Source organism: Balaenoptera borealis (genome assembly GCF_965194805.1).
Source record: "Balaenoptera borealis genome assembly, chromosome: 4".
Lineage (NCBI taxonomy): Eukaryota > Metazoa > Chordata > Mammalia > Artiodactyla > Balaenopteridae > Balaenoptera > Balaenoptera borealis.
This window is the reverse complement of record NC_138861.1, coordinates 28,261,055-28,385,624: the sequence shown is the minus strand read 5'-3', so window position 1 is coordinate 28,385,624 and position 124,570 is coordinate 28,261,055. Positions and strand designations below refer to the sequence as shown.

Sequence of the window (124,570 nt, the reverse complement as noted above, 5' to 3'; positions counted from 1 at the left end):
TCTTATTCTCAATTTTATCAGCTTTACACTAACTAGGTTGAACTAAATAACCTATAGAGTCACTCTTCCTCCAGATTTCTACTCATTCTCCAACAGAGAAATCACAGCCTACTTTTTTCCCCCCACAAAGGCTATAAAAGATGAAAGGCTTGGCTGAGTCTTTGTTTCAAATGGATATCTAGTATTAAAAGTGAACTCTACCAGCCTTTTATATATCTTTGTGGTATCTTGGGTCAGTGAGTTATAAAACCTTCACTAGATGGTTCAAAAGCATCTGAACTCATTCCCAGGATGACTGTTATCATGAGAGCAGCAATAGAAGCAACACCAACAACAATGGAGGACTCCTTGTATGCTGGGCAATATTTTAAGTACTTCACACGTTCATGCTTTACCTACTTTAATCCTCACCCTCAACATGTTAGCTATGGTTATCCCAGTTTTCAGAGTTGCCTGGTTTCTCATTGAGAGTATTCTACATTCCACACTCATCAGACACTGGGGAGAGGAGAGCATTCTTATTTTTTCTGTGGAGTCCTCAGCATGGTCTTCTTTATGCTAGTAGCAATGAGAGCTGAACTTTAAAAAGTGCAGCTCTGCAAAGTAAGAACTGAGTAAAACACATCCATTCGCAGCAAAAGGGTAAACATGTGCTCTAGAAGTCCATTCTGAGAGGTATAACTGTGCTTAGAGGTTGTGAAATGCAGTCCTCCTCACCCGCCACTTCCACACACACACACACACACACACACACACACACACACATACACACAAATATACACATCCACAAAGCATTCACTTCAGCCATTTCAAATAATTTAGATTTGATTGCATACTACAATATTAGAAATGGAACATGTTTTACATTTAATGGCTTTTTTAAAACTCAAGTACAACATCAAAAGTCCATCAAGTGAATGAATCACTTGATGAATGAATAAAATGAATCATTTTATGGAAGAAAGGCAGCAAATAACAGATAGGAATTTGAAAAGATCAGGGCTCTCTCTGGCTTAGAAAGAACAACTACCTGCCTTTCTAGATAATCAGATGACCCAAATATGAGTTTCTTGTGACTGTTTTGTTTGTCTAAGTAAGGTTGTCGATATTTATTAAAGTTTTTCCATGGGAATAATATCTAAGGTACACAACTGGTTCCTAATGGGCTTGTTTCAAGCACAGAATGGAAATCAAGGCTTCAGGATAGAACTCAGAGCCCAAATGGTATCTCTGATTGCTGAAGTAGAGAACCATCTTCAATTCAAGTAAATTTGATTTATGCAAATTCAGCCACTCTGTTTGTGGGGCGTGGGAGGCTGGAAACAAAATGTTGTCAAGTGTTCTTCTGCATATATGTTTTTTATTATATACTGAAGAAACATGTGCACTTATAAATTATCTATTGTACATAATCATACAGATTCACAAATTATGTGATACAGGGTTGTGCACTCAAAAGCCTGAAATCAGAATTTATGGGCAATTTAAGGGATTTCCAAGGGTAATTTTGACCTTACCTGTCTTTTTACCTTAAGCACAGTCTTAGAAACCCATAGAAGTCCAACCAGCCTGTGGCTCCACTGTGAATTAAAATTGCCATTTAGTGAGTGAAAAGGCCCAAGGGAAGGATGTCTCCCCAAGTACCAATCCAAATCTCTCTTTGTGTTTTTGATCAGTCTGTGAGGTCTCTTCCAGAATTGTATAGAGGTTGCTTTAGTTACACTAAGACAGTTGGGAGGAAACTCAGGTGAGAAGAACTTTCAAAACTAGGAGAACATGTGTCAAAGTCAGTGAAAAAATGTTTTGTGAGCTCTCATATTAAAAGTGTGTTGTGTTGACACATGAACTTATCTACTGAACAGAAACAGACTCACAGATACAGAGAACAGACTTGTGGTTGCCAAGGTGGGGTCGGGGAGGGATGGATTGCGAGTTTGGGATTAGCAGATGCAAACTATTATATATAGAATGGACAAACAAGGTCCTACCATATAGCACAGGGAACTATATTCAATATCCTGTGAGAAACCATAATGGAAAAGAATACGAAAAAGAATATATATATATTTATATATCCGAATCACTTTGCTGTACAGCAGAAATGAACACAACACTGTAAAGCAACTATACTTCAATAAAATATATATATTTTTTAAAGTGTGTTGTGTTGAGTTAGAAATGGTATTCTTTCCCATGAGTTTGCTTCCCTGGCTGCTAAGGGCTTGAGAGAGGACAGTTCACCAGAGTTAGCCAGAAAAATCCTCTGCACCTATTTCTATTCTTAGGGGCTGTGAGCTTGGTGATTATACAGAGACCAGCTTGAGTCTTACGGAAGGCGGTATATGTTTCCAGGGACTAAAATAGTACCACATTAAAGTCAGGCAGGTGCTCCACTAGGGAATGTGAAGCCATCTCCTCCTAAGAGGCTCTGAACGTTTTTATTAAATGTTTTCAGCAAAATAAACTGTTACTAGGAAAACATGTTGTTATAAATATAAGAAGGGTCTGTGGGCCTGAAATGTATCTGGCTGATTTCTCCTTCCTTTGTAATCCCACTAAGCCTAGATGCTCCGCAGTGAAAGTTAGAACTCCTTGCATCCTTCATCACCCGTGGCTGCTGGCAGAAAATGGTCAGCTTTTGGAGCTTAATGGAAACAGTCGTTCTCGATGAATGACCCCTGAGCTTTTAAAGACTATGTATTCAGAGATCTCTTTTGACCCAGGAAGCTCCTACTTGATATAATTGGCCAATGTACAGACAGCAGAGAATTTTGTTGGACTCAGTGACAGGTTTGATGAAGTGCTACGACATACTCCAAAGAGGCCTCTTCTGAATTTACCTCATCAGCTGTTGAGCTGAATTATATACAAAAGTCATTATTTTAGGATTTATTCATTCTGAATATGTATTATTTGATAACAGTGTATTTAGAAGTTTATGTTTGCTTTATTTAACACAGTTTTTTACTAAGCAAATGTTTAAGGTAAACAAGATAACGAGGGGATTGTTTGTTAACTTTTGAGTACTAAGTGTTTCTAAGGACTTTGGATGAAACCGTTTATAAACAATGTGTTAATAATTCCCAGAGATCACAGTGATCTGATACGTTAGTTATAAATCATTTTTAGCTAGTCATTTAAGGAGAATTTTCCCTAAATAATGTTGTTAGCTTTTCTCCAGTTATCCAAAAGTAATAATTAAACTACTGATTGACTGATTGATTCAATAAAGTAGACAAAATAACATTTACTGAGTCCCTACTCTTCATTCCACAGGCAACAAAAGTTCCTTGTGTGCCTACTAATGGCACGACACTTTTTAGGTACTGGGGACAATATCAGAGGACAAAAGAAGCAAAAAAGAAAAGAAAAGAAAAAGAAAGGAAAGAAGAGAGGGAGGGAGGGGGAGACGGAGGAAGGGAGGAAGGGAGGGGAGAAAGAAAGAAAAAGAAAAGAAAAGAAAATCTCTGCCCTGAGGAGCTTATATTTTCCTAGATGTTGGGATTGAAGTAATATACAAGTCAGACATGTCCCCTGTCTACAGAGAGTTTAAATTCTGGTGGAAAAGATGGGCAGTAAATAAAGACATACATTTTATTAAGGTAATTGGATTGGAATGGAATAGAATGGAATATACAGAGTGATGGGATACATGGTCATTCTGAGGCCCACTTTAAATATGATGGTCAGGGAAGATCTCATGAGGAAATGAAGATTAAGCTAAAATATGAAGGATAAGGAGAAGCCAGGTATTCAAGAGCTCGGGGGAAAGAAGAAGGGTTTTTCAGACAGATTGATAGCCCAAGGCAGGGAAGGGTTGGCTTCTGGAGGACCACTGAGGGAGCCCACCCTGGAAACACAGGTGAGAGCCAGGTTGTGCGCGGTTTGGACTTTATTCCAAGAGCAATGGAAAGGGTTTTAAGAGAGGGAGTGGCAGCACTCCTTTGCATTTGTAAAAAATCATTTTAGCAGCTGAAGAATGAATTTGAGGGGAAAAGAGGGAGAGCAGTTTGGGGGCCATGTGAGAACTGTGAGGGCTTGGGCCATGGTGGCAGCTCTGGAGATGGAGGGTAGGGAATGGCTTTGGCATATATTTTGGAGATTGATTTAAGACGACTTGCCATAGAATGGGATGGGGATGAGCAGAGTAAAAGGCAGGACCAGCTTCTCTACTGATGGAAGTACCACTGTTGAGATGGAAAAGCCTGGGATAGAAATAAGATTGTCTGGGGAAGGGGAAGGGTGGTGCGAACAACCACGAGTTCCCTTCTTAACATGTTATACCTGTGATGCCTATTGGACATTCACGTGAAAACGTCAAGTAGCCTATGGGTTATAAGAATCTGGAATTGAGGAACAACGGCTAGGCTGAAGGCATAATATTGGCAGGCACCAGCGAACGTAAAGCATTTAAAACCATGGGCCAGGATGAGATCACCTGAGGAGAGAAGACAGATGATAAGTGAACAGTTAGTCAACACATTTTTACTCCGGACTCACTATGTTCAAGGCATACTGCCTAGCCATTGTGGGCAAACAGATGTGTGAGACAAAGCCCTTATCCTCAAGAAAATTACATTCTGGGTATGAGAAAAAACACAAAAAAGTGAAAATAAATGTCAAAAGAAGGGACAATGTATTAGTCCAGAGAGGGAGTACTATGGGCATTGAGAATAAGAGTCACTTTATAATGGTGATAGTAGTCTAAGGGCCACAGGTGGGGGACTGGACCAGGGCTCAGAGGGATTGTGAAACCTCCAGAACCGGGTGGTTTGTACTTGTGTACATATTTTTTCTAAGAAAGAGAATTGTCAAATTGCAATTGTCAAATTCTTAAAGGGTTTTGTAAGTCAAAAAAGATTAGAAGCATTGCTGTAGGAGATCAATTTAATCTCGGTTTTAAAAGATTGGTTAAATTATAGAAGGTACAGAGAAGGAGGAAGGATATTATGGGAAGTGGGGACAGTGCAAGACATAAGCAGTGAAACATTCTGAGATACAAAAGTGCAAGGTATGCCTGGACATTGTTTTAGACTTGCATGATTGGGACAGGGGATTAATATGGAAGAGCGAAGAAACTGAAGCTGGAAAACAGATGGGGATGAAATGAGGGACAACCTTAAATGAAAACCAGGAGATTGGACTTTCTCCTATAGACCATGGGGAAGCATTGGATTCAATTCAATTAAAAAATATTGAACATTTGATACGTATAAAGCAACATGTGGTGTTCTGGTTGGGAGGTGGAGTTGGGAGATACACATGTAGGTAGAGAAGGGTTAAAATTTCCACACAGCATAACCAGAGTTAGCAATAATTAACATTTATTCCATGCCTACTATGGGCCAGGCCCTGCGCTAAGTGCTTTAAGTGGATTATCCAGTTTTAATCTTCACAGCTCTATTGACATGTACCCTATTGGGGTAAAGGGAAATTAAATTACTTGTTCTTAGTTGTACAGCTAGGAGAGGTGGAGTCATTATTCAGACTCAGGCAGTGTAACTCCAGTGCCCAAGCTCTGGAACACTCTGTTGATCGGCCCGAAATATCCTGACTTCTGCTGCAGCCAAGGATGGCCATGACTCCTCACTTCTCATCAATACCAGGGGTACTGGTGCATCTGGAGACACCCTGGAGTTTGCCAAGGGGAATGTGAAGTGACAACTACTGCACATTTTAACAAACTATTGACTTTATTTCAAGATTTGAAAAAAATATATGAAATTAGACATGAGTATATTACGGTTGTAAAATCACATTAATTTTTTAATGAACGTATTGTGTAACGTGTGTACAGAAAAGTGAACAATCGTAAGCATATAGCTCAATATACTTTCACAAAGTAAACACATCCATGTAACCAGCACCGGATGGAGAAATAGAACTTACAGCACTCCAGAGGCCCCACTGGCCCTTCTCTGACACTACCCCCAAAGGTCACCACCATCCTGATAGACTTCCAACACCAGTGATTCGTTTGTCCTGTTTCAGATTTTTATATAAATAGAATCATTTAGTATGTTCTCTTTGCAGCTGGCTTCTTCCTAACATTACATTTGTGAGATTCATTTATATTGCTGCATGTGGCAATAGTTTGTTTATTTAATCGACATTAGTTTTTAAGGTAAAACATAACTCCACAATAAAATTATTTGCTTTTTTAGGGATCATACCCCAATTTTTTGAGAATGCAATTTGATCTCCTATTCCCTTTGGTCACTTCGATGACTAAGTTTGAGCAACACAGGAACAAGCACTGAATTTGGAGTCAGGAGAAATGGATTCTACTCCTCCTCCACTATTCATTGCCGCTGTGTGACCTTGGGCAAGTCACTTACAGTCTCTGAACTTCATATCCTACATTAATGAAATAAGAAAGTAAACTTAAAAAGTCTCTTTGGTCTTCTGCAGTGAGTTGCCTTTGTTTCCACTCTAAGCTGCATTGGCTTAACTTAAGGAAAGTTTACAGAGAAATGAAATTTTTCCAAAATAAATTTTTTTTATTATAAAAGAAAAACTTTTTTGCTGTAACAGTTCAAACAACACTGAGCTGCATAAAGGAAAATTTAATAATAATTGTTCAATATTACCTTCCTACATATACAAAAACAATGTCAGTTTGGTGTTATACTTCTACATGGTAAGTAATGTTCACTAAGTTTTATTATTGTTTTTGAAGTGGAATCACACTAACACATTTTTATTCTGTAATTTTCTTTTCATGGAAATTCTTCCACGTTTGGAACGTATGTTCCTCTTCATTTAGTGTCTGAAGAATGGATGTCTGCACAATGAGCTATAGCGTGCGTGCTCTGTAATCAATCAACCATCCTCTACTGGTTGATATTCACATGGTTTCCAATTTATTTTTGCTATCACAACACATTGCAATAAACATTCCTGTACATATGTTATTAAACCCTAATGGTCTTATTATGTATGATAGAAACTGTCAGATTGTTTTCTAAAAAGTTGCTTAATTTGCATCTCAGTACTTGAATTTTGAGCAGATTTAAATGTGAGATTTGAAGCAAGGAAAGAAATGAGCTCTTAATTTTCATAATGATTCCAAATATTCATAGAAAATAGAAAGCTGAAAAATAAAATACTGAGTATATCTTTAAAGGCTCCGGTTTGAAATTGCTGCAGTCTGAAATCAGAAATGTGGGGAGAAGAAATATTTTCCAAAGTAACACAAAACAGAAACATGATTTTAGCCCCCCAAAATGCAATATCAAGAATTAAAAGGCAAAAAGAAATTCCTTTCTAAAGTCTCAGAAATAAGTCATTGATGTTACTCCATAGACAGACAGCTGAGTTGATTGATGCTTTAAATTCTGTTTCAACACCAACCAGAAAAGAATTTACAGTAACTTGTGAAACCCTAAAAAGGCACCTTCCCTGACCTGCTCTCCCAGACCAAGGAGGCAACCTTAGCAACAGCCCTCTCAGGCTTCCGCCTCCTACAGGCTAGGATAACAGATAGCCTTGGGGGAGAAGGACAAACATTTAGAGTTAGGCTCTTCAAAGTGGTCTGTATCCCGTAGAAGAAGACTTATTTGTCCTGTCCAAGTTTCACTCTGAGGTTGGTCTGGAAGGGATAATTTTTCTTTATCCAGTAAGATCTGAAACACCCAAAACTCCCTCAAGAGAGAACGAGATGGAAACTATTGTCAGGGGCCAAGAGGAAGAAGAAGGCGCATGGGTCTGGGGAAGGGGTGGGGCACATGTGTAGGAGACCACTTAGACAGGCGGTGGGCTGGGAGGGACCAGAGAGGAGCAACACCCAGTACACATCCTGACTCAAGGGGAGAAGTAAAGGACTTCTCGCACCACCTCTGCCCTCTGCGTGCCCTGTGTCTGCGAACATTTTATTTCTGGTGGTGAACTGTTCCTTCTTGTCTTTCCAAGTTTTAAGGGCATAGCTAAGAGGTTGCATCTCCAATGTGCACGGCATGCTTCTACGATAACGTGCTCTTCTTTGCACAAGAAGATAGGGCTACTTATTCATCCTCACGGGACATGCTGTTTTCTATTCACAGGGATAGTTTTACACTAATCCTGCCACTCCGTTTCCTTGGTCTCCATGGTGACCAGCTCTCCTGTGTGCAGGCAGCTGGTGCAGGCTGCGGAACAGCTAACTGGCCAGCACTGGGAAAGAGCCTGTGACCCCCACCTCATGGACTGAAAGCCCAGCCATCAGCTGAGTGTGGGCTTGAGCCACTCGGAGCCAGGTAGTGAGGGCTCCAGCACTTACTAGTTGTGAAAAGTCACCCAGGTTACATGTCTTCACTCAATTCTTTATCCATAAAATGGGAATAATAATTGCCCTTGCATGGTGTTTTTGAGAAGATTTAAAGAGTTAAAGTGTGTAAAACATTTATATCAGTAACTAAATAATAGACACTCTGGCACAACCAGCCAAAAAACCAACCAAACAAACAAACGAAAATGGTGCCTTTCCTTCAGATGTAATTCTTACAGGTGTCAACCTGGGCCAGGAAGAGAAACAGCTGGCTACACTCTGGGCATTAAGCAGTGGCCTGAAGAAAAGAAAAGCCTGTGAAATCAGTGTGCGCGGATAGGCGTGCAGGTGTTTATGGAAAGCCTTACACAAAATTTAAAGTAATCAGTCTCTCTCTCTCTCTCTCTCTCTCTCTCTCTCTCTCTCCCTTTCTCTCTCCTGTTGCACCCCAGAGAATCCTGAGAATGTTTCTGTTTGGAAAATCTTTTGTCCAACTCCTAGTTTGAGTCAGAGTTTAAACCTACCTCTTCATTTCTGCTCTTCCAGTCTACCTCTGATAAACTGTTCTTCCTTTCAAATGAGATGTTTGTCTATCATACTATGCCACTGTCAGAGACCTGAAACATAACCATACCCTTTTACCAGTTTCTGGATAGCCTGGCCTTCATTCTTCACTTCTTTAATCATGTTAAAGGTTTCCCTACTATGATACATTTCACAAGACTTTCAGGACATGCTAAGAAACTTTCTCTGCAGAGATAAAAATAATGACACGAGTCATTTCCTTTTTGTTGCTCTTTGAATTCCCATATAAAGTTGTCTGCCGAGTATACCTTGCCTGGTCTAGCAAGTATGCTTTCTTAACGTGGGTTAATGCTGGTGGCATTAGTCACTGCTAATTGCTCAAGAGCTGAGATCAGGTAGGCAACCACTGAGTTCATCTGCAAAAAAAAAAAGATGACTGTAGTCATGTTAGGAAATAAAAGGCTCTATGGCTAATGAATGACAAAAATGTTTTTCAACAGAATTGAGAGTATTACATAGTAACATATACTGATCCAGAGCTCTGAAAATGCCAGAGGGCCGAAGTTTGGTGTTCTTAATTGTTTTACTTTACCCTACAATTGGTCTTTGTTTTTCCATGTATGAGTTTCTTTTCTTAAAATCTTTTAATAGAATCTGTCGTACTCCAAATTCTCTGCTTTTTTGATTTTTAAATCGAATTTGTGGTTTGAATTAAACCCCACTTTTCGGAAATTGACCTTATCTAAAAAAGGTTTTTCTACAGATTTTTTCCTACACTGGCATTCACTTAGACAAAAAAGAGAAAAGGAGCCACACCGATATTTTGGAGGTAAGTACCTCTTTTAGGATAACCCTCTCTCTTTGTTGGGGGGCTTTGGCTAGGGGTGCACTCTCTGGAGGAAGCAAAATTCTGGAAGTAAGTTTCCAGAACTCAGGGCATTAGACAATTATGCTTTAACCTACATCCAGGGCATCTGACCTTCCAATTTTGTACTTTGCCAACTGCAAGGCAAAACTGCTAAAATCTGCTGAGTTGTCATGACAGACAGGGCCATATGGAAAGTGCTGGAAAAATTTCTTCTTAGACTATAATTGCCTTGATGGGCAGAAACTCCATCTTCTATTCAGCTGTGGAGTGTGCATGGCCCACAGTGCTTGAGAAAGTGTTCAGGGTTTCTCGTCCAAGGCTTCAAAGCAAAATTAAAATGGGGCATTGAAAACGCTCTACTTGCCTGGAGGAGCCAATTATATTTTATTTCATTTTATGTATACGCTCATCTTCCTTGATCCCTGAATACATAATGTGTACACAGGTTGATGATATAAACAAAACAAAACAAAACCAAGAAACGGCTATGTGGTTTATTTGTGGTCATGCAGGGGAAATTGCCTAGGATGCATTGCTCCCGTCTAATTGAGCATCTGGGTGCCCTAGAGAGTATTTGAGCGTGGAAGTCAGCAAGGCTCTGCAGCATCACGGTTGAGGGTCAAACTCTGGAACTAGACAGCCCGGGTTTGAATTCTGCTCCACAATTTCTTAACAACTCTGTGTTTCAGCTTTCCCATCTGTAAAATCACTACAATACTTGTACCTAACTCACCAAATTGTAATGAGAATTAAATAAATTAATACAGACACATTTAAAAGTGCTTCAGATAGCGTCTCACACATAGTAAACACTTTGTAACTCATATTGTAATTATTATGGTTTAAAATTTTTATTATCATTAAGAATCCAGGATTTTGTGCCATTACACACAGTTCTCCATAATCAAAACAGTTGATTGCAAATTTAGCAAATCCTTTCTCTCTCTCTCCTTCTAGTTCTTTCGTTCCCTTCCTCTCTCCCCCTCTCTGTTTCTTTCTGTTTCCTTTTCTCTTTTACTCTCTTCATCTAGCGCTCTGGCTCTATATCCACATTGTGATACTTGATATTTCCAGCCTTCCCTATGTCACGTTTTTAATGGCAGTGATGTGGGCAGAAGGGAGTTGTCCTGGGGAGAATGGCGGGGCTGTGCCGTCCACATCCCAAGGATGGGAAGGTGGATGCTTCAGTTGCTAGGGGCTCCCACTCCATACCTCCTCCCACGCCCATCCAGAGGAAGGAACATTTTTCTGTGTGAGGGTTGCCTTCATGTTGGAAGGGGATGGTTGATGGTGTTATTTTTGTTCCCCACAAATGTGAATGTTTAAAATAGTGCTTTATTCAATCGGCATAAGTGACACATAGACTATGTATAGTGGTGGAATCGGGCCTGGCAGACGATGAGGGCCAGATCTCACCAAACCAAGAGTCGTGGTTCTCCACGGATAGCACCCAAGGGATCTGCTCTGAGGATGGCCAGTACAGAGCCCCCGTTTGGGTTGCCTGGCAAATTCACTTGCACAACTACTGAACTGTTTGAAATGGAAGGATCTCAGAGCCAGTGAACTGGGATTTGGGCTTCGTTGCCATGGGGCATGCCAGTGGGTCACATTTCCTCTCTGAACCTCCCTCCAAGCCGCACTGTACTCATGAAGGGTAAGTGTATTCGCTGTTCTTCTGTGCCTTTTGACTTGGTGCCCTGCAGGTCTGGAATTCAGCCAGTGTAACTGAACCATGAGGCTGCAGCCCAGGCTATATTTAATTGGAGGTTTATTGTCTTGCCATGGTTTTGGAAGTTTAAGGAACTTGTTTGAGGTGGTAGGGATTTGAAGTCGTGTCAGTTTTAACCCACGTGCTCCTTTTTAGTGACTATAATTAAAAGTTTATTTGAAGTGTTAAGTTCTAAGTCTTTAAAAATTGCCCCTGTACACTTCGAGTCCACAGTAAAGATTCTAGAAGGGATTCTTCCTATTTTTAAACAAACAGATTATGTTTCATAAAGTAGGACTTTGGGGAAGGAAGGACAGAGTGTTTTATTCCTGTGAAAAGTTTTATTACCAGAACTTGATTGATTTGAGATGAAAGAGAAAGGAAATGCATAGATTTTGAGACAAACTTAAAGTTACCATATGTTCAAGGGAGATTTTGAAGTCTTTCGGAGCTGTCCGTAATTGATTTGAAATGCAATGCTGAATTTGGGTTTTATTTAAGAACAAGGGGGAAAAAAACATTTAATCAGACTTGGGAGTGAAAGATGGCAGTCAGTAAAGAACAATTTCATACTTGCTAGACATCCCTGTAATAGATTACATAGGACATTTGGTCGATTTCAATTAGAACCCACATGCCTCCTCCACCCCCAACACTCTCTCTTCATCTTAGAGCCTCTTCTCTCTACCCTCAAGTGTGGTTTCAGTATGACTAGGGAATAGATACTAAAAATATTTCTGGAATGACGTGACCCACTCTTACCCCATCCAGGAAAGGAACAAGGCTGCACAAGAAACAGCACATGCTTTCCTTTCATTTCTGGGAGTCCCGGGGTTCGACCTACAGATGCTGCTTCTTCCGTGGCCGATGGCATTCAGACTCCTAGCTGCCGATGGTGCCAGGCAAACAACTGGACAGAAGAGCTCAGCTACGGGAAGCTGGCCACGGTCTCGGCCAGAGCAGCAGCCCCCAGGCCACAGACCACCTCTGCCACCCCATCCAGGAGCCTTCCTTCCTCCCTCAGCCTTGCCTGGGCCCCGCCACAGGGGCTGAAGAACTGGGAGGCGGTGGCAGCAGCGGCAGTGGTGCCTACAGCCTTGGGGCCAATCCAGGCACGTGGGACCCTGCTTCGGGCTACTCTGCAGCCCCTCCGGGGCCAGGGAGGGGCCCAGGACCGCCCCGGTGCTCACCACTGTGTTTTCCTGTTGCTGACACCGAGGCGAGGGCTCAGAATGGAAGGCGTCCCTCCTGAGCTGAATCTGCAGGCCAGGCCGAAGGAGGTCAGGGAGGGGGTGAGCGGAGCTCAAGATAGCCAGGAGCTCAAGCAGCAGCTGCAGCCACTTCTCAAGCCACTGGCCCCCTCCCAGCGAGAAGCGAAATATGTGGAGATATGCACTTCAGCTGGAGTCCAGAGGGACAGTCCCCGGACCATGAGACTTACTCTGGAGCAGCGCCCGGGCGATCAGAGGGGCTCTAGGAGCCCCCAGGAGAAAGCCCAAGACGAACCCGGCAGCCGAGAGTGCGAGGCTCCAACCCCCCAGAAGACTCCTGCCTGCTTGGAACTCTCCAGATCCCAGTTCTCCCGCACTGGTGAGGGCAGCACCCTCTCCTCTCCCTCCTCCTCCTCCTCCCTGGTGGACAAAGCAGAAGAAGGTGGCCTTTCCAAGATGGGTGATAGCACCACATCCACGGGGGCTCTGGCCACCTCGTCCTCATCGTTAGACTTTGAGAGTGACAGTGGTGAGAACGCAGTGAGCTGCCAGCCCCAGGGAGGAGAAGAAGGGGGAAACGCAGGAGGAGGAGGAGGAGAGGGAGGAAGAGGAGGAGATGGAACCGAGTGCAGAGACATGATTGCCAAATCTCAGGGCAGCACGGACCCTCCCCAAAACCAGGAGGCTCACTACATCACCACCCACGAGATCCAGCTGAGCGAGGTAGAGCAGGACACGGATTTCGACGTGGGCCTGGCCTCCCGCTGGGATTTCGAGGACAACAACGTGATCTACTCATTCGTGGACTACGCTTCCTTTGGTGGCAGCGACGAGACCCCAGAGGACGTCACCACGCCGAGCGAAGAGGACGATGACAACAGCTGCTACCTCAGCACCACTCCCAGCACCAACGCCACCCGGACACCCAGCCCCACCGGCAGTGACCCCGCCCGCCCCAGCGCGGGCAGCAGCGGTGGCGACACCAGCAGCACGGAAGTGGGCAGCGGCCCCTCGGACAGCGACCCCACTCCCCCAGCCACGGGGCCTGGCACTGCCACCCCGTGTGAGCCCTTGCTGCAGCCGCTGGAGGCAGCCTCAGCCGCCGCAAGCAGCTGCGGGAGTGCAGCAAGCCAGATCCTCCTATCAATCAAACCGACTTCCCGGGCTATAAATGAGCCTAGCAACGTGTGTGCAAAGCAAAACATTATTTATGCTGCCAAGCATGAAGGCGACATGAGCCTCCGCGTCTCTACAGCTGCTGAACACAATTCAAGTTCACTGAAGCAAGACCCGGCTGCAGCCGTGGCTCAGGACCATGCAAAGAAATTCATCGCCGTCCCTGCTCGCCTGCAGACGCGGTGCGGGGCCATCCGGGCGAAGGAGCTGGTGGATTACTCCAGCGGAGCCTCCAGTGCCGTGAGCGAGCTGGACGACGCCGACAAAGAGGTGCGTAACCTGACCTCCCGGGCCTTCCGGAGCCTCGCTTACCCCTACTTTGAGGCCCTGAACCTCAGTTCCCGGGAGTCCTCCTCGCTCTCCGAAGTCGGCTTTGGGCGTTGGTCGGCCTTCCTGGACTTGAAATGTGGCGGTGTTGGAGCCAGGGTGGAGCAGAGCCTCCTCCGGAGCAGCGCGGCCTCTATGGCTGCGGGTCTGAGGAAGGGCAGCGGGGCCAGGACGACCGCAGACCAGCTCTACATCCAGTCCAAGAAGTCCCAGACCAAGGCCTTGGAGTTCGTCGTCAGCAAAGTCGAGGGGGAGATCAAACACGTGGAGACACCTCTGTGTTTCCAGAAGCAGGTCCAGTCGGGCTCCCGCGTGGTCACCCTTCTCGAGCCTCTGAATTTACGCAGTGAGAGCAAAGCCAGCTCCGCCGCAGGGCCCTGCAGGGCCACCAAAGGCCCCAGCAAGGGCCCCGAGTCCGTGGACACGGATGATGGCTCCGAGGCCTCCGAGGGCAGCAGGCTTGTCTCCCGAGCTGGCGGCCCCCAGAAGAAGTCCAAGTTCGCTTCCAGTCTGCTCAAAAATGTCATCTCCAAGAAGATGCAGCGGGAACACGAGTTCAGAATGGAGAGGGGAGAAGTCAGTGACACATCCCACCATCACCTCTCCAGCGCCTCCAAGGAGACGGAGGGCCCTCCCCCCGGGGGTGAGAGGCAGCGGGAGAGGGGCCTGCAGAGGCAGAGTTCTCGCCACTCGGAGGCCGGCTCTGAGTACACGGTGGTCAGCGTGTCTGATGCAGGTGGGGAGGGGTCCGCAGCTGGGTCTAAATCCCCAGTTTTCAAAGCCAGTGCCCCTCGGGAGAGCCATGCGGGCTCCGGCCGTGATTTCGCTGATGGACACCCAGTGGAGGTGTGTGAAATTAGAAAGAGTGCGTCAGAGACCGTCAAGAGCACCTTCCTCCGCAGTCAGAACAGCGCTTTCCGGTCGTGGAAGGAGAAGGAGGCTGAGAAGCGGCTAGAAAAGGCCCCCGTTGGGAAGCTGAAACTCCCCAAAGGGGGCGACTGGAGGGCTGATCTCGGGGAGATCTCTGCCAGTAAGTCCACCATCATGTCTCGCCTCTTTGTCCCCAACATCCAGCAGACACCCAAGGACAAGCAGCCGGGGAAGCAGGCCACCAAGCACCCTGCTGCCCAGGCCACCTCCACAGCAGTGATCAGGCCCAAGGTTCCCGAAATCAAGATCCGGCTGGGGAGCGTGCAACAGCCAGGCTCGGACTTCAACATTGCCAAGTTGCTCACACCCAAACTGGCCAGTGGCAGCGCCTCGAACCTCCTCAAGACCACTGAGGACAACAGCAGGGCACAGCAGAAACTCTTCCGGGGGGACAGCCTGGAAAAAGTGCCCCAGTTCCAGGTGAGAGATGTCAGGGACAAGTCCAAGGCCCAAGGCCCCCTCCACCAGGTGAGAGACGTCCGGAAACTAATCAAAGCGTCAGGGGACAGCAGTGACAAGGGCAGCGTCACCCCAGAGCAGGGGCTGACCGGGCCCAAACCCAGGCAGCTGGCTCCTGCAGCTGGTGGGTCGGGATCCCTGTCCCCCATGGTGATTACGTGCCAGGCCGTGGTGAACCAGAGGGAAGACAGCACAGACCGAGAGCCCAGGGAGAACGTGGGCAAGGGGGGCAGCAGCAGGGTCTTGAATTCCTCCTCGCCAGAAGGGACAGTCTTGGTTCACAGGGCATCTGGCAGGCTGCCCGTGGCCACCATCGCCCCCAATAAGCCTGAGCAGGGCTCGTACCTGCCCGTGCTCAAGATCGTCTCCAAGGCTCAGAAGACCCCAGAGAAGGTCAAGGAGGAGGAGGTCAAGGAGGAAGGAAAAGGCCCCAAGACATCCCGCAATGCTCTGGAGAAGCTGACGGCGGCCGTGAGGTCCATGGAAGAGCTGTACAGCTTCAACAGGAACGAGTGGAAGCGGAAAAGCGACCCCTTGCCCCTGATGACCGACAGCCACGTCCTGTCGCTCATCGCCAGTGAGGAGCGAGAAGGAGCCGGGGCTGCTGAGCGGGACCCCGACAAGTTGGCCAAACGGCTGGGTGGGGCGGAGGAGCGGGGCGCCGGGCACAAAGGCACAGGGGTGGTCCTGCGAGGGGGCTCCGTAGAGCGTCTGCAGCGGAGGAACTCCAACCCGAGCGCCGAGAGTGTGTCCGCCCGCGCGGCCGCCTTTGAGAACCTGGCCAGGGAGAGGCCCCGGTCCCTCTATATCCCCCCGGTGCACAAGGATGTGGACAGAGCCCAGCCCCTGCCCCCGCTGCCCGGCCACCGGAACGTGTTCACGGTGAGCGCCAGCAGCACCCAGAAAACGGGGGGTGTCGCTGGCAAGTTCCCACAAGGCCCCGCTCCAGAGAGTCTTTCGGCGGCAAAGGGCATCAAATCGCAGGGACTCCGGTCTCTCAAGATCTCTCCGGCCACTCGGGCATCTCTCGAAGAGGTGACCAACAGGAAAAATGGCAGCCATCTGGAAAAGAGCCCCAGCGACTGCGAGAATTACCTGACCATCCCCCTTAAAGGGAGCTCTGCAGCTGGGGAGCTTCCAGGCAGGCCTGGGGCGGGGAGGGAGGGGCCCCCGCGCTCCTCAGCCACCACTCTCTGCAGCTTGCCCCCAGTGAGTGCCCGCAGTCAGGTCCCCAGCAGCCCCAAAGGCTCTCAGGTCAGCGGAACCAGCCGGCCAGCTTGGTGCACCAAGCCCGACGACCCCCGGGGGACGGTAGCTGCCCCCGCAGGGCCGCAGAGCCCCGAGCAGCCCCCCACCGCGATCTACCACCAGCAGCTGCTGCCCTTCGCCCTCCAGGGGGCCCAGCCCCAGGTCCTCTGCTTCTCCCCTCCAGGCATGCCTGCCCCGGCGCCTGTGGGCCCAGCTCCGGTCCCCACAGACCCCTTCCAGCAGCCGCAGCCTCCGCAGACCCAGCGCAAGATGCTCCTGGATGTGACAACCGGCCAGTACTATCTGGTGGACACGCCAGTTCAGCCCATGACCCGGAGACTGTTTGACCCCGAGACGGGGCAGTATGTGGACGTGCCCATGACCTCCCAGCAGCAGCCTGTGGCTCCCATGTCCCTCCCCGGGCCTCCCTTGGCCCTGAGTCCCGGGGCCTACGGCCCCGCCTACATGATCTACCCCGGGTTTCTGCCCACGGTGCTGCGCGCCAACGCCCTGCAGCCCACCCCAATTGCTCACACTCCAAGGGGCGCCGAGCTCTCCCCCGTGGCAGCAGAGCCCCCCAGCAAAGAGGCAGCTGCATCTTTCACCGAGGCCCCTTACTTCATGGCCTCCGGTCAGTCTCCCACCTCCTCCTCCGCCTCCGCCCCAGCGGCCACATCCCAGCTCGTGGGGGCCAAGGGCTTTGCCCAGCTGCATGGCAAACCTGTCATCAGCATCACTTCGCAGCCCCTGGGGCCGCGGATCATCGCCCCCCCCTCCTTTGACGGCACCACCATGAGCTTCGTGGTGGAACACAGATGACGAGCGGTCACCAGAAAGCAGAAGGGCGCAGCTGCTGGTGAGTGGACATCACTTTGATAATCAGGTTTAAGGGATTAACAGCAATCCTATTTCTTTGTGTTTGAAGGGGCAGACTTAACAGCAGCGGAGGCTGTCTCTAGAAATGGGCATTTCGGAAGAATAGAACAAAAACTGCATCCATATTATGAAGGAGCTAATTTTCTTGCCAAGCCTCCTTCTCTCCCCACGCCTCAGTCCCACAGCTGGCCTTTCCCCTCTGACCTTTTCAAATTGCCTGAGTGTTTTTCCCACAGTGAGTGGGAGGGAAGGGAACCCTGGATCTATCAGGTTAGCCTTGGGTGAAGATTGGCAGGGGGAAGAAAGAAAAACCCGGTCTGGATTTTCCGGAGCGAGCTTCACTCTATTCTTAGCAGCCCCAGTGACAGGCACGAAAATCCCTGGGGACACCGTTACTCTGGTTACTCCTCAGAGTAAAGAGAGTCAAAGACTGACATTTTCTTGTTAGGAGGTTTTCTAAAATCCACAGACAGCCTTCTCTCCCTCCACCACATCTTCCTCTTGAAGCTTCTTATACAAAAAGGCTGTATTTTTAAGCTCTTGTTTTTCTGTTTGCAGACAATCAGAATACTTTTTCTTAGGTGAGTCCAGTCTTTAAGGTATTTTACACACACACACACACACACACACACAGACACACACACACACACACTCGGCTTGACCTCCAGGAGAGGAGGAGATTCCGGGCCTGCAGTGACTCCTCAAATGGAGCTGCTGTGTTTGATCCAGTTCGTTCAGACTGAATCCACTACGCTCTGCTGCTGACCCCTACAAGGCACTCATTTTCCTATCTGCATTCTCTCCCTTCATAAAAGATCAACTCCCCCTCGCCCCCTCTAAAGGAAATCAGATGAAGTAGATGTAGATCCTGACACCCAAGTTAATTCAGATTCACAGACAGGAGTCCTGGCTGTAACTACAGTCCGTGGAACTTGATAGGAAAGGTGAGCTCGGGTTTTCTGAACCAGGACACTTCAGGTCAAAAACATAAGACAGGGGCAACCTTCAGATACAGCACAAAGCTGCCAGCACTGTGGGGAGAAATTTGCCCTCTCATTCTCCTGCCCCCTTCACACGAGGAAGGGCTGACATAAATGCTTCTAAGGAGTTTCACTCCTTGGTAAGATCATACTGAACCAAGAAAGGAGAGGAACCCTTTCTATGCTTATATGAAAGAAAGAAGCCATTCCTCTCTCTTCTGTACTTGAAAGAAACAGGAACATTGTTTCTTTCTTCAAGGAAAGAGCCTTAAATTAGGAAGTAGGATCATTAGATCAGAGTCCCAGCCTCTTCTCACCAGCTGTGTGTTCTTAGACATGCAGACTCTGTAGCACCCATGACACTTGTGTGTCAATAATTTCTACTCCTCAGAATGTATCTGAATGTCAGATGATACAACAGTGTATTGCAAAATATAAAACCTTTCCAAATTAAGGGATTGTTACTATGCATTACATTTCTTGGACTGCAAGACATTAGGCCACTGTTCAAAAATCCTTGGGTCTTTCTGTAAGAATTCAGGTGAAAGCACCTGAAGCCTCATTTTACTTGCAGTCTAGAAACAGATGATTTCCTTTCCAAGAATTTGCAACGGGCCCTATGTAATGACCACAAATACAGAGGGGAGGGAAGATTAAAGATAAATAATGTATCTATTGTTCAGTGTAGAAAATAAAGAAATATGCATGTGGAAGAGGCGCAGATTTAGAGAATTCATTTTGTAGAAGGAAAAGAGTAGCCTCTAGATAAAAGCACTTTCATCTTCTGGACAGGGGGTATGTTTACCTAGGGCTCTCTGGGAGCAGCTAATCCTGCGAGGCCTTTGTGTGAGCTGTGCAGGTGCAGAGCAAGGGGAAGGGAGGACAGGGCCCAGAGGAGGGAGGAACCGGGCACACGCTCGAATCGTGTCCCTGTAGCAGCTGCCTTTGGCCTTTCTCCTGTCTGCTGAGTCTGGAGAGATTAGGCCTGGAGTTGTTTCCATCAGACACAAATACAAATCAGAGTTTTCTGTACTGGAGATTTGAACAGTGATTTCTTTGAAAGCTTTCCCTTCTTTAACCTTTATTTTAGTCCACAGCCCTAAAGATAGAAAGCGAAAGACTAGTCAGGAGCGAATTATTAGCTTTTTGTGTACAGGCAAAAATCTAATTACCCAAATTCAGGTAATAACTGAAATCCTTATAAAAATCCTTCGAAACTCACCATCCTGAAAGTTCTATGCCACTTTCCAAAGAAAAGTCAGATACATAAAAGAGAAGTGTATAGTTCTTTTCCTTGTGTGAAAAAAATTTAAACATGGTTCAGATATATCAAAAATTACATTGTACACCCCCATCCATCAGTTGATGTTCATACGGATGGTCAGTGGGAGAAGGCTTGGAAGCTGGTTTCAGTTTAAGATTTCCTTTGAAAACCAGACTTACTCCAGAGTTTTTCCTTGCGGTAGGGTACGGTTTTATGTGCCCCTTTCAGCTAGAAGTCACATAAATGGTTTGATCCAAGCACAGCATTTCACAGAGAAGAAAACTGGGGCTTAGAAAGAAACGGTTTTGCTGAGGTCCCCAGAGAGTGAGAGAGCCAGGATGAGCCTGGCTCCCAGCTCCCGGACCACGCCATGCGCTGTTTCTTTGTTGGTAGGAGGCATGAAACACAAGAAGGATGGCAGAGAAGTGCAATGAGCCCCGAACTGGCAGCCAGGACACCTTGGATCTGCTCTGCCTCTCCAGACATTTGTGAAATGAATGTTTGAACGAAAAGCACTAATTCCATCATTCATTCAACAAACGTGAATTACATGTTTACACTCCGCCAGGCACGGTGTACTCTGCAGTGAGGCTATAAACCCACACGTGACCTGGTACCGTCCCACAGTCCAGGAGCCTGCACTCCAGCTGGAGGACACGGACCGTACATGCAGAACTGCAAAACCAGTGTTCAAGTCCTGTCTTAACCTTTAAGATTCCTTCCAGCTCAAATAATAAGTATTTCATCACCTATTTTTAGCTGCACATTGTAACAGGGAGTCTTGCTTTCTCCCCTGTATAGATTTGAGCATAGCTAGCTGCTGCTACTCTCGGATTATTCTGTTATGAATTTTCCTCTAGTTTTGCTTTCATAGGTAGGGTCTTTCCTGCTTCTCTTCTTCCTGTGGTGAAAGTTGCAGTGCTCCTCAGACTTTACCAGGTCATCACAACCCATCTCAGAAGATAAGTAGTAATATTACGTATTTTATTTGAATTTAGTAATGACATCACACACTGTGATAAATGGACCAGGCTGTTCCCAGCCGGTGGCCGGTGAGTCGCAACAGGAACCCATTGGTAACGCACCAGTGTGCTGAGCACAACGGTTCAAAACTTCACAACTCTCTCCTTTTTGGTTAGGCCTTTTCTGTTTTAGGCCTTTGTTGTTTGTTCATTTTAGTTTTGAAAGTTCCTTCTCCACAGGACCTTTGATGCCTTTTCTGATGAGATTATTTTTGTTTTAGTTTTCTGTCATTCGAGGCATGTAGCTATGTTTTTCCTTCCCTAACATATTCACTTTCATGCTTTCTCCTGCCCAGCCACTTAGATACCATATTTTTGTTTTAAAATTTGAGACTTGATACTAAATACCGTTTACAAGGGCATAAAGATAAATGTGTAATAATAACAACAGAAAACTTAAATTGGCACCATGCCTGCTACCCAGTGAGTATTACAATTATTTTGTTTCCTTTGAATGTCTCTTCTTTTTTCTGTAAAACTTTACCCATTTGTTTCTTCTTTTCTGAGTGTGCTTTATGTTGTTCCTACATCGTTGGTCTTTCTTTTCTCGCCACCTCCTCAGAGTTATTTCTACCCCCTGAGCAGAGCCCCAAAGATCAGCAACTGAAGTGGAAAGAAAAGGGGGGTTTCAGAGGGAGCTATTTTCGGAGAGTTTTCTAAAGGGGCCCACAGGGTACTTAGATCCTTGAACGCCGTCCCCTTATGTTAAAATTGTAGGAGGAAATTGAGTCTCAGAGAGGTTAAGTGACCCTTCTTAAGTCACAGTGTCCCTCTGGGGCAGAGTTGGGACTCAAAACCTAAATCATCCCAGACCAGAGTCTATTTTCCATTTGCTTCTTTCTTACTGCTTCCCAGTCCCCTTGTCTTTTTCTCCCCAGGGCCACTCTTCTTTCTGGTGCTCCATCTTGGGGTCGGGCCCACAGCTTACTTCCCCTCTTTTCTTCCCATACCTTTTATTTGAGAATTTACTTTCTGTTCTTTGCTATTTTTTTTTTTTTTTTAATTCCTTATTGTGGTTTCTCCTTTCCCATTCACTTGAAGTTGATTTAGTTTAAAGCCCCACCTTGCTTTTTCCCTTCTCCTCCCTTTTCCGTTTGGAGTCTGTTGTCATCACAGACTGGTCAGCTTCAAGGGCAGGCTTGAAGCTGCGGCTCCTTCACCTGCGTTCTCGGCAGCCTTGTGCACGAGACCGGGTGACGAGGCTGCAGGCTGCAGGCTGCAAGCTTGACATTTCATTTCCAGCACATCCCATGATTACATTCTTGAATCAATTCATTTATATCTATTTTTTTCCCTAACTTGATGGTGGCTTCCTCTCCTGATTATTATATATAGCTGCTGTTTTATTTTATTATCTTCCTCATGTCTTTTTTTTTGCCATTTCTTTTCTCCCTTTCTCTTTTCTTGGATGGTAGCTTTCCCCATTCTTATTATTTTGTGCCTTTCTCTACAATTTTATTGCCTTATATTTTCTTCTCAACTCTCTACAAAATTAATAAAAAATGAAAAGTAATGTGTATTAATCATTTATTATATACTAAGATTTAACATGGTACTACTTGATTCTTTAAACGAGTGGGTACTATTCTTATCCCTATTTGACAAATGAAAAAATAACTTGTCCCAGATTAAGAGATCAGCTGAAATCCAGGCCCTTCAAGCTTGGGGGCCCATGCTCTTATTGATGACCCCTAGTTTGCCCACTTTCTCCCTCTCTGCCCTCCCCGTCTCAGTTCCTTGTTGTGAATTGTCCTTCTTCCCTTATTTGGGAAAAAAAGGGAGGGAATAAGGTAAGAAATTGACCCTGAATCTGGCGATGTCTAGCGTATACTAAGCCTCCATATGTGTTTTTCTTTTGATTAAAATTTAGCTCTCCTATGTCCCAAAGAGAAACCGTTCCGGCACTTCTAGGGGCTGTGGCTCCCAGTGTGTGTGTGGAGGGGGGGATAATTTTGCGTGTATGTGGGGAGGGGCGAGTGTGGTCTGTCACCTGAGCGTGGGATCCCACTGGATACTGATGGGCTCATGCCTTTCAGTCTAAGAGAAACTGTGTGGCTTTGCCTAAAACCCAGGTATCTGCACCATGAAGTCAGGCAGCCCTGGCCCAAAATCTTCCTCCTCTGGATAAGTGACTTGCCCTCTCTGGACCTCAGTTTCCTCACCTGTAAAATGGGGATACCTCTCGGGAGCGTCATGAAGATTGAATCGTAAAATCACTGCAAGGGACGTGGCACACAGTCCATGGCATGTAGTAAGAGTTCTATCTCCCTTGGAGACTAGAAGCTCATCAATGCCTCAGAAGCCCCTCATCTCTCAGGGGTCTCCACCAAGGCAGAAAGTCAGCCCTTATTCCTGTAGACTCTCAGGACAGCACCAGGGACCCGTATCCAGGATTGCTTGATATTTCCCCAAACCAGAGGTCATGCCCACAGCTCTGCAGTCCCCTTTGGGCTGCCTGATCCCCTGGGTCAGGCCAGTTGGCTGTGGTCGGGGTCCTCTAGTATGCCCCACGGCTTTCCAGCATGTTACACAACTCTGGGCATAGTTGGCCAGCTGCATGTGGTGATTTTCCTCTCAGTCTGGGCACAGACCTCTGTGGAGCAAGGGAAAATCTGACCCAACATCCCTGCTGAACTCTGTCATGTGTTCCGGTCCTAAAATCATGGGAAGTCATCCAGGCCAAACTGCCCGGTGACACCGTGCAATCACTCCTCTCCCTTTACTGACTTCTTCGTGACCCTCTGCTAGGTTGAACTGGCAATTTTTATTATTTCATCCTTAATAGGAATTGGAGCATTTTATTACTTTCAGAGTTTCAAACAAAATCCCTCTAAAGTTAATATAAGTGGAAGCAGTATCCTGCAAAAGAATGAAAAGGCCGTATCTGGACTATGGATCCCCAAAAATGATCCCAGCAGCTGGTAGAAACAGATTTCTCCTCCCTTCCTCAGACTGCTCTCCCCATCCTGTAGTGTTTTCTCTCTCTCCCTCTCTCTCTCTCTCACTGTTTCTCTCTCTCTCTCTCTCTCTGTCCCCTTTCTGCTCAGAGAGTCCTTGCAAACCTTGCTTCACAATGGGATTCAGCTTGAGTTTTCATTAGATCCTTGCATCCACATTAAAATTTTTCTTCTTAGTCTTCTATTTTCTTCTCCTCCCCCTTGTAATTATATATTTTTGTTCCCGTTGCTACTCCATGTGTCCTAAGGTAAAAAAAACTTTTAAACTTTTTTAGCAAATGAGAAGTTTCCAAACCCACAACTGTCCCTTTCCTCTTGAAAGTCATTTCTCGATATAAAACACGAAAGAGTAAAATCAACGAACCTGAAATATATACACATGAGCTATTCTCTAAACCCATAATTATTCTTATAGACTTCTTTTTCCTTAAGTATATACTTAACACAGGTCAGTTTCTAGATGACAGGATTAAAATATCCTTTGCCACACTACTCTGCATGTAATTGATTAGATAGCTGTTATTTGATACTTCTTAGAAGTTACTTTTCACATGATAGAGTCTTCTAATCCCTAACAAATACTACCTGTAGGCCACTCTATTTCTGTCTTCATAATATTACGTTCAAATATCAACTCCCAAAGGTTAATTTAAAAATGTTCTTTAGGCAAAGTTCTAATAGATATATATAGAGAAAGAGATTAACAGAAAGAAAGGGCGAATTTTCAGTAAGGTTTTGAACATGTCAATGCTTGTCTTAGAATGGATTTAACTAAGTTATAGGCTCTAACCAGTATATCTCATTTTAAACAAAATGCGCAATATGAAGTTCCACGTAATTTAGGTAGTGACCATTCACTGTAGAGTATAGAGTTTATTCATTTAACTAGATTAATAACTCATGGTAAATTTCAAATGTTTCAATTTAGTTTAAATATCATTTTTGTATATTTTAGGAACATATCTGTTATACTATTTTATCTCTGTTATGGATGGTTTCAGTAAAACTAAATATTTAACTCTAAAATCATTTTTGAATGGTTGACTGTATTTAATTCAAGTTTCAAAGAGAGGGTGCCATTTGGGGCAATTTCTTAAAGTCAGTAGGATGTCTAGTAGGTTCAGAAACACACTCACGAAACACATTTTAAAATGTGAATTTCATCATTATTCACACTGAAATTAGCCAAATAGTTAAATAAAATGTATTTTGTCATTTTTCTTCCTTCTTTAAGAGCGAGATTTACTAACAATCTTTTCCTTGATTATGTTTCTTTATAGGAGCAAGACAGAAAGACGGACGAATCTTCTTGAATCTGAAGGCTGCATTGTAACAGCACTAAGAATTCATCTGGAAACCTTCCTCTACATATGTTATTCTTAGTTTTTGCTTCTTATAAACCAAGTGTGTAAGTTTCTATATTTTTCTGAATAACCCTGTTAAGACAGCTTGTGTTATTTTAGTTTTATGAAGCTGATTGAATGGTTGCATTTTTCCTGCGTAAAACTATTTCTTTTTATACTTTAATACAGAATATAAGCTTTCCCTTCATCTTTCCCTCCTGCATTTGTGACTAGGCAAACAATCTCTTACATGTTCTCATAGTTCAGTCAAAACATACAACAGAGTAGGATTGGTTCTGTTGTAAACCAAATGAGCAAATCAGTAATTTGGATCACAAATCTCCCTGCAGATTCTCGGAATATATCAGGGCTGGCTGGCAAAGTTGTAGCACTTGTTTGGATTTAAATGTGATGGGTCTGCATTTTGGATCATGCCTAGTCATTCTCTTGGTTATGTTTTACATGTTCTTTTATTGGGTTTAGCATGATTTCAAATGTGATTGTGAAAAAGTGGTTTTAACTTTTGTGCCTTGTTTTAACTTTTCCATTGATACAATGCCATGACACTATTTGTTGCCTTAAAATAGAATGGCTTGGAAGACTAGAGAGCCAGTGGTTGCATTTAAAGTTAAGTTCTTAGTTTCAGAAAGGTATAAAATATCTACTTCCCTCAGAATCCAACCTCTGCTATGAGTGTATAGGATTATTTTTCTTCTTCAATGATCCCTCCTTAGTTGCACACTCCTGTCTCTCACGGATTATTTGGAGTCTGAAGAGTGACCTGTTTGGGGCAGTGGAGTAGAAAGTAAACTCTGATTTGGTGGCTCTGATTATCTCCAGCCCTAGCCATACCCATAGCAGTGACCTAGGTTTATATCACTTGCTTCTTATGGTTTTAAGAGATGTCGAGAATCCAAATCACAGAATCTTTCATTGACATTCAATACTGCCTCAGTTGTAGCCCAATTCTGAAGGTTATTTTAGTGAGTGTTCATGGTGAGTTTTGAAGAGTTGATTGAACAGATAAATATTTAGCTCGTCATAATAATGAGTCAATATATATTCAACAAATGTTACATTGGAATATTTCTTTACTTTTTAAAACAATAACTTGAAGGTTCTCCCAGGCTTTTTTTTTTTTTTAAAAGGAATCTCCTCTTATTTACTTATTTGTTCAAAGATAAAGCATTCTGGTAATTTTTTAAAGCCTTTTAAAGCCTATTTTGATTTTAATGATCATCAATATTGGTTTCTGCTTAAAACAGCTTCTTGAAACCACAGAATTTTATACTACTCATAACTGAAGGTGTGAGTAGAAAAACTAAGAGACTGATTTTTGTATGATTTATGTAATCTCATTACTTTGTATTTATGCTTTCCATCTTAGTTGGACTCTTTAAAAAAAAAAAAAAACTCAATTTCACATTCAGGAACTTCCTTAAAGGGATCTTACTCTGAAAAGAAGTTCTGTTGGGTAAAAGGAAGGGTTTGAGGCAGGAATAGTCAGCTCTGGTCACAATTCAATCAATCATTGGGCTGATGAGCTATGACATGAAGCGATAGCCTCTCTGAGACATGGAACATGACATATGAAACAATCTCTGTGTTTGGAAAAGATGCCCTTGTGCCATATTGGGGAAAGCGTTATTCCTTTGTCATAGAGGTCTTCTTACCCAAGTACGTCAACAAATTCACCCCAGAACTTGCTTAATTTTTCACCACTGGGAAACTTCTCTTACAGCATCAGCCCTTCCTCATTTTCAGTAGAGATGTGCTGGGTAAGAGGTCACTTAATATTGAAACAAGAAAGTAGACTCAGTCAAATATCTTAAACTTATAATACTTAAAGCAGCACCATGAAATCTCAAGTATTTGAACACATCTTGTGAAACTCAGATAGGATTTGGTAGGTAGAACCAGAATTGAAAAGACTGTTTTAAAATGACATGTGACTTTTAGGCAAACCCAGTGCTCGTGTCAAGTAGTCAATGGCTTGCCAGGTCTTCAAAAAAAGAGAAATCTCCTTTCCTAGAACATGTGGTAGAGTTCTTACCTACCAAGGGTCTGGGAGGCCCGTGAGCTATTTATCACTATTTATCATTATTTATCACCAGCAGATCTGAGCCTTAAATTCTCACATTGAGGTAAACTAGGACAGAAACTTGGAAAGAAAGGAGAACTTTTCATTTGTCGGTTCTATCAGAGAGGCCATGTCCTCTGAGAAGCTGCTGTGGATGTAGTAAATGGCCAAGTGGTTAAAATGTGACTTTAAAATAGTATTCTATGAACGCCATATCATCTACTGTTAATTTTATGGTTTTCCATTTCATCAAGCCATAAAAAACCAAATCAAACCTGCCGGGCCATTTACTACCTCTAGTGATAGGGAGGAACATTTTTAAAAACATGAGATAAATCTAAATCCTCATTTTCGTTGTTTTATTATTTCTTGAGGTTGAATTGATATTTGAATAAAACAGTTGTACCCTTCCTTTTTCAACCAAAGTTAAGTAGAAAAAACCAAGAGTCTATGAAGCCTTCTGGCCCATAAAACCATTACCCTACCAGTGTCCTTTTAGCTACTGAACTACTCTTTTATGGCTCATGTACACAAGACCATTACTAAAGCATGTAGCATTTCCTATATTGTGCCTGGAGCTTGAATCTAATTAACATTGCAGAGTCTGGCTTTTGCCATTTTTTCTCAGGGTTACATGTGTGACTCAGTTTTCCAGATGAATCACAGGGCATTGTGTGTAGAAATCTTGACCCATTTCCTGTTTTTCCCTGTTGGTTAAATGGTAAGGTTGAAATATGCTCCATTTGAATTGTTTTTGGAAAACTGAACAAATTTGTAACCCGTACGAAAATTTAATTCACCAGAATGTATTTTCTTAAAAAGCACTCACTGAAATTGCCCTCAGGATGAAATGAAGCCCAAATATGCAGTTAGTGACTTAACATATAGGCTCTCTGTATGTCTGCCTGTGTCTCCGTATGTCTGTATGTGTATGGCTCTCTGGATATCATTGAGTAAATAAGCTAAAACAAATTACACTTTGACATCTTTATGATAAATCTTAAATGTTAACACACATTTCAAACCCATCCTTATATCACTAGGAAATATCTAACGATATAAATTTCTTTTTCTTAATTTCAGATTTGACTTCATCATTCTAGCCTCTTAAAGAGATTTAATGCATTTTAATTCTTTTCATATTTCATAGAAATGGAAATCAGTGTTTGCTACATATTGAATGCTCATGCTACCTGAAATAATACTTTGGAGTGCAGGACAGTGTTGATTCTTAAGTAGATTGACTATAATCTAATGATAAGTATATATTATATGTGCATGAGAAAACACATTCAGTAATAGTCTCTGTTTAAAAACTATCACGGTATATACATTTTCCAATGTGGTGCTTGAGGAGTTTCATTCTACAGTTTACAAGGTGTAGGTTTGCACCCCAAATTCTCAGGGTATGCTGTTTTACCCAAATACTTGAAAGAAAAAGGTGCCCTGTATTTTATCAGTACTGTTGAGGGGAAAAATTATGTGTAGGTTTGTTTTACAAAACTACTTATAAAAATCAACTTCACAAATTATGTTAGGCTTTTACATAATTCCTAAGGAAGTATACATATAGATATGATACATATTTTCAAGAGACTGTTTCTATATTCTTAACTAACTTCTGGGTACTAAGGAGACCTCACAGGTGCATAAAATCATTAATAAAGCATGTAGCATTTGCTAAATCGTACCTTGAGCTTGAATCTAATCGGAATTGCAGACTCTGGTCCTTGGGGAAAAAAAAAAAACCCAAACGTGTCCATCTGTGTCACATGTCATTACAAGGCCCAGGGGAGGATTCTGAAAATTGGACTCATTTGTATGCCCCGTGTCTCAGAAGAGAACTAAATGTTCACAGTAGCATTTGTAAGCTGTTAACATTCTTGTTTTATGTTGCAGCTAGAGCATATTATTAGTTATTTTCCTATTTGATTCATAATGGTGCAGAATAAAACACACACACACACACAAAACACATCGAATTTGATTTCTTTTTTAAAGTTTCCTACTTGCTTTTTATAAGCTGGTATTAATGGCAAAAAGTGCTATCCAGGGTTCCCTGAAATTACTTGTCATCCCTGTATCTTTTTCTAGCAGGTGGTTTTTTCTTTTTCTCCCCCTTTGAAGATGTAGGTTTCTATATTTACATTGAAGTCATCTTATTGTACAGTAAAGACAGTGATGGTTGAAAAGAATGTGAAGACTGAGGAAGTTAGGTCCCAAACAGAGGAGAGTAAATTGTGTGGTAAATGGAGAAAGACATTGGCTAACGCTGAATTATACCCCTGACTATGAAAAAAGCCAGTGGGAAATGGAAAGAACACGGACATTTAAACTGCTCTCAAGATAGAAATCTTGGTGGAAGAGTTCCTGCTTGAGGTCTGATGTGATTCAATTATGGAATGCAGTGAGCATGGCCCCTGGGACTGTGAATCCAGCCCAACAGCTCTGAGAATTACTGTGTCAGTGGATTGCATATGGAGAAAACTACTTAGACAAGGACTCTCTGAGACTGACTAGCTTACTTACCTTTAATTGCCAGCATTTGTGATTGTGCGATCTTGTGTAATGGTCTTTTATTTTGACTCTTTTTGAAAAAAAAAAAAAAATGTGTTGTTGGTTTTTTTTTTTTTTCCAGTAAAAGTAAATGCAAAGAAAACATGCATTCTTTCTCTTTATTTTAACTCAAAAAAACAAGCTTTGGACATTTTCATTTTCTTCAGTTTTCTAACTTAAATCCTTCCTTTAACAAAAATACTCTATTATAATGTTTTACATCCAGGTTGTATTAGTTTTCCCTTGCTGTGGTAACCACAAACTTAGTGGCTTAAGACAACACAAATTTATTATTTTATAGTTCTGGAGGTCAGAGGCTGGTATGGTCTTTCCCTGTACCTGGAGTATTTCACCTGATCGACCGAAGTCATCTAACTGCTTCCATTTTTAAGTAGCATTGTGAGGGGCACCTACCAGGTTGCGGGATGCTCCATGGACACCAAAGAGCAACCCAGACAACGAGTGTCCCTGAGGGTCCACACTGAGGCCCCCTCAGCCCCCTTCCGAACCTAAATATCTGAAGCACACATTTGGAGACCCACTGCACAGGGGCGATCAGTACTGTAAAATGTCAAGCACTAGTTGAAGTCACTATAAACCTGAAGATCCCCAAAAGACTTGAAACCACATTCCACAAGAACATACATCCAGAATCCCTTACATATGTCCAGGGTTTGGGGGAAATTAAGTTGAGGGCTGTTCTAGGCCTTGTATTTTCCTGACTCACCTCTGGCTTCCAGCTCTTGTTTCCAGTGAATTCTCAAATTCCATTCTTCCATTTTGCCTCAAGTGTGCATTGCTTTACTCTGCATTGCATTACCCCACCAGGCTTCATTGCAGGACACCCATCCCGTCCTGAGTATTCCAGACTTGAGACTGTATATGTGTGGCAGGGTTTTGCCGAAGGCTTAGGGTACATGGGATGGAGATTAGCAGATGCTCCACCCCACGGGCAGCCAGCTGCATTAGCAAACTCCTTAAACCTGAGCCCTGGCACCCCTGTTCTTATACAGTCCCCTGCCATCTCTGGCACGCGGTAATTTTGCTGGTGGTTGAGTTCATTTGTGCTTTAGCCATCCTGCCTATGGCTAGAGCCCTCTCCCTCTCTTCATCCTCTGCTTCCTCTGCTCCTTAGCTTGCTGGCTCAGAATCCTCTAATTTCCTATTATTTCTTATACAGAGCAATTTAACCACCTAACAAAGCCCTACTAAAGCAGATCCACTGCCCTATGTCCAGAACCATCGTTCTAGTTATTGCTGAGTAACAATCCACCCCAAAACTTAATGGCTTAAAAAACACAAAAATCATTTGTTTAACTTGTGAGTCTGCAATTTGGGCAGAGCTCGGCATGGACGTTTTGGCTCTGCTTCAGACAGCAGCGTGGCTTCCAGGGAGAATCTCCCCACGTGACTAGAGAGCTGATGATAGCTATCAGCCGAGAGTTCAGTTGGAGCCAGCCAAGGGCCTCAGTTCCTCTTCGGCTGGGCCTCTCCTTGGGCTGCTTGGGCTTCCTCAGAACATGGTGGCTGGGTTCCAACAATGAGTATCCAAGAGACAGGAGCAGATGCTGCCCATTTCTCACGGCCTAGTTCAGGAAGGGACACGGCATCATTTTTAGCGTACTCTATTTGACAAGCAATCCCAGAACCCAGATTCAGTGGGCAGGGGCACAGCCGCAGCTCTCAATGGAAAGAGTGTCAAATAATTCGGAAACTTGTTTTAACCACCATCCTCAATAAGGAGTGTGTTTAAACAGATACTTTTTTTAAAAGGAATTTTTTAAGTTAGTTCTTAGATTACTGTAGTCGTCAAAGATTTTAGAAAAAATCTGGAATGAGAATGGTCTATACAAGATTTGTTGGGCATGCTTTGTGTGTGTGTTGGGAGTATGCTGGAATCTCAGAGGGCAGAATTTCACTGCTGTATTTCCAGCATGGAGGGAATCAATGTTGTTTAGGAATGAATGAATGCCTGCTATATGCCAGGTGCTCTGATTCATGAAGGGGTTCGGATTTCAGGAAGCCTTTAAACATGGTGAGAATGCCTGATACGCTGATGAAGCTCTCCAGTCTAAGCCTTGTCAAATGCACAGAGATTGAAAGAGGAAACTGGCCAGCGGCCACAAAGAGGAGATCCATGCCAGCGACCCAGCATGGGCCAGGCAGGGAGCGAAGAGGGCTAGGCGTGAAGAGACCCAGAAAACCAGGGCAACAGCGAGAGACTGAAAAAGAAAAAGCTCTTTAGTTGTGTAGGGGGCAGGGAGCTGCTGAAGGGCAATAAGGGGAGGGCTGTATGGAGAAGTAGCATGGACTAAACCCTTTGATAGCAAGTTTATCCAACAGAAGTGGTGTGAAAAGATAGTCATCAAAGACACAGCAAAAACGTATATTTTTTTTATGCTCCTTGAAGGTACAACCCAATCAACAGACTGTCCCTTGAGTGTAATCTTCCCTGAAGGCTTATATACCTTCAGTACTACTGGATAGAGAGGGAAAACAGGTTTTATTATACACATATGTATATTCCACACAAACACACATTAGATACAGTATTGCAGAATAACATTATTACATATAATATGTGACATATTATATATCATTATAAAGAGAGAATTGTGAGATAATATATATTACCCCTAGCCTGTAGTTGTATTCAAGAAATATTAACTACTACAATATACCTCTCCATTATAACATTTCTGCTCCTGAAAAATTCAAGTTCATTCCTATACAGGTTGTTTAAAAATACTCAAACCATTATTGGGATATCTCCTGTTTATAAAAATAGTGAATGTTCTTTGAAGGATATTTAGAAAATGTTAAAATTTCTAAAAACTGAAAAGTAGGGAAAATTCTTAATCACTAAACAAAATGCCTCCAGAAATAAATACTTGCAAGTGTATTTGATACTTTACCTGTTATTTTGTAGTCTATTTTTTTCTTCATAAATTTATAAACCTACCTCCTTATCTTCCAGTATTCTTAAAGGAATGATTTTTAACAGCTATATCTTAAATTTCTTTATATGGCTGTATCATAACATGCTTAATCAATCTCATATTTTTAAGTACTTAGTTTTTATGGTTTGGGGCTATGAAAATAAATGCTGCAATGAACATCTTTGAACACAAATCTTTCCAAGCATCTCTGATGATTTCCTTGAGATAAAGTCCTCTGGGTAGAATTACTGAATAAAAGGACATAAACATTCTTAAAACTTTTCACACAGATGTCTCCCCACCAACCACCCCGAAACATGCAAACACCTCATTTAGAAACTTTATATTTTAGCACTTTTATAAAATTATCCTGACGATTGAGGGATGAGAAGATCCTTGTGATTTGCTGAAATACGTATTTCCCTGCCGAAAATACAAACTCTTACTTTCAACCTCTCAACAATCCCACCAAATACACACACACACACACACACACACACACACACACACATAGCCTGCAAACTTTAGGAGAGACCGGTGGTCCTCTTGTGACTTTAAGTGTCTTCCTTTTTCTCAAGAGCAAGGCTCTCAAAGTGTGGCCGCTATCAACAGTGTGCGCTTTACTTGGGAAACCTCACCTGTTTCAATGCAAATCCTCAGCACACTTCGGGCCAATTGAATACAAAATGGGGAGGAGGGACAGCAATCTGTGCTTTAACAAACCCTCCAGGTGATTCTTCTGCACACAATTTTGAGACCCACTGCTCTGGACCACAGGGCACTGGTAACCACCAGCTGACCTCTTTCTTGGAGGGAAGCCAGAAGGCTGAGGTCCTGAGCGGAGAACTATGCACTTCACCCATCACGTTCCTGTGCTCATCCCCAGAGAGATATTCCCTTCCCCATCCTCATTTTCCTCGATGATTTTTTTAAATTAATTAATGTATTTATTTATTTATTTTTGGCTGTGTTGGGTCTTCGTTTCTGTGCGAGGGCTTTCTCTAGTTGCGGCAAGCGGGGGCCACTCTTCATCGCGGTGCGCGGGCCTCTCACTATCATGGCCTCTCTTGTTGCGGAGCACAGGCTCCAGACGCGCGGGCTCAGTAGTTGTGGCTCACGGGCCTAGTTGCTCCGCGGCATGAGGGATCTTCCCAGACCAGGGTTCGAACCCGTGTCCCCTGCATTAGCAGGCAGATTCTCAACCATCGCGCCACCAGGGAAGCCCCCCTCGATGATTTTTTTAACAATAAATGCCTGTTTCAGGGTTTTGGGGAACATTAAAAAAAATAGTGCTTAAGAAATAAAGCAAAGGTACACATACAAACATACACAAAAACAAGAAAAGCAAAAACTAGTGTCTTTGGGCTGCTTTTTTTGAAATAACAAAACATTGTAAACAATTTCAATACCTATAAATAAGAGAATAGGTAAATAAAATGAGGCTTATTAGTACAGTGGAACAGAATGATGTCATTTAATGAATGAATGGGAACCACCTGCATCTGCATGAATAAATCTGAGGAGCAATGCTGAGGGACAAAATCAAGTTGCAAAATGACAGGTGCAGTGTGATACCTTTTATATAAACTCCCAAGTATATCAAACAAAAATGTCTATTTTATGACTACACAGAAACTTCCTAAGAACCAAAAGTCTGGATAGAAAGATACTTACCAACTTGAGGAGAGCGGCTAGTTCTATGGAGGGAGGAAGGGAGATCAGGGAAAGACAAAAAAGGGGCTTTAACTATACCTGTCTATTTTTTAAAAATATCTGAAGTCAAGAAGGACTTCTCTGTTGGTGCAGTGGTTAAGAATCAAGGGACCACAACAAGCTCAGTAGTTGTGGTTTTCAAGCTCTAGAGCGCAGGCTCAGTAGTTGTGGTGCATGGGCTTAGTTGCTCCGTGGAATGTGGGATCTTCCTGGACCAGGGCTCGAACCCGTGCCCCCCTGCATTGGCAGGCGGATTCTTAACCACTGCACCATCAGGGAAGTGCCAAATCTGGATCTTAAATGCATAGATGTTTCGCCCTCTATTTTCCATCTGAAGTATTTTGTAATTAAGAAAAATATTTTATAAAAAAAATTGTGTTTTGACCAGGAGCTTTTGTGAAATCATGTTTATTTTATTAAATTGCTTATCGTAAAAAAAGAAATATTGCTTTTCTTCCTTTTTGGCAAAGTTAATCTAGCCCTTATTGTTTGTTCCTTTATTTTTTTCTTTTGAGGAAAACGTTAGAACACTGGGCCGTGAGGGACATTGCTTCACTATGGAGGCTCTGACAGACAGCAGGCTCTGTCTGCCTCAGATGTCTCCTTGGCCACTCTGAAGGCAGTCGGATCATCCTGAAAGTTACAAACGTACTGACATCCCTGGGGAATAGCTCAGTAGTTACTGAACACCGGCTGTGCTATGTGAAGGATACTAAGGACAGATACGTGGCCCTGAGCTTGAGAAGCTCACCCTTCATTTGGGAAAATAGGATATTTACATAATAAAAGAACATTTTAATGACATAAGGAAAGAGAGAAGGGCAGGTTGGTATGGTTAATTCACAAGCGGTGGTATATGTAATAAGTGTACCTGGGAAGCAGGTGGCTCAGTGGCTGGCGGTTTCTATGCATAGGAAGTGCAGCGGAAGCTGGGCTTGGGAAGATTCATTTGGGCAGAAGGGCAGGTGGAAGGATGAGAGCCAAGGAACCGGAACAGCCGAATGTTGGTGTGTTTGGAGAGTGCACGTGGCAGGAACAGGAGGGGTGCTGTTCGTGAAGACTAGTGCACGTGAGGCTGGAATAAAATGTCAAACTTGAGTGGGGAGAAGAAATTGACTTCCAGGCTTAGGAGCTTAGACTGGATCCCGGGTAGGTAGCATAGTACAACGGTTACATGCTTAAACTCTAGAGGGAGACTCCAGGGTTAAACCCTGACTCTGCTCTCCACCAGCTGTGCGATCTTAAACAAGTCACTGAATATCTCTGTTCTTCAGTTGTATAATAACAGTTTCTACCTTATAGGGTTGTTTTGAGAATGAAACAATTGGATACCTATGAAGTGCCTAGAGCAGTACATGTCACCTAACAGGTGTAATATAAAATGTTGAGTAATAAGGGTAGAGGGAGACTGTGGAAAGCTTTGGTTAAGCACAAATAATTCTAATTTTTAGGAATTGTCTTCTCATCCCATAAGTGTTTTGTATTCACCAAGGCCCCTCAGATTTTATTAAAGAGCTGATGACTTCTTCCCTAATTGGGGAATATGTTAGAACGTGTCCACTCTTAAGCATCTCTTTGTTTCTCAATAATATGATTCATCTCACACTGAAATCTTACTCACGACTGTGTTTACATGGTTGATCTTCAGGCAGATTGAGTGGAAGAAGTATAAAAAAGTGGGGATAGGTACCTCAAAACAGAATGAAGGTGACTCACTTTCACCAACAAAAGAATCAGGTAATTTAAACCTAAAGCCTATTCTGAAAAGAGAACATCCAAACTTTTACATGTAATCCTAGAAGATTATGGCAGGAATCTTTCTAGTAAAAATAGAAGGATGAAAATAGCATACAGGTTTATGTGATGTTCCAAGTCAACTGTGAATAAATTAAACTTTTATTAATAGGAGGGTAGCAAAGGATTACTAACTCATTCTAGCTTAACTGTAATCCCGTTATGGAAGGTAAATGATTACCTAATGTACCTCCAATGGTGGACTTTTTATTGATATCAATTTTTATGTTCTTCTCTAATCTCATCAAATAGCATATGCAATTGTGCGGTAGGCTCTCTGAGAATGTGAACTGTCTGCACACTCAAGCTGAAGACAAACAGACCTGACTCCATTTGGGGGTCTGAGATGTCCTGGAGAGTAAAGGAAGCGGATGCACAAAGAAGCCAATTCTGGTGAAGCGGTAGATGAAGAGAGGTAAAGAAATCATATGGCCTCCTTCAAATTTCACCTCCTTGATGATTTTTTCTTTATCTTTCTCCTCTTTATGCTCTCTTAGGATTGTGAACACGTTTCTTTTACAACATTTATTCATTGTACTAAAATTATTTGTAGTTGTATTGTTTTCCCTAATTCACTGAGTTTCTTGAGTTGAGGCAACCCATCTAAATTTTTTTAACCTAGTACATTTCTTGACCCTAATAGACTCTCCACGTTGTAAGATGATTAATTAAAGAAATTAATAAATTGTAGAGGAGAACCCGTCATATAAACTGGGGCTAGATTTCTTCCATTTTCTCCTCCAAACCCCTCTCTACCCTTTCCATCTTTGTCGATAGTCTGGGTTCATAGAAACTCTTGCCCTCTGCCTTGTGGCTGGTCTCAGCCAGTGGGTACCATAGGCAGGAGATCCAAGGGAGAAAAGAAAGTGAAGTCAGGATGTTTGTTTCCCTGGTTCCATCCGGTGGAGGTGGTGAGGGCTGCTTGTGTGCCTTAATCCAAGGCCATAGGTCCACATGGCTTAGGCTCTTTGGGTTCCAGTGATCTCCCTTGACCTTTCCTGCTCCCTGTTGTTATGAGCCTGGAGGTGCTGTATCACCCTTGAGGTTTCCTTATATCCTGCCCTTATCTTTCTAAGGTTTATTAAGCTCTTCTCAAGTTACCCAGTTTGGATGTGCCATGAGTTTTATGCAGTGACCCTGTTTCCTACAGGGATCCTGACAGAGAAAAAGAAAGTGACAGTGAGGGTGAAGGTGACTAAGAATACGCAGAAGTTTAGACACAGAGATGATATCCTGCTCAAGTCCTGAAGAAGGATAATGAGTGAGTTGAGATGCAATCTTCTTCCCATATTTTCTTCGTTCTCAAAAATGTTGTACATGTCACTTATGATATGGAGTCCTTCTTACTATTTTCTAGAAGAACTTTCTACTGAAACCTGCTTATTTTAAGGCTGAATTTTTGATTCATTCCATGCTTCCTCATGGAAATACTTATTCATTTTTCTTGGTAATTATCACATTCACAGAGAACAAAGGCAAAGGAATTTGGTAAAGAAAGGATTGGTGAAATCTGAAGTCAATTTAGGCAAGTAGAGAAACGGATGAAAGTCATGTTTTTACAAAATATGAGAATAATCTTACAATGTGAAAGTAGTGTTTTCATGATAAGCAAATAAATAAGTCTGGTAATCTTCCTAAAACCCATTTTCCTCATGGATGAAAGTCCAGAAAATAGATTCACTCCGTGGAGTAGTCATAACGTAACACATTGTTTTTTGTCAGGAGTTCTATCGGACCACATATTGAAAGTGAATATTAGTGAACACTTATTAAGTTCTTGCTGTGTACCAGGCGCTGGCGCATAACCTCACCTCATCCTCACAACAACCCATGAGGAGAGGCTCATTTCACAGATGTGAAAGCCAAGAGGCTTGGCAGTTTATATAGCAGGACTATGTGGAAGAGGTGAGATTTCAGATATACAGGAGTGTCTTACTCAGAATCGCCCTCACTACTGTCCTCTCCTGCTTCCCACTTTCCTGGATGCTGCATGGGAGAGGTTCAGATATCCCAGCCATACTGCACCAAGCCCTGAGAGTTAGAGAAGCATGACCACTGTGCTGTCTGACTAGTTGGAAGGTAGAGGTAGAAAGAACACATAAACAAGCCCCATTTTATTGAAACCGATCATTGGTAAATAAGAACATTGTGCACCACATCTCTCACATTAAAAACAACATTGATGAAAGTGGAAAATAACATTTATCAAATGCTACTGTGTGCTCAACACTATACTTTACATGCATTATCTCAATGAATCCTTAAACCAACCCAGTGAAATAGGGATTATCATACCTATTTTAGAGATGACAGATAGAGTCATATACCCAAAATCATTCAACCAATAAGTAGTAGAACTGGAATTCCAAGCCAGGCCCCCCTGCCCCACTCCCCTGCTGGACCCACTGTCTCAGCTGACAACCAAATTAATGCAGAAGAAGCAACAAAGCTGTGATCAGTCTGAGTCTGGAACAGACTCTTAATGTCGGGATAGACATCTCGAATTCTGTTCCTCCTCCCTGTACAGGAGTGCATTTAGGCTATTTTGAATGTGTTTTAAGGTTTCAAATAAGTTTTTATGAATTTTAAAATATATTACTTAGTGAAAATAGAACCAGATCATTGCCAAGTGATTTGAGCCTTCCTTTCAGGTTTGGGGGTTATTATTATCCCTCATTACTATCACCCTCACCACCATCTTCACTAGCACCATCATCTTGGCTATGTCCACACTTACCACTTCCATTCAACCTTCAACCTCCGAGTTCGAACCAGGGCAATTAAGAAATAAAAAGAAATTAAAGATATTCAGATTGGAAAGGAAAAAGTAAAACAATCTCTATTTACAGTTGATGTGATCTTTTATATGGAAAATCCTTCTATCATAAGATATTAGAATAAGTGAGTTCAGCAGGGTTGCAGGGTACATGATCAAATACAAAAAAAAATAGTATTTCTATATACTTGCAATGAACAATCTGAAACTGAAAGTAAGAAAACGATTCCATTTATAATAGCATCAAAAATAATAAAACACTTGGAATAAATTTAACAAAAGAAGTGCAAAACTTATACTCTAAAAATTACAAAATGTTGAGAGAAATTTTAAAAGATTTAAGTAAGTGGAAGGGTGTCTCACATTCATGGGTCAGGAGACTTAATATGGTTAATATGGTAATAGTTCTGAAACTGATGCACAGGTTGAATATAATCCTTGTCAGAATCCCAGCTGGCTTTGTAGAAAGTGACAAGCTGATCCTAAAATTCATATGGTAACTCAGGAGACTCAGGATAGCCACAACAATCTTGAAAAAGAACAAAGTAGGTAGACTCACAAGTCCCAATTTCAAAACTTACTACAAAGCAACAACAATCAAGAGAGTGGAGTACTGGGATAAAGATAACATGCAGATTAATGGAATAAAACTGACAATCCAGAAATGAGCATTTACATTTATAGTCAACTGATTTTCAACAAAGGTGCCAAGACAATTTAGTGGGGAAAAAATCATCTTTCAACAAATGCTGCTGGGACAGCCAGGTATCCTCATACAAAAGAATGAATTTGGGCCCCTACCACACATCATATAAAAAGATTAACTCAATATAGACCAAATACTTAACTTAAAGCTAAAACTATGAAACTATTAGAAGAAAACATAGGGGTAAATCTTTGTGACCTTGGATTTGGCAGTGGTTGCTTGGATATGACCAAAAGTACAAGCAACAAAAGAAAAAATAGATTACTTGGATTTCACCAAAATTTAAAACTCTTGTGCTTCAGAGGACATTATCAAGAAAGTGAAAAGACATCGCACAGAATGAAAAAAAATATTCGCAAATCATATATCTGATAAGGGACTTACACCCCAAGTATATAAGGAACCCTTACCACTCAATAATAAAAACAAATAATACAATTTTTAAAAGGGCAAAGGATCTGAAGAAACATTTCTCCAAAAAAGATGTAATAATATGTAATGGCTAATAAGTACATTGAAGGATGCTCAACGTCATTAGTCATCAGGGAAATGCAGATCAAAACCATAGTGAGATACAACTTCACATCCACTAGGCTGGTTATAATCAAAAAGAAAGATAATAAAATTGTAGTTGAGGATGTGGAGACATCAGAACCCTCATATACTGCTGATGGGAGTATAAAATGGTGTAGTCACTTCAGAAAACAACCTGGCAATTCTTAAACAGCTAAACATAAAGTTGCCATTTGACCCAGCAATCCTACTCCTGGGTATATACCCAAGAGAAATGAAAGCATATGTCCACACAAAAATTTGTACACAAAAGTTCATAACAGAATTATTCATAATAGCCAAAGGTGAAAACTACCCAAATGTCCATCAGCTGGACCCTTGGCAAAGAAAAATGTCAAGACCTGTGAGTGTACAAGGACTTCTGTTGCTGTCAGAGAAAGAGACCTAGAACTACAGAGAAAGGGCAATGACTCTCAGAACTTTGTAGCATAGCTTAAAGCTTTGTAGCCACTATTCCAGGCTTGTCATTTTCATAACTACTATTTGTATTCTTTTAGCAGCAAATTTAAAAAACCCAAACAATCTGGGAAATATAATGGATTCAGAGAGCAGATTCTGGGGTAAGACTGCTTATATTTGAATTCTAGTTTTACCATTTCCTAGCTGAGAAAAGGTCTCCTGTGGGGTAAGTTAAATGTCTTCTGTGCCCTGGTTTCTCCATCTGTAATTGTGCTGTCCAATTCAGTAGCCATTAGCCATATGTGGCTATTGAACACTTGAAATGAGCTAATCCAAATTGAGATGTGCTATAGGTGCAAATTATATATCACATTTCCAAGACCTAATCCTCTCCCCCAAAATAGAATATCCCATTTGATATGATAATACTTTGGATATAGTGGGTTAAAAATAAATTATTAAAGTTCATGTCACCTGTTTCTGTTTACTTTTTGAATATGGCCACTAGCAATTTAAAGTTGCTTATGTTTATATTTATTAACATTTATATTACAAACCTACATTTGTATTTATGGTTATTTTTAAGCAGGTTTATATTTATAAACAGAAGTCAAAATTATCTGTGTTTACATTATATTTCTATTGGACAGTGCCAGTCTACAACATGGACATAATAACGCTCCCCGTTAAATGTGGTGGTTGTGAAAGTTAAATAATTTTTAATATACTTAAAATGCTTAAAAATACCTGACCCTTACAAGCGCTAAATAAGTGTTAGCTTTAAAAATGTATTTGAAGGTGGTCAGGTTCAAAGAAGCAGAGAGCAACTTGCCATGGGCAGTGCCTCTGTGAGAGACAGGGCATGACAGTAGCGCTTTGTAGAAGACCAGCGAGGCTAAATCCTTCAGGTCTGCAAGAAGAGGCTGACTGAGCACAGGGGCTCATGCCAGAGGGTCGTGCAGTTCCCACACAGCCATCTCTGCAAAAGTCAGCCGTCTGGACACTGGTGTTTGAAACAGGTCAACACCTGTTGAAGAGGTCAACAATAAGGATGCCAGGTAAGCCTTTCTGGCTCCAATATGTCATATAAAATGTGAACTATCACCCTGCTCCTCTTAAATTTCTGTCTCATTTATCTAGAAAGGAGTTAATGTTTGTTCTATGCTTCAGGTTTCTTTTTTCTTTGGAGCACGTTAGAGTTGGTAAGTACCATCCATTCTCCAAATAAGTGGCCACATTCGACTCAGCCAGGCAGATAAGCAGTTGGGAAATAGCATAACAGTAATATCCAGGACACTGCACTCATCACTCTTAAGGAAGCTATTATTTTACGTAATAAGTTATTATCACAGAAGCAGCTGTGATTTACTAAGTGTCACATGGATGAGGTTCCTTAGCCCACAGCATCTTCAGCTCAGTGCCCTGGATCAACTTGCTTTTGCTGCAGCATGAGTATCTCTACAGAACACTTCCTCCAAGGCCAATGCCACCACCACCAAGAGGACCCCCGAAACCCTCCTGTTTTTATTCCTTTTTCTCTTCTCAATAACATAACAATACATGTGCAGGTCCAGAGTTTTATAAAAACTGGGCTTAGAGCTTGTTTTTAAGCTTGCTGGTCCTTAAGAGCTTCTGACTGCTTCTGCTGCTATTTTCAATAGCGTATTTTCCAAAGGGTTCTGACCACCTATTAGAGCATCTGGCCTGTTCTATAGAGCTTCAGAGGCTTAGCTGTATATGTGTCTGGGCTCAGAAAGTGGCAGGAACATAGAAATATGGTGCTCGAAGTAATGGAAGACAAAAGCAATTCAATAGGAATTCCACATATTTATTTCATCACACATCATTTTAAATTTACAACTAGTGGCGGGCTAGCTAAACTTCCCGTGTGTGTGTGTGTGTGTGTGTGTGCGTGTGTGCGTGTGTGTGTGTGTGTGTGTAACGGACAAGTGAGCACCTGTTATCTGTTTTGGGCCTGTCGCTATCAAAACATGTATCTGTTTTATTAGTAAATATTTGAAAATGGTTAACATGGCTCTTTTAATTTGTACAAATAGAGACACTCTTTTCTTGGTTTCATTTTTTAGAAGTCCAAATCCATCAGGTTCTCAAAGCATTATTGAATTCTCTCAGCCATTCTGGCTTTTGTAGACTGCAGTCCAACAGACTGGAACTTCCACCACAAAACAATTGAGTGAAAAATAAAATGATGAACATTTGGGGATGTCCCTTATAAAGGACAGTGGACCACATTATAGTCTCAAAGAGATAAAGCACAAGAAAAAATCAAATGGAGTTCCTGATATTAATATTTCTAATTCTGATATGCTGAGTCCGACATTTTTGTAGGGCAGAAGGCAGAGGACTGATTAGCTTTCTTCTAGCGATCTGACTACACGGCCAACAGAAAGAAGAGACGGTACGGTTCATTCTGTGTGCCTCCTACCTCAATACTCAATACAACTAACAGAAGAGATAAATATTAATTCTTGAAGATGGCTGACAAAAGCCATTAAAGGTCTTATCCCTTTCCTCCATGCTCCCCCCTCCAAAAAAAAAAAAGGTCTGTTTTTTCCTGATTGGGCATGTTTCGTAGAAAAAAGCTGTGTAAGGTTCTACCAAGGGCTTCATATACATTGATTGAAAATTGTTGAAACAAAATTGTGCTCTCCCGAATGTGTGTCTCTGTGTCTTGTTTTTTACAAACAACAGTTTCTTCTTAGGGCAGAACTATTTTCATAGTACTAAATGTGATTTGAGAGAGATACAATAAAACTAAGAATGCTACTAAAAGTGTCACATAGGTTGGCTCAAAATGACACTGTAGGTAGTACTGAATGATTCAGGCCCAAGCTTAATTATGTGAGGTTTTTCACTGCTTTTTACAAAACTCTTAAATACAGGTAAATATGTAAACACTGTGCTCCCAGAGGGCAAGTACTTAGGCAGGTCACATCGTATCCCTGCCGGGGAGATGGATTCCAGTGAAACAGCGCCATCAGGTTCAAAACCAACCGCTGGAACTACTCTCTGGTTGAGGAGGAAACACCGCCTTGCACATCTCAGAGTTCTCCTGGTGCAGCGGGAATTCAGATCCCGCTACTAGGCTTTCTTTTCTCTTCCGAGAGACATAACCTCTGCCTGTGGACAGCCTTTCATACTTTGTCTCAAATTGCCTGCATAAGAACAATAATAACAAAATTACACACATGTTAAAGTCACCCCACACCCGTCAGAGCCAAGTTATTGAGCGAACACTTGAAGCTTCTGTTTCAAAGCCATTTGAGAAAGGATGTGAGTACCAAAGACGACTAGCTTTCGTTCCCACGAATGGGGTGATTTTTTTCTTCGCATTTCTTTTTACACCAGCAGATACACTTCACATGTCTGGGATATGGGAGTGCTGCTACTCATTCTTCTGGAATGAAGGACCAAATGTCTCTCAGCTTTCTGCAGATGCTGCTAAGCTTTGTAGGCCTTGCTATGTCCCCCACCCTCATTCCAGGAGCCCCACCTTTGGAGTATTCCCCTTTTGAGAAAGGAGCAAATCCAACTGGATTTAAGCTGAGAATGCTGACAGGGAAAGAAACATCCCCAGAGCCCTGGCCCAAGTGAAATGTGGAACCTAACCAGTTAGCCTTGTGCCTGGGCTGCTGGTCACTGCATTTTGACCACTGGAAGGTTGATTTTCTAAAATGTATTAATGGAGGTTTATTCTAGACATGAGTTAATAAATTAGCAACAGCTTAATGTACTATAATCTACAGTCTTTTCTTCTGTAAAAACGTAACCTGCTCATATTTGTACTTACATCATCTAGTATTCCTTCAATGGATCATGAAATAAAAAAATAAATAAAGAAGGTGCTTAACTCTGGCCTACTTATCAAAGGAGATAATGTAAAACATGGCTCTCTGTTTTAAGTATACAGGTTCCCTTCATGGTTAAGCGTGCACGTCAAGGCGACCTCTACACCCACTACAGAAAAGTCAGTGCTCCCTAGACCCGAAGCACCCTACTTCCTCACTATAGTATTATTACAATAATTGTTACAAAATTCAAAGGGCACAGTGTAAATGAAAAGCTCTGGAGTGGATAAGGTGTTGGGAAAACTACATGGACACTTATATATTTAGTTTCTGGGACACTAAGTACTCTACTAAAAGCCTTTTTTTTATAAATTCAAAATCCCAAAATCTTAAGCTTGAGCCAAAACTTAAACCAGGTCAAGTTGCTGTTGTATGGATTACCTAAAAATTGTGATTCATTTGGGCTCTTAAACCATGGTAAATTATTGTCAGATGTTCTGTTTCGAACTTTCTGTCCAAGAGACAACTGTGAAGATAGCTGATAGTAAATATGCATCTAGTGTTTTTGCTGAAACTGTGTGGCAATTCTTACGGTAAATCAAATCCCTTTGTTGCCTTGATAAATTATTTCTGGGCTAGAATACGATATTATCTCCAGAATCAAATGAACTAGTCATTACAGTTTCTTGGTATCCTAGAAACTAACTTTTTTTTTTTTAGTCTTATCAATTATTCTTTTACTCATTTAAAGAAAAGTCATGTTTCACTGGGTTTTTACCATTTTCCTTTAATTTCTGTAATGGAATGCTCAAAACTGGGAGCAAGTTCCTGGTGAACTGGGGCTGGCCCTGGAACATTCCATAAGCACTGCTTCTCACCTGTACGGAACTCCATCCCTGTCCATCTGCAGGCACACTAAGAAAGGGTACTGAGAAAACTGCACCGTGGAGATAAACTCGAAGCCTCCTTCCGTTTCCGCACCAATTTCCAGGCCGGCTTTCACAAAAGAGGAGTCCACTGTGATGTCACCCGTTATCACCACAGCTACCCTAAGAATTGAGCAAAATAAGCTGTTAATCACATTTAACTGAGCTGAACTAACAGACCACAGTGTCTGAATTTCTCATGCTGATAAATGGAAAGAAACACTTAAGGGACTAATAGGTGACCTAAATGTGCTTAGAATTCTGTTGGTAACCAGGAACTGGTTTATCCCAGCAACTGGGCAGTGAAGTTTTGCCCTACTCCTGAGTCCTCCCCCAGCCTTCAGTTCTAGATGTGGGAATGAAATGTCTATCAGACATTAATGTTTGGTATGGGCATACCAAGAGCCATGATGAAAACATGCCTGGGACCTGGTCCTATCAGGAAGTCAGAAATACCTGTGTTATCTTAAAACAAAGTCTAAGCTCACCCAGAAGACAGTTGATGTTTATAACAATTTTCTTGGTAACTGTCTCTCTGTTGGCTTCTATGCAGCTACCTCAATTCCATTTCATTACTTTCTCCAAAGGGTCTCTGATGACAGAAGTCTATGGTTGCCAAGATATTTTAAAAATACAGTATCACAAAGAGCCATTCCTACAGCATGTATATTGGGTGCCCCAGAAAGGACAGATGTCGTAGGTTCTCCAGTGATCACCTAGACAGATTGGACTGACTAAGATAGAGGCTTGGATGAAAATGAAGAGGATAACAATCCTAGTAGAAGACTTACCTCTAGGACTACTCTAATTTAATTGAGGCTTTAGATGAAATCAGAGTTGTACGTTCGTGCTCTTTTAATAGGCTACTAATTTTTGCTGTGCTTCTCATAGCACACCTGCTGCTATTGCCAGTGTAAAAGTAGGTCAGAGGTGGTATCATTTAAATCCCTGAATCCTTTTCCCTGAATTCATTAAATCCCTGAATACCTTCTCATATCTTACACTCAACAAAGGCTTAAGAGATACTTTTTAAATGAACAAATGGAAAATTGAAGATGAATTGGCTATAATGTGGACACTGGCAGATACTTAGGGATACCGTGTCTCTTTTAAAAAGCCAGAAATTTTTGTTGTAGCTGTTGTTGATTTCCTTCTGAAAATAATTCAGTTCAGTTTAATTTAGGTAAACTTCTGTCTAGAAAATACATCAAAAAGATGACCAAGATGACTGATGCAGTGGGAAGCCCTAAATTATATTGTTTATCACTCTGAAAGCCTCTCCCATTTCTCATTCTTTGGTTCCTTTTAGTAACACTGAGGGTCACCTTTCATGTTAAATGTGCCACCTTTTGATTTTTCTCAATTCCTTCACCCATTGTTCAGAATAAACTAAAAATCTAATTGTAGCACTCCTATCTCACTTCTGCCCCACTTTATTTTTAAATATCCCAAAAGGTAAAAATCAATTGCATTTTCATGTTCTTTTCTTCAGTATTACAGCAAACAGAAGAATAATTCTTCTGATTATCACATTGGTTCAAAGACATTGTTTTAAGTTCAAAATAAAACACTTTCATTTGATGTGATGCATCAATTAGAAAAACTAAAGGAGCAGAGAAAATTCTGTTTAGAAAAATGAACACTAATAAAAACACTTAAGGACTCAATGTTTAAGACTTAGATTCTCACAAAAGTGATCATCTTTTTATTTTTCTCCACTGAAGACAGCAAAAGAAGAAAGATTTTAAATCCCAACAAGAGGGATAAGCTAAAAAAAATTTCTTAAAAGTCTTCTGACAGCATTGTCAGCTACTAAAGTGGAATACCAAGAGAAGATGAACATTTCATCCACTGTGCAAGCTGTCCAGGGATGTCTTTAAAAGCGAAAAGATCCTTGGCTGAGTCATATTAGGTACCTACCTGCTCATAAGAAGCTATGGAAAGAATGACTTCCCATGGTTACTCCCTACTCTACGATTTAATGATTACAAACAGAAAGCATAGATTTCAAGAAGTTGGAATGTTAATTCCAAAAACATATCTCTGCATATAGAGAACAGACTTGTGGTTGCCAAGAGGGAGAGTGGGTGGGGGAGGGGCGGACTGGGAGTTTGGGATTAGCAGATGCAGACTATTATATAGAGGATGGATAAACAACAACGTCCTACTGCATAGCACAGTATATTCAATATCTTGTGATAAACCATAATGGAAAAGAATACGGAAAAGAACTATATATATGTATAACTGAATCACTTTGCTGTACAGCAGAAATTAACACGACATTGTAAATCAACTATATTTCGATAAAATTTTTTAAAAACCTTATCTCTGTGGTTCTTTGCATAGAGTACTATACATATGCTTACCGATTTTTCACTCGGGTTTTAGACTCACGATACCACAGACTAAACTCCATTGAACCTGAAATATCAATAGCCAGACCACCCTGGACATCCATATTTGCCTTAAGTCCAGATTGCAACTGAAGCTCCTAGAAACAAAAATATAGAATAATAGTTAGAAGAAGAAGAATTAGAAGAAGGAGGAGGAGGGGAGGGGGAGGGGCACAATTTAGACAGCCCCTTTTCAAAGGCACATTCAACCTCCGGCTGTAGGTAATACCGTTTGACTTGTGTTAACATTGAAGTCTTTCCCTAGGCTTGGAAACACTTTCTAACCTTGATCACGGAAGTAGATTATTGATTTGCTAAATTATTTAGTCAATTAAAATACTAAAGAAGTGAAGTGTCAATTGACAAGGGTGCTTTCTTTCAATCTTTGCCTCACTTTGGGAGGGGCAATGATTCTCAAAGTGTGCTTCCCTGACAAATAACATGAGCATCCGGGGAACTTGTTAGGAATGGAAGCCCCATACCTACTGAATTAGAAACTCTGAGGGTGGTGCCCAGAACTCTGTGTTTTAATAAGCCCTCATGTGCTTCTGATGCACCTAAATTTTAGAACCACAAGACTAGGGAAAATGAAAGCATATCCATCAGAAATCCAGTGTGGCTTTGGGATGGGTGGTGAGGGTTTGGGATAGATGATCTCTTGAAGTCCTTTACCACTTCTGTAGTTATATGCTGTGTCAAATATAGTAAACTGCATCCTGCTGGTAAATGAAAGGCAGGATAAAAACTGCCGGTGCAGTATGCAACTTCCAGGAATTGCCTAGGAAAGGAATGCTAGGAAAGTAAGGCAAGGCAACTTAACTAAGCCATAATACCCTATTGTTTGACATTTGGGATGACATCAAAATAACAAACAAGACCAACATGAACTCCACGGCATACTCCAGAGGGACAGTACCCATTTACAAACGTAGTCCCTCCTCAGGAATTTTGTAGTTGTCTGAAACCCATTGTTTTATGCTGTTTGCCAGCATTTACCCTTTAAGTCTTGCAATTCTTTGTACATTAGGTGAGGTGATGTTGGCTGAAAAATTCTCCAGCTGGATTGGAATCAGAATGCCTTGGGACAGTGTTTGAAATGATAACAGTTCTGGGAAAAAGGCTCAGTACCTCTAATTTTGATATTCCTCCAAAGATCTTAGGTCCACAGCAACTGGCAGCATGACTAACTTCTTTACGTAACTGCCCTATTCAGACCAAATAAGCCATGCTTTCACCAACTATTAATGCCGCAATTTCACTTCCTAGAAAGTATTGTGTTGATCATTGATCTCCCTGAATTTTCTCCAACTTTCAAAAAAATGTGGCAAGAAATCTCAATCATAGAACTTGGTTTACTAGAAAAGTCTGATTGTGGCATGAAACTACCTTCAGTCTGAAAGACACTTGGATGAAAGCATGAGATTCTCAACACAGAGCTCGGACCGCGTTAGGAGACAGCCCTAAGGGTACTTACTGCTACATTAGGTCCAGAACAAAATGTGGTGGTAGTGGGATGCAGGGGTTACCTCAGGCATCATAACTGATATGAAGGAAGACAAATTATCCTGAGAAAACCACGATAATCATGTCCCAATTGTAACCTATGCCCATGAACTGCAGAACCAAGATGTGAGTTCTGCGTTTGCACTATTATTCTCATTGTTTCCAAATTGACCCTATTGTATGCCCTGCCTCAAAAGTACTTCCTTATTTGGATCATATTCTCTATTCCCCATTTGAAAACTATAATCTTGTTAGTCCACCTAACTCGGCAGAGGTCTGTGATGCGGACTTTAGCCTTCCCACTGGCCATACATTACGTGGATGTCAAAACACACCAACTGCCATGGAAAAGAACATTTCACGGCTATTAAACAAGGTGGCTTTTGTGGGGAGAAAGCATTTCCACTGCAGTGTGGGTTTTGAGGAGTGCCTTGGCTTTCCGGGAATATTCCATTTCTCTTCTGCAAAGGGATCGTGGAAGAATTCTTATGCATAGTCACAGAGGAATTTGTTTGCCCCCCCAATAGAATGACAGACCACTGACCCCTGTAGAAGGACAAACCACTCTTTCCTTCGTGAAAGGGACTAAACCACATAGCGCAGTGGTTCTAATTTTTGAGGGGTGTAAAATAAGTAGAACTAACAGTTTTTGAGCACCTACTGTGCCCCCAAAGCTCTACATTTTGTATCTCATTTAATTCCCATACGAATCGTCCATGGTGGGCATTGTATCTGAAGACTGAAAAGAAAAATTAGGCTTGGAGGCTGCATGTGGAGCTAGAATGAATACCCAGACTGTCTCTCGTGGGGAGACTTTTCTATTACCATACATGCACGGCTAGCAGGAAGTCATAATTGTCATTTGTCTCCTGGTGTGCAAGGAAGCCTGTTCTGAGAAATATTGCAAAAAAGATAAAGCATAGGCTTATGTCCTTGTTTCACCAAGAGGACATATTTATTTAAATTCTTGTCTATGAACTAGAAGAACAAGATACTGGAGCTTTGTATTTGTAGCTAATGTGACCCCTTTGATCTTTTACTTTTGGTCCTAAAGGTGTTTCTTAGAGCTCAGACACTGATATTTTGACAACTCATCCCATTGCTCCCATTCAGGAAAATATGTTCTTTGCTGGCTAAGGAGGATCCCCCTGTTAATCTGACTTTATCAGACATCCTCCTCTGAAGAGTAATCCAGTTAGCTGCAAAAAGAGAGTGAGAGAGTAAGCACAGAGTAATTCCATCTGCCCTGGTGTTTGTGACAGGTCATCCACTGCCAAAATTTCCTTCAATGTCAGCACTTGACCTAGAGTGGTATGTGCCCCTGAAACTAGGATGGCATTACTGGAGTGCTCTGCAGAGCTAGGGAGACTCAAACAGCATATTTGTATAATAAACCCAGATCTGCCAAATACTGCACTCTAAATTACACTGGCATTGGGCTATGTTCAATAGCTAAGGGAAGATCTTTCTCTTAGAATATGCCTGCAGTGCCCTAGCTTAATGAAGACAAAAATCATACAAGATAATCTAGATCAGGGGTCAGCAGACTATGGCGGCAAATCTGGCCCACTGGCTATTTTTGTAAATAAAATTTTATTGGAACACTGCCACGCTCATATGTTAATATATCACTTATGGCTATTTTCACTCTACAATGGCAGAGTTGAGTAGCAACGGAGACCATATGTCTCACAGAGCCTGAACTATTTACTTTCTGCCCTTTACATAAAAGTTTGCCAACCCTGACCTAGGTTATTACTTATCTTTGCATCAAGATTTATACTCCGATTCAGACTATTAGGCGTTGCTGTTGGGTAGGTGAGTACATACAGGTGGTACTGAACTGTTATTATTCCTGCATCTTAAAATGTGGACTACTTTCTCAGCACTCTTATGCTTTCTTCAGAGATTCTTTCATTAAGAATACATCTCTCCAGAGGTAATACTTCAATGGAAAAATGCAGTGTAAAATTCTAATATAATTTGAGAACAATTTTTCTTCTGTGACTTTGAGGATTAAGGGGCATGAAACACACTGCTGGTTGTCCTTCTTTTCATTCATATTAACAGAAACACAGTTTTCTTCAGAGTGTCGATACAACCATTGAAAAACTATATTTACCAGCTTCTCTTGCAGCTAGAGATATCCATATGGCACAGTTTGGGTCAATAAAAAAGGACTTCTTTTTGTAGATGCTTATCTTTTGTAGAAATAGATAGTACTTGCAGGACAGTTCTTGAAAAAGAGTCTCAGACTCTGCTGCACCTTACCCTTCTCTCTTCCTTCCTGGAATGAGGAATTAGTGCTGGAAGTGCAGCAGCCATCTGATAATCATGAGGTGACAAGCATGAGGTTAAAAACCACAAGTAAAGATGGCCAACCTGAGGAAAAAGAGTCTGGATCCTAACAATATCTTAGGGTTTCCATATCAATCCTGGACTACCTACTTCCAAATACTTGTTACATGATAAAAATCAAACTATTTGGTTAAGCTACCCCAAATTGGCGTTTTTTGTTATATACAGCTATCCTGACCTGTTATGAGGAATAATAAAGATAGGGAATTAGCATCTAGTTTCAACCAATGATGTTTTGGTGGAGTTTTAGTAAATCTGATATTTAAGGTCACTCCCAGATCTTAAAATCTATGATTTCAAAACCAGAATCCAACAAATCAAGATCCTCAAATTATCCGGCAAAGAACAAAGCTGATAAAAACTGTGAATCATCTGTTCCAGATGCCTCACTTTATGAGTAGCAAATCCTGGTTTAAAGCTATTAAGTAAACGCCCAAGAGCACACAGAAAGTAACTAGTGAAGGCAAAAGTCAAAACTAGGTTATTAGAGATAAACCCATGCACATATGGTCACCTTATCTTTGATAAAGGAGGCAAGCATATACAGTGGAGAAAAGACAGCCTCTTCAATAAGTGGTGCTGGGAAAACTGGACAGGTACATGTAAAAGTATGAAATTAGAACACTCCCTAACACCATACACAAAAATAAACTCAAAATGGACTAAAGGCCTAAATGTAAGGGCAGACACTATCAAACTCTTAGAGGAAAACATAGGCAGAACACTCTATGACATACATCACAGCAAGATCCTTTTTGACCCAGCTCCTAGAGAAATGGAAATAAAAACAAAAATAAACAAATGGGACCTAATGAAATTTAAAAGCTTTTGCACAGCAAAGGAAACCATAAACAAGACCAAAAGACAACCCTCAGAATGGGAGAAAATATTTGCAAATGAAGCAACTGACAAAGGATTAATATCCAAGATTTACAAGCAGCTCATGCAGGTCAATAACAAAAAAGCAAACAACCCAATCCAAAAATGGGCAGAAGACCTAAATAGACATTTCTTCAGAGAAGATATACAGATTGCCAACAAACACATGAAAGGATGCTCAGCATCAGTAATCATCAGAGAAATGCAAATCAAAACTACAATGAGGTATCACCTCACACCGGTCAGAATGGCCATCATCAAAAAATCTACAAACAATAAATGCTGGAGAGGGTGTGGAGAAAAGGGAACCCTCTTGCACTGTTGGTGGGAATGTAAATTGATACAGCCACTATGGAGAACAGTATGGAGGTTCCTTAAAAAACTACAAATAGAACTACCATACAACCCAGCAATCCCACTACTGGGCATATACCCTGAGAAAACCATAATTCAAAAAGAGTCATGTGCCAAAATGTTCATTGTAGCTCTATTTACAATAGCCAGGACATGGAAGCAACCAAAGTGTCCATCATCGGATGAATGGATAAAGAAGATGTGGCAAATATATACAATGGAATATTACTCAGCCATAAAAAGAAACGAAATGGAGTTATTTGTAGTGAGGTGGATGGACCTAGAGTCTGTCATACAGAGTGAAGTAAGTCAGAAAGAGAAAAACAAATACAGTATGCTAACACATATATATGGAATCTAAGGGAAAAAAAAAAAACGGTCATGAAGAACCTAGTGGCAAGACAGGAATAAAGACATAGACCTACTAGAGAATGGACTTGAGGATATGGGGAGGGGGAAGGGTAAGATGTGACAAAGAGAGAGAGTGGCATGGACATATATTCACTACCAAATGTAAAATAGCTAGCTAGTGGGAAGCAACTGCATAGCACAGGGAGATCAGCTCTGTGCTTTGTGACCACCTAGAGGTGTAGGATAGGGAGGGCGGGAGGGAGGGAGATGCAAGAGGGAAGAGATATGGGAACATATGTATATGTATAGCTGATTCACTTTGTTATACAGCAGAAACTAACACACCATTGTAAAGCAATTATACTCCAATAAAGATGTTAAAAAATAAAAAATAAACTAGGCTATTACTTATGAATTTATTAAACCACAAAAGCAAACTTCCCAAGCAAGTCCTATAGTCTGTAAATTTTAATCCAATCTCCTCATATATCTTCAATATCATAAATATAAATCAGAGTGCAACTGATCACTTTAAGGATTTCCTGTAAGATCCTTTTTTAGCAAATATTCCGTTTTTATATTGCTATGCTTAGTAAGGCAGGAAATGTCAAGCCACTAAAGAAAAAAAATTTTAAGCATCCAAACACTCAAACTCAAAGGTTATTCAGATTAACCCTTTTCTGTTTCTCAAAAAATTCCATGAGGCAGCCCACTCCCATCTCACAGTAACCTGGTCACCTAAATCTTACCACACAGAATATAGTATTGTCATACCTTAGTACAGTAATGTAAGATTTAGGGGTGAAGCAAACTGAAAACTATTCTGAAGAATGCAGGTCAAGTGAATGAAAGTAATCCTATTTAACAATGAGTGAACCTTTGTAAGGTTCTGTGAACATGAGAATTTGGGGCAAAGAGTCTCCATTAAACGTGTGGTTGGCGTCAGTGGTTGCTTGTGTCTCTAAGAATTTGGCAGGGATGGTGCACTAGTTGGATCTTACCATTGTTGTCATGATGAATGTCATCAGTAACTTGTGAAGCCATGTAGTTCAGCTATTGCTTTCAGAAAAAAATATCATCTAAGCCCTTGTGCCCAGGAAAGCCAAGTGAAGAGATAAGGCCATCTCTTCTCTGTTGAATCCTAGGTTATTTTCTCCATAATTTCTTGTCTCTGTTCACATCGGTTCCCTCACTGCCTTTTAGTTTTATTGAGATATAAATGACATTATATTATACTCATATTATGTTGAGTATTCCTTCTTTTGCCTCAACAGTGAAAAGATGTCTTAATCAGATAATACAGATAAAAGAAAACACATTTACCTGTAGCAAAAGAGAAGAAGAGAAAGGGCAATAATACCAAGAGGGTCAAATGCTTTGAATGTGAGTTCCAAGGTGGGTGGAACTTTGTCTTGTATCCTCCAAGCATGGAGTACATTTAAAGCATGCCTGGTACATTCAGTAAACAGTTGCAGAATGAATTACCTGGGAATGATCTATTAGCAGAATAAGTCCTTTCACCACACTCATAGGGTCGCTAGATGCTGACAGCATTTTGGACATCAAATCACTGTATCCGTTGAAAAAAGTGACAGGTCTGAGCTGAACATCAAAGAGGAGGGCTGACAAGCCAGCATAGGAGTCAAGGTTCTCCTCTCCTTCATCGGGAGTGGCTGCAATTAAGGTCTCCAGTCCTTGGGCTTCAATGACCACCTAGAGAAAATGGATATAGCATTCATGACATTAGCTCCCTGCCTGTTCTGTACGTGATGATGAGCTACAACTAGAACTTTCCCGGGGGTCAAAAACTCAAACATTTGCAGTTGCTAGGCAAAAACAAAACAAAAACAACTCTAGGCCTGAATATGAGTTCGTTTTCTTCATTTAATCCTCACAGCCACCCTTTGAGGTTCATATGATTGTATCCATTTTGCAGATGAGGCCAAAAAAAAAGCTCAAATGGCAGAGGTAAGTCTCAAACCCCTTCTGTCTGACTGCAAAGACCATGAGCTTTCCATTTAATGGCGTCATCCTAGAGACTCAGTCTCTGCAGAACTGTCATACGTAGTGGATGGGCTATCTTGTAGAGCCCCTAAAAAGAGGTGGAGAAGTGTTGGGACAGTCTGCCCTATGAGAGGGTGTGGAGCTCTCTAAGCCATGACTCACACCTTTCCACATGAAACTTTCTCCAGTAAAAGAACAGATGATGAACACCATGAGGAGCCTCACATCCAGATCTCTGCCGCACTCAGGAGTCCTACATACTCTCTGTCCTCCAGACCCAGCACCTGAGCCACTGGGCATTTGGCATTTCAGAATGCGTTATCAGAAAACAGATGGTGATTCCTCAGGACAGAAAGCGTGGTATCCTAACTAGAGTCCTATCAAAGGTGTAGTAATACAATATTGATAAGAACTCAAGTTTATATACATTGCATCATTTTTAAAGCATAAATGAGCTTATTGAGAAGGCTATAGTTTGATATGCATAAAAACTAAAAAGAAAGTATATTTCACAATTAGGAAGCCTTTAGAGATTGTCACCACATTTGGGGTAAAACTAAAGGGATGGAAGTCAGCCAATTGTCAAATGCCTACACTTTATTCTTTTCTCTCTTAGCAATATTGAAAAAATATAGATTGACTCTTTGGAGAACCATATTCTATTATGAAAGCTTCTATTATGGGGAATCAGTCTCTTCATAGAAACACCAAGAGAAGGAAATATATTCTATTAATAAATATCTGGAGCTCCAAGGAATATATCTATGGATAAAAATAAAATATTTTTTAAAACATACATGAGAAATACTGGCATGACTTCAATTTTGTGACTATGTGTACCTTTGAAAAAACTATGGATGTTTGGCAAGTTCAGTGACTCAAAACACATAAGTTTTCAACTTCATGTTTGAAACTCTCTCTGGGACTGTAAACCATACAGCCTCTTGCAGATGATGGAATCATGGGCGACATGATAGATCCACCATTCATTTACACGTTCTATAGTGCTGTCATTAGTATATATTTTATTTTACTGCACACTAACCTCTTACATACTTTCATAAGCAAAATTAATGAAAAATGAGATACCTGGATACTATGAAGAGGATTTTTCCTAACGTACTTAAAGATGTTCAGGTTACTTCTCCTTAGAATGCCAGAACCAGAGTAAAGAATGTCAAGGCTGTAAGTAGATGCCGAATGGGGACTTCCTAAGGACACAAAAACACAAACAACCTAGAATTTAACAACAGCTCCAGCGGTACCGAGCGGGGGAGGGAGCGGGAGGGAGAACCCCTTTTTGGGTTACGTACGTTCTATGTAGCCAGTATAGGCAGAAGAGGATCCACTCTTGGAGAAACGGTCATAATTATGAGCAAACATTTCCTTCAGAACTCGACGGACCATTTTGCTGTAACACGTAAAAGGAAAAAGCTGCACATTCATGGTAATGGCTGTTTCCTAAGTCAGATTTGGAAAGAACTCAAATCCTCAGTGGAAAAAAGAGGGGGGCCAAATTTTCCTCATGCCACTCCAAAACTGGGGAGGTGCCAGCTGGAGTGCCAGCATCAGGATGAGGGCTTTCCCCTTCATTCCTCAGATATTTGAAATTCAGTTTGGTATCAAAATGACAGCAAGGCGAGGACAGCCAGCTATGAGATGGCTTAAGCTGACTGATGGACACACCTCAGGAGTGGAAAACACATGTTCTTTGAATCATCGTGGTTCTACTGTTAAATAGTATATACTTTTAAGGAAAGTTGTACCAAACTGGAGAGGTTGCCCAATATTTCTTTAAATGTTTTCCTACACCCTCTAATGTTATCACTGGCTAATGATATATAACAGCAAATTCCCAGGAATTTCTTCTATATTTGTGTAGTTTTCAGTTAAAGAAACATCTCAGTAAAACCCAATAGTATCCTCTAAAGTAAGTCTTAAACCTGACCCCATACCTCTATTTTATCTACTTAACTAATTAGCGTTGAGATATTTCCATTCCTGACTACTTAACACTAATCATATCAGTAATAATAAAATTATAACAACTCAGCAAAAAAGAAATCAAAAAATCAACCAAAGAAATCTGGACCTAGTTCTGAGGTAAAACATCACTGAGAGGAAGAATGTTTATCTTATAGGTTTTTCCCCCAGTATCACTAGATTATAAGATTTTAGCCTGAAAAAGGAAAGATGAAGACTAGTCCTCAAATATTCAAAGGGTCTGCATGTGGGTGAATGATTAGATCTCTTCCACTTTGCTTCGGGAATAAAATCTGGGCCAATGGAAGATTTCAGTTATGCAAAGCAGTAATGGAGAGCGTCTCTAAATGATGACACAAGTTCCCTCAGAGGTGGTGAACCTCCCACCACTGGAGAGGTGCAAGCAAAGTCTGGACACCACCTACCAGGAGACTAGACCCCCACACTGGAGAGAGATAGCAAGCGAGGGGGTCTTTCACGTCCCTTCCAACTCTGATGCTTTCAGTTTTGAGAATCTGACCTGCAGTGTTCGCGATGGCTTCCCCATGTTTCCCAGGCTGCTCTCTACCCCACTGCTTCCTCTTTACTGTCCCCTGAATCACTAGGTTCACAAGACAATGGCAGCAAATACACCCAGGATCTCCCCCACAGAGTCTCACAAAAGCAAAGCAATAGAAGGAGAAATCAAATCCATTTGACCGGGCACACATGGCTGCAGAGAGAATTTGTTTCTCTTCTGCATCTCTGATCTGCTTCCCCCTCCTTCCTTACTTGCCCTGCTCCTTTGTCTGTACTTACTCCTCCTGTTTCTTTTCCCTTCAGTCTTACTCCTTGTTTCTTTCCTTCGATCTTTACTGCCTTTTTTCCCATTTCCTTTCTCCTTACCTATTTCCCACCCTTACCCCATGTCTGTTTCCCTATTCAACTGGGAACACTCAAACATGATCCTTCCTGAAGGCAGTGTGTGGCATGTAACTCAGGGGAAATGGAGATTCCTTCCCTGGCCCTCTGATTTCAGTGAGGAAAAGGGACAGCAGTGAATTTGGGAGAAGAGACTTGGGAACTGGAAGGAAGAGGATTCCAATAAGTAACTGAGAGCAATGAAGTCTGCTGATTCCATTCTTCGTACTTTGAATAGTCCTAAAACATGGGTCATGTCTAAGGTTTTAAACTCAAATGGTAAATTCATTTAACCTGTGATAAATGAGGCTTCAAAGATTCCTAACATTTGGAAAGTTAAGATGAAAGACCATTTGGTGGGAACCTACCTCATTTTATGATGCTAGTTATAAAAATAGTCCTACTGAAAACACAGTTGGATTTTAAAACATTGCTAACATTTGGCAATATGATGTTACCAGACCGAACGGGAGACCTAGAGTAAAAAAATCATACCCAGAGTTCCAAATCACAGTGCCAAAGTGAAGTTGTTTAATCTGGCCCTCCAAATAGTTTCGGCAAACTCTTTGGTTTTATGCAACATAACCCAGCATAAAGACCACACCATTATTATTAGCCACACATGTACCACATCAACATACAAATAAGTTCGGATAAGCAGAGACGGGGCACTGCTTCATACCTTGCAGGCATTTCAAAACGTAGGATGTCTTGGACCATGGAGAGCATGTATTTATTCATTTCTTTGGGAAGCTCCCCAATAGAGAGGAGGATGTTTTTTACCTCCATGTAGGATGGATTGTTATTTAAAATGATGGTAGCTGCAGTAGTGCGCACGGTCTTTTCGTGAACTTTATGATTCTGGTGGTATATCCTGTTCATAGTCTTCTTCACCTGTTCGTAAGATGTTCAGGCTTAGTTAGTGCGCATCTAGATTTTTAAAATTGATATCGTGCAGGAAGAGTTAACGCTCATAAAATAGACATGTGTTCCAATATTTCCCATATTCCTTTGCAATTATGTTGGGGTCATAGTTCTGGCTAATGGACCATGAAAAGAATCACTGTGGGTAACTTCTGGGCCAAGGCAGTTAAGAGCTGGTGTATCTTATCCCTCTCTTTCTCCTACTATGGTAGTGAGCTCAGGGCCACATTTTCCTTTACCTACTTTAGCCATAGAGTGGATGAGAGGCTGAGATTTTTGAGTCTTGTTTGTTATTGCAGCATATCATGGTATTCCCTAACAACCACAGAATTTTCAAAGATGTTACTGCCACATGGCAAAGGGGCTCTGGAGAGAGATGGCTATATGAACCTACATTTCCTTACAATGAGGTACCTCAGAATCTTCCCTTCTTTTTTTTAATTAATAGACTTTATTTTTTAGAGCAATTTTAGGTTCACAGCAAAATCAAGCTGAAAGTATAGAATTCCTATATACCTCGTGCTCCCCATCCCTCCCCTCTCCCCCCGACATACAACCTCCTCCTCTATCAACATCCTGCATCTCAGTGGTACATTTGTTACATTTGATGAATCTATATTGATACATCATTAACACCCAAAGTCCATAGGTCATATTAGAGGATTTTCTTTTTTCAACAAAACATTAACACAAAAGAAAATTTGCCAAAATAATTACATTCTGTGGCAACAAATAATTTCATTGGTCACTAGCATTGCCTAACAATATGCAGTGCTTGGGGTTCTGTACTAGGCATTTATAAATATTTCTTTCAGTTCTACTTTCCTCTGCCTTTTTCTATCTCCCGCAAATGTTGACCTTGTTCTCAGGTATATAGGAATTAAGAATCACCGAAGCAAAAACAACTAGGAAGGGACAGAGCCAGAATCCATGTGCAGGTCTGTCTATCTCAAAAACTCGTGACCCTAATTACCACACTTTGCAGCTTATCAACTTTGACACAAAACATAGTTGCAAACTGGGAACATCATTCTCAGCAGGCAGTTTATCTTACACTTTATAAACATTCTCTGCCCTAAAAAAAAGTTTAGTTGGGATGGCTTCCTGAAAATGCAGCTGTAGGAACCAACATGGTAATACTTAAGCCAGGTTATTCCAGTGTCAAAAAATTTAAGAGCATCTTAAAACTTGTGGAAGTAAAGATATTTCAGAAAAGAATTTTTTTTCTTAAAACAAGAGAATGTGCTTCAATATTTATGCTTCAGAATATAGCACAGTATCTATTCAAAATGTGAGGCTGCTTCAGAATAGCCTTAAATCCAATTTAAGAGTTATTTCTAACAGGAAAGAGAGATTGTTAGTTTGGAAAAAAAAATAGGGTGACTTCAGAGAAGTTTGCATTTGACTTGTGATTAGGCACGCTTTTTTCCTTTTGTGAATGTTGCACATATTCTTGGAGAATTTACCTCATCAGTTATGAAAGGGGCATCATATCTCTGGAGAGTGGTGGTGGCGAGGTGGCTGATAGACCCCTCTCCTGTCTCCGCGTACTTCAGAAGGAGTGGGATGCCTTCCGGAAGCCGGGCATTCTTCAGAGCCAGCAGGTACATCATTATGTCCTCCTTTTTTTCTGCTTTTTCAAGTCCTCCCAAGATTAACTTCTTGGCTTCTACCACTCCCTAAAAAATCACATTCTACATCAGACATATGCATAACCATATACTAAACAAAGCTTGGGTAAGATCATCTTCACTCTTGTGTCCAAGAAAACAGCCTAAAGTTTTAGAAAGTTTTACACTGGTTGCCTGACTGAGGCACACAATGAAAATGAACAAGTAAAGCTTGATAAAGGTGTTGTTGTTGTTTTTTTAAAAAGTACATACATTAACATATTAAGAAGCAATGAGTGTAATTAATAATGGGCACACTTACTTTTAAACACATTCTGAATGTATAAAGTTATTTTTTAAATTCCCTTGTGATTGATTATTCCTAAAACTGCCCATTCATTGAAATTCTAAAATAATGGTTAGATGGTGCCTAAATGGTGGCACACACCTTTTCCTTAGTAACAACTTCGGTGAAAGCACTTAGCACTCAACTGTAAGGTCTTGTTCTAAATGTTTAAAAAGTGCTTGCTTCCACTTGATTCCAAATTTGATTAATGCTGATATACTGTTCAGAAAACATTCCTTGAATGCCTTTTATGTAGCATGTACTTTGCTAGGTACTTTTCAAACATATTCTTTAATCAAAAAAGGCCTTTTAGGTTTCTGGTCTAGAAACTATGAACTAGCAAGTTAATAGTTTAATGGAAAAGCAAATTAGAAATAGGGACATCTAGGCTCTTATTTTACCTTTGCTGCTACGTACGTTTTAGGGGCTTCAGTATCATCTGTAAAATAAAGGTTCCTAAGATCTAATTTATCTATAGGATTTATAAACTCTGAAATCAGGCTGCAGGTACACACACACGTGCACACACACGCACGCACACACACACACACACACCGTGGGAGAGAGGGGGGGTAGGGAAGATATAAAAGGCCCCCAAAGAGAACGAAGATGCTAAACTTCAAATGTAATTAAAGAAATACCATTTCTCAACTACCAGATTGATCTTTAAAAATACAAAAGTTTGATAACATACGTTGTTATTGAGCCTACAGGGAAATAGGCATTCAGGTGGAAACATAAAATGCTACAATTCCCATGGAAGATAATTTGGCAAAAGCTAACAAATCTGCATTTTGATCCAATACCCTGGCCCTGAAGCTATATCTCCAAAATTAAGAGAAAGTGTGCCTAAGATTATTCGTTTAAGCATTATTTGTAATAGTAAAAATAGTGGAAACTACCTAATGACCATACATGGGAGAACAAACTGTGGTGCCTCAGTTTAACACACAATAGAGTACTAGGCAGTTGTAAAAGGAAGAAGGAAGATCTCTGTGAACCAGTATGGGGTGATTTCCAAGGTATGTTGTTAAGTGGAAAAAAGAAGATACAAGAGAGTGTATATAGAAGGCTATATTTTGTTCAAGAAAAAAGAAATAAAATGTGTGTGTACATCTGCTTACCGTTGCAAAAAGAAACAGAAAGGAGAACCTAAAACTAATGATACCGCTTACATAGAAAAGGTAGGTGAGAATGGGTGGAAGGGTAGGAAAGGGAATGAGACCTCTTTGAGAATACTTTTAAAATAAAGTCTTGACTTTTGAATCATGTTACTATTTCATATGTTCAAGAAATAAAATGAAGTCAACAAGGATGAAAGGTGGCTAAAATTGATTTCAAACAGAAACAAATGAACATGAATGTATATCAGAGTAATAACATAACGAAACAGAAGAGAATGAAAAAGAATTAATCCAAACAATGTTTGAACATAGTCCTCTGACTGTAAACCTTTAGTGAAATATATTCGAAGGTCAAAAAGACTGTGATGAAGTCTTGAACTTTATTTAAGTCAGTTTGGTTTTTGTAATGACATTGGTGTAACAATTCCAAGATTATTTTGTACATGTTTTAGGATTGAGCAAATGAATCATGATATTAATGTTCTTGAGAACCAGCGTTCTCACTGTGGGAGAAGGAAGGTATAATTACGGAATGACGGAAGGAGAGAAAGAACCCTGTAGAATTAGAGGTAGCAGTATGAACTCGCAATTTAATAAATGTAAATATATGTATTTTGTCCATTATAAGAGCCTAGATGCAATGGCACTCAAGTAATAAGAAGTAAGAGTCTTTAGGGGTAAAATGTCAGATGCATGCAACTTACTCTCAAAGGGTTCAACCAGAATAATATAAAATGAAATAAAACAGAATGAGATAATGCAAATATGACAATACGTTAACAATTGGCAAATCTAGATGAAGCAGGTATACAAATATTAATGGAATTGTGCTATGCTTACAACTTTTCCATAGGTTTGAATTTTTTCAAATATAAATTTGGTGAAAAAAGAAATTAGGATGCAGGGAGATCAAAATGTAAGCAAAAACAAATAGAAAAAAGAAATAGAGGTTTAGTACTCATTGTGACCTGTCTAGCTGCCATTTAGACTGTCATAGGGCAGTAGCTTTCATGCCAGTAAATGCTGAAAAGCTATAGCACTCGATAGCTTCACAGGTACCTTTTGGACAGTAAGGTATTGTGGATTGTGTGCCCAGCAGATGCCTTAAATTTGTATTTAGAATACATCGTTTTCTTTCTATCCAGATGTCTTTGATATGGGCAAAAGGTAGATGAGTATTCCACAGCAGAAAGTTGAAAAGAAAATTTGAACATTTGCTATGGTCCATTTGGTAGCCAAGTCTCATTATCTTCAAAGATGCATTTTTTTAAAAGTTGCTCAAAAACATTAACAAAACTGAATGACAGTGATAGTGGATAGTTTACAGCTTTACCCATAAGGTAACTTCAAAGATGTGATAACTAAGCTGTCCCATTATCAGAAGAACTTTAAATGTAATCCTTTGGGTTTCATCTTCAAGAAATTCATGGAAAAGCCTCTGACAAGTACAGGTTTCTGGTAACTGACTGTACTGCTGAACTGAATTTTCAGAACTCTAATGAAAAACTGATGAACTCATAAAAGTGCTAACAAAAGATCAAGATAAAAAAAAATTAATTACATGGGACTGAGTGAACTGATGAGGATGAGTATAATTTTTGTGACTTTCTGTTTGAATTAAAAGAAAAAAATCCCACAAGGACTCAGAGGCAAAGAATATACAAATCAATTTTCACCACAAAGTAAAGGAGCTGTTACAGTGGAGGATTACTGGACTGAATGTCAATATTATGACATAGTATGAGTGTGTTTCATGTTTGGTAATTGCAATCATTGTTGCTTTTGTTGTGGTCATCCATGTACAATGCTTGGTGTCAGTCTATTTATCTCTTGTTAAAATAAAATACAGTGTGTGTGTGTGAAAAAAAAAAATGTAATCCTTTGTTTTGCTTCCTTCTCACTCTATATGCCTCCCTTGGGTAATCCCATTGTCTCCTAAGGTTTCAGTCACTCTCTATTCCTGGTCCTAACTCCTTTTCTGGGCTACGGATGGATGTGGCCAGCTGCCTATTGGACAACTCAGCCTGGTGTCCCAAAGGATTCAAACATAGCCAAAACAAATTAATAGCTCTACCCTCCTCCCACCCCCAAACCAGGTTCTATAATAAATTTTGCTTAAGTGGTTCACATCACCATACATCCAGTATCCTAACCTGGAAGCTTAACAGTCACCTGGATTCTCACCTCTTTCTCATTCTCCGCATCCCATCAGTCACTAAATACTATGAATTCTATCTCCTAAAGGGCTCTTGAATCTGTCTCCTTCTCTCACCGTACAGCACCTACGTTAATTCAGACCTTTATTAATTCGTGCCCAGGTTGTTGCAAACATTTCTGATCAGATCGTACTGGCCCTAATGCAGCTGACACCCAGTCTATATACCATTTTGCTTCTTCCTAGGTTAAGAAAATCGGCGTGTGTCATTTACCACCTAAAAACCACATTATTCTCACTTTTCTCTACAGAATGAAGTCGAGACTCCTTAACTTGCCATTAATAGAGATCCAGCCTACCTCTCTTCTCTCTTCCCTTCTTTCCTTCATCAGCACTCCCACCTGTCTGCCCCACAAACATACATATTTTTGCTCCAGCCCCACAGAATTTCTCACTGTTCTCAAGCATACCAGGCTCATTTTGAGTTTGGGTTTTTTATACATTATTGTATCTCTCCTAGAATGTCCTTTATTCCACAAAACTATCTCTTCACCTAAAAAGCTCTTCTAGGCTAAGCTATTTGATATTACCATTTTGGTGACAGCTTCGCCAGCACTCCCAAACAGAATAGTTTGGTGCATCTTCTGTAGTATTCGCAAAGCACTCTTTTTTTTTTTTTTTTTTTAATTTATTTTTGTCTGTGTTGGGTGTTTGTTGCTGCGTGCGGGCTTCCTCTAGCTGCGGCTAGTGGGGGCTACTCTTCATTGCGGTGCTTCTCATTGCGGTGGCTTCTCTTGTTGCAGAGCACAGGCTCTAGGCACGCGGGCTTCAGTAGCTGTGGCACATGGGCTCAGTAGTTGTGGCTTGCGGGCTCTAGAGCGTAGGCTCAGTAGTTGTGGCGCATGGGCCTAGTTGCTCTGGGGCATGTGGGATCTTCCCAGACCAGGGCTCAAACCCATGTCCCCTGCATTGGCAGGCAGATTCTCAACCACTGCGCCACCAGGGAAGCCCCAGAGCACTCTCTTTATATTTCAATATTATTATTTATCTGTTTGCATTTGATAAACAGACTAGGAGTTCTCTGAGGATGGTGGAATGTTTTATGTATCTTTATATTAATGCATTAGCATCATGCCTAGCACAGAGTAAACACTCATTAAATACTACTGAATGGATGTTTTTATATGTGAGTTTTGTGTTTAGCCAAGATATTTGATATATGATTGCTGAAGTAAACCAGCCAACTCAAATAATTATGGAAATTGAAAAATGTAAGAAGCCATAGTCCTTTGATGTCATAAAAACCATACAAATTTGATTTCTGCCCCAATGGTGGGCAGCACGGTAAATGTTAAATAGATTGGTCCAGAACTATAGATACAGTAAATGAGATTGGATTTGCACTTACTTTGAGTTTGCAGCCTTCATTCTGACACAGCTTCCTGACAAGGGCCCCAATGATGATCATAACGGATTCTCTGATGTCATTGCTCCCAAAGGAACCTCTGAACTTACTCTATTAGCCAAACAAGGATAAAATAGGTTACCAAAACATTTAAACATTTCCAAGGGATATTTTAAGGAAAGAAACAAAGTAGGCAAAGCCTGAGGAAATTGTTTTTATGTTCCTAGGTTGCAAACTCTGAATTTTGCTTTGGGGACACCTACAAATTCACTATCTAGCTTTGGGTTGAAGAGTCTTAGAGTCCTTCCAGGTATTTTTAACGTGGGTCTGTGAAGTCCTGAGAGGTTTATGGACTGGGCTCATTGGGCCAGTGAATCCAAAAAATGGTCTGTAAAATTTTATGTATGGGTAATGAGGGGCTTCACTGATTTTTCAGATTTTTCAAACAAACCCATTTTCTAAAAAGATTATGAACTATTCCCCTAAATCATAAGTGAATAAGTGCACTTTTTGTTTTTAAACCTTGGATCCAAGAGAACTCTAGCTTTTGCTTCCAATATAATTTTTAATATCAGAAGAATTATAGCTTATATATATATAACATGTATAAGATTATACATTATACAATGTACTGTACGTCAAATACCATGAAGATTTTTGAAGTCAAAATAAGTCTTTTAAAATCAAATTTTGAAGCATAATCAAGACTTCTCCCCTCTGAATTTTGTCCTATGTTACATTATATGATAGGTGAACACAATCTTTAAATTTCCATAAAGTATAGTTCAAGTTATTTAGAGGAATTACAAAGAAGACACTATGTGAAATAATCTACTGTACAGTTAATGATTAACAGAAAGAAAATAGTCCAAAGGAATTTGAATATGAATAATCAGAAGGCTCTAGTTTCAGCCTGTATTCTGATGCTAGCAAATTTAATTACTGCCTAGGTTCCTAAGAGCAGCCCAGAGCCTTTATTTGTGCAGTTTCCATTTGACTTACAATGAGGGCTCTCAGGAGTTCTTCATCAGGATGGGAGGCAAATCCACAGGCATAGAGAAACCTCTCCTGGAGGATAATGCTACTGTCACTTTTGAAATCCAAAAAGTCCAGAATGGCATCTAATGAGTCTGGGGTCTGAGCGGAGGTGACAGCATCCACCAGCTGGGGTCTACGGAAAAGGCATAGTCATGGATATCAAGGTTTAGGGTGCTTAAGAAATTATTTTGAATCGCTACCATTCATAGACCCCATTGGTTTACGTTTCCTAAAGAAGTGAAAAATTTTTTATTTAAACAAAAGAAAAATGAATGACTTTCTCCAAAGACCCTTCCCCATTCTATTTGAAATCTCTCCCTTAACTCCCTTCTTTCTCCTCAACGTATACTCAGAATATACAAATTAATTTTACTGTATTAGCCTAAGCCAAATATAATTTGGAGATTTATAAATAAAATCATATAAATAATATTGTAAATTAGGTTCAAACTCTTTTCTATATGGGTCATATATAAAAGCTATGGTCCCCCAAATCAATTCTTTCTCTAATTAGCTTTGCAAATATACACATTTCTCAAATGCATAACTTAACTAGGGCAGTATCATTTAATGGAAAGATGGGACATTCTTTTAACTTTCATTTATATCCAAGAGAGAAGTTTTTGCTCATTTTTTAAAAAATAAAAAGCACCATGGTATAGTTCAAGTTCAACCACAATGATTAGTTGTGAGCAGAGCGAAACTCCTGCAGGAAAGTGCTAGTTACATATTCTACTCATCAAGAATCTTTGGTTGGCTGAGTCTTGGGATGGTAAAATTTCTGAAACCAGTTGCCATACTAATGAACATATTAGGTATGTATTGATATATATTTTATTCCACATTCACGTAACATACCATACATGTATTTAATATGTTATACTTTTTTAAAAAGATATTCTTGCACTATATCATTTTGATCCTAACAAAAACCCTAGTGAATGAAGCAAACAGAGAGAGATAATACTTATTAAGTGTCTATTACTGCACTAGAAATTTTTAGGTGTGCAACCTCTTTTTGCTTTAACTTCTTTATCCGTAACATGGGGCTAAAAACAGTAGTTATTTTAGGATTGCTGGGAGGATTAAATTACATGATCTATGTAAAACACTTAGAATAGTGCTTGGCACATTGTAAATGTTCAATAAATATATGCTGGTATTAATACCATCACCTCACTGAACATCTCTATCAGTTTAATACTAATATTCTCCCTTATATATAAAGAAACAGAGATATCAAGTCATTTGTTCAAGGTCCCATAGCTGGTAAAAATATAGCTAGGATTGGAACGCAGGTTTTTCTGACTGAAGTACACGGTCTTTAATTACAGTGTTTCCTAAAGTGTTTTTCATGCAATACTAGTCCTACCAAATGCTTTAAGAAAAGGGATTTTCAAAGTCGTGTAAGTTTAGAATATGTTTAAGGAAACTTATACATAATATTATCAGATTAAAGATGCTGGATATTTCTGTAGCAGAGAACTGTTTAACTTGGTTTCTCCCAGTGTTCTTCAAACTCAGTTGCTCACAGAAGCCTTTCCTCTTGGCATACTTGTTAATATTCTATAAGTTATAAGATACACATAATAAAAACTTCAGGAAATGTTACATTCCACCACCCTGACTTTCACTATCCTACACTAAATAGAAGGAATTATTCTCTGTATTTTACGGATGTTGAAAGTGAGGCTCAGGGAAGCTAAATGTAAATGACCTACTTAAAGGTTGTATACTGTTGGAAGTCAGAATTTAAAACTAGGTCTTCTGATATTAGTGCATCCTAGTATCTTTTCTACGGTACTACGTTACGTGTGTGTTACCTATGATATGGTACAATATTGTGTAAATAACCTGATTTAGAAACTACATCATGCAATCATACAAATTATTGCCACCTTAAAATTTTTAGGATACAAATAGGCTAAGGCTTAGTGTAATCTCTGTTCTAAATAGCTAATTTTTGCACTATTCTTGTCATATTTTTGTTTTTGATAAGTCACTCTAAAATATATTTTTCCTAAGTTCTATGATTAAAACAGTCTGATAATTTATGATTTTGCATATATTTAACTTCTGGTTTAAATATTTATTTTTGAAGATAGTACCCAACTAACTTGTGGTTTGTCATATGGAATTCATATCAATTTTTTTAATGTCTTCAAGGCGAGTAAATAACAAATACAGTCTAGAATAAACAGACTTCTCAGAAAAAAAACTAAATTCTCTTATTCTTGGGTAATTGAGTCCCTTGAACTCAGTGACTACTGCTGCTCTGTGTGTGTGTGTGTGTGTGTGTGTGTGTGTGTGTGTGTACATCTGAGTGTGTAACTTGGCCACTTTCTATTTTTTATTATCTTAATGGCTAGTTTCCACTGTTTGTCAAATGAATTGAGCCATGTTCTATATCATTAGTTAGGATAATTAGTGTCATATGGTTGAATTTGTAGTTATAGACAAATTTTATATTACAAGACCAAAACACTTTTACTTAGAAAGCGTATTTGTATTTACAAAGTAAATTTGGGAATTAAGTCAGCTCTCTTTACTGTGCATGTCAAATAAAGCACTCTCTCATCAAATATTCAAATGATGTACATATTTCTTTTCTCTGGATTCTTTTGGCTGTTTACCTCAGTACTCAATTTTCTTTTTAAAACACGGCTTCAATGGGGATGATCACATAAAAATGAAAGCACATTTTCAACTGAAAAGATCATATTCGTTTTTTGTTTTTATAATCAACTCTGAAATCTTTTCCAGTGTAAATAAATAGCTAGGGAACACAATTTCACAACAGCGAGGCAGCACAGGCACCATGGTGTCACAATGAAGCCCTGCCCCCCCATCTATGTACCAATCCAGACTTGATGTAAACTCATGAATACTCAAAAAACAATGTTCACTCTGAGTCACTACTGAAAACTTGTTATTGCACGTCTGGTCAATTAACCACTGCATTACCGCACTGAGGTATAACTGTCCAATGAAAACGCAAAACAACAAAACAATTGATTGGAAGGTGAGGCAGTTGGTTAAAAAGGGATCTTACTTGCTTAATAAACAATAACCCAGTAATGCTTTCCCACAGACAACCCCACACAATGTTCAGGGCACTTACAGTACTTCCTTGTTTTCAGCCTTTAGGATTTGGAGGATCTCTTCTTTCTTTGCAGTCCTGAGGCGCTTGATAAAGGTCAGGAAGCTTCTGACAGCCTCAGCCTTGGAGAGGTTGTCAGGCTGCAGGTGTTTTCTGATGGACTGCCAGTGCTCCGAGAGCTGCAAAACATGGCCGCAGGCCCATACCACATTCATAATTCTGAACATCCACATTTACAAAGGATGTTCTTTCCGGAAATAAACTTTCCTTTGTATCTGACAAGCCAAAGAAGCTTTTTGTGTCTTACCTCAATATATCTGATCGCCCCCTGTCCGTACCACACTCCTGTGGCTCTCAGAGGCTAACACAGAGGCCTGCTGACTCTGTGCACAATTCCCCTGTAGGAGGACTGTTTTTGTCTATTAGCACTTAGCTCAAAGGACCTCAGACTTCTGGGCATATGGGCCATTCCATGGTTACAACAAGGGAATTCTATCTGAGGCCAGACTTTGACTACCATAGTGAAATGATGCCAAAATTTCATTAACAACAGGATATTTTGGAGGGGAAAAAAATCAGAACTGCTGAAGAATTGTATCAGGTTTCTTACGTACTGGAACCTTACTGAAAACCAGTTTCTGTAATAATTTGAGCTCCCTATTCTCTTTATTTTACTGCTGTATGAAACGCAAACAATAGTAAATAGTTTGCAAACAATAGTAAAACATATTGCTGGGGTCTGAACTGTTCATTTCATATATCCATGTTAAGTAGAGTATTATTTAGATAAAGGTAATTCTCACATACACCACTGTTATGCTGCTGTGGTTTTAAAAATAGTAAATAGTTCTAATTAATGACATCTTTTGGCTTAGAAATAAGCTAAAAACTTATTTTTCGTAGTTTACCACTTTTCCCCAGTTGTAAAAAAATGTATTAAATCTCATCAGTGACCTCTAACTCTGAATAATGTCCATGCTGCCAGTTTTTAAATTACTCATTCCTTCCAATAAGCAACAGATATATATTTTGCTCTTTTTCCAAGTCCCTTTTGGTTACCTAATCTTAAGAGGATATTCCAAAACAAAATTCCAATTGTACTTAGCTAAAGATTTACTGGGTCATTTCTGAGGGCAGGGAGCATATCAATGTGAAGTCAGATTTTTTTTTTTCTTTAAAGGGTTGCACTGGTGACATTATACTGAAGTTGGAAAACAAATTCCTCAAAGACATAAACCTTTCCCACAGTAATGAAGAAATAGTTATGAAAAATCTTAGATGGCTCATAATGTTGGATAACTGTGTGGGGGAGAAACTAACAGCATAAGAAAAGATGATTGGTTTCATTAGTCACCTTTCTAAATAATTTCCATCTCATATGACATTAGAAAATTACACCAGAACATGAGATGATTTATGGAAGAAAAACAAAAGAAAAAACCAAGTGTGAGAACAATTATTTTTTGGTCTCATTTTGTTTTTCCCTTAATTCAATTTTGGTATATTTGAGAAACTAGCAAGGAATTAGTGCCTCACACTTTAAGCAAATTATGGTATTAGTCCTTGATGTGTCTACTTTTCTCAACATTAATAATAGCCAAGGGTAGAGCATCTTCTGGTAGCTACAAACAGAGCCTGAAGCCAAGGGTCTGCTCTCCTGACAAGAGGTGAAGTATTAGGAAATGCTGGAACCCAGTGTCGTATCTGTGGCCATACATCACAACTGATTCATACAATAAATGAAATTTCTCTTTGTTGGATTAAAAATGTTACGAGATGATCTACACTTTGCCTTGGGGATGTGCTATCTCACTTCTGGCTGTAACTGTAGGGGAGGTTGGGGCATGGTAAATAAGTGTTCCCAATTTAGGCAAAGAGTTTGGTATCCTTTTTTAGTCCTCACAGCAATTCTCAGAACACTGAGGTCAGTAAAACATTTCACCTGTGGACATATTACTACCAAATGGCAGAACTTTCAGGATTCAGACCCCTGTCTGTGCTCTTGATGCCATGCTTCCCCTTAACTTCATGAGGCCCTTATCCCCACTGCATTCTAAGTGCTGCTTTGAGGAAGCTCTCCTTAAGTCATAACATTTTTTATTTGAAATGAGTGGATGGTAATCACTGGTTAATTATTGTTGTATTATGCATCACCTTAGGTGCATATTATTAGGCTACTGCCAGTATAACTCAGTGGTGGCTGGTAGTTCTTTGTAAACTTTCTTTACAAATTAACTGAAGCTTCCATTGGAGACAAAAGGAAAACAGAACTTTAAGCCATGATTATTCCATGATCTGGCCACACAAGGCAGTTGCTCACACTTACAGAAGGGCATCCTTTGCACTCGCTCTCAAAGACCTGGCCCACAATGGGAATGGCCGTGTATTTCGAATCAACTGCTTTAATGATGGCTGCAACCTGTTTCCCAGGCATCAGTCTTGGGCCTGCTTCCGTTGTCTTCAGCTCTAATTTCTGCCTGCATAACCAAGGAAGAGAAATATCACATTAGCAGCATTCTTTTGAGTGAACAAGCTACTAATTGTCATTCTTTTGGCAAACAAGATACTAATTTATTCAAATTCTGTAAGGCCATGTCTTTCAAACTGTGCTATCTCCGGCAGTAACAGAAACCTCAAGATAATTATGAAATTTTTCTGGAGCAACAATTTTACTCAAAGATTTGAAAATTTAAGTCTGGAATTTAAAAACATTATGACAAGAGACTATAGGAAAGAAAATTTGCCTGGATATGTGATGTCACCTCTTTTGGATTTAGCCCAGCTCTCTGAAAATGATGTCTTCAGTACAACCACGTTTCACTTATTAACTAAGACAATTAGGAAATCTTGTTTTCCAAAACTGGCCTCAATAATATTTTTATCTGATATGCTCTTTCAGAAGCTTGCCTCTCTCCCTTCAAGAGGTGGAATCTACATCCCTCCCCTTGAACATGGGCAGGACTCTGTGACTGCCCCGACTCACAGAGAACAGTAGAAGTTTCAATATGTGGCTTGTAAGGCTAAGTCATAACAGGGAATTCAGCTTTCATCTGGCATGCTAGCAGCACATACCTCGAGAGAACTGAGCTGCCATGTAAGAAGTCTGGTTACCCAAACCTGCCGTGTTGAGAGGCCACATGGAAATAAAGAGAGATGCATAAGGACCCTCAGTAGTGTGAGTCTCCCAGCCCAGACACCAGATGGGTGAGGGAGCAGCCTTTGAAGCAGCTCTGGTCATGCCTAGCAGGACCAAGGCAAGTGCCAGGATTATGAGCGAGAATAGTCAAGCGATTGCTGTTTTTTTATACCACTAAGTTTGGAGTGGTGTGTTATAGAGCAATGGAAACCTGATAAACCTAAGTAATTAAAAATATTAATTTTATATGAAAATATATGAAAACAATATGGATCTAGTACAAAGTAGAATGCAAGGTTCTAATCCAGAGGAGACTTCAATAAAATTTCAAGCATTTATGGTTTGTAGCATTTCTCCCAAGATTTTGCAACCATGTACCTCTGACATTAGGGCTATTTCAGAAGAAACATTTGAGAAACAATGACATAAGATAAAATTTACATTTAATGCTAGAGATGTTCTTCTGAGTTAAAATTTGAAAATAATACATACTCTTAGATTTGAAATTCTAGTTCTTTAGCCTGCGAGAACTATTCTGACCAGAGAAATTTTCTCCAATTGAAATAATAGGCTTGAATATGTAAGTACTATAAATCACATCAAAAATTCTGTCACATCACTTTACTATGGAACTTTTCTGTGCTTATTAACAACAATAACAAAAAATAATCCTGAGGCGAGAACACACAAATGCCACCATTTTTTAACTCTTAACATTAAAAACATTTGACAGAGAAATTAGAAAATAAATGAGAATGAATCAAGTAGTTTGCCTTTTCAAAATTTAAATTCTATTCAATAAACAATTTATTTTTAATGAAATTCTATTTTAAAACATTAAGTATTTATTACATGCCATATATTATTGTAGATAATATGAAAAATAAAGATGAACAGACAATCACTGTTTTAAAGGAACTCAGTCAAAATGAGGAAGCACGACATATACATGTGCATGTATATATACACATATATATATTTTAAAACCAAGTATAATAATATATCAAAGAACAGTAAAGAAAACTTAAATTCTAACATTATCTTACTTCGATAATATTTTGCCTGCAATTGTTTGTAGAAAATTCAGCTTCAAAGCATGTATCTCTTCTGCGAACACAGCTACAACAAAGCTGTCTTCTATCTTATAGGTAGTGACAGATGTGGCTTTCGAAGTGACACCCAAGACCTAAATAAATAAATATACGTGGTTGTAACAAGTAATTAGCTTTTTATCTTTGAATCAAGCCAAATAGTGAATTATCTTTTAATCTTCACAAGAACTTCCCCCTCACCCAAACCTACAATATATTAAGATAAACCTATTTATATAAAACTAATACCCTAAACTAAAAATTATAAGTGTTCCCAAATTATATTGTTACCTTATTCACCTATTATTTTTAAATAATCTCTACAAAAGGTAATTACTTGGTTGCCTCAAAGAAAGTGATAGCAAGCATACCGGATTTAGGGTTGTAAATCCAGACCTCTCTGTTTTGCATGAATCCAAGGCCTTAATTTTGATCACCTTGTCCTGATGAGCCTGGTAGGTCACTTTACAATCTCCAGAGATATCTACCTAAAAAGAAAAGCAAAAATACAATGTTTGGCATTCTCACATGGACCATTTGAATTCCAGTGGGAAGTGGCTTGAAAATTGGGGTTCTAATATGTCATGGGGGACTGCCTTTCTGCCCAGGCTGACAAGCTAGGAAGGCAGAAGAATTCAATGTTTCCTGCAGCATGTGGATTCTTTTCCATTCCTTTTGTTTGAGTCTTATGAGTGCCTTCATATTGCCCCAGGAATAATAAAGGATTTCCTACTTCTCTCTAATGTCTAATAGGAATTGGACAAATGGCCTGGTCATAATCAAAACCTCTCGTAAATGGGTAATTATGTGGCAAGGGGAATTGACTTTTAATGCTGTATGTAGGCTGTGTGTGCGTGTGTGCGTGCGTGCGTGCACATGCTTTGATGAGTATGATTCAAAATCCTTAAAAACCTGTGGGATTAATTCAACTCATTATAAGTCACATCAACAATTTGAATGTAGGCAAATGTATCTCAATACAGACTCAGTTTAGTGTCTCTGAGTCTTCCCTCTGGCCTCTACAAGCACCAGCCCCAGTCTTCATTCTAGAAAGCTAACCAGCATTCCCTTGGCCCAGCCTTGCCATCAGATTTTCTCACCCACTGATGGACTGGCTGAATTCAGACAAGAAAAGTTGGACTCAGCTTTGCTTTTGACTCCAGGTATGGTACTGAAGGAGTCACTAAACTTCCCTAGTTCAACCTCGGTTTCTTCGTCTATAAAATGAAGAGGGTTTGTATAGACCAGTGGTTCCTCAAACTGACAGTGCATCTACATTAGCTGAGAAACTGTTAAAATACAGATGCTAATCTACTTAATCAGAATCTCTGCAGTGAATCCAGGGAATCTATATTTTTAATAAGCTCCCCGTGGGATAGTGATGCACAGGGATGCCACTGGAATATTCTCCAAGGTTTTTTGCATCTCTATCATTCAGTCATTCTATAGGTCTCCTTAGTATGACTGATTCTAATTCCTTCTACCTTGTATTCAAATACAAATTGGGGTAAACGGCAATTCGTTTCGTATGTAAATGAGATAACCACCCAAGTCACCTTTTCTAAACATTACCACAGCAGTAACATTTTTTACTGAATTTCTGCAGATAGAAACCCATATAAACAATTTTGGTAACTTTATTGACAAATACGTTTCTGGATCCTTAATAATATTAGTTAAGTACCTCATTGGTAGTTCCAGAGCTTAACTGCATCTGAAATAGACTAGCCAGGCCTCTCTTGAGATTTTCTATGGCTACTGGTTCATTTTGATATGAGTAGAACTCTTTGACCTAGGCAAAAAAAAAAAAAAAGGACAAACATAAATAGAGCAAAAATGCATCATTTACCAGATTTGGTTAAATAAATAGCAGGGAAGGTTAGATTCTCACCCCCTATCAATTCTGGGAGAAAGAGATCTGTTAGTCCAAAGCTGGGACTTCTTTTTTTGTGAAAAGAAGTTATTTACATTTCTAAGAAGCTAGACCGTCCAAATACGACATTTCAGGAGACTGTTAATGAAGGCTCTGAATATGATGAGCATAACATAGGGAAGGAAAGAGAGCGCCGATACGGGGTGGGATTTCTGTGAAAACAAGAAGGATTGCCCAAGGAAGAGAAATCAGGAACATTCTCTTCAAACATGTCAATGCATTCTCTACCTGTGATTCTGCTTGAAACAAAAACTAACCAAGGTTTAAAATAACATCAAAGAAATAGATTCTTGGAAGAGAATGGCAGTCTCCATGCTTGAGACCCCTGAGGCAGCATAGCCTCTAAGGGCTATGATAAGGGCCCACACGTGGCCAAAATGCCCACGGACAAAATTCCACAGGATTGATGTTCTGCCCTCCACAGCATTTATGTTGGCCTTGGGTATAAGGAGACATACAAGGTTGGAAGACTTGAGGTTTAGGGTGCTAATCTTGTATGGCCTGCCCCACGCGCTGCTTTGAGTTTCTCTTTAGAAGGTGGGAAAAGGAGGTTGGAATGAGGAAGGTGACTGTGATTTGGCTGCACTAGTAAATAAATGGCTTATCTTAGCTTTGTTTCATCCTCGAGATTTATAGGCACAGAGGTAATAACGATGTCTCATACCATTTTGAACATTTAGCTCATGTTTAGGAAACAAGGATAAAAATACAAAGAATTTTCTGGAAAGCAGGCTGTCATTTTTTACTCTGTATTGACTCCAAACATGTCACATGATTTAGAAATGGAGAGGTTGGATATAGCTTCCCTGTAAAAATTCCCAAGGTCTATGATAATTATAGCTGGCATTTCTACCAGAAATATCCTGAATGCCTTCTTATTTCTCTTTAAAACCAACCATGACTTCTCAAGTAAAACTGAAAGCTCAGCCATTATGCAATAAATTCAATTAATACCAATCTGAACAACTTAGTGTACATGAAAACTCCCTCATCCCTTAGAAGAAGAAAATACTTTACCTGAATTATCCTAACAAGTGCCTCAAGTTTTCTATTTTTATTTTCTACATATACTCTGCCTAGTGATAGATTTATTAGGTACTTTATCTGGCAATTAATTTTAGTCATTACAGTGGATGAACCTATAAATGTTGGAATTGTGTTTGTCCAGCTTAAAAAGGAACTGGAATAGTGATCTCAGTGTCTGAAAATCCATGGGATCATATTCTCAAACAAATCACTGGCAATTTCTCAGAACCAAGGCTGAGTTTCTGATGTTCTATTTTGTAAACTAGGTCTTCTTTCCTTTTAGGAATTATAGTGTAACTTTCTTTTCAAATATTTGGGAGTATGGAATCTGCAAATATCAGGACTAATAGAGCTTTATAACTGGATCGCTTGAGCCCATACACAGTCAGAAGGGCTTACTGGTAGCAATACACACATGCCTAAGGCCTGTGACTTTTTTGGTCTGAGCCTTAAATACTTCAGAAAGTGAGAGGAGCCATTAAGTGGGAAAAATGCTTGTACTATCATCAGTATCCTCACTTTGCTTCCAAGCTACAAAATATGCCTGAACTATTTATAAAGTTTTACCTAAAATTTCAGGAAACCCAGGTCTCAGATTTAATCTTTAGACTATGCATAAGGTTAAATGCTCTCGTGTTACTCCTACTTCTTTTGATCTTGACTGCTAGATACCTAAGAAAATGGTATGCTGATTTTTTTCCTGGAAGGCTGAGCAACGTAAACTGTGAGACAGAAAAAATTTTTTTCATTCCTTCTATTAGCTTTTATTGTTTCCCTAGAACTAGAAAAGTGGACAAGTCTCTTTTTCCTTTGTCTGCCTGCTACATTTGGGGCCTAAATTCTCTTCCTTTAGTCCAGAGCAATGAGATCCAAAGTGAAGACAGCACTGGTATCCATATTAGCTAAATGTCAAAACTGTTAGAATCGAGTAGGGTTTTGATAATTAAGAAAATAATAAATAAAAAATCAGAACTTGGAAGTTTAATCCACATGGCTGACACAACCATAATCTTAAATTCATTATTTCACAACAGGAACTAAGTAAGTTTTATTATATTCAGGCCATAAAGCTGATTACTTCATTCAGTTCTGAAATGAGCTCTGAACATCCAAGAGCACAGGACTCTTATCTAAATTCACAGTCCCCAAAACTTCCAGAGACCGGCAGCATAGTAGACTAGTCACAAACTAAGACTTTAACCCAAGGAAACTAAACATGGTGGGGGGCGAGGGTTGTGGGGAAGGAGACTCAGTGCCTCTTCTGGGATAATTTTGAGGGCCAATCTCCCCTTGGAATCAGTAGGGATTATACATATTTCTTTTCCTTAGGAAAAAATTACTTCTATACATTCCCTTAATTTACACATTCGTTAAGAATAAGAGAAAGCAAATTTTCATTAACTGGTCAAAGAGCAAAAATAAACAAAAAGGATCTCAGCAAACAGAGATTAGTCGTTTTATCTGGTCTACTTAGCTGAAGCTATGTCTCCTTCATATGTATCTAAGACAGAGCATAGCTAAGAAATGATACATTGGAAAACAGACAAGTGAAGAAATATATAAAGAATTAGAAGGTTTTCAAGGTGCCACATTTCTTTGGGAGGTTTCGTGTGTGTACAGGAGCCACACTGCCAGATTCGGAGAGCAAATCAATGTCTAGGAACAACACAAAATAAGGGACAGACTTGGCAGCCACATGATTAATGTAATCAATACTGAGCAAAAAGCAGAAATAGAAGTCTGGTAATATTCTAGTTAATTGGATTAGCATCCAGTACTGTAACTTGAGGCATCTTTTGCATGTCAGTCTTAACCAGAAAACTGTCATATTTCCAACTTCATCTATGATTTGTAGATAAAACTAGAGTCATACCCAAACATTTAAGTAGGGGAGATAAGTAGGCATGGAAAAAAATATGTGCTATAAATATGCATCTAAGTATTTCCATGAGATATCTTTTACAATGTAAATGTGGGAGCTTAAAACAGGGGGCTCTGGGAGGACAAAAATACATGCTGATGAGTATCCTTGAAATCACAGAAATTTCTTAAATTGAGCCTGGGATAGAAAATACTCTTTGAGAAAACAGCAGTACAGTCTTCCCTTTCACAAGTTCTCTCATAGTAAAATGAAGTGATAGTTTAAATAATGATCTTTCTGACAGCGATGTGGCTAAAAAGTCCAAGTGGCTTCTTAGTCTCCAGGGTCATGTTTTTTCCAACAAGTACTTTATTGTGTAATTGAAAGATACCACAATGTACTTTGACCTGTAGCTACAGTAAATCATCACAAGTAATAGCTCCTGTAGAAATGGCACGTTGGAGTCACTGAAATAATGATGTGGCAGCTCCATCCCAGCCTTTGAACAGGGAGGGCACTGAGTCCTTTTGTATGTGTAACGAAAGACTTTGTACTCAACCGCTACCCAAGGGGCTATAAAATGATTGGTTTGTCGTTAAGATTATAAATGCAATTAATATTTTAGAAATCAAGCATCTTGCCACATTGGAAGGCCAGAGATGAAAATAACAGTAATTCATGTTGTTAATAAAGTTGTGCCATATGAAAATCAAGTCAGTTATAGATACAGTGAAGAATAAAAAGAAGACTACAAGGCAACCGGAGAGACTTTTTTTTTTTCCCCCAAATACATTCCAGCTCGAAAACACAGTAAAATATAGAGGTTTCCGGCACAGACCCTCTGTTTTAAATACCAGCTCCACCACTTGCCAGTTGTGTGACCTTAGGCAAGTCTCTTTACTTCTCTTAACTTTGGTTTCCTCATCTATTACAAGAGGACGAAAAAGCAGCACCTGCTTCCTAGGGCTGTCATGAGGAAAAAGAGAGAATTCATGTAATGCCTTCAGTCAGTGCAGGCATTAAGCACTAAGTATGTTTTAGCTATTATTAAGCAAACAATAGGCACAGACTTCCTCACAGTCTGACTCATTTTAGCCCCATATAACCTTATTTGTTCATTCCTTTAATTTACAAACATTTATTGAGTTCCCACTATGAACAAGGTGCTGAATATACAAGATAAAGACACAACTGCCACCCAAGAGAAGCTTACTCTGAATGTGGATGGCAGACAAGTAAAGAGAGAATTGCAACACGCTGTGATAAATGCTTGGATAGAAATAAGCTCAGGGGAGTATGGGGTTTGGGAAAGGCTTTCAGAACACCAAGTTGGTCAGTGCAAGGCTTGGTTCTGGATGCTTTGGGGAGGAAGGGAGCAAAAGGGCTGGAATGTAAAGAGGAACAGCAATTTTCTCCACCAAAACCCATAATCTAGCAATGAACACAAATGACCAAAAGGAAAGTAATGAGGGGCATGAGTGAGCTATAAAGTGCTAAGAGGGTTCTGAAGAGGGATGGTTATTTCCAGCTGGCTAGAAGGATGTGAACTTTATAAAAGAAAGGGCCTGCAAGCAAAGCCTGAAGCATGGTAAGTATTCTAACAAGTGCAGAAGGAAGAGAAGGATTCTTGAAATGGTGATTCATGTTTGGTTATAGGAGAGTGATGATATAATAATCCTTCTTGTGAGTCCCTTTTTAGTACTTTATTAAAAATGAGCATCATGAATAGCAAAATATTTCATGTCTGAAATATATATTTTAAAGTATTTGTTTTCACTTTTAGTTTGAATCTAGAAATTTTGGATCTAAAGAAATTTTAGAGATTTGTAGTTTTAACTATAATGATCCCTTTCTGTTTTTCTACTTTAGTTCCTAAAAGTAAGCTTTCATCTTATACTAATATGTTTTTATACATGTCAGTATAACATCTATACTTTTCATAAACCCACATATGTAATGCTTGATAATTCACAGATCAAAATTGCTTTTCAATTCCAAACATACTAAGACCATTTTAATAGACTAGACTCAAACCGTAAGAGATGCACAGTTACAGAATTTTCAAAGCAAACTTCCAATGTATATTATAGTGTTCATTCATTACTTTAACATATAAAATGCTTTTCAGTTGTAGCTATAAAATAATCTAAATGCTTTTCTAAAGAATCAACTCTATCTTAGAAATGCCATACCCCTTCAAAAGCTTCAATTTTGTACTTAATCCAGTTATTGATTTCTTATGACAAGTTAATATCACTTATCTAAGTTAGATCATTTCATTCTCATAATTTGTCTACTTTCCTGAATTTATCCAATCATCTCTGATGACCTATTGTGTTACAATATCTTTTGAATTCTTCCTAATTTAATAAGGAATGTACCTTTTAATTATAAAATATAAGTGAATCCAATGCCTTGATTTACTTCTGAAACATTTAATTTGCAACTTCTGTTTATTAGTTCTTGAAAAATTCCATTTTCCATAAAAGTAGCAACACCATGATCACCTAAAATAATATCTACTGAAGGAGAGAAAAATATGAAGTTGGAAAAAACAATGTGGAACTCCAAAAATCACTTTTACCTTTCCATGAACTAGGTGAAGGAGCACAGGTCTTTGCAGAGCTTCCAAGTTTTCCTTTCTTATGATTTGGGATGGCTTTTTTCCTTTGAAAATGCTCTTCTCTCCTCTCTGTTGATTCACATTTTCGACATTTACATCTTTTATCTGGAATCATGGAAAGAAACCTATTAGAAAAACTTCCTATGTCTGTTTCCATCAGAGTCTCCTAGAAAGTAAAATGGTAAAGCAATAAACGAGGTTGGTCATAATTTCTTCTGTCATTCTCAATTCATGATTCGTAGGACCTAACTATCAACTTTAAAAGAATGGAGAAGGTATTAAAAATTAGATTTTTGAATTAGGTAAAAATACTGACATCAAGGAAATCTGTGACTTCAACTCTACTCAATACTCTGTAATGGCCTATATGGGAAAAATTTTTTTTAAAAAGAGTAGATATATGTATATGTATAACTGATTCACTTTGCTGTACACCTGAAACTAATACAACATTTTAAATCAACTATACTCCAATAAAAATTTTTAAAAATTAAAAAAAAAAAGAAATCTTTGACTTCAGGTCTACAATAATTGTGGCTAGAAGATAGCTCTTTTATGTCATTGTCACTCTCCATTTGTTTTGAACTGCTGCTGTCTGCCTGCTCTCTTCACTTTCTGTACAATTTTTTTGAAAGGAATCCTGCCCACTGTACTTTATTTGTACATACAAAATTAAAATGAACAGTCTGATTACTGAACAAAGAGGTACAGAATGTTTTCTGCAAAATACTGTTCTATTGAGAAATGGCTTAGTGAGGTGGATGATAAAATTTTGATCCGACTTGGAAAACACACACAGCTATTAGAGACAACCAAAGAAGCAAAGATCACTTGATAAACGTATTGCAGTGACACCTCATTATAAAGTATATCAGTAACTACTTATCAGTGACAATGAAGCAAATCTTGGTCCTGTGTACCTGTTTCACACTGACATGTAGAAGGAGAACTTACTATACTGGAGAAACTATTGCCTTTAGGTCCTTGAAAAGCAAGTGTGGGCTCACCATATATTGAAACTGGAACAGGCCCCAGAGGCCATATAATTTGAACCTCTTTGTCAACACATAAATCTAAAGCATCATAACGGACCAAACACTGCCATTCAGGGGAGCACCTCGTTCTGTCCTCAAGAAGAATGCAGAATAGGTTTACTCCCTCATTGGTAATTTTACCTGTTGGATCAAGGAACTCAGAAAAATTGGAAGGTCACAATTTATCTCCTCCTTCAGTTAGAGTGGTCTCGATTGCTTTACACATAACATGGATTCTAGACTCCTTAGTTTCAGAACACTTCAAATGGATTCTAGTTTAATGTGCTTATTAATATGACATATAGAACTGGACATCATACTTCAGTTACTCACCCGTATACACCTTCGTCTGCCTGCATCAACAATTTGGAAAGATCAGATCACTTTTGGTTAGCAAAAACTTCAAAATTGTACCTCTACTTATTTTAGTGATGGATAACAAATTCAATGACTATATGACCAAGAGTACAAACAAGTGCTGTTGAATGGTACACTTCTCAAAGACTGCTGACATCTAATCTTTGCATCTCTCTGGTAGAAAATGCCCACCATAATCTGGATCAGTTGGTCGTCATCACCATCAGGACTCCTCCACAGTAAGACAACATCCACGTTGGATGAAATTCGGTAGCCCACGCTGTCTTGGAGGTTTCCTTTGCCCCGATCAAGAAAAACTTCAGTGGAGTATGTGAGTTTGTATAGTCGGTCATTATTTAATGAGAGACCAGTTGTGTGACCTGCATAAAGATAGTGACACAAGTCAAGTCTTAGTTGTAAGGCACCCATCAGGCCAGGGACTGTGCCATCTATCACAGTGGTACACAGTGGGAGCTTATGTTTGCTAATGGAAGTAAATTTTTGCTAAGTGAAACATGGTTCTACTTCTCCATCTGCTGAAATTATTGGCTTGAACAACAACAAAAACCACAACTAACAAAGAAATAAGCTTCCATTTCAGAAAACCTTAGTTTGTATTCTTAATCAGTAATCAGATTATCTAAATATTGCCCTGGTTGAACTAAATTTTTTAAAGAAATACCATTGTATTGCTTTAAATTATATGAATATGATTTCTTCCCTGCCCCCCACCCCAGCTTTACTGAGGTATAATGAATATGATTTCAAGTAGAGATTCAGCCAGAGATTGCTTTATAATTTAATAAAAAACATTTGTTATTAACATACCATTTAAATACAACAGATCAAAGCCAAAGTAATTTTAGTAGTTAGAAAGCAGTCCCTTACACTGGATATTTTGAGTATTTAAAGAATAACCCTCTAACGTAATTTATCCTATTAATTTAATTAGTAAACTTTTAGTATGAATATACATTTCAAGGCTACACATATGTAAATTTAAATTAGCTATTCCTGAATGAAACAATGTTTTCCTACATAAAATCCTAGCACAGTCTTTAACCTGGCAGGGACAATTTAATGTCAAATAATATACAAGTCAGTATTATGACCAAAAAAAATTGATATATGGAGGAGTTCACATACTCTCCAAGTCAGTTTATCTTAACCCAAAGAAATGTAAAAGAGTAGGATCAAGTCTTTCCCAGAGATGACTTGCAGTTTATGGTCATACAAAGTCTTTGTATGTTTTCTATCCATAGCTCTCAGGAGATAGTAAAAAAACGATTTCAGTATACATTTTTCCTCAGTGCTAACAGGGTAGCATTGCCTAGTTAACTATAATAGGGAACCATAACTTTTTTTCCCTCAGGACTTATGCACGTGGGAGAGGGACAGGAAAGGAGGTTGAGATGACTAGGACAGAAGTGAGGCAGCTGAGAAAGGAAGTGAAATTACTTGGAAAGCCAGAAATTAGAAAACCTCTGAAAAGTCTTTACTATTTACTGTCTCTATCATCTACTATGGCGCTTACTGTCCAGAGGAAAAAAAAGTCAAATACATTGTCTCTAATAAACTGTTCTAAGTGTTTTATACACATTAACTTATTTAATCTTCACAAAAACCTAATGGGGTAGGTACTATTATTAGCCTGATTTTATAGATGAAGAAATCGAGGGACACAGAGATTATACAATTTACCCAGATCACCCAGGAAATCAGTGGCGGAGCCTCTAACACCCTGTCTGGATCTAGAGACCATGCTCTTACCTACACTATACACATATAAACCTTTAGGTTGAACTCTTCCATTCCTGGGGAGTGAGCTAGGAATTCATTCATTCATTCTTTCATTCACCAAGGATGTACTGAGCACCTACTGGGTAGTAGGCACTTTTCTAGGCTCTGGGGCTATACCAGTTAACAAGCAGACAAAATTTCTACCTTTGTGGAGTTTACCTTTAAATGAGGAAGGGATGGGAGATTAAAAAAGCAAGTACATAAACAAATTATAAAGTATGTTAGAAGTGCTAATGAAGACAAATGAAACAGGAAAGGGAACTGGGAAGCTAAGGGAAAGAGCTTTGTGAGAAGGTAATATTCCGGGCAAATACTCTAGGCTAGCCACATGGATATCTGTGGAAAGAGCATCCCCCTACCCTCTTTCCCCGCATTCCTACCCACCCCCCGCCCCTCCACAGAGGGAGTAACAAGTTCAAAGGCCCTGAGGAGAGTTCGTGCAGGTGTAATGGAGAAACAGCAAGGAGGCCAAAGAGGCTGGGATTGGCTAAGTGAAAGACATAGCAGAAGGAGATGAGGTCAAATAGGTACCCATGGGTGGCTGGGAGACTTGGGGGGACATTTGCATAGATTTAGAATTTGATTGAGTGAGATGGGGAGCCACTGGAGAGTTTCGCGCGGTGAAGTTATACATGATCTGACAAACCTTCAAAGAAAGGGAATAAGGAGTTTAATAGGAATCAAGAAAAGCCAGGAGAAGGAAGTGTAGGAAGGGTCTCCAAGTGTGTACACAAAAGCAGGCTGTGTCCAAACACCAAGTCAGGCAGAACCTCAGGTATGACATACAGAAGGCAGACAAAGTCAGGAGAAACCTTGCAGGAGATGAAGTCTGGGACTCCCTCTAGCCTCCCCGATCTCCACCTCTTCTGCATTTTAACTAGGGACACTGCTGCAGGGTCAAACACTGGCTTTCCGACCAGGAAGATATTTTTGTCAAAGAGGCCTTCTTTTTATGACACCTATCAAATTCCACGTAGGGCAAAAAGGAAATACATGTTGTCTTATCTAATCCTCACAGTAAGTCTGAAAGGTAAGCAGTATATGGCAGCTGAAAAAAGCTGACTCCACGTTTAATCCAACATAGCAGATATAATGCAGAATTTGATGTTGGAATATGCTAAAATTCAAGTTTTGTGGACTACCTGAAGGTATCTTCTGATTAAAATAGCTATGAAAAGTTTGCAGTTAAGTAGCCTCTCTTTAATTCCAAAGCTTTCCAAACTATCATGTTGTTCTTTTTTTTTTTTTTTCTTTTTTCTTTTACTTGACTGGTCAGAAGAATGTGAAAAGCGACAATATATATCAGTTCCTGACTATGATTTGGAAGTGATAAAGCACAGGAAAGACTGGGTTTTGTTCTCCTAGAACTTTTTCTTACCTCTTTCAACAGGAGATAAAGCCTAAAATGGTTTAAATAAGTGCTGACGGTGCTGAAGTGTTGTCCCTTTTATCCTTTCCTCTTTGATAATTATTGATATTTCTGTTTCTGTTATTCAGACACCCGGCAATACTGGGCAGTGGGGGCATGTCCCATTTATATTGGTGACTGAATTTCTGTCTTAGGGTGTTGCTCTGTAGAGTATGCAGAATGGCAACTGGAACTGATGGTAGATTAAATGAGAAATCAATTTTAGCCCCAAAAGGAGTCAGTACCTCTTCAAGGTGCCCCTTCAAGTGAAATTTTTAGTCATGTAAAAGGAACAAAACTCCTAATTTTGAACTTTTTAAGAAATATCTTCAAATATTCTTTAATTAAACTTAGATCAATATAATAGTTCATTGACTTAAGCAAAAAGACAAAATAGAGATAAGTTAATAAAGGTGAGGCTTGAAGAGACCTGCGTTGGTGATAAGGAAGATAGGTAATGGGATTTACGAATCCAACAGAAGACTAGAAGGCCGGAAATAAACGAGTAGGATGAAGGATAAGGGAGAAAATATGGAAGATGATTATTGTGAATGAACTGAAAAGCATGGTAGGGCCAGAGACTGAGAGAAAGACTGGGAGTGAAGGAGCAGTTCAGGTTTAGAGGTAACAAGATTAAATAGAAAGTGTATGGGCAGGTTATCAAAAGGAAAATCACTATAAAGAAAACCCAAAGAAGGCACTGAGAATGGACCCACCATTACAAAATGTGATTCAGAAAAAGTAGGGGAAACCTGAGTCTTCCAAACATTCAGTCAGCATATCAGCATATCTTTTCTAAATAGACCCTTTTCCATTCTAATTCTAAACCCCTCCTCCATCCTCTTAATGGTCCAACCTCTCTCAACATCCACCCAGATCTGGGGATTTGCTAAATAGTTGCATTGAGAATTAAATTTGAGATGAGTTTTGAAGTGATGCATAACATCTCAAAATTTATAATGGCCTGATTTTAAAGTAAACTCTTCACATGTAGTTCGCTTATTAAATGTCAATCATTGCAAAGGGCAAGGAATCTATAATTAAACCATGGTACTATAATACAAAAAGTTACTCCATCTGGGTAAGAGAGAGCTGTCAAGTCCTGTACTTTTTATTCATGGTATGTGGCATAAGCAGCTTATACCATGATGCTAATAACGCTTAAGCATTGGAGCCCTCACTTACCCAGGCTTCTTCCAAGATCTTGGAAGGGGACCCTAGCGTTGTGTACACATGCCATATCTTTTTTTCAGTAACATTTGCAAAAGTAGGATATTTTTGTAAAAAAGTAGGTATTTTTTTCTCAAAGATGGAGCCTAAATTGCATAAGCTTCAGGTTCTAAAATTCTGGATTTGCCACTGAACTTACACACAAAAAACTGTAGCTATCTGTTATGTTCTAAGTCATATTTCCCTGTATGTCATTGCTCTGTGTGTGTGTGTTTAAATCTTTATAAGTGCATGTATTTGAAAACATCAAGTTATCCAATGTTCTCATTTGTATTTGAAAACACCAAGTTATCCAATGTTCTCATTTGTAGGATGGGAGGAAAAAAGAGAAGCTCACAATAACTACCACACCTCAATTATTTTTCTCAAAATAATCATGGTATTGGTTTGATCTCATGGTGTATGAATCATTCATATTTCCAATATTCAACAGTTTATTTGACAGATAATAAAATGTAAGCTCTCTATATAGCAATTCTCTGTCAGATATGATTTACAAACCTTTACTTTTTTCTCATTAAAATTTCTTTTCATCCAAGTAAGGACTGTATCTTTAAATACTGAACATTTTAGAATCTGGTAAAAAAATATATACTATCTTTAGTTCAAGAACCTAAAGTGTGATTTGCTTAGGTGAAATAATTTAACCCCCCCCCCGCCCCTTTTATTGCTCCAATAGCAAAGATTGTCTCTTTTCCTCATGTGGAAATTTTCTGTGCAAAAAATCTTGAGACAAACTTTACCTTATGAAAAAAAGCCATAGTTATCCCAAAAGGCTTTTAAAAGTTTACAGGTGAATTACTTTTTATCACTTACTAAGAGCACACAGTTATTAAAATTGGACCCTATCATGCTAAGTTTTTTCTTAGGCCAACTGGCTTTGACAGTGAGTCCTCTTAAGAGAGTCTAAAAAGTGATGATTCTACAGGTGCAACATCTAGAAATTCAAGGCATGCATAAACTAGATGATTTAAAACAAGATTCCATATTCATACATTTCATACAGCTTTTTAAAATCATTACTCAAAATGTTTGCTCTGAAGGTTATCAATTCATGTGTTTTTTAATCAATTTTATCTTAAAATAGAAACTATAATGAGCAACGCTATTTTTCCAAAGATAAGTGTTACTTCTTAAATCTATGTCATGTAGTTTTATTTTCTGTAATTCACCAAGTCTGATAGTCCTATCACTTCTGAATGGTAATGGAATTAAATACAGCCTTTACCATTTCATTCATAATCCTTTGGCAAGTGAAATGCCTTTTTCATTGGGTCTAATTCTTCTTGATACCACATTGCTAGGCAACTAGAAGGAAATTTAAGAACTGGTTTTTTAAAATCTACTTTTACAATTCAAATGAAGGCGCTGCATTCATTGAGTGACCAACAGCAGCAGGTAACAATAGTTGGCGTCTTTTTTCTCCCTTTTAAAAATAAACCATGAATGAGAGAATGAAGCAAGAAGCATGCTAGTCTGAGGGACTGAAACTAAAAGGAACCTCTGTTTTCTTTATGTACGAATTTGAATTTGCTTTTCATTCCAACCCAGTCATGCCTTCACCAACATTCCAAAGTTACATGGTTTTGAAGACCGCTTAGTTAGGAATTCTTTCACTACACACACACGCACACACACACACACTTTTCTCCCTCAACGATTAAAATTAAAGTTTAGCAGAAAGCAACACAAACTTACCTTTAACAGAAGCTGAATATGATGAAATGAAGCAGAGAAAAAACACAGCAAGAAGAATCATATTGACTAGCTGCCCTCTAATGCATCCAGTTCCCAGTTAGGAGTCACTGAGAAGTGGACTCTTCCAGTGGCAGCGAGGGAGTGACCCTCCTCAGAACCTGCAACAATAATGGTTATCTTTGGGGGAAAGGTCAGATTCCAAACTCCGAAATCAGGACCTAAGTTCACAGAAGGGCTCACTATTAATGATTAAACTTAGGTGGGCTGTAGTTTTCAGTCTCTCACTCTTTTTATTTATTTTTTACTCAATAAGAAAAATCAAGAAAATTTTCACTTTTGAGAGCTAAACTAAACCAGTCTACCATCCTATAAATTTAGAAGTACTGAGGGGCATTCAAGGAAAACTGGTGGTGATACTTTTCTGCTCAGTACATAATTATCATCATGCCTATAACATTAAATGCCTGTCTTCACATTTACCACTTTATGTGGGACGATGGTGAGGATTTGCAAACTCAGATAAATTTGAATTTTATTGTCTTGTATGGTCATCTGAATATTTTTATACCATGTGTATGCTATTATTAAAAAATCACTCTGAATTTTAGAATTTAAATTTTAAAATTTTAACTTGTACCACCACCAATCACTTCAAAATAATGTTAGATAAAACATTCAGTTCTGAAACCTAGATGGTTCTCCTTATGTGTGAGTCAGCATTGTCTACCATTAACTTACTAGCAGGCAACTGAGTTTATCATAATAGACCTCTAGCTATATCTATGACAAGAAACATTTGTCTGAGTCCCCAGAATGGTGGGATGGAGTCCCCTGTGCTTTCTGAATCCCATTTCTAAGAAGAAACTCAGAGCGGGGATTCCAGCCCTTAACACTTTTGCTACAGAAAATTAATTACGACGCTTCTCTAGAGTTAAAGTGAATACCCTAGTATGGCTAAGGCCACACTAACTAAACCGACTCTGTCCTTGTAAACTTGTGCAAGATAAACCTGATATGAATAAAACCTACTAAAATGAGGTGGTTTGCGGGGGCACGTGGGGATGTTTTGGCAAGGGAAGGAATAAAGTGCTGGCGAGGGCTTTTTTGAATGAACTTGAAAATACTTATGGCCGTGTTTAAGCATAAAATGGGTTCCTAAATCTACCCTCATCTCTCTCCAAACCCTTTTCTAGAATCCTAACCTTAAGCTTAAATCTTCTAGACAACCCAGGTAAAAGACAGTCAACTTTATAGACAGGGCCACAAGATGAAATCTAAAATTTAAAAATCTCACAGTTAAGCATATTTCCTCTTGAAATATATTTTTGTATAAAGAACTGAAATGTGAAAATTGTTTGTCTTTATCATCTATTGAGATTAGAACTTCATTTCTTATCATGTTTTATATATAAATCATGGCTAAAATACCTATACAAAAATAAAATATTTGGTTACCTGGGGTAAATAGAAAAGGCTATTCTTAGAAAAATAACTGTTGAAGAAATATAAGTTTTTATGAATAGTAGGTATTATAAATACAAGATAATGTAAAAGTGCTTTATTGCTTTACATTTGAATAGATTTCTATGTATTCCCACAATTTCTGCATTACATACATAGTGACATGAAGCCACTATAGTTACTTAAACTTTACATACTTATTTATTTAAATTAAGGACTAGTTTGAATCTTATGAGAACTTTGTATTTCCATTTGAGGCTCACAGCTACATGTTTGTGGTTAGACCATGTGGTGCATGATACATGTCTATTTGGGCAAAGGACTGTTCGTTGTCAGGCATTTACCAGAATCCAACCAGTAAAAGGCATATCACTATTGCCTAACAAAATCTGTTTCATTGAGCATTTGCTTTTCACTAGAAAGCTCCTATGAGTCACTGTATTAAGTTGTCATTTCAACATAGGGTGTTCAAATATGGCTGCTTCTCTTGGTAATAAAAACCATCATCCTTTTATATTTTGCTTGTAACTTTTTACAAAGACATTTGAAAGACTTCTTAAGATTGTTTCACAGAGAAGAAATAAGAATGTCAAAGTCTTCATATTCAGTGAATTCTGGGTACCAAAGGAGAGGCATTCTCCTTGGTTGCTCTGTTAATCAAGCAGAGCAAACATTGTACAATATATGTGGGAGATACCTCCAAATCGCATCACAAGTAAATCAGCTATTTACATGGCATGTGAAGCAGGACAGAAGCACAGCACAATACAAAAATAAGAGCTGCCATCTATGGAACAATTACTATGTACAATACACTATGCTAAGCACTGAACATTTTGTAGTATATCCTAACAACAATCATTTCACATGTTAGCAAAATGATATTCAGATTTATTTAGTAAAATGATTTAGGGACCATAGAAAAACAAGCCTTGAGACCTAGATCCAATATTCTCCTTAAAAAATATTAGAGATAGGAGGTAGAAAAAATTGATTTCTTATGGATGACATAGAATTATTAATTGGGGCTCTCTTTTAGAAGGTTCATCACACTTTTGTATGGAGGCTAAAAGAGCACTTGATTGCTGTGGTTAGATGTTCCAGGCTGAACAGATTGTTCCAGGGGAAAAAATTGATCTGTGCTAGCCAGGTCAAAATCAAATAACAGATTTTAAAACAATGCTATTGCAATGAAATTCCGTTGGTAAGTACATGACACTGTGGAATATTTGCTATACTACTATTTTGCAGTAATATTAAGAGACTATGAAATAAAGACGGCTGACTGATTCCAAAGTACAGTAGTGTTTCTGTTGAGTATCAGAGGTTGTTAGGAGTTAACTCATTTCCTAGATTAGAAGATAAATGAACTTCACCCCACTGAAGGTTAGAAGGAAAGGTATTAACCTATTATATATAGTAAGTCAGAATGTATGATAGCTATAGACAAAAAAAAAAAAGTCTTTATAACATAAGAACACTTTACTCTGTTCCAGAAAGAAGCACATTAATGAAAAAAAAATTCTTAGAGGGACTCTTCAAGTTATCCCTAAGCGGTCATAATAAAGTCTAATAGTGTTTTCAATTCAATGAGGGAGTTAGCATTTTCAAGGAATCCTGAAAAAATATTTTTGGCAGGTTAAGAATACAGTCAGCCTTCTGTATCAGCAGATGCGGAACCAGGGGATACCCAGGAGGGGCAAACTGTAAGGGACTTGAGCATCCGCAGTTTGGTAACAGCGGGGGTCCTGGAACCAGTCTCACATGGATACTGAGAGAGGGCAGTATTTTTTTTTTTTTTTTTTTGCCTTTTGTCAGTTAATATTCTCTCAATTTATTTGTTTGTTTGGTTTTTTCTTAATTTTCATTGGAGTATAGTTGATTTACAATGTTGTGTTAGTTTCAGGTGTACAGCAAAGTGAATCAGTTACACATACACATATATCCACTCTTTTTTACATCCTTTTCCCATATAGGTCATTACAGAGTATTGCATAGAGTTCCCTGTGCTATGCAGTAGGTCTTTATTAGTTATCTACTTTATATATAATAATGTGTATATGTCAATCCCAATCTCCCAATTTATGGGACTGTATTCTTATGATGTGATGCTCTCTTTCATGCCAAGGCAAAAATTACAGAATACATATACTATTTTTTAAGGTATTGTTTAAGAATTCACTTTGAGAAAATACAAATGCACTAAGTGCCTTTCCTTAGAAAGAGTAAACAAGACTTAGGTTTGAAAAGTTTGGAATCTAAGACTCTCCAAAAAGGATAGTCATTTTCCATAATGGAGTTATTAACCAAACTTTACCTCCACCTCCCACCCCTCCACACACATGTATTTGACAACAACCAAAAAAATCCTTATGGGTCAATAATAGTCACCCTAAGAGGAGTCTAACTTTACACTAATTTTGGCAGCATAAAACCGAATTTCTAGCATTTAAAGGAGAAAATTGATGGCTTTCTTTCAATGAACTGTTGTAAAGAAAACAAACTTAAATTTTGATCAGAATCATTTTATTTACTAAGACATTCCAGAGGTTTCCCATATAGACTGCACCCAGTTGTCCTCATTATTAATATCTTACATTAGTGTGGTATATTTATTAATAATTCACATATTAACTAAAATCCTTACTTTATTTAGATTTCCTTAGTTTTAATCTAATGCTTTTTTTTTCCTGTTCCAAGATCCCACCCAGGTTACATTAAAATTAGTTGTCATGACAGTTTCTGTGATTTCCCTCATTAAAAAAAATTTTTTTTATTGGAGTATAGTTGATATACAATGTTGTCTTAATTTCAGGTGTACAGCAAAGTGAATCTGTTATACACATACATATATCCACTCTTTTTTAGATTCTATTCCCATATAGGCTATTACAGAGTACTGAGTAGAGTTCCCTGTGCTATACAGTAGGCCCTTATTGGTTATCTATTTTATATATAGTAGTGTGTATATGTCAATCCCAATCTTCCAGTTTATCCCTCCCTGCCCCTTACCCCCTGATAACCATAAGTTTGTTTTCTATATCTGCAACTCTATTCCTGTTTTGTAGATAAGTTCATTTGTACTCCTTTTTTTAAGATTCCACATATAAAGATTTTCCTCATTTTTGATGACATTGACAGCTTCGAAGTGTTCTGCAGGATCAGGTCAGGTGTTTTGCAGTATGCTCCTTTATTGGAGTTTGTGGAATGCTTTTCTCATGATTTGAGCGGGCTTGTAGGTTTGGAGGAAGACCCCAGAGGTCCCATTTTCATCACACTATATCAAAAGTACATACTATCAATGTGATTTATCATTGTTGATGTTGACCTTGATCACCTGGCTCACAAGTGTCGTCAGGTTTCTCCACTGTAAACTTACTGTTTTTTTTACCTTCTTTTCCATACTGTACTCTTTGGAAGAAAGTACTAGGAGCAGCCCGTACTTACGGAGTAGGGAATTATGTTGCTCCTCCTTGAAGGTGGAGCATCTATATAAATTATTTGGAATTTCTCTGCATGAGAGGTTTGTCTCTTCTCCCCCATTTATTTATCATTTATAGCTGTATAAGCACATGACTATTTATTTTATATTTGGGGTTATAATCTAATACTACTTTTAAATTTACAATTTTTCCAGCTTTAGCCATCGGGAGCTCTTTCAGTTGGCTCCTGTGTTCCTTTGACATACCCCATCCGTGTGTGTGTGTCTGTTTAAGCATTTCCTTCATTTCTGGCACTACAAGATGCTCCAGGCTCATCTTGTATGTTTTCACCCCAATCCTAGAATCAGCCCTTTCTCCAAGTGGCTCCTTTTACTGAAGAATGGTATTAGAAACCAAGATCTGAGCACAAAGTGTGCTTGTCCATACAATATTGAGTCTTTTAATCCATGAACACAGGTATCTTTTATTTATTTAGATCTTTATTTCCTTCATCAGAGTTTTGTAGTTTCACTCATATAGATACTGTACATATTTTGTTAGACTTATACCTTTCTTTTTGTTGCTAATGTTTTCTTGAATTTTAAGTTCCAATTGTTCGTTGCTAGTAGATAGGAAATCAATTGACTTTTGTATGTTAACCTTGTCACCTGTGACCTTGCTATAATCACTTATTAATTCCATGAGGGGTTTTTTGGTTGATTTTGGGGGGATGTTTTTCATAGACAATCATGTCACCTGAGAACAGTTTTACTTCTTCCTTTTATTTCCTTTTCTTCTTATTGCACTAGCTCACACTTCCAGTATGATGTTAAATATATATGTGTACTTTTTATATTTCATATTCTTTTCTGATTTGTTACTGCTATCCAAATCTTTTTTCCAGTCACTTTATTTCTGAGTTTTTCTGTTTTATGTTGTTCTATCTCCTAGCATTTAAAAAATTTCTCATTTTGAAATATTGGGTTAGAGTTTTCATCTTTTTTTCTGCTTCATATTCTCTTTTTTATTATAACAGCTTTAAATAGGATTCAATTACGATTCTTTTCATGGCATGTTTTTAGGCTAAATAAGTTATTCTATACATGTAAGAGACAGAAGTGGTTAGAATAGCTTTTCTAGCTTCCAGAGCTTCGTTTTCTGATGTTTTCATAAAATGACACCTACATATCCTGGTCATTTCTTAGCTCCGTCTCCTCTTCTTTTCTCCCACTTTTATCTGGACCTTTTTTCTTTGCCTCTGTTGTCCCTGTCCTGTTCAATTTGGATTCTACTCCCAGAAGTTTCTTCTTAGTGTTGGGCTTTTTTTCAGGTTCATTAGGTTTTGAGAGTTCTTGGACCCTCACACCCCACAAGCACTTCCAGACCTTCCTGTTCATACTTTTGTATTCACTCTGAAATTAGAGTCTGTCAGTTTTACTGCGAATCTCACATCGATCTCCCTTGCTTTTCAGTGAATACCTGTTGGCAGTTTGAAGTCCTCCCATTCTCATGGCCTTCAGCTGCTCTGTTGTCTTCCCACTATTTCCTCTTACACAGATGCTGATACTAAGTTGGTGGTTTGCTCCCACCTGTTCATAGTTTGAGCTTTATAAGGACTCTTTCTTGTTGTAGCCATGATTTGTTCTTGTAATTAGCGTCGTTTTGCTATCCTAGATGTTCTACCTGTTTTATGAGGAGATTCAGACTACACTGTCTCCATAGTCATCTTCCTAGAGTCTTCAATAACTTAAGAGGGGGGAATAAGGCATTTTTTAAAACATTTTAAAAAACTTTTTCTATATTTTTGAAGGCAATCCAAATGCAAGTTGAAATGATTATAGATGATAGGTTGATTTTAGATACCTTTCACATCATTTAAAAGAAATTAGGTTCTTTTTGGCTTTCTTAGCCTCAGATTAATTACCCACAAGTGTAACTCTATTTCCAGACCTCCCCAACCTGATGAAGAGTACTCTCAGACTTAATAAAACATCAGAACTCGGCTTAAAATAACTTGTGATGACTGCCCTATGTTTTCAGGCCAAGCATCTTAGAGGATCTCATATTTTATTTATTACCACATTTTTGTGTCCTAAAACTCTGTTTTTATCTGTACTACAATCTACAGTCTAATTTAACAAACTGGCTGCCAATTGTCTGATTGTGGTCCAAGACATGTTTTGTTTAGCCTGCTCCGTACTTAAAAACAAACAAAATAGTTGCCAACACTTAAAAATCAGATTTCACGTAAAAATCCAGATTTCTGGCTGCTGTTAAAAAAATTGAGATCTGATGTCATTAGGCTTACTACTTGGAACTTGTACCCTGATTAAACAGAGAATATGCTCTCAGGTTTGTGACACTGTTCTCCTAGATAGCTCCCCTCATTTACCCTCTAGTCCTAATTGATATGATAGGTTTGTAACCCATGGTCTAGCATCTCTGATCTCAACCTCTTGTGTTGGCTTAAAGTACTAAATATGTGCTGATAATTTCTAGATCTGTTTCTTCCTAGATGTTCTGCAGACTCCCCAGAACCCACATATTCAAAACCAAACTAATTTTTCCAAAACCTAATTTTCTTCCACTATTCTCCAAATGACCCAGTTAACAGAACTACATTCCTACAGTTGTCCAAATTAGAAAAACTCTTAGGGTTATTCTTTCCTCTTTCTTTCTCATCCTACCCACAGCTTATCAGTCATGTAACAAACTATGACATGTCTTTGCTTTCACTATTCCCAATATTTAATTTAATTTCCCAGTATATAAATTTTCCCTTCTTGATCTCTGGAAAACTCCTATTTACTTTCCAAGATAGAGCAAATTATTCAATTTCTGAAACTATGTCCCCCACCTCCAGGAACATTTAGTTGCTCCTTTCCATGTACAGGCATCTCAAGTACATTATATGTTGTATGATATGTAACACTGGCTCTCCCACTAGACTAGGGATTCCTCAAGAACAGAGATCATTATTTAGTTATCTTTGTATCAACAGTACTAAAACAAACAAAAAAAATGGAACTCAATGAATATGTCAAATTAAACACGAATTTTACAAATCAATGAAAATAAGATTATTTCATATTATGATTTTTACCTTCCTATATTTTCTGAATGCTTTCTATATCTTTGGTTAAATTGTCCATTTTTTGCTGGTGCTTGGTTTGGATTGATACTAGAATCATTTTAAATTTCGCACCCTATGATTATAAAGTTAAATGGCTATCTCAAAAGAAAACATTGACCCCACTGTTAAAATATGAGGGTTTTTAAAGTAACTTAAAATTTTTGTTTTAAATATCTAAGGATATCAGGTATTAACGCTGAAAAAAATATATAATTATTCATAAAACAGATCCCTGAGGGGCAACTGAACAGCTGTTGAAAGTTCTGGCACATCACTATGGCCAGCCTGAGTTTAATGACCTACATGTGAAGGGCTACATATCCAATTACTAATCCTCCCTCAGCTACTCGTTGGCCTGATATGGAGGCAGCTGAAAAAAGATGCCCTACTAACAGATCAGAAATGGATCCAGACTTCTCTGCCAATGCTTAGTTAAAAGACCTTTTGGACTGGAGATAATGAAGAAACAGACATGGCTTACAACCATGTTACAGCTGACATAGTTTTTCAAGTAAAATTTGATGGTTTAAAGCAAGAGTGACTTCCGTTTTGTAACTAAATTTAGGGAAACCTCAATTCTTTAAGAAAACTCAAATTCAGAATTTAATTTTCTGTTCACTGAAACCTTTAAACATGTTAAGATGTTTTCAAATATCAAGAATAATTTACTTCAGAGTTCTTTCCATACTGAGATGGCAGTCTTCTATTCATTGAGTCAAACAACATTCTTATCTTCAAATTCTGCAATAATCACCTTGTAGAAGTAGGAGCAGGGACTTTCCCGGTGGTCCACTGGCTAAGACTCTGCCCTTCCATTGCAGGGCCCGAGGGTTCGATCCCTTGTTGGGGAACTAGGCTCCCACATGCAGCAAGGCACAGCCAAAAAAATAAATAAATAAAACAAAACAAAACAAAACAAAGGAGGACCAAATTAAAAACTAAATAGAAAATGACAATATACCGGATTATGTTTCAGCCCTCCCTCAGTTGACTTGATCTATATATAGCAAAAAGATTTCATAAGGTCAGGTATTATAAACAATGAAATGTCACCTGATGTTTTGCAAAACAGCATATGAAAAACCGCTCAAGAAATGAATGGAGAGTAAGACTTGCGGTTGTAAGCAAGAAAAACCTTAAACATTCCAGGTTTACACGCATCTTATTGGGAGTTTGACTCACTTTTAAAATTTGATTTTCTATTTGAGTTGTGTGAAATCATGTGCTACTGACAACCTTCTTCTGTATTAGTTACAAATAGTTTAGGCAAGAGATGCTTTCATCTCCAACACAGAAGAATTAAGAGCCCTTCATCAGTATCTCGCACTTGTAATTTTTAAGAGTAGTAATGTCTTAACATCCCCCGCCATCCCCACAGAAATATGAGTGAATATATGCCACAGGTATAACCTTGCCTTTAAGTGGAAAAACAGGCACCACGCAACTACCTCCCATTCCAGAAACCCTAACTCCAGACCCCGCCCCACATAAACTCCCGCCCCTTTCTCCCACTGCGGGTACGGAGTTGGCGCAGTTAGCTGACGTAAGACGTAACTTCCGTAGCCTCCTACGCGTAGCTACCGTGTCTGCCTCTGGGAGTTGAAGTTTCCGAAAGAGGACCTTCTGGAGTGGTAAAGACCACTACAAAAAGCTTTCTGTGCGGGCTCTCAGGTTCCCCGACAACTCCTCCGTTCGGTAAGTCTCTTGGCATGGAGACTATCGCTCGCCTCCCCTTTGATATAATCCGAGCGCGTACCACTGCCGCCTTCCGCTAGCAATAGGGCTTCCGAGGGAGAGGGGAGTGGGACATTAGAAGCAGCAGCCGAGACCCAGCTTCCGAAGGAAGTGTCGTCATAGAGAGCGCGCCCCCTCGCCTTGCCAAGCAGATTTTTGATTCGTCGGCTACAGTTTAATCCCGCCTCTGGAATGCGTCCGCCCGCGGGCGGCCTGGAGGGAAGAGTGGGGCGCGGCTCTGCCCACCAGCGTCGGGGCTGTGGTTGTCGATGTTTGCTTGGGGGTAGCGATATGGTCTCTAGCGTGTGAAGGGTGTGCGCTTCCCAAGAATGAAGGGAGAGGGAAATCTGGACTTTGAAGGGCCGGAAAACGAGTTGTGGTTTGCCACTTGGTGGCTAGAGAGCGTGAGCAAGTCGCTTCACTTGTTTAAACCTGCCTTACCTCAGTTTTCCAAAGAGGGCTGACGTCGCTGAGCGCTCTGCAATGTGGGGAGAGCCCAGGGCGAAGTTGCTGCAGGTGCTGTCAGCCCCACATTGGTGAGCTGAGGACGATTTTAAGAAGTCCGTGGTGTTACTGGATTTCACTGAAATATTTTGTGTTAAAATTCGGGACTTTTTCTAGAGATATAAAGAGGATAGCGACAGAAGACTTTCTCAATTTATTTTTCTTTGTTTTAAATCTTGCCCCGTCTCCCCAGTCCGGCCCAGCCCAGCCCTCTGCCTAAGGGCCTCATAGCTGAACCGAGCTATGCAAATTTGGCCCGCGCGTTTTCAAAAGGATATTCTTTCTCTATCACCGTGAGGTCGTTTAATTCCATTCTGCAGTTATTCCGACATTCATTTGGATCTTTCTGGAAGGGAGGCTGTGTCATAAATTATGAAGACTTTAGCCCAATCAGTAAAACCATGAAAAAAAATTTTTTTTTTTTAACTTTTGGCCGGTCACTCATTATGATGTATGTCCTCCTTGCCGGCAGTTGTGCTAAGAAGTGGGAATACAAGGACGATTGAGATACTATTTTTTTAATGTATTTATCCCATACTAAATTGCCTTAGTCATCCTTATCCAGTTGTTAATTTTATAAGACCATCAGATAACCTGGATCTGCAACTAAATGAAACATTTTTAAAAAATTCAATGCCCAGGTAAACTAAATTTCACGCAGTTATTTCTATAATTGCTACAAAATTTGTTGAACGTGGTGAATGAATGAAAATGAGCTGTGAGTATCACTGCATGTGAGGGAGGAATGCAAAACTACATGGAGTTTATATTTTGCTTAACACGTTAATCCAAACAAGCTAATACATAGTGAAATGCTTATTGTATGTTGTAGGCAGTAGGAGTTGGTACGTATCTTTGTATGTAAAGTATGCTGCAAGCAATAATTTATGGGATCTCAAGCTAGCATCATTTTTGTTGTGCAATGTGCAATGTATCTAGCTTATTCAAAGCTTAAAAAAATTCTCTTACTACAGTGCATTTTCTTAATTGGGAATAAGTTTAAAAATAGTAGTGATAATGATGTTGACTAGCTCATGACCTTTCTCTGTATTTGATAGGCTGTTTAAAAACATTAGTGTGCAATGATAAGCAAATTAGATTTAACTTAGACTTCTTAGGTAGGAAAGGCGAAAGCTCCCCCTGGTGTGCATGAGCTGTAAAACATTGCTATACTTTTCTAAAATTTTCACATGATAAAGCAAATCAACACTTGCAGTTTGGAACAGAGTAGAGAACTAACAAAAAATGCCACTGATAATAGAAATATTCTCTCTTAGAATATTAATCACTGTTTCATGAAGAAAGCAATTTGTCTCCTCTGAATTTTAATTGTGCCTTTAAGTTTGCACATTCAGCTTAATGGGCAGGTTTGGCTTATGTTTTCTCCACCCTATATTGTTTTGAATACATTCATTGCCCATTTTTATTAACGTACTATCTATGGAAAGGAAATAAAAGTGATCCTAGGGGTCACAATATATATTTAAATTTTTTTCTTCTGATCTTTTCAGGTTTACTGTGTTTCTCCTGTCTCCTGTTTCTTAAATTGAATGATAACCTTATTTTCCAGATTAAAAAAAATATTAGTGAATGCACTCAAGGTTATACATTTATCTTCAGTTACTTTTTTGGCCTGTAGTTCTCTCATCCTGTTATTTGTATCTAAATGCTCGGACATACTATTTTTTCATTCTATTTTTCTGTCTGAATTCTGAGTTAGAGTCTGAGGATGTCTTCTAATTCATCAATTACCTCTTGGGCTCCAGGTAATCTGGAGTTTGTCTCATATGTTGAAATTTTTATATCTTCATTTCCTGGTTTCCAAATTGGTTCTTTTTTACAGATTCTTGTTTTCCTATTTTTATGCCTGCTTTTGTGTCCCAATTTCCTGTTTTGTTTTTATGGTTATTACTCTTCATGAGCTCTGAAAGATTTCAACCAAACTTATTTTAAAGTCATTTTCACATTGCTCTATTCAATTTTTATAGAGTGAATTTATCTCCTGCTTGTTGATTTAGCTGGGGTTTTTTTTCATTTCTGTCTTTTTGTAATTTTGCTTTGCAGACTCATCTTGAATGGAATTATAACTTTCCTCTCCAAACTACTTCTCTCTGTACTACTGATTTTGTGGTTTCTCTCACCCATGGCCCTTTTCAGTGCTTCAGCCCACAGCAGAGCTTATATATGTGGTTCAGAATTCTAATCATGTAATAATATAAGTTCATATGTCACCTCATGCTCGACCCAGGTTGTAGCCAAGAGGCTGTGTCTGTTTCCTTCAGGTTTCCCCCGAGTAGTCAGTTTTGTATAAGCTATAGTCTATAATTTTACCTGTTTTCAGGCTTTTTTCATGGAAGGAGGAGCCCCACCCGTAACACTAGTTTAAGGGTTTGTCTTAAACTGTCTCCCATCTTTCTCCCATCCTCTGTCTTGTATTATTCTTCTTCTCTTTACTTTAAAGCTAGGAAAACTTCTATCTGCCTTTACACAGAAGACCCAGTTCTTAACTTGGATTTTGAGAGAGGCTGTACCTTTTTTGTTTCCCCTTTTTATATTTTATCTAGATTGGGAGGCAGAGTGCATCAAAACATGAACTTTTGGCAGTGATCTCTAGGAAGTCTGTCCCAATTTTTTTGGTGCAGAAGCATAAGAATAGAACTGGAGCTATTTTTTTTTTCCGTATGTTTCAGTGACACAGGTCTTTTCAGAGCCCTCCAACAGCAGGGTTAAAGCAACACAGCTCTTTAACATTCTTTGGAAATCCTCATTTTCTAAATAAGACTTTGGATTTCTGGGACATGGTAGAGTTAGATGTGGGTTGGAATCTTAGCTCCATCACTTCATTTGTCTATTCATTCAAGTATTTTGAGGACCTACTTTGTGTGACATTTGCTCTAGGTGCCTTGTTTCTTAGGAATTATTTAATAGCTTTCTAACTTTGGGCAAGTTATTTAACCTTTGTACCTCTTCCTTTGCAAAGTAGGTATATACTATCTACTTCATAGGGTTTTTATAAAGAGTAAATTAGATAATAAGTTTTTTATTAAGCATAATAAGAATTAATAAATGTTTGCTCTTACTATTTTCATTACTTTAAAAAGTCCTTCGTAATATCATATTCACTCGTTTGTTTATTCTACCAGTGTATAATAAGCATCTACGAAGTGCCAAGCACTGTATTAGTATTGGCAATATAATGTTGGGCAAAATCAGACTTATCCCTTACCCAGTGGAGTTTCCAGTGTAGAGTCAAAGTTGAGTTGTCATTTCTAGGAGATGTTCTCCCTAAGGAGAACTGTTTGGTTGGTGGCATTAGGAAAACTTGTGAATTCTTACTTGTATTACTAAATGATTTTTTTCCCCTCTTAGTAATTTTGTGACCTAGTAAAATGCCAGGGCTTTTGCTCCAGCCCCTAAAGCACGCATCTTAAAATTTCTTGTCTTTCAGTCAAAATTCGGTAAATTTTCTAAGTTTGCTTTGGTTATCCTCGTATGTCCTGTTATATCATTGTACTTTTAAAGAAAGCAAGAACCATATAATAAAACTACTGCTCAAATTATGTTCTGCAAAGGTTTTTTCCTTCTACTGTCTGAATTGTGGGGATTGTTCTTTTTTCTTTTAGATGCTAGCTTCTCTGCACAGACTTGTTAGCTACCTCTGTAAGAGGAAAGAATCATATATTTTTCTATAAGGCCAATAGAACATTTGCAAGCTTCGTGCTTAGTCTTTGGTAGGGATAAATAACATATATTCTTAAGCTTTGATGTTAAGAATCAATTAAAGAGAAAAGATATCTCATATTTCTAGCCCTTTCCGTAATCTGAAAGCAAGTTCAGTTCTAGGCAATGGATATGAAGATGTGGGTGTTTAAATCCAAATAAAGATGTTTGAGTTGGCCCTAAGTGTTCCACAGCTGATTACAGAGTCAACTTATGTATTTTGTTTTTCAGCTGTGACTTAAGTGGAAAATTTACAGTTACATATTTACAATGAAATATATTGGGGTGGGGGCAACCAAATTTGTTCTCTGCACTGGCCAAAAGATAGAAATATATAGCATGTCTGTTGTCAAGAACCAATTGTTGAGGGTACGCCCAGATAGTGAAAGTAATATTTTTCTTGTATAGACAGCATTAAAGACAAGTACAAAAAGGTGTCTTCCATCTCTTTTTAAAAAATAGTATATATTTTTCTATAAAACTATATTTTCATTATATAAAATTTAGAAAATGCAGAAAGCCGTGGGTGGGTCAGAGTTAAAATGTGTGTATGTATTTTTTTAAAACAAAATTGGACATTATGTATTGTTTATTGCTTTGATTTTCTTATTTAACATAACCATTTCCCTTTATCATTAAATAATTTTGGGAAACATGATTTCTCTTGGCTGCTTAGTATTCCAAGCCAGTGTTACAGATGAACTTTAATTTATATTTAGTCCCCATTTGCTGACATTCAAGTAGTTTCTAATTTTTTATTGTTAAAAATAACAGCAGTACATATCCTTTTGCATTAATTTTGTGTGTATTTCTAATTAATTTACAGGAATTTATTCTAAGGAAGTAAATTACTATGTGAAAGAGTATCACCATTTTAAAGCTTTTCAAACATACAGGTCTGAGTAGTCTTCTGGAAAAATTGTGCAATGGCCACCAGTACTGTATGAAAATATCCCATTTCATCAAATGATCTTTGCCAGTAAATGACAATTAATTGCCCAAATTTGCATTTTTATTCATTACTAATATGGTTTAATTTTAATCACATCCTTCAGTCTTTTTTTTTTTTTTTTTTTACTTTTTTTGTGTTTTTAAGTCATCTGTTCATGTCAAAGTTGCTTTTCAATTTTTCAGAGGCATCAAATAATGTCATCTGAAATATTGCCAGCATTTAGTGAGACTTCTAATGTTGAAAGAAAACAAGACTTAAATGAAGACCAAGAGGAGAATCAGAAACCAGGATTAGGTGAAGGGTTTGAACCAATATCTAAACGGCAAATGAAGAAACTAATGAAACAGAAACAATGGGAAGAACAAAGAGAACTCCGCAAGTATGTATCAAAATGCATGTATTCTACCCCTATTCACAGGGGTATATTCCAATATACCCCTATTGGAATGTTGGACCTTGCAGTAGCCCTTTGACACATTAAAAATAATTGTGTTAATTAAAATTCGGGCTATACATATTGTTAGCTAACATTGTCAATTGGCTACTAAAACTGTATGTGTTTTAAATTATTTTTTTAGCAGTGTTGATGAATTTACATCGTACACTTTTCTCACTCAGAACCTGTTGTGAGTAGCAGCACAATTTCTAAAATAACTGATTTACAAAAGGGATATAGTTAGCATCCATGGCCTAGATATGGAACAGAAATAACCACTTCAGAAAGATCAAATTTGGGCCTAACATTGATTTTGCTAGAAGAACGATTGCAGGTTTTGGTGAGGCTGAAGCTGTCACTGTATAAAGACAAAATTTACTAGAAGAAAATAAATTTTTGTTGATGCAGATGAGAGAAAAAAATATGGCTTTCTTTTCACAAACAATTTTACTTTTTTTTAAATGAGAATAGTTTTTAAAAAAACATGTTATTTTTATTGAGGTATAGTTAATTTACAATGTTGTGTTAGCTTCAAGGTATACAGCAAAGTGATTCGGTTATATGTATATGTATAAGTATATACATGTATATATATTCTTTTTCAGATTTTTTCCATTATAGGTTATTACAAGACATAGAATATAGTTCCCTACGCTATACAGTAGGTCCTTGTTTATTTTATACATAAGTAGTATGTATATGTTAATCCCAAACTCCTAATTTATCTCCCCACTCCCCTGCTATCCACTCTTATAACCATAAGTTTGTTTTCTGTCTCTGAGTCTACTTCTGGTTTGTGAATAAGTTCATTTATATCATTTTTTTAGATTCCACATATAAGTGATATCATAAGATATTTGCCTTACTCTGACTCACTTCATTTAATATGATAATCTCTAGGTCCATCCATGTTGCTGCAAATGGCAATATTTCATTCTTGTTTATAGCTGAGTAATATTCCATTGTATATATATACCACATCTTCTTTATCCATTCATCTGTCGATGAACATTTAGGTTGCTTCTATGTCTTGGCTATTGTAAATAGTGCTGCTGTGAACATTGAGGTGCATGTATCTTTTTGAATTAGAGTTTCCTCTGGATATGTGCCCAGGAATGGGATTGCTGGACCTTATGGTAACTCTGTTTTTAGTTTTTTAAGGAACCTCCATACTGTTTTCCATAGTAGCTGCACCAATTTACATTCCCACCAACAGTGTAAGAGGGTTTCCTTTCTCCACACCCTCTCCAGCATTTGTTTTTTGTAGACTTCTTAATGATGGCCATTCTAACTGGTGTAGGGTGATACCTCATTGTAGTTCTGATTTGCATTTCTCTAATAATTAACGGTATTGAGCTTCTTTTCCTGTGCTTCTTGGCCATCTGTATGTCTTCTTTGAAGAAATGTCTATTTAGGTCTTCTGTCCATTTTTTGATTGGGTTGTTTGGTTTTTTTGATATTAAGCTGTATGAGCTTTTTGTTTATTTTGGAAATTAATCCCTTGTCAGTCGCATCGTTTGCAAATATTTTCTCCCACTCCATAAGTTGTCTTCTTATTTTGTTGATGGTTTCCTTTGCTGTGCAAAAGTTAGGTCCCATTTGTTTATTTTTGTTTTTATTTCAATTACTTTAGGAGATGGATTCAAAAAAATATTCCTTCTATTTATATCAAAGAGTGTTTTGCCTATATTTTCCTCTGGGAGTTTTATAGTATCTGGTCTTACATTTAGGTATTTAATCCATTTTGAATTTATTTTTGTATATGGTGTTAGAGAATGTTCTAATTTCATTCTTTTACATGTAGCTGTCCAGTTTTCCCAGCACCACTTATTGAAGAGACCATCTTTTCTCCATTGTATAGTCTTGCTATCTTTGTCATAGATTAGGTGACAATAGGTGCATGGGTTTATCTCTGGACTTTCTATCCTGTTCCATTAATCTATATTTCTGTTTTTGTGCCAGTACCATACTGTTTTCATGACTGTAGTTTTGTAGTATAGTCTGAAGTCAGGGAGGATGATTCCTCCAGCTTCATTCTTTTTTCTCAAGATTATTTTGGCTATCCAGGGTCTTTTGTGTTTCCATACAAATTAAAAAAAATTTTTTCTAGTTCTGTGAAAAATGCCATTGATAATTTGATAACGATTGCACTGAATCTGTAGATTGCTTGCGTAGTATAGTCATTTTAACAGTATTGATTCTTCCAATCCAAGAATGAGGTATCTTTGCATCTATTGTGTCATCTTCAGTTTCTTTCATCAGTGTCTTAGAGTTTTCAGAGTACAGGTCTTTTGCCTCCTTAGGTAGGTTTATTCCTAGGTATTTTATTCTTTTTGATGAGATGGTAAATGGGATTGTTTCCTTAATTTCTCTTTCTGATATTTCATTCTTAGTGTATAGAAATGCAACAGATTTCTATGTATTAATTTTGTATCCTGCAACTTTACTGAATTCATTGTTGAGCTCTAGTAGTTTTCCGGTAGTACTTTAGGATTTTCTACGTATACAGAATTATGTCATCTGCAAAGAGTGACAGTTTTACTTTTTCTTTTCCAATTTGGATTCCTTTTATTTCTTTTTCTTTCTGCCTGCTGTGGCTTGGACTTAACAAAACTATGTTGAATAAAAATTTTACTTTTTTTATATGGTTATAAACGTAACTCAAAAATCATGTAGGAGAAGAATGATAAAAGTAAAACTTATCATAACTCTCAAACTCAGTATTTTAAAAGTTTTGTAAGTACGTCTAACATGCTACCAATAGTAAATAAAATTATTAGTATAGTTCGAATTTGTGTAAAAAGTACTATACTGTTTTTGCAAACTCATTTATTAGATAAAGCTTTTAGATAGATTATATAAAATTGCTGATATCTGACAATTTTTGATCCATGGAAGTGGCAATTTTGTTATGGTTTAGTCTGCTAATTTTAAAAAGTAATTGTTTCTTTGTCTATTTAGAATAGTATTGTAAATGTATGAATATACAAATAATGAAAAGTTATTTTCAATTACTAATTTTAGACAAAAGAGGAAGGAAAAACGCAAGAGAAAGCAATTAGAGCGACAGTGTCAACTGGAATCAAACTCAGAAGGAAGTGACAGAAAACGTATTCGAAGAGATGTTGTTTACAGCCCACTCCGCCTTATCATTGACTGCAGTTTTGATAGCCTGATGGTATTAAAGGTATCATGAATCATTGTCAGAAAAATCCTGTAACTGAACTAGGCTGAATAATTTTTGCTTTAATATGTAATATGACTTTGATGTAACTTTATGTACTAAAATGCATCTTTTTTTTTCTTTTTAATTGTGGTAAAATACACGTAATGTAAAATTTACCATCTGAACCATTTTTAAGTGGACAGTTCAGTAGTGCTAAGTACATTCATGTTGTTGTGCAGCCAGTCTCCAGAAGTCTTTTCATCTTGAAAAACTAAAACTCTATCCCCACTGAATGAACAACCATTTCCATTCCCCCTCCCTCAGCCCTTGGCACCACCATTTTGCTTTCTGTCTCTATGAATTTGACTACTCTGTGTACCTTATGTAAGTGGAATCCTCCAGTATTTGTCCTTTTGTGACTGGTTTATTTCACTGAGCATTATGTCTTCAAGGTTCACCCGCATTGTAGCGTGTGTCAGAATTCCCTAATGTTTTAAGGCAGAATAATATTCTAGTGTATGTATAGACCATGTTTTGTTTATTCATTCATCTGGTGTCGATGGACATTTGTGTTGCTTCCACCTCTTGGATATTTTGTTGTTTTTTTGTGTGTGTTTTAAATTTATTTTATTGAAGTATAGTTGATTTACAGTGCTGTCTTAGTTTCTGTTGGGCAGTAAAGTGACTCGGTTATACATTTATATATATTCTTTTTCATATTCTTTTCCATTATGGTTTATTACAGGATATTGAATATTGTTCCCTGTGCTATACAGTAGGACCTTGTTGTTTATCCATTCTATGTATAATAGTTTGCATCTGCTAATCCCAGACTCCCAATCCATCTCTCCCCCACCTCTCCTCCCCTTTGGCAACCACAAGTCTGTTCTCTGTGTCTGTGAGTCTGTTTCTGTTTCATGGATAAGTTCATTTATGTCATATTTTTAGATTCTACATGTAAGCGACATCATATGGTATTTGTCTTTCTCTGACTCACTTCACTTAGTATGATAATCTCTAAGTCCATCCATGTTGCTGCAAATGGCATTATTTCATTATTTTTTATGGCTGAGTAGTATTCCATTGTATAAATATACCACATCTTTATCTATTCACCTGTTGATGGACATTTAGGTTGCTTCCATGTCTTGGCTGTTGTAAATAGTGCTGCTATGAACATAGGGGTGCATGTTTTGTTTCGAATTATAGTTTTCTCTGGATATATGCCCAGGAATGGGACTGCTGGATCATATGGCAACTCTATTTCTAGTTTTTTGAGGAACCTCCATACTGTTCTCCATAGTGGCTGTACCAATTTACATTCCCACCAACAGTGTAGGAGGGTTCCCTTTTCTCCACACCCTCTCCAGCATTTATTATTTGTAGATTTTTTGATGATGCCCATTCTGACTGATGTGAGGTGATATCTCATTGTAGTTTTGATTTCCATTTCTCTAATGATAAGCGATATTGAGCATCTTTTCATGTGCTTTTTAGCCATCTGTATGTCTTTGGAGAAATGTCTGTTTAGGTCTTCTGCCCATTTTCTGATTGGGTTATTTTTTTTTTATATTAAGGTGTATGAGCTTTTTGTTTATTTTGGAAATTAAGCCCTGGTTGGTCGCATCATTTGCAAATATTTTCTCCCAGTCCATACGTTGTATTTTCATTTTCTTCATGGCATCCTTTGCTGTGCAAAAGGTTATAAGTTTGATTAGGTCCCAATTGTTTATTTTTGCTTTTATTTCTATTGCCTTGGGAGACTGACCTAAGAAAACATTGGTAGGATTTATGTCACAGAATGTTTTGCCTATATTCTCTTCTAAGAGTTTTACGATGTCATGTATTGTATTTAAGTCTCTAAGACATTTTGAGTTTATTTTTGTGTATGGTGAGAGGGTGTGTTATAACTTCATTGGTTTACATGTGGCTATCCAACTTTCCCAACACCACTTGGTGAAAACACTTTGTTTTCCCATTGTATATTTTTGCCTCCTTTGTTGAAGATTAATTGACCATAGGTGCGTGGGTTTATTTCTGGGCTCTCTATTCTGTTCCAGTGACCCATATGTCTGTTTTTGTGCCAGTACCACACTGTTTTGATTACTGTAGTTTTGTAGTATTGTCTGAAGTCTGGGAGGGTTATGCTTCCTGTTTTGTTCTTTTCCTCAGGATTGCTTTGCAAATTCTGGGTCTTTTATGGTTCCATATGAATTTTAGGATTATTCTAGTTCTGTGAAAAATATCATGGGTGATTTGATAGGGATCACATTAAGTCTGTAGATTGCTTTGGGTAGTATGGCCATTTTAACAATATTAATTCGTCCAATCCAAGAGCATGGGATATCTTTCCATTTCTTGGAATCATCTTCAGTTTCCTCAGTTTCCTTTATTGATGTTTTATAGTTCTCAGCATATAAGTTTTTTACTTCCTTGGTCAGGTTTATTCCTAAGTATTTTTTTTTTTTGGATGCAATTTTAAAAGGGATTCTTTTTTTACATTCCCTTTCTGAAATTTATGGTTAGTGTAAAGAAATGCAACTGATTTCTGTATGTTAATCTTGTATCCCGCTACCTTGCTGAATTCATTTATCAGTTCTAGTAGTTTTTGTGTGGAGTCTTTAGGGTTTTCTATATATAGTATCATGTCATCTGAATATAATGACAATTTTACCTCCTCCTTTCCAATTTGGATACCTTTTATTTTTTTTCTTGTCTGATTGCTCTGGCTAGGATTTCCAATACTATGTTGAGTAGAAGTGATGAGAGTGGGCATCCTTGTCTTCTTCCAGTTTATAGCAGAAAGGCTTTCAGCTTTTCACCAGTGAGTATTATATTGGCTGTGGGTTTGTCATAAATAGCTTTTATTATGTTGAAATATTTTCCCTGTATACTCATTTTCATAAGAGTATTTATCATGAATGGATGTTGAATTTTATCAAATGCTTTTTCTGCATCTATTGAGATATCATGTGGTTTTTGTCTTTTCTTTTGTTGGTGTGGTGTATCACATTGATTGATTTGCATATGTTGAACCATCCTTGTGACCCTGGGATGAATCCCACTTGGTTATGGTGTATGATCTTTTTTATGTGTTCTTGGATTCAGTTTGCTAATATTTTGTTGAGAATTGTTGCATCTATTTTCATCAGAGATATTGGCCTGTAATTTTCTTTTTTGTTATGGTTTGTCTGGTTTTGGTATCAGGGTGATAATGGCTTCATAGAGTGTCTTTGGGAATGTTCCCTCCTCTTCAGGCTTTTGAAAGAGTTTGAGAAGGACTGATAGAAGTTCTTCCTTGTATGTTTGGTTGTTATTTAAGTCTAACTGTTCTATTTTATCATTTATGATATCTGTTGCCCTACTGATTTTCTGTGTAGAAGATCTGTCCATTGCTGTGAGTAGGGTGTTAAAGTATCCTGCTATTACTGTTTTCCTGTCAGTTTCTCCCTTAATGTCCATTAGTATTTGTTTTATGTATTTGGGTGCTCCTATGTTGGGTGCATATATGTTGAGGAGTGTAATATCATCTTCTTGTATTGATCCTCTCATCATTGTATAGTGTCCTCCTTTATCTTTCTTTATGGCCTTTGTTTTAAAGTCTATTTTGTCTGATATGAGTATTGCAACCCCCGCTTTCTTGTCATTTCCGTTTGCATGAAATATCTTTTTTCATCCCCTCACGTTCAGTCTTTGTGTGTCCTTTGCCCTAAAGTGGGTCTCTTGTATGCAGCATATTGTAGGCGCTTGCTTTTTTATCTAGTCTGCCACTCTAGGTCTTTTGATTGGAGTACATTGACATTTAAGGTAATTATTGATAGGTATGTATTTATTGCCATTTTAAACCTTGTTTTCCACTTGATTTTGTATTTCTTCTTTGTTTATTTTTCCTTTTTGTATTTCCTTTTGTGATGTGATGATTTTTTTTTGTATTATGCTTGTGTTCTTTTTGTTTTCTTGTGAATCTGTTGTATGTTTTTGATTTGTGGTTACCCTGTTTTTCAAGTGTGTTAACCTCTTCCTATATCTACTGCCTTTAAACTGGTAGTCATATAGGCTAAAACACATTCCAAAAAAAACCCCCTACATTTTGTTACTCTCCTTCCCCACATTTTATGATTTCGGTGTCCTCTTACATATTCATGTTCATCCTTTTGCTGTTCATTGTGGTTCTCTTGCTTTCACAGAAATTTTTTCTTTCTTTCTTTCTTTCTTTTTTTTTTTTAATCTGTATACTGGCTTATTTAAGTGATTTACTTTCCAATTGTGATTTTATCTTTCGAATAGATTCTTACTTCTCTATTTAGACAAGACCTTTTAATATTTCTTTTAGGATATGTTTAGTATTGCTTTTTTCTTTTAGTTTTTGCTAGTCTGAGAAATTCTTTATCTCTTCTTCTATTCTAAATGATAATCTTGCTGGGTAGAGTATCCTAGGTTGCAGACTTTTCCCTTTCAGGACTTTGAATGTATCTTGCCATTCCCTTCTGGCCTGGAACATATCTGTAGAGAAATCAGCTGATAGCCTAATGGGGGGTTCCCTTGTAATTAACTCTTTGTTTTTCTCTTGCTGCCTTTAGAATACTCTATCTTTTACTTTTGCCACTTTTTAATTATAATACATCTTGGTGTAAGTCTGTTTGGGTTCATCTTGTTTGGGACACTCTGTGCTTCCTGTACCTGTATAACTGTTTACTTCTTTAGGTTTGGCGAGTTTTCAGCCGTAATTCCTTCAAATATATTTTCGCTTCCCTTTTCACTTTCTTCTCCTTCTGGGATCTCTATTATGTGTAGATTGGCGTGCTTTATATTACCCCATACGTCTTATATTGCTTTAATTTTTTTCACTTGGCTTTCTGTTTGCTGTTCTGATTGTGTGATTTCCATTAGTCTGTCTTCCATATCGCTTACTTGTTCTTCTGCATTATTCAATTTGCTGTTCGTTGACTTTAGCTCAGCTTTTGTCTCAGCAAATGAGTTTTCTAATTTTTCTTGTCTCCTGTTTATATTTTCTAGTTCCTTTTCTTGGTAATCTGCATTTCTGTCAATAGCCTTCCTTACTTCCTTCAGTATTTTCATTATCTCCTTTTTGAACTTGATGTCTATTAGACTGAAGGAGTCTGTTTCATTGTCTTTGACTGGCAATCTCTTGATCTTTTCATTGGGAGTGGTTCCTCTGTTTTCTTCATTTTACTTATAGTTCTCTTACTCTATGACTTTAGGAGAAACAATTATTTCCTAAATAGTTGGAGATATTTTTATGTGGGAATGTCCTTGTGTAGCCTGCATGGGTTTAATATTTTTGGTGAGAGAGCTGTTTTTTGTATGGATGCCTGCTGTTATCTCCTCGATAGGGGGTGTGACTGGGGTTGTGGTGGCCAGAGCCTGCACTGAATATTGAGCAGGGCCTCCTCTTTGCTCTGTGGTTGTCAAAACCCTTTTGGAGGCAAGGTCTGCTCCCCAGTTGTTGGAGTAGAAGCCCCCAGATCCATTTCTGAGCTGTAGTGTGAGGTAAGCAGTATTGGAGCACTCCCACTGGGAGAGGAGCTACTGAGTATTCCTCTGCCAGACCTGTCCGCTGAGAAGTGTGCTCCGTCGTGTCATCTGTCACCCGTTGTGCAGGCTCACAGAGTACACTGTTGTTGGCACTGCCCTCAGCCTCACCTCAACCATGGGAATGCAGGCAATTGGCCCTGTTGTTCCTCAGGTGCTGGGTTCACAAAGCCACCAGCGCAGATCCGCTGGTGCAGATCCACTGAAGTCAGGTACCAGGACTGCAGTAGTTGCACACCTGGACCTGCCGTGGGAGCTATGGATGGAGCCCAGACCCTGGCCCAACTCCATATGCACGCACCCACAAAGCCCACAGCTGCTAAGGCCAGACCCGCCCCAGCCATGGGAGCACCTGTAGCCCACTTGGATGTTCTGCAGGCACTGAGTTTACAAAGCTGGCAGCAGTGGCCTAAACCCACAGATCGCACAGCCACAGGGAGAGGGCTCAGATATCAGCCCTGCTTCCTAAGTCACATGGTCCCTGGGGATCAGCTCTGATTTCAGCCCTTCCTCTGTGTGTGGGCAATTCGCTGGCACTTGCGTGCTCCCAGAGCTCGTAGAGGCAGCGCTGAGCCTGCTGAGCTCACTGAGAAAGAGGCAGCTTTGGCAGGCACTGCCCCTTAACAGTGGGGTTTCAGTGGCAGCAGCACACCTGCTGTGAGTGCACCAAGAGTGAGGCTGCTATGGCGGGCCCTGCCCTTCCCTTTGTGCACCCCTTAACGATGGTGCTTCACTTCTGTGGCAGGCCTGAGCCACAGTCCAGCTCCTTCAGGCTGTCTCCGTGCAGCCAACCCCCGTCCTCTCCCTGGGTCTGTCCTCTGAAGCCCGAGCTTTAGCACCCAGCCACCGTACACAAAAGCAAAAGCACATCTCAGACTGGGGAGTGCAGGGCGGTGGCAGGGACCATTTGTGCAGGTCTCCATCTGTTCTGCCTGCTGCAAACCAGCTGCTGCGCTCTCCTCCAAGCCTCTGAAGCTCCCTTTCTGTCCCAGCTGATCTCCCTGCCAGTGAAGGGGCTTCCCAGGGTGCAGGAACCTTTCCTCTTTCACTCTTCCCACCCAGGGGCTCAAGTCTTGTCCCGATTCCTTTTTTTTCTTTCATCCTACCCAGTTACATGGAGATCTTTCCTGCAGTTTTGGGTGTCTGAGATCTGCCGGTGTTCAGCAGGTATTCTGTGAGAATTGTTCCACATGTAGATGTATTTTTGATGTATTTGTGGGAGGAGGTGAGCTCTGTGTCCTTCTACTCCGCGATCTTGATTGGAGCCCTCTAAAATGCATCTTTTTTTTTTTTTAATTTTTGTTGGAGTATAGTTGATTTATAATGTTGTGTTAGTTTCGGGTGTACAGCAAAGTAAATCAGTTATACATATACATATATCCACTCTTTTTCAGATTCTTTTCCCATATAAGCCATTACACAGTATTGACTAGAGTTCTCTGTGCTATACAGTAGATCCTTATTAGTTATCTATTTTATGTATAGTAGTGTGTATATGTCAGTCTCAGTCTTCAAATTTATCCCTCCCCCACCTTACCCTCTGGTAACCATAAGTTTGTTTTCTACATCTGTAACTCTATTTGTGTTTTGTAAATAAGTTCATTTGTACCCTTTTTTCAGATTCCACATATAAGCGATATCATATGATATTTATCTTTCTCTGTCTGACTTACTTCACTCAGTATGACAAACTCTAGGTGCATCCATGGTGCTGCAAATGGCATTATTTTATTCTTTTTTATGGCTCAGTATTATTTTATTGTATATATGTACCACATCTTCTTTATTCATTCCTCTGTCAGTGGACATTTAGGTTGCTTCCATGTCCTGGCTATTGTAAATAGTGCTGCAATGAACACTGGGGTGCATGTATCTTTTTGAATTATGGTTTTCTCCAGATATATGCCCAGGAATGGGATTGCTGGATCATATGGTAGCTCTATTTTTAGTTTTTTAAGGAACCTCCCTACTGTTCTCCATAGTGGCTATACCAGTTTACATCCCCACCAACAGTGCAGGAGGATTCGCTTTTCTCCACATCCTCTCCAGGATGCATTGTTTGTAGATTTTTTAATGATGGCCATTCTGACTGGTGTAAGATGATACCTCAGTATAGTTTTGATTTGAATTCCTCTAATAATTAGTGATGTTGAGCATCTTTTCACGTGCTTTTTAGTCATCTGTATGTCTTTGGAGAAATGTCTATTTAGGTCTTCTTACCAATTTTTTGATTGGGTTGTTTGTTTTTCTGATATTGAGCTGCATGAGCTGTTTGTATATATTAGAGATTAATTCCTTGTCAGTTGCTTCATTTGCAAATATTTTCTCCCATTCTGAGGGTTGTCTTTTCATTTTGTTTATGGTTTCCTTTGCTGTGCAAAAGCTTTGAAGTTTAATTAAACTTAAAAGGTTAAGTTTTAATTAAACTTTAAGCTTAATTAAACTTAAAAAGTCCCATTCGGACTTCCCTGGTGGTCCAGTGGTTAAGACTCCACACTTCCAATGCAGGGGGCGTGGGTTTGATCCCTGATTGGGGAACTAAGATCCCATGTGCATGGCCAAAAAAAAAAACAAAAAACTGAAAACAAAAACAATAATTTGTTTGATTTTTGGTTTTATTTTCATTACTCTAGTTGGTGGATTGAAAAAGATCTTGCTGTGATTTATGTCAAAGAGTGTTCTGCCTGTGTTTTCCTCTAAGAGTTTTATAGTGTCCAGCCTTACATTTAGGTCTTTAATCCATTTTGAGTTTATTTTTGTGTGTGGTGTTAGGGCATGTTCTAATTTCATTCTTTTACATATAGCTGTCCAGTTTTCCCAGCACCACTTATTAAAGAGACTGTCTTTTCTCCGTTGTATATTCTTGCCTCCTTTAGGTAACCATAGGTGCATGGGTTTATCTCTGGACTTTCTATCCTGTTCCATTGATCTATATTTCTGTTTTTGTGCTAGTTACCATACTGTTTTCATGACTGTAGCTTTGTAGTATAGTCTGAAGTCAGGGAGCCTGATTCCTCCAGCTGCGTTTTTCTTTCTCAGGATTGCTTTGGCTATTCAGTCTTTTGTGTTTCCATACAAATTTTAAAATTTTTTGTTCCTATTCTGTGAAAAATGCTATTGGTAATTTGATAGGGATTGCATTGAATCTGTAGATTGCTTTAGGTACTAATATTTTGACGATATTGATTCTTCCAATCCAAGAATATGGAATGTCTTAGATCTCTCTCCATATGTTTGATTTCTTTTATCAGTATCTTACAGTTTTCTGAGTACAGGTCTTTTGCCTCCTTAGATAGGTTTATTCCTAAGTATTTTTATTCTTTTTGATGTGATGGTAAATGGGATTGTTTCCTTGATTTCTCTTTCTGATCTTCTGTTGTTAGTGTGCAGGAATGTGTACTCCACCCAGCAAAGCTCTCATTCGTATTAGATGGAGAAATCAAAAGCTTTATAGACAAGCAAAAGCTAAGGGAATTCAGCACCACCAAATCAGCTTTAAAATGCATCTTAAATAAAGTTTTTCAAAATCTGTGACCCGAAATTAAAGTAGCTAATAAGTTGCTTTTATTTATATGTATATGTATAGACAGAGGGAAAGACAGATACCATAATAGATTATGAAACTCAGTAACTGCATATTAATCATAAAGAGCTGTGGGGGGTGTTGTTATTTATCCTAATCAAAAGGAAGAAAATAAGAAATATGATGGGCTTAATAGAATTATTTCTTATTTAATAGTTTGAGAAATCTGGTTGTTTAAACAATGCTACTAAAAGGAATGTGTTTATAACCTTTGGTAGTTATAGAAATTGTAATAGCATGACTATAAGAGAGTTCTTTTTTTCTTTTGTTGTCTCTTAAGAAGAGTGAAAGTTTTCCTGAACTTGCATTTTAAGTGGCTACAAAATGTGAAATAATGGGTCACTTATAGAGTATTGACTTATGGTAATTATTTTATTAGTATGTAAGAAAACTGAATGGAAATTATCAGAAAAGACTTGTATTTCAAAAGAAAGAATGTCCCTATCTAGTCATGCCTTCTGCTTATTCTATTCCACTCGGATTGTGGAATGGCCATAGATAATTTTGAAAATATTGCTTTAAAAATTGCACTCTTTTATAGGACATTAAGAAACTTCATAAGCAGATTCAACGATGTTATGCAGAAAATCGACGAGCACTGCATCCTGTGCAGGTATGTTTGGGGAATTTAAAACAAACTTCCAGTTTCCTTTTATATCTTATTTCGGAAAAGGCGTAGATAATCCTCATTGCTTTTACAAGAAAGAGTCTTACAGGTAATCTTTCTTAGAGAACAAAATGCCTATTTGTAAAAATGTTTTATTTTTCTACAAAAATAAAATATTTTAAACATTTTTTCACCTCATTCTCAAACACATTGTGCCCATTCATCATTAGTCTTGTACACACTGACCTGTTCATTGCTGTGTAGTTGAACATCTTCATTAAAGGACATATGCGTATTTTCATACCAGTTTCTCAGCTCTCAATTCCTTCCTTTCTGGGGAATAGGGTAACTGCCCCTTGCTGATATGTGCCATTGTGTCTGTTGGCTAGATTTTTTCTACTTAAAGGATTTTGAGTCACTAATAATTTTGAAAGGTACTTTATTAGCTAGAATGAGGAAGTGATTTGTGAGACTAGTTGGCTGCCCTTAAGAGCAGGGTCATTTTTCTTACTGAATTTGTTTGAATTCTAGGTGACCTAAAAATTAACTCCGGCTCACTGATGTTAAAAACCAGAAAATCTTAATATACTTTTGGTTAGATATTTTCTTCTTATCAAGTGATAGTAATATTATATTTTTACATTCTATATTCGTCTCACCCTTGATTAGATTTGAAATAGGTTTCAGGGTTTAGAGTCAAAGCAAAATTATGAAGATTTTGGACTGGTAAAAAATAACTGTAGTGGCAAAAGAAGGGGAAGGGAAACTTCACATGGAAGCAGGAAGTTTATAGAAAAGTGATCATTAAACAAGAGGCAGATTATAACTACTTAGAAAACAGGATGAAAATGTAGATGGAATACAGAAGTTAGTGGGTTAGGAGATACACAAAAATACACGTCGCTTGTACCACAAATTTATTCTTGCATGTTTAAAGCATGCCATAAATTTATTTTTTTCCAGAATGAAAATATTTTGTGTTTCATTGATAATCAGATGAGTGTATGAGGGAATAAAATATTGACTTTAATAGTCATTTGCTCTCTCTTTCTATACCTGCCAATCTCTTTATCAGTTTTACTTGACAAGCCATGGAGGCCAGCTGAAAAAGAACATGGATGAAAATGACAAAGGATGGGTCAACTGGAAGGTAACTAAACTAGATTAACTCTCACATAATTCAAGGTATTTTTATGCTTAAAGGTCTACATTTTTTACCTAAGTTCTACACAATGCTAATAAATATAAGAGTCAGCAGCTACAAACCCTGCGTATCACTGTACCTAAGTTTACCAGTGGGAGAAGCAAGAGCCTTGAGATATAATCTGTACTTGCTTTCATGAAATCTCACTTCCTATTTTACTGCCAACTTTAAAACATATTTTTTAAAAAAGGAAAAAATTTAAAGGTCTGTATGCAGTCTCTACCTAGCAAACTGGCTATACATTATTTATAAGAGTGAAATCACTCTAAAATTTGGAAATGTACTTGCATTCTCTTTCTTCTAAATCTGTGCTATACCATATGGTGTCCACTTCCACATGTGGCTATTGAACTCTTGAAATGTGACTGGTCTGAGTTGAGATGTACTATAAATGTCAAATAGACATTGCATTTCAAAGACTTAGTACCAAAAAAAAAAAGAGAGAATGTAAAGTATCTCCTTAAAATTTAAAAAAAAAAACCCACAGTTATTATAAGTTGAAATGATAACATTTCAGGTATATTGTGTTGAATACAATGTATTATTAAAATTAATTTCATCTATTTCTTTTCACTTTTTTTTAATGTGGCTATTAGAAGATTTCAAATTACATATGTGGGTCACATTTTTTTTCTTTTGGACTAAACTACTCTCAGTCATTTGCAAAGATGACTAATAGATTGGCTTTAGTACCAGTCCCTAAGGAACCTTAACCCTATTCTACTCAGAGAAGTAGTGGGTTATTCCTACACTTTTTTTCCTTTCTCCAAGCCAGTTCTCAACGTGACAGACTTTCCCTCTCTCACTCACTAATCCCATGACTGCATTTATTTTATTAATAGTCCATAGTATAAAACATTTTCAAAGGTTTTTTAAGTTTTAAAGTACAGTACATTTACCAAGTTTTATGTTCATGCCTATTTTCCTAAGAAATAATGTAATAAGTTAGAATAGGCATACTTTCAGTTATTTTGTGGCTTGTTAAATTTATTATTTCATACCACCAGTTTTCCAGAGAGATGTGAGTTCGCTGGTCTCTAATTATGCACATTCCTCTTGGGGCCCTTATTAAGCATAGGGACCAAGTTTATAATATACCATTTTCCAGAAAAATGGCTGTTTATTAATCAATAAGGTATACATCTTAGCTGAGAGGTCTCCCGCTTCATTTTTGATTTCCACAAAAATTATTGAGAAATGCCATCTGAGCCTGGTGATGCATCTTCCTTTATTCTTTTGGTGCAATTTGCAAAATTCTGACTGCCAACTGTTGTTCAGTCTTGTACCTCTGACCTGACAGTTTTGGTGAAGAAGATTTCAAATGTGTATCTTTGTGGAAGCAGATGCACGGAATTTATTAAATCTGTAAGCCCTTTCCTTTAGATGATTCATGTAGATGGAGAAGGAAGTAATTGGAGAAGGCATTCTTTGGCTGGAGAACAATGTGAGCAAATACATGACAAAAATGCATTTGTTTTGTTGGAACAGAGAAAGTTAGATAGGTTAGTGCTATATTCAGGAAAGAATTACTAAGTTAAGGAGTTTGAATTTTATTCTACAGATAAAGATAAAACATGAGAGTAGTGTTTTCAGAAAATGAGTGCACCATCCATGTGTGGAAGTAAATTGGAGCGATCTGAGGCTAGAGACAGGGAAATAACATCAGGAGGCTACTTAAATAATTGAGATGTGAGGTGAACAGATGCTGGGGTAGTAGATTCTAAATAAATAATACATTGTTATAATAGTCTTTCAAACTTCCTTTCATGTATTTTTTGGATGGGTTTGTCTAGGGAAAAGAAAATAATCATTTTTAGCCAATTTTCACAAAATCCTATTAATAACATCTTTCCCCTTGTGTTTTAAAGGATATCCACATCAAACCAGAGCACTATAGTGAATTCATACAGAAAGAAGAACTGATTTATCTTACATCAGATTCACCTAATGTACTAAAGGAATTAGATGAATCAAAGGCCTATGTGATTGGAGGATTAGTAGATCACAACCATCACAAGGTACTATTAAGTTTTTATTTTTGCTTTTGCTCATACTTAAAATTGACATATCAGTTTTCTTGATAGTAATATCAATTTTCTTGATAGTAAATACTTTGATAGTTGATGTTTGCGTGCCTACACTATTTCAGTCACCTTTCTAGCTAAGCAAAGCATTTTGCATATATTAGTTTGCTTTATCCTCACTGCAACCCAGTGAGGTCAGTGCTATAAAAATTTAAAAAATCATGCAACCTATTGGTTGAGAAGTTTAGCTCTTCTTCCTCCTTCACTCTGTCTTTTGGCTCTTTCAGTCCTGATTAGACCCAGGCTTTAAGGATTTTAATTTTGAGAAGAGAGAAAATTTATATTCAGCATTCTTTTAATTGACAGAATGGGAAAAATAAAATTTATAGGCAGTTGAACATTTTTTTCAATTCAGGTTTTTATTTAATTTGTGTTTGCCATTTGTGCCTCTTAGTGTTATGTAATTGAAACATAGTTTTATCCTTTAAATTCATGGGAAGAATGATGATGCTTCTCTAGGAATTCAGTTTGTGTACTTTAAGAGAGAAAGGCAGTGTGGAGTGATGAGAAGCTATTTGAGTCAGGAGGCATGAGCCAGGTTTTTCCTTTGGTTCTGCCACTGAGGAACTTTGTGATGGGACAGAGAGCATAATGTCTTTGGTTTCCTCATTTGTAAATTGGTTAAGACAAATGCCAGCAACATTCTAACTATACTTATTGTCAAGAGAATGTTTCCAAATTAGTGGTTAAACGTACGCACACACTTTTTCAGATTATATTCTCTGAACTAAAGTCTTTCCTAAAAATTATTTATTCTTTCATAGACTTTAAGTTTAATGTAATGTTCTAGCCCAAGTTACAGTATCTTTGTTTTAGGGACTCACATATAAACAAGCATCAGAACATGGAATTGATCATGCACAGCTCCCCCTTGGAAATTTCGTGAAGATGAATAGTAGAAAAGTTTTGGCAATTAATCATGGTAAGCTATAAGGGGATAAACCGAAAATGTACCTGAGTGAACACTGTGAAAAAATAACATTACATTTACATTTTGGACAAGTAGAAAACATACACCTTTGGAAAACACACAATTTGGGGTACAAAATTATAAAATGTAATCATTTATGATTTGTTTGAATAATACATGCATACTTTAGAAAATTTTGAAAATGTACACGAGTATAAAGAAAAATAAATAGGTGTAATTTCACTATGCAGAAATACTTTGTAGAAACTTTTTGGTCTGTTTTCTTCCAGTTCTTTTCCTATGCATATATAATATTATTTATTACATAATTGGATTCTTACTCTATTGCATAAAATGTTATAAATCCGGGGTGTTTCCCCCCCATTTATTATTATATTTATTGAATCATTGTTAGTGGCTATGTAATTTTCCATCATCTAAGTACACAATAATGTAACCATTCTCCTGTTGTTATTTTTTTTCTTTTTACTATTGTAAATATCATTGTAATAGACATCCTCAGACTTAAGTCTTTGCCTGGAGTTTTGCTTTTTAAAATTTTTTTAGTAGAGATTTTTGTTAGTACACAACTACTAATTGGGCTTTTAAAATTTCTCTATAGCAGGCTCTAGGGAGTTATAGAAACAAACTTATTGATTCAAGGAATGAACTTCTTCTAAGACTTTTGCTAAATTAGTGGAAATTACTTTTCTCTCATAAAGTAATCCAGATTTCCCCCCAGCAGTGTATTAAAGTGAAAGGACATTGGAGACAGTATGTATGTATGTATGTATTTATTTATTTATGGCTGTGTTGGGTCTTCGTTTCTGTGTGAGGGCTTTCTCCACTTGTGGTGAGCGGGGGCCACTCTTCATCACGGTGCGCGGGCCTTTCACTGTCGCGGCAGCTCTTGTTGTGGAGCACAGGCTCCAGACGCGCAGGCTCAGTAGTCATGGCTCATGGGCCCAGTTGCTCCACGGCATGTGGGATCTTCCCAGACCAGGGCTCGAACCCGTGTCCCCTGCATTGGCAGGCAGATTCTCAACCACTGCACCACCAGGGAAGCCCTGGAGACAGTATTTTTTTAAAAAAAGCAGGCAAGACACTCCCCAGAGTGAGTGGCACTATATAGGAAAGATAGAAGAAATTTAGGTTAACGCTAACCCTTTTTTTCCCCTAGTTTTATGTTAGCACAATAAAGAATAAAGAAGTAGAAGGGAACAAAGAATAGGAAGGAAACAAAAAAGGTCCTCTGTCTATTATAATTGACAACAGATAATGGTAAACCTCTGAGTGCTTAAGAACTGAAATGAGAAAAAGCTACAAAAGAGGTAGCAGCCTTGAGAGCCTTAGGCATATTGGCTCTGACAGCTAATACAGGAGAAAGAAGTAATAAGAACAAAGTAGTTATTAGGACATACTAGCACTCTTAACACAAAAGCAATGTGTTTTAAAGTATGCACCATTGTGATGGACTAGGTTAAGAAACACATGGAGTTTGTCTTTGTTGCAGTGTTTGAGATTATTCTGGAATACCTAGAAACAAGAGACTGGCAAGAAGCATTTTTCACTATCTTACCCCAAAGAAAAGGAGCTGTTCCCACAGACAAAGCCTGTGAAAGTTCTTCACATGAGAAGAAGTTCGCCAGAGTTGAAGGTGGATTGAACAGTGATTCCAGTGAGGAGGAAAATAGAAATGAACTAGATTCACCACATAAGGAAGAAAAGCAGGATAAAGAAACTAGCACTGAATCTACAGTGACCTCTATACTACACTAATGTCATCTTTTTTTTTTTTCTTAAGTTTAAGGAAAATTAGGAGAAAATGAATATAGAATTTCATAGAATATTTTATAGAATATTTGAAATGGAAGAAACTTTCATTTTCTCTTATTTCTGTTGTGAATTTTTTAAACTTTTTTTAGAACTAAGTGATAAAAAGCACTAAAAAAGCATTCTTTTGTTTTTGCATAAGATTTAAATGTGTAATTTAAAAAATAATTTTCTAAACCTCAAATAAGCATTCCTTGAGAATTTTACCTTATTAGTAAACCTTCATTCTCTTTTATTTACAAGATTGTATTCTTCAGAATGTGCCTTCTGACCTTTCAGTTTTATTATTATATGTGTATATCAATGTCTTTCTGATTTATTGCCTACTTATTTATGGAGGCAGATATCCTAAAACTCCTTTAAGTCTACCAAAATGTTCTGTATGGGTGGTTACCTTCTATTTGCAGCTTTTATATTCAATTTAGTTACTTCAAAGGAATATAGTAATTTTAGGAATAAGTATTGGATTGAGAAACTCAAGAATTGATTTCTGTTGGACTACGGAGCCCGTCTCTGTTCTTCCTTTGTAATGCTTTTGTGGTTCTAAAGCAATCACTGAAGAGTTAAGACTCTCTTTAATATATTTTCTTAATTTCAATAATGATGGTAAATTATTTCAATTACAAAATTTAATTTTTCAGGCTATATTATTTTAAAAGGCTGTTGAAGGATCAATTTTGTCATTACCCAAATTTAAAAAGAAACAGTTCTTAAAAAAAAAAAAAAAAAGTAGCTCTTAGCAGCTATTCTTTTCCTTCCATATGTACTTCTTTACAATAAAATATGTTGGTTCTTAAGCAAATAAGGTTAACTTTATATGTGCATCTGTCTACTATCATATAATAATATTCAAGCTAATGTAAATGTATGTTTCTATAAATAATGTAAGCATATATGAAAATATGCATGTAATTGTATATACATCTATTTGTCCATATCATGTATGATTCTCAGTTGTTAATCAATGATAATAGGATTGAGTTGCCATACATCTGTTTTATTTGTGTGAATGATTGTGCTGAAAATCACTAAGGAATTTCAATTTCATAAAGTGCAAAAATCCATAACTCAACATTTGTATGAGGGCATTGGCAAGGGAAGATGGGGCTCGAAAGAGATATTTTAGTTCCTATCAGTAAATGTAGAGCAATTACGTTTAAAGTGATTATTCTCTGTCACAGCTAAAGTAACATTTCAGAAGCCTTTTCTGAGTTTGCATAAATTAAGTTTC

The 124,570-nt window shown here is 38.7% G+C and overlaps 3 protein-coding genes across 7 annotated transcripts; 2 read left to right on the top strand and 1 right to left on the bottom strand.

The window, feature by feature from the left end:
- Positions 1-12,133: 12,133 nt before the first annotated feature.
- Positions 12,134-29,804, top strand: LOC309628221 (uncharacterized protein C4orf54). Its single transcript, XM_082390973.1, is given in 3 exon segments — positions 12,134-12,181; positions 12,183-17,553; positions 25,077-29,804. Coding segments are annotated over 2 exon segments (5,367 nt in total). The 5' UTR covers positions 12,134-12,148; the 3' UTR covers positions 17,517-17,553; positions 25,077-29,804.
- Positions 29,805-42,482: 12,678 nt separating this feature from the next.
- On the bottom strand, positions 42,483-98,885 carry MTTP (microsomal triglyceride transfer protein). 2 transcript variants are annotated; one of them, XM_082390980.1, is made up of 19 exons: positions 98,786-98,885; positions 89,038-89,196; positions 83,094-83,281; positions 81,472-81,615; positions 75,752-75,859; positions 74,439-74,555; positions 74,023-74,162; positions 72,167-72,317; positions 69,862-70,019; positions 66,705-66,873; positions 65,706-65,813; positions 60,529-60,741; positions 58,821-59,032; positions 56,569-56,666; positions 56,345-56,466; positions 54,737-54,964; positions 47,780-47,904; positions 45,363-45,533; positions 42,483-43,851 (listed from the first exon to the last, which is right to left on the bottom strand). In XM_082390980.1, the coding sequence occupies exons 2-19, from the start codon at positions 89,096-89,098 to the stop codon at positions 43,680-43,682; spliced, it is 2,685 nt and encodes an 894-aa protein (XP_082247106.1). In that variant the 5' UTR covers positions 89,099-89,196; positions 98,786-98,885; the 3' UTR covers positions 42,483-43,679. The 2 variants fall into 2 exon arrangements, with proteins under 2 accessions (XP_082247106.1, XP_082247105.1); XM_082390979.1 differs by lacking the exon at positions 98,786-98,885 and adding an exon at positions 97,808-97,905 and having other exon boundaries at positions 89,038-89,195.
- On the top strand, positions 98,613-124,324 carry TRMT10A (tRNA methyltransferase 10A). Of its 4 annotated transcripts, XM_082391012.1 has the most exons (9): positions 99,002-99,323; positions 103,838-103,907; positions 104,146-104,342; positions 107,424-107,586; positions 117,243-117,314; positions 118,384-118,458; positions 120,381-120,530; positions 121,413-121,518; positions 123,020-124,324. In XM_082391012.1, exons 3-9 carry the CDS (start codon positions 104,158-104,160, stop codon positions 123,283-123,285), a joined length of 1,017 nt encoding a protein of 338 aa, XP_082247138.1. In that variant the 5' UTR covers positions 99,002-99,323; positions 103,838-103,907; positions 104,146-104,157; the 3' UTR covers positions 123,286-124,324. The 4 variants fall into 4 exon arrangements, with proteins under 4 accessions (XP_082247137.1, XP_082247138.1, XP_082247135.1 ...); XM_082391011.1 differs by lacking the exons at positions 99,002-99,323; positions 103,838-103,907 and adding an exon at positions 98,613-98,748; XM_082391009.1 differs by lacking the exon at positions 103,838-103,907.
- The last annotated feature ends 246 nt before the right edge of the window (positions 124,325-124,570 follow it).

What these genes read in the sequence shown, in the direction of transcription:
- MTTP (XM_082390980.1), bottom strand. Translation starts at nt 89,098, where the DNA reads ATGATTCTTCTTGCTGTGTTTTTTCTCTGCTTCATTTCATCATATTCA. An exon ending in GATTTACAACCCTAAATCCG is followed by an intron (nt 74,163 to 74,438) that starts GTATGCTTGCTA and finishes TTATTTATTTAG; the next exon opens with GTCTTGGGTGTCACTTCGAA. An exon ending in GCAGGCAAAATATTATCGAA is followed by an intron (nt 72,318 to 74,022) that starts GTAAGATAATGT and finishes TTGGTTATGCAG; the next exon opens with GCAGAAATTAGAGCTGAAGA.
- TRMT10A (XM_082391011.1), top strand. Translation starts at nt 104,158, where the DNA reads ATGTCATCTGAAATATTGCCAGCATTTAGTGAGACTTCTAATGTTGAA. An exon ending in ATAGCCTGATGGTATTAAAG is followed by an intron (nt 107,587 to 117,242) that starts GTATCATGAATC and finishes ACTCTTTTATAG; the next exon opens with GACATTAAGAAACTTCATAA. An exon ending in TAGATCACAACCATCACAAG is followed by an intron (nt 120,531 to 121,412) that starts GTACTATTAAGT and finishes TCTTTGTTTTAG; the next exon opens with GGACTCACATATAAACAAGC.